At 37.3% G+C, this 133,486-nt stretch overlaps 2 protein-coding genes and 1 pseudogene across 2 annotated transcripts; 2 read left to right on the top strand and 1 right to left on the bottom strand.

Moving 5' to 3' along the window:
- Nucleotides 1-30,146: 30,146 nt before the first annotated feature.
- LOC116903296 (vomeronasal type-2 receptor 26-like) lies at nucleotides 30,147-69,088 on the top strand. Its single transcript, XM_032905720.1, has 6 exons — nucleotides 30,147-30,364; nucleotides 31,677-31,974; nucleotides 54,588-55,400; nucleotides 63,425-63,649; nucleotides 64,934-65,057; nucleotides 68,196-69,088. Exons 1-6 carry the CDS (start codon nucleotides 30,147-30,149, stop codon nucleotides 69,086-69,088), a joined length of 2,571 nt encoding a protein of 856 aa, XP_032761611.1.
- A 14,424-nt stretch (nucleotides 69,089-83,512) lies between these two features.
- On the top strand, nucleotides 83,513-125,977 carry LOC116903299 (vomeronasal type-2 receptor 26-like). The gene is made up of 6 exons (XM_032905722.1): nucleotides 83,513-83,727; nucleotides 84,830-85,127; nucleotides 92,207-93,016; nucleotides 101,823-102,047; nucleotides 113,002-113,125; nucleotides 125,085-125,977. The coding sequence occupies exons 1-6, from the start codon at nucleotides 83,513-83,515 to the stop codon at nucleotides 125,975-125,977; spliced, it is 2,565 nt and encodes an 854-aa protein (XP_032761613.1).
- Nucleotides 117,172-117,291, bottom strand: LOC116904775 (annotated as a pseudogene).
- Nucleotides 125,978-133,486: the final 7,509 nt, after the last annotated feature.

Genomic DNA, 133,486 nt, shown 5'->3' with positions numbered 1-133,486 from the left:
TGAGCTGTGGGTGATCAGCAAGGTTGGGGATCCAGCTACTGCAGCGTCTGGGTCCCAGAGGAATTTTGCCTCTTTGTGTCCTGAGACCGACAGGCAGGTCGCTTGGAGCAAAAAAGTTGGTCTTCCCAGTGGTCCCATGGCTCAAGTTTGGTAATGGGGTGTTGCTTTTGAGCTCTCCGTGAGGGCAGCAACCAGGAGGGCCTGCGCCGCATTTTCCAGGAGCCCCTGTGCTCTGGGGTCCCAAATGGCTTTAGATGTTTTCCTCTGGAGTCAGACATATGGGCAAAGTGTAGTCTCTTCTGGCTTCCCAGGGGTGTCTGACTCTCTGAAGATTTAGCTCTCCCTCCCATGGGATTTGGGTGCAGAGAACTGTTGATCTGGTCCCTTCAGGTCCTGGCAGTATCTGGAGCATAGTGGACCTGCAGCTCCAGTGCCCCTAACTTCCGGTTCCACTAAATTTTATTAATATATTAACTTTTAAATTTTATTAAAAATAGAAGTACACACCAACTTCATCAAATAGGCATGTTCAATGCAAATAGATACCTATTAATCACTCTATACACAATTCAACTCCAAATAGATCAAAGAATTCAACAAAAGGGCGTATACACAGAATCTGATAGATGAGAAAATGGGTGGTGTCCTTAAACTCTTTGACACAAGAAAAACACAGTCACTTTTTAACACCATCATTAATATCAATAATTAGTAAATAGGTCTTGATGAAACTGAGAAGCATCTGGATAGAATAGTATACCATAATTTAGATTAGCCATGGGGTCCAGAATGGGGAAATTGTTTAATAACTACATATCTGATATAGGGTTAATTTTTAAGGTCTATAAAGAATTCAAAAGAAACTGTACACAAAGAAAACAGATAAGTCCATACAGAAAAACAAAACAAAACAAAACCAAGGTGGATATCTAAACAGAGAATTCTCAAATCAAAGCAAAACAAAAAGCATACAAACATGACACACACAAATGGTTCAGAATCACTCAAAGTAATATTCAGCATCATTAGATGTTAGGGAAATGGAAACCAAAATTACTTTGAGATTTTGTCTTATACCAGTCAAAATGGACAAGTTCAATAAAACAAATGATATCTTATGTTGGGGAGGATGTGGAGCAACAGAGACACTTATCTAATGTTTTCCCCACTCAATCTACCTCAATATTCAGCTTTTCAATTCTTGGGCATATACACAAAGAATGCTTCTTTCTAATATAGAGGCACCTGCTCAACCATGTTCATCGCTGTTCTATTCTTTATAACAAAAACTGGAAACTGAATAAATACCCTTCAACAGATGAATGAAAATTGTGGTACCTTTACACAGTGAAATATTACTCAGTTGTTACAAGATTTTAAAAATTAACAGGCAGATCATTTATAGAAATCATCCTGAATGAGGTAATCTAGTCAGACAAATATGCCATGCATTTACTTGTATGTGAATGTCACCTACTAAGTAAAGGACGAGCAAACTACAACTGTATAAGAACAGAAGTCAGGTTAAGTCATAAGTTACTCGGGTGTAGGCATAAATATTCCTAGGAAGTAGAAATTGCATGGATAGTTACAGATGGAATAATTGAAAGGAACTGGGATGAGAAGACCAAACAGAAACAGGAAAAGAAGAGAGGAAAATGAGAGAACACAAAGAGGATCAGTTAAAACTAAGGGTCATTTGAGGGGCATTATCTAATATAGAAGTTCCCTATAATATAACATATGTAAGAATGAGCTAAAAAAAATCACGAAATAATGATGGAGACAGTGCTAAAACTGCACCTTTTATAACCAAGTGAAGCTTCATATAAAAGAAATGGTGTACATTTTATTTATTTATTTATTTATTTATTTATTTATTTATTTATTTATCTAAAAGTGTCTCAAACAACCAAGGCTATGGACAAGTTTATTCATGTTTCTCCACTAACTGACAGTACGGTCCTATTTTTCAATGTTTTATTGGTTCTTTGTGAAATTTCACATCCTGTCTCACAATCAAGCTCATTTCCCTTCTCTCATACCCACCAGTGATTCTTGCATCCTTCTCTCAGCCAACAGGATTTTTTATTTTTTTGTGGAAGCTATAATGTATCATAGTGAGTCCCACTGTATACCCTTTTCCTCTACTTTCTTGACTTGCAAATATTCATTGCAATGACTTGTTCTGGTACAAGCAAGAAAGCAAAAACCAAATCAGTCATACACAATTTATGGTTCTAATTGATGACGCTCTGATCATATAAGAAAATTTTATAACAGCATGTTAAAAATTCCCATGGATTCAGCTGTTGTTATATTATCATTTCATAACTTATCCCTGTGAAAAGTTAATAACGATGAGTTGAGATAGTAATAGTAATTTGAGCCCATATTTATACATTATTCTGTGTTTTATACAGTCATCATCTATTAATAAACTTTATTTTTTCACTCTTGTTACTGAAGAAAAAATATCAAAATAAAAGCAGTTAAGTTAATACATGGTAAAATGAAACATTTTAAAGAAATTAATGTAAGTGGACATAAACATACTCTAAAATATTATTTTTAAAATAGCCACCAGGAAATTACCTATTAAAATAACACTGTGATTCTATCTCAACCCAGTAAGTATGAGGACCATAATGAAAACAAGTGACAACAAATGAAAATATTAAAATGTATTGGGAATTAATCTAGAACATTTATTTTTAAAGTCATCATAAAGTTTCTACAAAGGGAAAAATTCTAAGAAAAAGAAATATCACATTAATCAGCTGTATAATTCTCTGGTGTACATAAAAAGGATACCATATCAGTGTACAATGTAAGTACTTGTATATTGAGTTCATTGCTATGCTGTTTATAATACCTAATACATTGAGACAATATATATACATATTCAGTAGTAGATTGAAAAAGTATGTTGCACACACACAATGCCATGATATTTATCTATAAATAAGAATGTATTCATGAATTGAATATAACTGAAAACTGTGCATTTCAAAGTAAGACATATGCATAAATTCTAATACATAAATTCTATTAATGTATAGTATATCTAAAAATAACCAAAGTACCAACATCAGACATGAGAGGTTCTCCTTTGATTTGTTGGACAGGACTGTTTAGGAAACTTCTGAAGCATAAATCATGTTGCTATTGACCTTGGTTAATCCCCAGAGATGGAACAAATGTCCATGTTTCTGGGAAAAACAACCACTTCAGAAACAGTGCCCTGATCTTGAATTATCACATACTCCTGCCTCAGGAGTAGCATTTATGGGAACAGACGGTCTTGTGCAAGATTCCAAAAGAGGAAAGTAACTGACAGTTCTACACAGCTCTAATGTTCATGAACCACAGTACCAACCAGCTTGGCACAATATTACTACAGGTAAAACACTGATAGATAATTTGGCAGTAATCAACCGCTCTCCAGTTGAAATTAGAACCTGTTTAAGAGGTTGTACTAAAAGAAGCTTGTACTAAAAATCTATCAAAAGAAAAATTTCCAATTTTTTACGTACTTAACCACTGTACTTTCTAGTGATCAATAAATGCCTGTCCTTATTACCTACAAATAAGTTTAGTGTTCGTTCATCATCAAAAATATGTTTCTGTAAATGGATCATTATAAAGATCAAGAATCATGTAAAATGCAGAATTATGGATCATAGTATTAACAGATACTTCTCCAAAATAATCTCGCATCTAATGCTTATTGCAGAAGAAGAAGCAGAAAAATTGTAAGGGTCAAAGGTTTGCTGACTGCTGTGAGATTGTGTCTTCTTTATTTTTATTTTTATTGATTATTTTATTTATTTACATTTCAAATGTTATCCCTCTTCTTGGTTTCCCCTTTGCAAGGTCCTTGTCCCAACCTCTCCCTCCTGTTCCAATAAAGGTTATTCCTCCCACACCAACTAACTCTGGCTTACAGCCCTAGCATAAGCTGGGGCATCAACCCTTCACAGGACCAAGGACCTCCCCTCCCATTGATGCCAGACAGTGCTACCTTTGCTACTTTGCAGCTGGAGGCGTGGGTCTTTCCATGTGGATTCTTTGGTTGGTTGTTTAGTCCCTGGGAACTCTGGGGTTCTGGTTGGTTGATATTGTTGTTCTTCCTATGGTTTGCAAATCCCTTCAGCTCCTTTAATTCTTGCCCTAATTCCTTTTATAGGGTCCCCATTCTCATTTGGATAGTTAGCTGCAAGCATCATCCTCATCTCTATCAGTAAAGTACTGGCAAAGCCTCTCAGGAGATATCCATATCAGGCTCCTGTCAGTACATCTAATATATACAAAGAACTCAAGAAGTTAGACTTCCAGAGAATCAAATAACCCTTCTCTACATGCTTCTCAATTTGAGATTCCTCTGTTGAAAATTCTCTATTCAGCTCTATATCCCATTTTTCATTGTGTTATTTGGGTTGCTAGTGTCTAAATTCTTGAGGATTTTTGTAAATTTTGAATATTAGCCCTCATTCAGATGTAGGGTTAGTAGAACACAATTTGCAGTCCTGGCTGTCTATTGAAAATGTCCTTTGTCTTCTCAGCGTTCGCAGAGTCCTGTTTTGCCAATTGATCTTGGAGACCTGAGCTACTGGTGTTCTGTTCAAGTGTCTCTTTTTGATACACCAAAATTTTCCATTTTCTCTAATAGGTTTGGTATGTCTATAATTTTTATATTTGGAGTCCTTCCTGATCATTTTGGACTTAGCAGGCTTTTTTGACCTACTGATTAATAGATCTATTTGAATTTTCTCATGAAATCAGGTAAAGAAGTACTATTTGTTGAAAGTGTTCCATTTCCATTTTATGTTTGGATCATATCAAAAATCAACTGTCCATAAATGTGGGATTTATTTCAGGTCTTCATTTCTGGATTCCATTAATCAATGTTTCTGTCTCTGTATCAATACCATATGATTTTTATTACTAGTTCCTGATACAGCTTGACATCAGTGATCGTGTTTCCCCAAGAAGCTCTTGTTTTTATTGCCCAGTATTATTTTGGCTATTCTAGTTTTTTGTTTGTTTGTTTGTTTTTGTTTGCTTGCTTGGTTTTATGTTTTTTATTTTTGGTGTTCTTTGTAAATGATTTTTTACTTATTAATTCATTTTTGCTTATTTTCAAATGTTCAAATGTTATCTCTCTTCTCCCAGTCAATCCTCTAGGAACCCCCCACCTCATGTCCTTTGCCTAAAAAGGGTACTCCCTATCCATCCATTCTGGCTTCACCCTTCTAGTTCCTTCTCTGGGGCGTAAGATCTACAAGACCAAGTGCCTCTCCCTCCCATTGATGCCAATCAGTACTATACTACATATAAACTGGGGCCATGGATGGGTGTATACCCTTTGCTGGTGGTTTAGTTTCAGGAGTTGTAAAGTGCCCAAAGAAGTTAGATATCATTGTTTTTCTTTCTGTTGGACTGCAATCTCATTTTGCTCCTTCCAGCCCTTCCTCATTCCTTGTATTGTTGTCCCAGACTCAGTCAAATGGTATATCTACATGTCTGTAGGTCTTGAAGGTGCTTTGTACAACCTCTCAAATGGACACAGCCATGTCAGTCTCCTGTCTGCAAGCACATCTTGCATGTAGCAATAGTATTTGGGGAATTGCATCTGTGGAAGGAATGGATGTCATGGTGGGAGGTTTTAGATGAACCTTTCTTTATTCTGATCCATTTTGTCCCTGCATTTCCTTTGGATAGGTTAAAAATGTTGAGATAAATGGGTCATCCAATCTCTACACTGGGGACCATATATCTAGCTAGTGGTGGTGAGATCTTCCGTTCTATCTCTCCTCTGTTTGGGTATTTTCACTAATGTCATACTGATTGTCCAGGGAGCTTCTCCTTATCTCTGCCATGTGACTTTCTAGTGTTTTCTACCCCATTGATTCTTGCCCATTCATCCTCTGTCTCCTGGAATTCTCTCCAGTCTCTTCCTATACTGATCCTGTTGCAGATTTTCTTCCCCTCCCCTCTCCCAATTTTTTTTTCCTCTGCATCCAGTTAATTTTGTTCCCTTTATGGGTTTGAAGCATCCAAGACTTAGGCCTGCCTTCCTGCAGCCCAAGTTTCACATGGTATGTGAGTTTTATCATGGGTATTATGTATCCAGCCATGTTGGACACAATTAATAACTAGCAGGTAATCCCTCTGGGATGCCATGCTTGGTTTATAGTGTAGACTGTGACAGGTTCACCTATTAAGCAAGACTATAAATGAATTTGTTTTAGGAAAAGATTCCTCTATTAATATGCTTTAATATTTATTGTTAAACATATGTAACAATTGTTAAATAATACCCATCTCTTTGGAACAGATCTCTCCAGATCTCGAAGATGTACTGTCCTGTAGTGTTTGTTATATAGACAAATAGATGATTTCTCAAAGTTCTCGATGATTCTATAAGAAGTCCTAAAATTATAAGTGTATTTTAAACTTTTATAGTGGGACTGTTATGTCCTTTCTCTGATAGTCAAAACTACAATGAGAAGTTATTATTAAAGTCTCCCGTGTCGCAGTTAATTTTTCTAGATAGCAACAGACTTTCCCCACTCAGAGCACATTCAAAAAGATGTTTTAAAACAATTAAAAAGGTCAAAAGAAAGAACTAATGATTTATTATAGTTGCTAGGACAGAAGATAAAATATTGACTGTGTTTATCTCTACAAAACTTTACTAAATAACTAAGTTATGGTTTTTAAACCTTCTGTGAACCTGTGGAACATAACGTTGATATGGATGTTGTAGCCAGATAATTAGTTCTAATAGATATGTCATGTAAAATATTTTCTATTTTTAAACTTCCTATCCAAATTTATGATTTTTTTTTTTTGTATACTTTAGATGAACTTTTGAACATATAACAATGTATTTCAGAAACATGTTTTAAGTGCTGGGAAACAAAGAGAATAATCAAAACTGAGCTGAGGAAGAACTGAGCTGAGAGAGGAACTAAGCTGAGGAGAAGTTTTTAGACATAACACCTTAAGATAGAACTGAAACCTTATAGAAGAACTTAGAATTATAGGCACAGCCTTTTCAGAAAAGGCATTGAGAGGCAAGAGCATTGTGCAACATCAGAGCAGGAGGGGGAGAGTAAGATTAGAAGGAGAATATAGGAGTGGAATAACTTAGAGACTATAGGCACATAAAATGCTAAATGATCAATGTACAGAATGCAAAGGGAAAGAGAAAAAAAAAGAAGAAGCTGCAGAGAGCAGAAGGAGCAGACAAACTACTTTATACCAGGGCACAGATCAGGTCCTTTTTTATGTGAGCAGGCTTTGTCTTATTAAAAGACAAGCCTTTTTCTTACAACTGTAGGTTTAATTTCATTTAGAATTAATAGGTTAGAAACTTTATATTTCTCACACAATAAAGACTAGACTCATTTTCATCCAGAATGGTGAGTATTTTCTACTACTGATTGTTTAGATCTTCTGCTCCATATGCATATAGAAAGTATGGATGTGTAGTATGTAATTCCCAGATAACATATGCATGAAGAAGGTGTGCAAGGATGTGGTGAGAATGTTGGGATACAAGCTTGGCCTTTAGGTATGCACATTCATGAATAACTTTTATTTATTTATTTATTGTTATTATTACTATTCGTGTTATTCCCTTTCCCAGTTTCCTGTACATAAGCCCGCTATCCCTTCCATTCCTTGTCCCCGCCAGCGGGGACCCAGTTATTCAGGGTCCCGAAGAGGCTTTCTACCTGTGGGCCAAAATGGGGGTGAAGAGAAGAAGGAGACCAAGCAAAAGTTCTGTTGTCAAGGTCTCGTTTATTGGGGTGAACGTTACAGCTTTTAAGGCTTTCAGGTAGGGGGAGTGTCCTTTGTGAAACACAGAGGAGGGGGAGGTGCGGATATAGGTAGTGATAGCTGGAGGCAAAGAGGTCAGGCGGTAGACGATGAGGTCAGGCGGTGGAGACACCGGGTGTTGATTCAGGAGGTAACAGGTATCTGCTAAGGGAGCTGAGGCATCCCTTGAATGTTATCTTCCTGTGCCGTAAATTCATGGGAGAGGCTTTCATTCAACAATCTTAAGATTTAAGGCAGTCATCTTAGGGGTGAGTCTCTGTGGCCAAACAGCCCAGAGTCACCTAGTCACTTCGAACCATGCAGTTCAAAAAGCGGCCAGGCCCAAATCCAATATGGCTCCGTGCAATTCCTCTTCTTTTATATGGGTGTTCCCCTCCCCATGCTTCCCCCTTGCTGCTCCCCCAACATTCCCTTGCAGTGGGGTTCCATCATTGGCAGAACAAGGTCTTCTCCTCCTTTCACTGGTAGCCTTTCTAAAATCATCTCACTACATGTGCAATTTAAAGGCCATGGGTCAATCATGTAGTCTTTGGGTAGTGGTTTAGTCCCCTGGAAGATCTGGTTGGTTAGCATTGTTGAGCCTGTCGTTCAAGCCCCTTCAACTCTTTCAGTCTTTCTCTACTTTTTTCCAACATGGAATTCCCATTCTCCAGTTCAGTGCTACTGCTAGCATTCACCTCTATATTTGGCTTTTGATCTGGCTGCTCTCTCAGGAGAGTTCTTCTTTTAGTTTCATCCACTCGTTTTGGTATGCATATCACACATGTGGGAAGGCTCTGGGAATGCTCTGAATGGCACTTTCTATTGATCTTTGCTCTAAACTTTGCCACCATATCCTGTCCTATGGTTATTTTTCTCCCCTTTTAAAAAGGAGTAAACATCCGAATTTTGGTCATCCTTCTTCTTGAGCTTCCAGTGGTCTGGATTTACTCTTGGGTAATTTGAGCTTTTTAGGCTAATGTCCACTTATCAGTGAAGTGTGTACCATGTGTGGTTTCTATGATTTAGTTACCTCACTCAGGATGTCTTTCTAGTTCAATCCATTTGCCTATGAATTTCCGCTTGAAGTCATTGTTTTTTAAATAGCATAGGTAGTTCACTGTGTAGATGTACTACATTTGTGAATATGAACTTATGTGAATTTATTCATATTTTGCCTATGTAAAAAGTTTTTTTCCTTCTGCAAGCACTATTGGACAATAGGAAGTTTATTGTAGAAACTTTTCCCTAGCCTACAAGCAAAGGCATCTGAACAAAATGGAAAAAGACTCTATGCAAATAATCGTTTACTTTATCTCCCTGCTTTGTTTTTTTAATTTGTTTTTAATTGGATTTTTTAAATTTTACATTTTTAAATGTTATCTCCTTTCATGCTTTCCTGTCCGCAACTTCCACCCTATCCCCATACCCCATTCCCCCTACTTTTATGGGGGTTCCTTCTTGTCTCAATCCTTCCTGCTTCCCTACCCCTGTTCCCTTCACTGTTGGGTTTAGCCTTGCAGGACCAAAGGCTACTCTTCCATTGGTGCCCTAACATGGCCCCATCCTTTGCTACATATGCAGCTGTAGCCATGGGTCTGTCCATGTGTGCTCTTGGATGGTGGTTTATTCCTGGGAGCTCTGGTTGTTTGGTATTGTTGTTCTTATGAGTTTGCAAGCCCCTTTAAACTCCTTCAATCCTTTCTCTACCTCCTCCAATGGGGACCCTAGTCTCAGTTCAATGTTTGTCTGTGAACATATGCCTCTGTATTTGTCATGCTCTGGCAGAGACTCTCAGAAAATAACTATCAGGCTCTTGTCAGCATGCACTTCTTGGCTTCATCAATATTGTGTAGGTTTGGTAGCTGTATGTGTAGGAGCTGGATCTCCAGGTGGGGCAGGTTCTGAATAGCCATTCCTTCAGTCTCTGTTTCAAGCATTGTCTTCATATCTCCTCCTATGAATATTTTTTCTCCCCCTTCTAAGAAGGACTGAAACACCTGTACTTTAATCATCTTCTTGAGCTTCATTTTTGGTCTATGGATTGTGTTTGGGTATCTCCTGTTGTTTTAGAATGAGGTGCCTAAAGTGTCAGAGACTGCAGTTTCTGGCCTTGGAGGAACCTGAAGGCAGATCAGCTACAGGATAATAATGCTATAGACTTAGAGTAAAAGTAAACTTTTTATTACTATACAGCAACACTAAATATCTTGTAAAACAAGCGCTTGTGCTTCATCGTCCTCCCCTCTGCTGGCTCAAAAAGAACTGAAAAGAATGAGACCCACCCCACCTGGGGAGGCTCCAGCCCATACACACACAGCCACCAAACCCAGACAATGTGCTGAGTGCTTAGAAGTACATGCTGACAGGAACTTAATATAGCTATCTCCTGACAGGTTCTGTCAGACATGACAAATATAGGGGGATGCTTGCACCCCACCATTGAAGAAAATAGGGTCCACAATGGAGGTTAGAAAAAGATTTGAAGGGCTGACAGGATTTACCAACCCCACAAGAACAACATTACCAACAAACCAACTCCCAGGGGACAAAACTACCATCTAAACAGTGCATATGGACTATGGCATATATATAGCAGAAATTGCCTTGTTGGGCATCAGTGGGAGGAAAACAACTGGTCCTGCCAGTCAGTAAGGGAATGTCAGTGTGGGGAAAGCAGGAAGGACTATGTATGGTTGGTTGAATGCTTTACCCTCATAGTAGTAGAGGCTGAGGCGGATGGGATAGAAGGACTTTTGGACGAAAAGAAACTGGGAAAGGGTGTAACATTTGAAATGTGAATTTAAAATCAATAAAAATTTAAAAAATTAAAAAAAAAAAAAATAAAAAAGATTTTCAATGAAGTTATTAGCATCTCTTCATTGAACATTCAGAAGTACAGTCTTGGCAATATAATTCTTAATAAAATCAATAATATTAAAAAAGAGTTTTTTAGTTTAAAATGTTATTTAACCAATTTATACACAGTAAAAATATGGGTAAAAATAATGCATTTCTAAGTACATATCTTAATAATTTCTTAATGGACCTATCTTATTACCTTAGATGAAAGATCATTCTCATATTAGCCCCTATGGTATCTGAACAGTGTTTATGCATAAGCATTGCATACTATTTGAGTAACATATTTACAGTGATGAATAATGACAGTTAAGAGATTCATTTGTCTTTTGGTCCTTTTCTATAATGGCATATTTATCATATTAAATATTTTTTAAGCTGAGTTTTTAGTTACATATGTCATACTATTTTCTGGTTAAATATTTTAATATAATATTTTATGTCATATTTATATATTTTACTTTTATAATATAAATTCTAACTTTTAAATTGGACCCTGGGTAGCGTAAGAGGGCAGAAAATCATTAGGAGGTTTCAAAGGTCGCCATAAATAATTGCATTGTTTTTATTACACATAGTTTAAGTTTCCCTTTGGTACTAAACTCATATTAAACCAATTGAATTAGTTTTTTGTTCTTTGGGTGTGTGGTAAATTTGCAAAACCATTGGACTCAGGCATCTCATTGTTCTATGCCAAGGCAAAAAGATCTACATGGGTTATAGGCTTCCCTAACAAAAAATGCAATTTCTGCCTCTCCAAAATCAAATATTTTGCTGAAATACAGGGATGTCTATATTTTTCCCAATGGACCCAGGGCATTGTTGCATTTTCACTTGAATCTCTTATTCTATCTGCCCTAGTTACCTATTTTGTATTATTAAAATAGTCTCAGAATGTGCAATGCTATGCCCTCAGATGTTTCTAGTTTTAAAATATTAGTTATGCAAATCACAATGCTTGGAACTTATCTCTCTCTGAGTTGATAGTAGAGACAGCTTTATGTATGCAGTTTCCCTTGATACATTGTCACCCTTCATGCTGTGTATTATCTGGGGCACATCTGGCATTTGAGTTTGTATGTGACATAATTTCTGTGAGATATCATTCTTTGACATCTCCACTTCAAGTACTTCCCTCCAGGGAGCATTGTCAAAGCACGTTATGTGCCCCTCCCCTACAGATATATCACTCTTTTATCTAAATTCATTACTCTTCTTGAAATAATTTTGGAATTAACACTGTGGATAAAAAAGTTATATTTCTAGAAATATTTCTAATATATTCAAGCAGTAGGCACAGAATGGAATAACTTGGAAGGACTCTCAAATGATTGTGTGTATGTTCTAGTATCACTTTTATAGTTCTGATTCATATTTGACTGTGTATAAATTTTTCTTAGGCATATTAAATATTAATTTACCCAAGGCCAGTAAGAATTGAATGTCCAGGTCATTTCTTTCTCACATGCAAGGCATTTTACTGAGATATCATAATTCTTTTAAGAAACAATTTCAGTAGCTGAGGATATTTTTAATTGCATGACAGTAATTGAATTTGAATATCATACTTGTATTAAGGTACAAGGTGATTTTAAGAAAAAACAATGTGATGTAGTAACAAATCATTAACATGTTATTTTGGTATTCATTGATTTGATGGATAAAGAGAGACATAGAACAATATTGTACCAATCTCTGCCTAGAATATAACAGGGACTTTTATATTGGTAATGATATTTTTTCAAGTATTCCTGTAGTGATCTTTCTGTTACATCTCTAAGAAGTAATATATAAGGTGATTATGCGCTGTAAATTTTACTCTTTTGCTACTGTTACTGAAAATAAGATTTATATGTTACATAATATATACATAATAGATAGCTTATCACTAGGACTGACAATAATCCATATCTTTTCACTGGTTTATAAAGACACATTTAACTAATTTATTTAAATATCATGAAGAAAATGTATAGGACATGACACTAAAGCTCTATGTACTATATACTTTTTCAATTCAAACAAACAAAAGATCATCTGAGAAAAATGTATGAGAGCCATATTGGATTTTGGGCCTGGTTGTTTTGTGACTGTATGGCCACAGTTAAGATTCTTGAGATTGTTGGACAAAAACCTCTCCCATGAATTTACAGCACAAGAAGATAACAATCAGCTGGAACAAGACCCTTCTGGGTCTCTTAGAGGGTTTGACCCCTGCTGAGCCCTGCTGATGCCTGTGGAAGCCTTTTGTTCCTAACTAGGAGCAGTCTGGCCTGGTACTTCACACCTGAGTCAGAATTAGGCTGGCCTTCCTGGTTATTTCCCTAATTTATTCAAGTCATGTAGTCAGGGTTTATTCAAGTCTTGAGCCAGGGTTTCCCACTGTGCTTTGCAGATACCTGCTAACTGGTGTACTTGGGGTATATAGTTTGGTGAATCAAGTTACAGGAGAGCACTTCTTCTGGCTTGACACGAATAACCTGTGTGTGTGTGTGCTTCTTTAATCCTGCAGGCTTTTGCCCGATTCTCGGTACCGTGTAGGTGCTAGCGCCGATAAAAATGGAAAATGAATTAAGAAAATGCCTCCATTAGGCAAACCTATATGTTATGTTCTTAATTATTTTCTTAACTCTCTTGATTGATGGAGGTCCCAGCCCATTTTGGGCAGAAGTCAACTCTGGGATAAGTATTCCTCATTCTATGAAAATGCAAGGGTAGCAAAATACTGTAAATACATAGGCGAATGCCAGCAGCCAATCCACTGAACTGAGAACAGGACCCCGTTAAGGAATCAGAGAAAGGTCTGGAAAAGAGCTTGAAGGGACTGACCCTGGGCTCCAACCTCATAGGTAGCAATGAATATCCTAGTAAGAGCACCAGTGGAAGGGGAAGCCCTTATTACTGCCAAAACTGAACCCCCAGTGAACGTGATTATTGAGGTGAGGGTGGTAATGGGTAGTAATATAGAAGGGGAGGGGGAGGTGTTACCGGGATGTTGGTCCGGAAACCGGGAAAGGGAATAACAATCAAAATGTAAATAAGAAATATTCAAGTTAATAAAGATAAAAAAATAAGAATGCAGGGTGAGTAAACTATGAGGATTAAGGCAGTAAGCAGCAACACTCCATTACCTTTTCATCAGCTACTGCTTTCAGTTTCCTATCCTGACTTCTCAATGAGGAACATTGATGAGGAAGCCTATTCCTAATAAACCCTTTCCTCTCCTTGTTGCTCTGTTTATTGGATATTTTATCATTGAATAGTAACCCTAACTAGTATTATAACCTTTTGAACATAATGATTATTAACATAACAAATATCTTCTTAAAAGCAATTTCCATTTCACACACACATGTGTGTGTGTATGTCAATGTGTGTGTGTGTGTATAAATGTATATTATAAGTCATTAAGCCACATATACATGTTTAAAGGAGCATATATATTTGACACAACTTATGCCTTTAAGATATGTAATGTCTAGTTGTATATGTCTAGCATATAAAAATAAACTGGTTATATAAATTTATAAGATTCCATTATTTTATGATTCACTGAAGACATGTCAATAGTTCCATGATGGAACAGTAAAAGAATAGATTCTAACAGATGAGACCATTTTTCAAATATCAATAAGGTTAATACTAGCTACTTTACGAGGTTGTTTTGATCATCAAATATACTTTTAAAAGTTTCTAAAACCAAACAGTGGTATATCAATGCTGAAATGTATTACATGGCATACTCAGGAAAAATTATGTTGAGTATTATCAAAATAAATGACTAAATATTAGTCATAGATACCCTCCACAACACTTAATATCAAAATGTCAAAGACTATATAATTCTTATTAATGACTTAGACATCAAAAAATTGCTACCATGCTTTAAGTGTATTCAAAAATATATAAGTACACATATAGATGTAGGTATAAATATATAAATAACTAAATTTTCCTGAGTGTAACATGTTGAAATATCTAAATTCTACATGCCATGTTATGATTTATAAGGACTAGAGAGGCTATAATTTCAATCAATTCAGTCAGGCTTTCTAAAGCGATTCCAACATTGGTTTGTATGTGCCTATTATGCTGACAGAGTGAGGCTTGATTTATTTTAAGTATATCTACTGTGATCCGTGGTGCATGATACAGCACAAAATGATATGCTTAACAAAACTGACAATGGCATACAATGCATGCTGTTCAATCTAATCTAAGATAAATGCTGTATGTTTCTTTAAAGTAGTAACTTATACTTGTAAATGTAGAACTAATGGTTACTTGCTAATAATATTTCAAAACTATTTTATCCAGAGATTCTCAACAACTTGAATACTGACAATATCTGTGCTATTTACCCTATCAAGAAATGAAGATAAATAAGGATATTTTGCTATTTCTGTTGCTAGATTCAAACTAATATTGACATTGTATTTATGCTAGCTAACTTTCTTTCATGTTTGCAAAAATATCTGACAAAATTAACATAGTGAAGGAAATATTTATGATACTGTTTTGTAGTTTTAGAAATTTATGTCCAGTAACACTTGGCTCTGTTGTTTTCTTTACCTTGCTAAGGGCAAAGTTGCTCACTTCATATTTGTCAGGAAGAAAATTTAAAAAGGTCAACATGTAAGCAAAGCTTCATGTTTCACAGATTCAATTCCTCCAAGTATATCCACATGTTCCTCAGGTTTTATGCACATTCTCTGTGACCTAGTTAGTTATAAACTCAAGAATGAGTCAATTTATTGATGATGGTAGAACCTTACCCAAGGCTCTCTTTTTAGACTGTTATGCTAGAGACCAATTGAAAGAGTGCATGATTCAAATTTTCATTATAAAGCTAGGGGCTGTGGAGAGAGAGTGCACAGTGGTTAAGAAAACTTGTTCTTGAAGAGGGTTTAATTGAATTGCAAGAATATCCATGATGACTAACTGTAAGTATCCCTTTTATTTCTTCAGAAGAAGGGATGAAATAAGAGTTGTACCCATGATGTATAAATGCATGGCTTGGTCTGAGCCCAGAGCATTTCCTTCTTGGTTCTATCTCTAAGCCTAAGGCTGGAAAGAAACTCACTGGCTTCTCTTGGCTTTGAACTGAATTTCTCTTGTTGGCCTCATACTAACTATGGCTTCTTGTTCTCTGACTTGTTCTTCCTAACTGGTTCTCTGCAACCTGTCTTTGTAAGTGTCCTACCACACAAAACACCTCTCTCTCTCTCTCTCTCTCTCTCTCTCTCTCTCTCTCTCTCTCTCTCTACGCTCTCTCATTGTTCTTACATATGTGCTCTTACATATGAGTTGGGTGTATCCTATCTCCAAATCATTCTGTCAAATTTTTCTCTGGTTTGTCAATTTGTCTGTTCCTCAAATAGATGTTATTTTCAAATATGGAGCTTCCTTATATAATCTAATTTTACAATCACTTTTAGGTGTTAAAGGTGGGTACTAAGGGCATGTCTGTGTTCCAGCCTGATCAAGATGTGTCTGTCTGCATTTCTGCTGAGTCCAGCAGTTTTGGATGTAATCCCTTGCCAATGCAACCATGTTGCTGGATTCAAATTCCTCTTCACTTCACAACTATTAACTTCAGTTCCAAAAGATCTGAAACACCATTCTGATGTATGCATGCAATAAGCATACGTTTCATAAAAACACACATATATTGAAAACATCCATATACATAAACTAAAATTAAATCTTTAAAAACCTATTTGATCAGATTTAAAAAAATGTCTTTTTTTTAGATTTTAATACAATGACATCACTTATTCCTTCCCTTATCTACCATATACTTGTCATTGAACACCTTTTAGTTCATGCCCTCTTTTTAAATTAATTTATTGCATGCATATATGCATATATTCATAAATATTATAAGTGTAAAGTGTTCATTTTATATAACATTGATAATACGTATTGTTTTATAGCTGACTATTGGTATTTGATAATAAAAGTTGAGAGTTCTTCCCCACAAAACAAATGTTCAACAAAATATTTAATCATATTTTGGTATTTATTATTGGGAACTTTATACATAACTAGAAATTTCCTTTAATATATTTAATAAAACCATATAATATACTAGTTAAATTATATTTTTTGATTTTAATATAATACCTGTGTACCTTATAAACAAATGTGGTTTACATAGGCTGTATTTCAAGTCCTGAACATTTCATTGAACCCTCTGTACTGTCCATTGAGAGGGTGTCATGGTAAATGGTGTAACAATGGAAAACATATTTTAGAGACAAAACAATTAAAGAAAAGAAGCAAGAGAAATTCTAATTTCTGATGAAATATGATATGTATATAACTCACACTGTGCACAATAATCAATGAAAACTGCATTCCAAACGTTTTGTTTATGACCAAATTATAATATACTACCCAACTTAAAGTATACACTATTTTAACATGCTGACATACACTTGTACATGCACATCCTCATATATATCTGTAGTGAGTTTGGCCTAATGATGCTTGTAATCTAAAGCTAATATGTATCCTACAATTCATTTATTCTAAAGAGCCTGCACATAAGACATTGAGATACCCTTCCCCAACAAATAGATGGGAAGAAGAAACATAGACAGGGTTGAGGATTCCCAAGTTGGAAACAGGTGGAAAAGGAAAAAGGAGATCCACCGTGCTGGGAAAGTGTGGAGGAGAAGAAAGACACAATGTTCAATGAGAATGTGGACATAGAAATATGACATCATGTGACCCGAGCAGGAGAGCACAGCCCAAAGTACCAAGCCCAGTTGGGTAGCCTCTGGGTCTGGAAGTAGCCAAGACAGAATATAAAGATTAGTATGTAATAACTCGAGAGAATTGGTGGGAGGTGGATTAACTATATGGAGGTTAGACAGTGGCCCAGATATTGAGCTAACTATTGCATATTAATGTATAAATGACCCGTGTGTGTTTCATTAGAGAACATAAACCATTCAGGCAGGAACTGAATGTGCCACTGGGATTTATTTATTAAATATTTAACTCTACATACAAAAAACCACACATACTTCCACCACCTCACACACACACAAACACAGAGTATATATATATATATATATATATATATATATATATATATATATCTTGTCATCCTTGAAACCCACACAAACAGCTTATGGAAAAAAGAGAACACTTCTAGTTCTATGTTTCATTCTTCCAGTTTATATTATATGGAGAAAGAATGGTAGAACAAAGGTCTATCATTCATCCACATCTTAGTCCTACCCCTCTGATTTGGTGACTATTTACATTTATGCGAAATATGACAACTTTTTCTGTATTTCTAATTATTTCTTTATTCTTATACCTTTCTCTAGTTGATGCTCAGAAACATCATCATTTTCATTTTTATTATTTGTCTATTCCTCATTTATTATTAATACACAATGTTATTACAAATACAAATGCATGTCTCTATACTTAAACAAAAGTGTGTGCGAATATATTAACACACACGCAACGCACAAGCACACACACACACAGACACACACACCTCCTTCTTACAATGATCTTCTTCTTCATGAGTCAAATGACGTTTTATTTTTCCCTGTATTTTAGGGTCAATTATAGGGCATAGTTTAAAGATATGTTTAAGAAAATGTAGAAAATTTAAGTAGCCATACCACTAACAAAATTGTTTCATCCTCATCCAGCAACTAGCAACAGCCTATAAATATTCAGGGAGTGATGGGCTCTCATTAGCCATTTCTCTATACATGATGTAAAGATATATTTTTTTATTCTTGCTTTTTGGGAACTGGTCTAGTTTCTATAAAATAATATTATTAAAAATATCTTTAATATTCATGCTTTTATTTCTTTTTTGCTGTACAAAAGTAAGAAAGTTTTTTGACTTTGAGATGATTGGATTAGCCTTTGTCTGGACATTAAAATTGTTGGTGATGCTATTATTCCTAGAAAAAAGTTTGATAATATGCTATGTGAGAAAAAACTTCCAAAGAGATACAACATGAAAATTTTGCATAATACAAATATTTTTTTTCTAAAGAAGAGATTAAAAGTTTCAGTTTTACATTGTCATAATGATAATTTAATTATGAACTGTTAATATTTGGGTCAAATATTTTTTCACTCTTACTAATATCTAGGTATATCTTCTGAATGTTAGAAATATTATTTTCTGTAAAGTAGGACACATGAAATTTCAAGACAGACAATCTGATACAAATAATAAAGAATATATTGAAAGGCATATATGACACAAAACCTACTACTAATAAAATTAGATAGAGCAGATTTTAAGATGATTGCAACAATCAAAAAAATGGACCTCACAAAATTGCAAGCTTCTGTAAGACAGAGGAAACTGTCAATGAGACAAAACAATAAGCAACAGATTGCGAAAGATCTTTTCCAATCCTACATCTTATAAGGGCTCATATCCAATATGTAAGATGAGCCCCAATTTAGTTAAGAATGCAAATAACCCAATTCAAAATGGGAGGATAAACATAAAAGTAACTCTCAACTGAGATACTGAATGGTTGAGAAGCACTAAAAATGTTCAACATCCTTAGTCATCAGGAAATGCAAATCTAAAACAACCCTGAGAAGCCTCATATAGATGACACCAGATGTGGGCAAGGATGTGGAAGAAAACACTCCTCCATTTTTGGTGGGTACTTAAAGCTGAGGCAAAGCTACAGACATCAGTCTAAGGTTCTCGGAAAACTGGACAGAGTACTACCTACGGACCAGCTATACCACTCCTTGACATATACCCAAAAGATGCTACAACATATAACGAGGACACATTTTCCACTATATTCCCTTAGCATGGTTGATTTATAATAGGAAGAAAACTGAAAAGCACCTAGATGCTATTCAACAGGGAATGGATTACAGAAAATGTACATCTACACAATGGATTACTAAACAGCTATCCAAAACAATGACTTCATGAAATTCATTGACAAATGGGAATTGAATTCAAAATATCCTGAAATGAGGCAACCCTAGTCTAAAAGAACACACAGGGTATGAACTCGCTGATAATGGTTATTAGACGAAAAGATCAGAATACTAAGATACAGTTCTGAACAACATGTGAAGGTCAGGAAGAAGGAAGACTAAAGTGCTGATGCTTCAGTAACTTCTTGAAGGGGTAACAAAATTCTCTCTATGGAGGATACATTGATAAAAGTGTGAATAGAGACTGAAGGAAAGGGGCGTCCAAGAGGTAGTCCACTAAATCCATCCCATATACAGCCACCAAATCCAAATATTTCTGATGCCAGAAGTGATTGATGACAGGAGCTAATATAAAGGACTTGTGAGAGGTTTGTCAGACTCTGAAAAGCCTGATAAGGCTGGACTCCAGGAAACTCTGAGGGTTTGTCTGACTCTGGAAAAACAGAAGAGAATGCTCAGCAGCTAACCACTGGACTAAGAATGGTGTTCCCAATGGAAGGGACAGAAAAGTTCGAAGGAGATGAAGCAATTTAGGTAGCCCCTAGGAAGAAAAACAATATCAGCCAACTGGATGCTAGAGCTCCCAGACTAAACTACAAACTACAAAGTATACAAGGATTGACCCATGGCACCAGGCTGAATGTAGCTGACGATGGCCTTGTTGGGCATCAGTGGGAGGAGAGGCACTTCCTGGGCCATATCAAGGTTCAATGCCTCAGTGTATGGGATTGTCCAAGGACAGGGGGTGGGAAGTAAAGGGGGATGTAAGCAGGGTACCCTCCTTAGAAGCAGGGGAAGGAGATAGGAAAGTGGTTTCTGGAGGGATACTGAAGGGATAACATCTGATGTAAATATATAAAATATCCACAAAAATCTCATTGGGGAGAGAGCTGAACACCCAGAAGTTCAGAAAATCCTGAGACCTTAGGAGAGTCTGTCACTTTTGCCCACCTCTCTCAAAACCCTGGCCAAAGAGGAAACTGAATAATACCACTGGATACAGGAAAAGAGGAGCAGTCAGCAACAAGACCCTGATGGATCCAGCCAATGCCTGGAACTGAACTGAGCTGGTCACATAGTTCCCTGAACCCAAATCTCATGAGTGAGAGAGATGGACCCTCAGAAGTGCAGACACTCAAGAGAACTCAGAGGAGACTATTCTCTGCCCAGATTCCAGACACAAGAGGAAATCACCTAGTACCCTCTGTGACCCCTGGGCACAGAGACTTAAGAACAGTTAGGGGCAGGACTCTTAAGGTCTCTGCCTGCACCTGAAGTTAAAAGTCATTTTGCCAGGAGCACCTACACACATCTGAAAGCAGAGCTGTTTGTTCCCAGATTCGGCTGAAAGAAAACAGGTTTACAGGAGTGCTGACACACAGGCCTACAGAGGTAAAGACACTGTCAGATACAGCAAGACAAGCTAACACCAGAGACAGCCTGATGGCAAGAGGCAAGTACAGGCACCTAAGCGACAGAAACCAAGACTACTTGGCATCATCATCAGAGTCCAGCTCTCCCACCAAACACAGCTCTATATCCAAACACAGAGGAAGCAAGATATCATTATAAAATCACATTTTATGATGAAGATGAGGGACAGTAAGAAGGACATAAATAATTTCCCTTAGGAGAAATAGGGAGGACCACCCAAGTAAAAAAGCAATATCCCTTAAAGAGAAAAACACAAAAAAAGTCCCTTGAAGAATTACAGGAAGACACAACCAAACAGGTGAAGGAATTAACAGAAATATACAGGATTAAAAATGGAAATAGAAACAATAAAGCACAAAGTGAGATAACCCTGGAGATAGAAAACCTAGGAAGAGATCAGTAGTCATAGATGGGAGCATCACCAGCAGAATACAAGAGATAGAAGAAAGAATTTCAAGAGCAGATGTTACCATAGAAAACAGACACAAACCATCAAAGACAATGTAAAATGCAAAATGCTCCTAGCCCAAAACATCAAAGAAATCCAGGACAAAAATGAGGAGTTCAAACCTAAGGATAGGTATAGAAGAGGAGAAGACCTCAACTTAAGAGCCAGTAAACATCTTCAACAGAATGGTAGAAGAAAACTTCCCAACCTAAAGAAGAAAGAGATACACCAGCAAAAATACAAGTAGCTACAGAACGCCAAACAGATTGACCAGAAAAGCAATCCCCTCCTGTCACGTAATAGTCAAAAACCAAAATGCAAAACAAGGAAAGATTATTAGTAGCAGTAAGGAAAAGGCCGGCAACATATAAAAGGCAGACCTATAAGAATTACACCCAGATTCAAGAGATTATGAAAGCCAAGATCCTGGGGTAGATGTCATAAAGAATCTATAGAGAACACAAATGTTAGCCCGAGGCTACTATATGCAGCAAAAACTGAATTAACATATATATGGAGCAAACCAAGATATTCCACAAAGTCCAAATTTACACATTATCTTTGGGTAAATCTAACCCTATAAAGGATAACAGATGGAAAACTCCAACACAAGAAGAGAATCTACACCCTATAAAAAGCAAGAAAGCAATTTCTTTGAAATGAAACCAAAAGAAGAGAGCCACACAAACATAATTCTGCCTTTAACAATAAATATAACAGGGAGCAACGATCACTATTCCTTAATCTCTCTTCATATCAATGGAATCAATTACCCCAATAAAAAGACCTGTACTAACACACTAGATAAGTAAAGAGGACCCAGCACTTTGGTGAATACAGTTAACACACCTCAGTCACAAAGACAGCCACTACCTCAGAATAAATGCTAGTAAACAACTTTCCAAGGAAATGGTCTGAAGAAACAAGCTCAAGTAGACATTCTAATATTGAATAAAATCGACTTTCAACCAAAAGTCATCAAAAAAGCTAAGGAAGGACATCATATTCATCAAAGGAAAATTCTACCAAGATGAAATCTCAATTCTATATATCTATGCTCCAAATGCAAGGTCACCTATATTCATAAAAGAAACCTTATTTAAGCTCAAATCACACATTGCACCTAATAATAGTAAGAGATTTCAACACCCCACTCTCATCAATGGACAGAGCATGGAAAAAGAAGTTAAACAGACAAAGAGAAACTATTAGTTATGAACCAAATGGACTTAAGAGATATTATAGAACATTTCATTCTAAAACAACAGGATATAATTTCTTCTCAGCACGTCATGGTACCTTTTAGAAAATTGACCATATAATCGGTCACAAAACAGGCCTTAACAGATACATGATGGTAGAAATAATACCTTGCATTCTATCAGACCACTGACTAAGACTGGCCTTCAATAACAACAAAAATAAGAAAAGCATAGATATACATGGAAATTGAGCAATGCTCTACTCAATGATGGCTTGATCAAGGAAGAGATAAAGAACGAAATTAATGACTTCTTAGAATTTAAGGAAAATGAAGGAACAACATACCCAAACTTATGGGACACAATGAAAGCAGTGCTAAGAGGAAAACTCATAGCTCTGAGTGCCTAGCAAAAAGAAACAGGAGAGAGTATATGTTAGCACCTTGACAGCACACATAAAGTCTCTAGAACAAAAAGAAGCAAATACACCCAGGAGGAGTAGAAGGCAGGAAATAAACAAACTCAGGGCTGAAATAGACCAAGTAGGAAAAAAAAAGTACTATACAAAGAATCAACGAAACCCGAAGTAGGTTCTTTGAGAAAATCAACAAGATAGATAAGCCCTTGTACAGACTAAACAGAGGGCACAGAGAATGTATACAAATAAACAAAATCAGATATGAAAAAGGGGGACATGACAGAATCCAAGGAAATTAAAAAACAATCAAATATTCCTACAAAAGACTATATTCAAAAATAATTGGAAAATCTGGAGGAAATGGACAATTTCTCGACAAATACAAGGTACCAAAGTTAAAACAAGAACAGAAAAATCAACTAAACAACCCCATAACTCCCAAAGAAATTGAAGCCATTATTAAAAGATTCCCAAAACAAAAAGCCCAGGACTAGATGGGTTTAGTGCAATATTCTATCAGACCTTCATAGAAGAAGGCATACTAATACTTTCCATATTATTCCACAAAATAGAGACAGAGCACTACCAAATTCCTTCTATTAAGGCACAATTATGCTTTAACCTAAATCACACAAAGACCCAACAAAGAAAGAGTATTTCAGACCAATTTCCATTATGAATATTGACACAAAATGCTCAATATGATTCTTGCAAACTCAGTCCAAGAAAACATCCAAATTATCATCCATCATGATCAAGGAGACTTTATCCCAGGAATACAGGGATTGCTTAATATATGAATACCCATCAATGTAATCACTACAGAAACAAACTAAAAGAAAAACCCACTTGATCATTTCATTAGGTGAGAGAAAACATTGAACAAAATTCAACACCCCTTCAGGATAAAAGTCCTGGAAAGACCAGAAATTCAAGGCACACACCTAATCATAGTAAAAGCAGTGAACAACAAACCAATAGCTAACATTTAACTAAATTGAGAGAAACTTGAAACACTCCCACTAAAATCAGGGACTATGTAATACTGCCCACTCTCTACCTAATTATTCAATATAGTACTCTAAGTCCTAGCCAGAACAATCAGACCACAAAGGGAGGTCAAAGGGATAAAAATTAGAAAGGAAGAAGTAAAATTATTACTATTTGCAGATGATATGATTGTATAGTTAAGTGACCCCAAAAGTGCCACCAGAAAATTACTAAACCTGATCAACAACTTCAGCAAATTGGCTGGGTATAAAATTAACATAAACAAATCAGTCTACTTCCTCTCCTAAAAGGATAAACAGGCTGAAAAAGAAATTAAAGAAATGGCTCCCTTCTCAATAGTCCCAAAAATATAAAATACCTTAGTGTGACTTTAACCAAGCAAGTGAAAGGTCTGTATGACAAGAACTTCAAGTCTCTGAAGAAAGAAAACAAAGAAGATCTCAGAAGATGGAAAGAACTTCCATGCTCATGGATTGGCATAATTAATAAAGTGAAAATGGCCATTGTGCAAAAAGCAACATTCAGATTCAATGCAATCCCCACCACAATTCCAACAAAATTCCAGATAGAGTTAGAAAGAGCAATTTGCAAATTCATTTGCAATAGAAAAAAAAACAGGATAGCTAAAACTATCATCACCAATAAAAGAACTTCTGGGGGAATCACCATCTCTGTCCTCAAGCAATATTACAGAATCTTTAGTCATCGAAAAATGCAAATCAAAACAACTATGTGATTCAACCTCACACAAGTCAGAAGGGCTAATATAAAAAACTCAGGTGACAGCACATGCTGGCAAAGATGTGGAGAAAGGGGAACATTCCTCCATTGTTGGTGTGATTGCAAACTGGTACAACCACTCTGGAAATCAGTCTGGAGGTTCTTCAGAAAATTGGACATTCCACTACCTGAGGACCCAGCTATACCTCTCTTGAGCGTATACCCAAAAGATGCTGCAATATTCAGCAAAGACACATGCTCCACTGTGTTCATACCAACCTTATTTACAATAGCTGGAAGTTGCAAAGAACCTAGATGCCCTTCAACAGAGGAATGTATTAAAAAAATGTGGTACATCTACACAATGGCGTACTACTCAGCTATCAAAAACAATGACTTCATGAAATTCATAAGCAATTGGAATGAACTACAAAATATCATTCTGAGTGAGGTTACCTGAAACACAGAAAAACCCACTTGGTATGCACTCATTGATAAGTGGCTAATAGCCCAAAAGGTCAAACTACCCAAGATGCAATTCACAGACCACAGGAAACTCAAGAAGAAGGATGACCAAAATGTGGATGCTCCCACTCATTCTTAAGGGGAAAACTATCCATAGGAGGGGATATGGAAACCATGTTTAGAGCAGCAACTCAAGGAATGGCCATTCAGGGTCTGACCCACATGTGGCCCATATACATGCAGTCACCAAAACTAAATAAGATTGATGAAACTAAAAAAGGCATGCTGAGGGGAATGGGATATAGATCTCTTCTGGGAGACACATCCAGAGCATGTCCAACACAGAGGTCAATGCTAGTAGCAAATCATTGAACTGAGAACAGGACCCCATTTAGGGGAATTAGAGGAAGGATTGAAAGAGCTGAAGGGGCTTGCTACCCCATAAGAACAACAATGCCAACCAACCAGAGCTTCCAGCAACTAAACTACTACCAAAAGTCTATACTTGGACTGTCCCAGGGCTTCAACTGCATATGTAGCAGAGAATAGCCCTGTTGTGGCACGAGTGCAAAGGGAAGCCCTTTATCTTACCAAGGTTGGACCCCCAGTGCAGGGGAACATGGGGAGTGGGCAATAAGGGGTATCTATATGGGAAATACCTGTATGGAGAAGAGGGAGGGGAGGGAATAGGGGCTTATGGGCAGAAAACCAGGGAGATGAATAACGTTTGAAATGTAAGTAAAGAAATATTTCTAATCAAAATATTAAAAAAGCAATGTAACTAATATTGGCCCACTTGATGTCAAGCACATTGATCACATAGTACCAATAGTTAATGCAGAGTAAATGAGTTACATATACGATTTCTGTACACTAGTCTCCATGAAAGTACACAGCATAGTACTTAAGATGCAAGGTACTGTAAGAACAGCATACTTTGGACACTCTGTGCAGATATCTCAGGAGAGATAACAGTATGTTGACTGTGGACAGAATGCAACTTATCAGTTGGCCCAATCTGAGTAATGTCTTTCAGCCAAAACAGTAAACACTAAAGGAGATGTGGTTGTAGCCAATAACACACCCGAGACGTTGTCAGAACTGTCAGTGAGGAGGTACTACCTCAAAGGACATCTTTAATTGAGCACGTCTAAAGTTTACACTGGGATATTGACAGTCCAGTTATTAGAATTTTATCCTTCTCTAATTCCTGGACTCTTTATTTTCTGTGTTGGCAATTTGCTCCTACCAAGAGCTTTTCCTCCATCCTAAGTTAACTGATTGGCTTTCTTCTTACCTTTGTTCCCAAGGTGAAAAATCGAGACTTCCTTAAAATACAATAAATAATTATACAGAAGCTATAGTTTTAATATATACATCTACTGATAATGTAGTTTAGTCCTGGAAATAATTTGAAAAATAACTTCTGAAGACCTTTATATGAAATTACTGAAAGCCTATTATTCATAGAGAACTTTTAAAAACTGACCTGTTTTATAAATTCCCATTCTTACATGGTAGTTGCTCAACTATATGATAACTTAGTATTAGCTAAATGTTTTTAGCCTTTAATTTCTTGAAATTCTACTGACTTGCATGTTTTGTCTTATTTCTAGCTAATGGTTGCATAATATTCACCAACCATAACAGTCTGCCAAACTCTGTCCTACATTTTGTAAGAGCTTCTCAGTATGTATTTCATGCATAGCTTTGTGAACTTTCTGTGTGATCTTCAAACATATTCCTTTAATGTACAATATTGTAAATAAACTGCATGGCTTTTATATAAAAATAAATATAAATGGAAAGTAAAAAAATCATGTAACTTAAAGAAAGAGATGCCTAAAAGGGTAGAAGAAGCCTATAAAATACCAAACAAATTGGACCAGAAAGCAAAATCCCTTTGCCACATAATCATCTAAACACCAAACGTACAGAACTTAGAAATTAAAAGCAGGAAAAAATGGCCAAGTAACATATAAAGGCAGACCTATTAGAATTACAAATGACTTGTCAACAGAGATTCTCAAAGACAGAAAGGGGCTGGACAGATGTCTTTCAGACTGTAGGAGAAAACAGAGATCAGCCCAGACTACTAATACCCAGCAAAACTTTCAATTATCACAGATGGAGAAAACAAAATATTCTGTGACAAATTATATTTATACAATATCTATCCACAAATTCAGTCCTAAACAAACATCAGATTGATCTCTAAGATTACCATATCCACTACTGGCTGTGACTACTCACTTTTTAAGGATGGTATTTAGCCTGTGTGGAAGATGAGGAAAACAGTAGATGATAAGGATGATGGTTAATTACATTGATTAAGCAGCAGGGAGGAAGTGACCTCAATCATGTTTGGCTAGGGATACTGTTGTTCCTTTTTGGAGAATCTTCTGATGATCTATGTGGAGCTGTTGTTGATGTTAAAGCTAAAGATGAAAAGATAGCGATATGAACTACTGAATGTGAAAACAGGGATGCAATCACACACATAGGGAGAGTATGCAAGGAAAAGTTAGAATCCTTTGAAGATAGGGATTAATGATCAGACCCATGCAGACACAGCTATTCTTGCATCACACAATTGAGATTGGGAGCTGAGCCAACACCTCATCGAAGCAGAGTGGACTGCACAGCAATTGATTCCATCCACATGATGCTAAGATACAAGAGAAGTCTCATTCACCTTTGTCTTGTACTCCTGTCTTCATTCTCTTCTCCCACCCCCAAGTTGTGTCCACTATCCTAATCAAAGTTACAGTATACATCACCCCAGAACACACAGATATGTTCTGGGCCCACTCTGTAACAGCTGGTTTGAATTACCATGATGCATACATTTGCCCTTCTACAGTATTCATAAAAGAAGTTGCATTTCTATCACCTTAATAGGAAAAGATCTGGTTTTGTTCCATTCAGTGCAGGAGAGGATTTTGCTGGTATGAGAGTCTGAGTACAGCTTTCTAGCAACCTTCTGTTTCTTGTCACAGCATTGTCTTTGCTGTCTATTTGCTGATGGTTGTTAAATGTTAATTTATTTGCTTTACTCCTTAATAACATTAGTGATTCTGATTTCAGTTTTTCTTTGCTTTTGTTTTTTTTCTCCATGGAACATTGGTAAAGAATCCAGGAATATGACAGAAAGTTGAAATAAATATTAAATTTGTGCATTTTTGGTAGCATTTTTGAAACTATAAAGCTTTGCTACAAATTTATGAATTTCATCCAAATCAGGGACTGTGTGGACTGTAAAAATGTGACACTATAATTACATTCCTTCCTAGAATTAGTATGTGTGCTTTTGTGTCATTATGCTATAGTTTACACTTTGTATTATAGGCTATTTTTCTTTGGTTACAATGACTCAAGTAGAAAAGCAGTCCTATCTATATTAAATCAGTGTACAAAACTATAAATAAAATATGTACACTGATATCTTAAAAATTAATGACATCATGAAATTTGCAGTCAAATCAATGGAACTAGAAAGCATCATCCTGAGAGTGGCTTCTCATACCCAGAAAGACAAACATGACAAAAGCCTAGCATAGCTGTCACCAGAGAGGCATCACCAAGTAACTGCTGGACTCAGATGCAGAGACTCACAACCAAAGCTTAAGACGAACTTGAGGAATGCTGTGGAAGATGGAGAGGAAGAACTGAAGGAGCCAGAGAGGTCACAGATACCATGAGAAAACCTACAGGATCAACTAACCTGTACCCGTAGGGTCTCACTGAAAGAAACTAAACTACCAGCTCGAGAGCATGCATGGATGGACCTAGATGTTTTGCACATGTGTAAGCTTTGTGCAGCTCTGTCTTCATGTGGAACTCCTAAAACAGGAGCAATGGCTGTCTTTGACTATTGATCAACTTTGGATTCCTTTCCCCTAACTGGACTATCTTGTCTACCCTCAATAGAAGGTGTGCCTACTCTTACTACAACTTGATATGGCGGTTGGATGATATCAATGGGAGGCCTCCCCTCTTCTGGGAAGGGAAAAGGAGGGGAGAGGAAAGGGAGAAACTGGGATGAGAGGAAGAAGAGGGATCAGTAAGTAAATTTGAAATCATGCCATTTCTCTAAAAAAATCTGTGTGAGTTAAGAATTTATATTTAATTTTACATAGTATATGTATTTCAAAACATTATCTCATAATCATATACAATGTAAGATATTAAAAATACACAAATTGATAATTGTTAGAAGACCTTATATAGTTTTCTAATGTAAGGCATTGACTTGGTCTTACAGAAATATACTAAAATGACACTGATGTTAAATGAGTAAGAGTCCAGCATTTCCCCCACAAACACTGAGCCTTTGATGCCTCCTTCAAATGACCCTTCATGACTTAATTATGCTTCCACTGGTTAGTCTCTCTTTACCTTGAGGCCTTGTAAAGTCTCAGTTCACAGAGTACATACCCCACAGATGTATAAGCATACTTCATACTTGTTCTTAATTGTATGTTTTCCTGCTGAAAATCAGGATTCCCAGGTGCCAAGTGAGAGGTTCCTGAGCCCTTGGGGACTCACAGTGACTCTGTGAAGGGGACAAAATCTAGGGCCAAGTAGAGGCAAAGCAGATTATACTCACAGAAAATAAAGGAGTGTTTGGATACTGGCAGGTCTGGATCAGGACAAAACAATGCTTAGTAACCTTGATCTACACTGACCAGACAGATTCATATTTTATCAGTTTGTTGATGTGTTATTGGGATTGATTAGCTCAAGATTCTCAACTGAATAGATTCCTAAGTTTTGTTAGTTATTTATCAATGTTAGTATGAAATTACTCATCGCTTTCTCTCTCCTGATTGTTCTCATTGCATTCCAGGAACAAATTTCTTATGTCTCCTTAAATAATCCTGCTTCTCCTGGCTACTATCAAGATGGGGATTTTGTTATCGGAGGACTCTTTTCCCTTAGAATGACTACTGGAGACACTAGAAGTAAATTATTTGACCTTGACGATGGAATCTATTTACCAGAATATGTTTATGGGTAAGCATTTTTTGCTTCTCTCTTTAAAAATATTGTTTCTGGATTTCATACCTATTAAACAATATATGTTGATCAAATCGTCCTCTACCCATTCCACTGTAATGTTTAATTCACTTATCTCTCAATTTCATAGAATTGCCTCTCTGTCTCTCTGTCTCTCTGTCTCTCTGTCTCTCTCTCTCTGTCTCTCTCTCTCTCTGGATTCTCTCTTGCTCACACTTTTTTTTATTAACTTGAGTATTTCTTATTTACATTTCGAGTGTTATTCCCTTTCCCGGTTTCAGGGCAAACATCCCCCTAATCCCTCCCCCTCCCCTTCTTTATGGGTGTTCCCCTCCCCATCCTCCCCCCATTGCCGCCCTCCCCCCAACAATCTAGTTCACTGGGGGTTCAGTCTTTTGCTCACACTTTTTAATACTGAATTAATTTAAGTATGCCAGTACTCCATGAGTTAAGACATCATCTAGTGTATTGGTAAGCTACTAGGGCAAACCTTTTAAGGAAACTCACTCCCTTCCCCAGTAGTCCAAACGCCAATAGCTCCATAGTCATGTTCTCCATGTGTCTCTCTCCTACTCGTGCTGAATTTTCTTAAATATGTAAGAAAACTTTGAAAATACTTTTCAGTTGAAGCAATTTTTCTTTGTTTTTATTAAGTGTATTGTACTGAGAATACAGCATATATTTTTCCTGCTTTCATTCATTTAACACAATTTTTCAATTACCATAGTTGCTCAAGCACTATTTATTTTCCCAAGATTTTTCCTCATTTTGAAGAGCACATGATATACTAAGTTTTAATGCTTGCCATTTTCCACATGCCTTACATCTCCATTTTAATTTCTCAGACAAATGTTGCACAGTAAAAACTGAAAATTGTACATTATAGAAGTTTGTGGTGGTACAAACCTTTAATTTCAGAACTTGAGAAGCAGAGCCAGGAGGATCTTGGTGAGCCTATGATCAACCTAGTCTACATAGTGAGTTTAAGTACAGCCTGGGCTGAATAGGCAAGACTCTGTCTCAAATAAAAATTCAAAAAAATTGTGAATTTTATAATAGGTTGGGCTATAAATCTTTTTTAAGACTACTTCCTCTACATTTTTAATATAGATTATCCTGCTTGGTTCTCAGATTATTGTGTATATTCTTTACATGACTTAGATTGTTAGAAATAAAATTCCAGAATTTAAGAGGGAGCATGGGAGCAGCTGCATGGAGAAATAAAAGGTTGGTAAGTGGCATGATTATATTTTATTAAAAATTAACAATAAAAAAGAACAAAAATTGTCTTTCCGATTTTTCCTACTAGATATCTCACTAAACATTATCAGCACATGTTGGCAATGGTTTTTGCTATAGAAAAAATCAACAAGGACCCAAATATTCTATTCAATATGTCCCTGGGATTCTATCTCTTCAATGTTGACTTTATTGAGAATAAGGCCATAGAGAGTTCTATGGCTTTGCTCTCAGGAGAGAGCCCCCCAGTTCCTAACTACAGCTGCAGGCCTGAGAAGACTGATAAGCTGGTTGCAGTGATAGGAGGCATTTCAACAGGAATATCAACCCAGATCTCCCGAGTTCTAAGTCTCTACAACATCCCACAGGTACGCAGAGAATTCTGGCTCCTAGGTTAAACATAATGCCATGTTAATAAACACTAAATTATTCAGTTCTTTATTGATGAGGTATGGAAATACTTTAAAAATTACTATCTAGTTTTTAAATTATACAGCACAATTTATTCAAAATGCACCCCTGTTTGTATTACAAATTCACTTTTAAAACCTTTAAATTGAAAAATTATAAAGACAACTGTAGGATGATGTCGCCACGCAGGTGAAGGCAGGTAGAAGATAGAACAAGGCCTGTCATTGGACAAGTAGGAAGGGTGGGAAGGAGAAAAGTTTTAGAGAGAAGAGACTGGAGTGAGGCTAGAGAGGCAGCGGAGAGAACACAGAGACAATGTTAAGATTCTTCTCTGCACCTTTACAGGTTTGTATGACTGTTCTTAAGGGAGGGATGTGTAAAGGACTTTGTGCCTATGTAGGCAATGGTATATTATCAATTGGTTGTGAGTGAATTGTGTGGATGTGTTGTACATTGAGCATTTAACACATAAATTTGGTTGTTGGGTACCAGTTTGCTGAGTAACGATTTCACTGGGTGTTGGGAGTGTGAAAGAGTTAATGACAGGAAGCCATGCTAGTCTGTAGAATGCTTGGGGCTAACATGGTATGGGGCCATGCTAGCATGGCCCACAGAATGCTATGAGAATCCCAGGCATGGTGGTAACACCCGGCAAGGGGATGGTGTGTGAAAGTGGTAATAGAGAAACGGTTAGTGCATGCAGATCTTTAAAAGTGAGAACTCAAAAGGACCAGGAAGAGAGTCATTATTTATAGCTTTACAGCAACAGAAAACCTGTATTTTATCACTCCAAGAAAATTTCCTTTGCCACGTACCATTGTAAATACCATAGTTTATTTGGATGAAGTTTTAGAGGACGACAAAATAAGAGAACTGTAAAAGTTCTACTCATGTGTTTTCACGTAATCAGGAATATTTCTGATTACTCTGGTACCAACCCAGATTTCCAAATCACATTTATTTATTTATTTATTTATTTATTTATTTATTTATTTATTTATTTATTTACTTGTTTACTTGTTTGTTTGTTTATTGAGGTTTCTGCAGCCATTTATATTTTAAATAAATTTCTTTCTTTCTTACTTTGTTTGTTTGTTTGTTTCTTTTTTATTAGATATATTTCTTTACTTACAATTCAACTGTTATTCTCTTTCCCAGTTTCCTGTCCATAAGCCTCCACTTCCCTACCCTCTACCATGAGGGTATTCCCCATCCATCCCCTTTTACTGCTCCCCCTAACACATTCCCATGCACTGGAGGTCCAACCTTCGCAGGACAAAGGGCTTCCCCTTCCACTGGTGCCTCAACAAGGCTATTCTCTGCTACATATGCAGTTGGAGCCCTGGGTCAGTCGATGTATAGTCTTTCGGTAGTGGTTTAGTCCCTGGAAGTTCTGGTTGGTTGGCATTGTTCTTCTTACAGTGTTGCAAGCCCCTTCAGCTCTTTCAATCCTTTCTCTAATTCCTCTGAAGGGTGTCCTGTTCTCAGTTCAGTGGTTTGCTGCTAGCATTGACCTCAGTATTGGACAGGCTCTGGATGTGTCTATCAGGAGAGATCTCTATTCGGTCCCTTTCAGCATGCAATTTTTAACTCATCAATCTTATCTAGTTTTGGTTTCTGTGTATCTATGTGGGCCACATGTGGGGCAGGCTCTGAATGGCCATTTCTTGAGTCGCTGCTCTAAATTTTGCTTGCATATTCCATCCTAAAGATAATTTTTCACCTTTTTAAAAGAAGTGGGAGCATCTGCATTTCGGTCATCCTTCTTCTTGACCTTCCTGAGGTCTGTGGATCGCATCTTGGGTAATTCCAGTTTTTGGGCTAATATCCACTTATCAATGAGTACATACCAAGAGTGTTTTTCTGTAGATTGGGTTATGCCACTCAGGATGATATTTTGTAGTTCATTCCACTTGCCTATGAATTTCATGTAGTCATTGTTTTTGACTGCTTAGTAGTACACCATTGTGTAGATGTACCACATTTTTTGAATCCATTCCTCTGTTGAAGGGCATCTGGGTTCTTTCCAGCTTCTGGCTATTATAAATAAGGCTGCTATAAACATAGTGGAGAATGTGTCTTTGTTGCATGTTGGAGCATCTTTGGGTATATGCCCAGGAAAAGTATAGCTGGGTCCTCAGTTAGTGGAATGTCCGATTTTCTGAGGAACCTCCAGACTGATTTCCAGAGTGTTTCTACCAGTTTCCAATCCCACTAAAAATGAAGGAGTGTTCCTCTTTCTCTACATCCTTGCCAGTATCTGCTGTCACCTGAGATTATCTTAGTCATTCTGATTGGTGTGAGGTTGAATCTCATGGTTGTTTTGATTTGCATTTCCCTGATGACTAAGGATGTTGAACATTTCTTTAGGTGCTTTTTGGGCATTTGATAATCCTCAGCTGAGAAAGTTTTGTTTAGTTCTGTTCCCCATTTTTTTTTTTGGTTCTTTTTTTCGGAGCTGGGGACCGAACCCAGGGTCTTGCGCTTCCTAGGCAAGCGCTCTACCACTGAGCTAAATCCCCAACCCCTCTGTTCCCCATTTTTAATAGGGTTATTTTGCGCTCTGGAGTCTAACTTCTTGAGTTCTTTGTATATTTTGTATATTAGCCCTCTATCAGATGTAGGGTTGGTACAGATCTGTTCCCAATATGTTGGTTACTGTTTTGTGTTAATGACAGTGTCTTTTGCCTTACAGAAGCTTTGAAGTTTTATGAGGTCCCATTTGTCGATCTTAGAGTATAAGCCATTGGTGTTTTCTTCAGGAAATTTTCTCCAGTGCTCATGTGTTCAAGACTCTTTTCCACTTTTTCTTCTACTAGTTTGAATGTATCTGGTTTGATGTGGAGGTCCTTGATTCACTTGGACTTAAGCTTTCTACAGGGTGAAAAGAATGGTTCAATTTGCATTCTTCTGCATGCTGGCTTCCAGTTGAACCAGAATTATTTGTTGAAAATGCTATCTTTCTTCATTGGATGGTTTTAGCTCCTTTGTCAAAGATCAAGCGACCATAGGTGTGTGAGTTCATTTCTGGGTCTTCAATTCTGTTCCACTGGTATATCTGCCTGTCTTTGCACCAATACCTTACAGTTTTGTTTGTTTTCTTTTTTTTATCTTCAGAGCTGGGGACCGAACCCAGGCCTTGAGCTTGCTAGGCAAGAGCTCTACCACTGAGCTAAATCCCCAACCCCTATACCTTACAGTTTTTATGACTATTGCTCTGTAATACTGCATGAAGTCAGGGATGGTGATTTCCCCCAGATTTTCTTTTATTGTTGAGTATCATTTTCGATATCCTGGGTTTTTTTTTTATTCCAAATGAATTTGCAAATTGCTCTTTCCATCTCAATAAAGAATTGAGTAGGAATTTTGATGGGGATTGCATTGAATCTGTTGATTGCTTTTGGTAAAGTGGCCATCTTTACTATATTAATCCTGCCAATCCATGAGCATGGAAGATCTGTCCATCTTCTGAGATCTTCCTCAATTTCTTTCTTCAGAGACTTGAAGTTTTTGTCATACAGATCTTTCTCTTGCTTGGTTAAAGTCACACAAAGATATTTTGTATTATTTGGGACTATCATGAAGGGTGTCATCTCTCTAATTTCTTTCTCAACCTGTTTATCCTTTTAGTAGAGGAAGGCTACCGATTTGTTTGAGTTAATAGGATATCCAGCCACCTTGCTGAAATTGTTTATCAGGCTTAGTAGTTCTCTGGTGGAATTTTTGGGGTCACTTAAATATACTATTATAGCATCTGCAAATAGTGATATTTTGATTTCTTCCCTTCCAAATTGTATCTTTTTGACCTACTTATATTGTCTGATTCCTCTGGCTAATATATCAAATACTATGTTGAACAAGAAGGTAGAGAGTGTGCAGCCTTGTCTAGTCCCCGATTTTAGTGGGATTGCTTCAAGTTTCTCTCCATTTAGTTTGATGTTGGCTATTGGTTTTCTGTATATTGCTTTTCCTATGTTTAGATATGGACCTTGAATTCCTGGTCTTTCAAGGACTTTTATCATGAAGGGCTGCTGAATTTTGTAAAATGCTTTCTCAGCATCTAATGAAATGATCATTTGGTTTTTATCTTTCAGTTTGTTTATATAGTGGATTACATTGATAGATTTCTGTATGTTAAACCATCCCTGCATCCATGGCATGAAGCCTACTCGATCATGATGGATGATCATTTTGTTGTTTTCTTGGATTCAGTTTGCAAGAATTTTAATGAGTACTTTTGCATTAATATTCATAAGGGAAATTGGTCTGAAGTTCTCTTTCTATGTTGGGTCTTTGTGTGGTTTTGGTATAAGAGTAATTGTGGCTTCATAAACGGAATTTGGTAGTGCTCCGTCTGTTCCTATTTTGTGGAATAGTTTAGAAAATATTGCTATGAGGTCTTCTATAAAGACCTAATAGAATTCTGCACTGAACCCATTTGGTCCTCGGCTCTTTTTGGTTGGGAGACTTTTAATAAGTGCTTCTCTTTCTTTAGAAGTTATGGGGTTGTTTAGATAGTTTATTTGTTCCTGTCTTAACTTTGGTACCTGGTATCTGTCTAGAAAACTGTCCATTTCCAGATTTTCCCATTTTGTTGAATGTAGGCATTTGTAGTAGGATTTGATGATTTGTTTTAATTTCTTTATATGCTGGTTTTTTTTTTCCGGGGCTGGGGATCGAACCCAGGACCTTGCGCTTCCTAGGCAAGTGCTCTACCACTGAGCCAAATCCCCAACCCCTTTATATGCTGTTTTTATGTCTCCCTTTTTATTTCTGATTTTGTTAATTGGAATACACTCTCTGTGACCTCTGGTTAGTTTGGCTAAGGGTTTATCTATTTCAAAGAACCAGTTCCTGGTTTTGATGATTCTTTGTATAGTCCTTTTTGTTTCTACTTGGTTGATTTCAGCTCTGAGTTTGATTATTTCCTGCCTTCTACTCTTCTTGGGTTTATACATTTCTTTTCATTCTAGAGCTTGTAGGTGTGTTGTCAAGCTGCTGACATATGCTCTCTACAATTTCTTTTTCCAGCACACAGAGCTGTGAGTTTTCCTCTTAGCAGTGCTTTCATTGTGTTCCATACATTTGGGTATGTTGTATCTTCATTTTTATTAAATTCTAGGAAGTCTTTAATTTCTTTCTTCATTTCTTCCTTGACTAAGGTGTCATTGACTAGAGCATTGTTCAACTTCCATATGTATGTGGGCTTTCTGTCATTATTTTTGTTATTGAAGACCAGTCTTAGTCCGTGGTGATCTGATATTATGCATAGGATTATTTCTCTCTTTGTGTATCTCTTGAGGCCTGTTTTGTGACTGATTATATGGTCAATTTTAGAGAAGGTTCCATGAGGTGCTGTAAAGAAAGTGTAGCCTTTTGTTTTATGATGAAATATTCTATAAATATCTGTTAAATCCATTTTGTTCATAACTTCTGCTAGTTTCTCTATGCCTCTGTTTAATTTCTGTTTCCATGATCTGTCCATTGATGAGAGCGGGATGTTGATATCTCCTACTACAGTTGTGTGAGGTACAATGTATGCTTTGTGCTTTAGTAAGGTTTCCTTTTGAATGTAGGTACCCTTGCATTTGGAGCATAGATATTTAGGATTGAGAGTTCATCTTGCTGGACTTTTCCTTTGATGAATATGAAGTGTACTTCCTTATCTTTTTAAATGACTTTTAGTTGAAAATCAATTTTATTCGATATTTGAATGACAACTCCAGCTTTTTTCTTCAGGCCATTTGCTTGGAAAGTTGTTTTCCAGTTATTTACTTTGAGGTAGTGTCTGTCTTTGTCTCTGAAGTATGTTTCCTGTATGCAGCAATATGCTGGGTCCTCTTTACATATCCAGTCTGTTAGTCTATGTCTTTTTATTAGGGAATTGAATCTGTTGATGTTGAGAGATGTTAAATAATAGTGATTGTTGCTTTCTGTTATTTTCGTTGTTAGAGGTGGAATTATGTTTGTGTGTCTCTCTTTTACTTTCATTGCAAGGAAATTATATTCTTGCTTTATGTACAATGTAGTTTCTCTCTTTCTGTTGGAGTTTTCCATCTACTATCTTTTGTAGGGCTGTATTTGTAGAAAGATATTGTTTAAATTTGCTTTTGTCATGGAATATCTTGCTTTCTCCATGTTAATTGAGAGTATTGCTGGATACAGTAACTTGGGCTGGCATTTGTGTTCTCTTAGGGTCTGAATTACATCTTTCCAGGATCTTCTGGCTTTCACAATCTCTGAGAAGTCTGGTGTAATTCTTATAGGTCTACCTTTATATGTCACTTCACCTTTTTTCCTTACTGCTTTTAATATTCTTTTTTTGTTTCATGCATTTGGAGTTTTAACTCTTATATGATGGGAGGAATTTCTCTTCTGGTCCAATCTATTTGGAGTTCTGTAGGCTTCTTGTATGTTTATAGGCATCTCTTTCTTTAGGTTAGAGAAATTTTCTTCTATAATTTTGTTGAATATATTTACTGGCTCTTTGAGTTGGAAGTCCTCACTTTCTTCTATACCTATTATTCTTAGGTTTGATCTTCTATTTGTGTCCTGGATTTCCCAGATGTTTTGGACTAGGAGCTTTTTGTGGTTTACATTATCTTTGAGGGTTGTGTCACTGTTTTCTATGGTATCTTCTGCCCCTGAGATTTTCTCTTCTATGTCTTGTATTCTGTTGGTGATGCTTGTATCTATGACTCCTTGTCTCTTCCTTAAGTTTTCTATATCCAGGGTTGTCTCCCATTGTGCTTTCCTTATTGTTTCTATTTTCATTTTAAATCCTGAATTGTTTTGTTCAATTCCTTCCCCTGTTTTTGTGTGTGTGTGTGTGTGTGTGTGTGTGTGTGTGTGTTTTCCTGTAATTCTTTCACATTTTTGTTCTCTAAGGGCTTCTACTTTTTTACTTGTGTTTTTCTGCCTTTTTTAAAGGGAGTGCTTTATGTCTCTCTTAAAGTCCTCTATCATTATCACAAAATGTGATTTTAAATCTAAATCTTGCTTTTCTAGTGTGGTTGGATAGCCAGTATTTTCTTTGATGGGAGAACTGGGCTCTGATAGTGCCAAGTAGTCTTGGTTTCTGTTGCTTATGTTCCTGTGCTTGCCTCTAGTCATTGGGTTGTCTCTTGTGTGTTTGCTTGTTTTACTGTCTCTGAGAGTGACCTAACCCTCCTGTATGACACTGTGTCAACACTCCTGTAGAATTGTTTTCCTGTTTTCTTTCAGCCTTTTCTGAGAACAGGTGCTCTGATTTCAGGTGTGTAGCTGCTCTTGGTGATTGTCTTCCAGCTCTAGGCGTGGGCAGGAATCAATGGGTCCTGTGCCTTATTGTTCCTAGTTCCTTGCACCCCGGGGCCACAGATGGCAGTAGGCAGTTCTCTCTTGGGTCTGGACTGTGAGCAGAGGGTAGTCTCCTTTGACTTCTCAGGAATATCCAAACTTCTGAGGGTCCAGCTCTCTCCCCCATGGGATTTGGGTGCAGGGAGCTGTTTGGCCCTTTCAATTCAGTCCTGGGCACAAACCAGATCTGTGGGTACCAGTGGCTGACTGTTCCTATATTTCTGTGTCCAGAGACACTGTGCAGTTTCCCCTGGGACCAGGGATGTGGGCAGAGGTGTGCATAAGTGGCAGTCTGTCCTGTGGGCTCAGGATGTCTGAACTCCTGGGTGCTCAAATCTCTTCCCCACAGGATTTGACTCACATTTATTTATTTATTTATTTATTCATTTATTTATTTGTTTATTTATTTATTACAAAGAACCATGTTTCAGACTTAGTCTATCAGGACATTTGGGCTTTTTCAATTTTCCTCTGTTGGAATGAAAGTTCTAATTTTTGTCTTTATTTAAAAATCTTTTTGTTGATCAGTAATGAGTTTTATAAACAATGATAGAATAGTAGTATTTATAAGCCAAGTATATCTTATTTAGTAATTAACTTAAAAAGGGCTATTGAAATTATTAGTTTGAAAAAAATAGTTTTCCACCATTAACTGTTCCCATGATATTATCAGTGAAGTGACTTAAAATAGTAGTCCCATGCATGAGGATGCCAAGTTGATTTATTTTTATTTTTAATTTTCTTTTTTTGTTTCTTTTTGAGACTGTTTCTCATTATGCAATCTTGGCTGGTCTTAAACTTCTTATGTATTCCAGAATAGCTTCACAGAGATCCTCCTGCCTCTGCTTTCCCAGGGCTGGGATTAAAGCCTACACTATTATGCCTGTCCGTGTTTTTATGAGTTTCTATGAGTGAATTCAATTTTTCTTTTAATTATTTGACTCTGGACTCATGTTTATTATGACAATTATAATGAATACTTTTTTCATAAAAATGTGTATATAAGTGTATTTGTCTTATTTTGTCATGGATCCTCCTTCCTAACTCTCATAGTTTCCTGAATTCTCACCTAATAGTTTCTCATTTTGTTTTCTTGATATAGGATCCCTTTGTTCTGCAGCTTTTTCACTGCATGTAGCCCCTTGATCTGCTGAGTTGCCAGAGACCTTTCAGAAGATCCTTGTCCAAGGCAATTTTTCAAAGTCTTACATTTTCCAGTAATGTCTCTCAGATGATCAGAACGGGTTTTTTACACAGGGTAGAAAGACAGACAACTCCACTAAGTTTTCCACATGTAGCTAGATATTCAGTTTCCCTAGAATTTATGGAAGCAACTGTCTTTTCTCCAGTATATGTTTTTGATTATAGCTACATGAGTTTATTTATTGTTCTTCTGTTTGGTTTATGTAAAGGTTTATCTTATACCAACAACAGGCTGATGTGTTACTATGGTTCAGTAGCATAAGACGAGTTCTGGTATATGAATTGACCTGTATCAACCAATACCTCCACTATTAAGGATGGCTTTGTCCAATGGGGGTCTTTGTGTTTCCAAATAAATGTTAGAATTGCCTTTGGTAGTTTTTTGATGAGTGTCATAAGAAGGTTGATGACAATTATGCTTAATAATATATCATTTTGAAATGTTGAGCCAATCTCTGTGTGTCCAAGTTCCTTCTGTCTTCTAGAGTCCTCTTCAATGTATTTAAAATCCTTCCACCTCTTTGCTTAGGGCATATTCCTAGCTGCTTTATTTTTATTACATTTTTTAATTACTCCCATGAGTTCTCCCAGTAATAAGCTATTAATGATATATAGGAAGCTACAAGTTTGGATGTTTATTTTGTGTTCTGTTACTTTGATGAAAGTATATATCAGGCCTGAGACTTTTCATATTAAGCTCCTAGGAATACCTTGCAAGAAAACATTTAGACAAACATATCATATGCGAACAGGGATAATTTATCTTCTTCTTATCCTATCTGTAGGTGTTTTCTTACTATTTTGATTTTGCTAGGATTTCAAGCACTAAAAGTGAATGGCAAAACTGAATACTCTCTAGACCTTTGCTGGTAGTTTTACTAGTAAACATTCTTTTTTCATTTGGCATTTTATCTAGGTCAGTATTGCTGTATTCAGTAGTTAAGGAGTTATGATCTTTGGAGTGTTGCATTGCTTTTAGGGTTCATGTTTCCTTCGTCTCTGTGTTTGAGTTCGGTGTCTGTAGGCTTTGATATTCCTTTAGCCTTATTTGTATACCACCTTATTGATCCATGTACTCCTTTTATTTACATGTATTTCATTACTGTTAATATTGTGTGTGTGTGTGTGAGAGAAAGAGAGAGAGAGAGAGAGAGAGAGAGAGAGAGAGAGAGAGAGAGAGAGAGATATGGAGACAGATAGACAGACAGAGAGACAAAGACAGAGACAGAGGAAGAAGAATGCATAGGTGTAATGAGTTCAGGACCGACAGAGGCTGGATGAGTTAGAATTCCCTGAGTTGGAGTCAGAGGTGGTAATGAACCACCTGATGCAGTTTCTGGGAATTGAACATGGGTCCTTAGAATTATTATTTTGTCATCATATGATTGAAGGTTTTCATTATGGCCCAATTCACATGCACTTTTTTCTTACTTTCTGCTTCCTCATGCCTCTCAGATCCTCAAATCTTGCTGTTCTGCTCTCTGAACAAAACTTTTTCAGATTTAATTCAGTGTTTTATTACTGTCTCTTCTTATGATTTCTTTTACCATTCTACTGGATCCCTTTGTCCCTTTCTCTCTCTCTCTCTCTCTCTCTCTCTCTCTCTCTCTCTCTCTCTCTCTCTCTCTCTCTCTCTCTCTCTCTCTCTCTCTCTCTCACACACACACACACACACACACACACACACACACAGCATTAAGTCCAGGTACCACAGTGAAGGGGAAACACAAAGTATATGTCTGGTTTATTTTGCTTAATATATTTGCAGTTCCAGCCATCTTCCTCCAAATAAATTTATTCTTCAAGGCTACATATAATTCTGTTGTGCATAGGTATCATGTTTCTGTTCTAATCGATTGCTATTTATGGACATTTGGTTTGCTTTAGTATCTTTGTTAAAGTGAATTGTGTAAAGAGCAAAAACAATAATAAAAGGTGAATGTGCAGTTTCTCTTCCTTTGGCTTAGAGCATGGAATATCTATACCCAGGAATAGTAGATGTGAGTTGTTTGGTTGGTCTGCCCTTAGGGCTTGTGAAACTCTATACTGGTTTTCATATTGTGTCAGTTTGCATTCCCTTTTTAAATTTTATTTTCTTGGATATTTAATGAATTTACATTTCAAACATTATCCCCCTTCTCCCCTTTCCCATACCCACTTCTCCTCCATCTGCTTCTATGAGGATGCTCTGACTCCCACCCAACCAGTCCCAACTCAACACCCTAGCATTCCCCTACATTGGGGAAATGAGCCTTCAAAGGACCAAGGACTTTTCCTCCTATTGATGCTAGACAATGCCATCCTCTGCTACATATGTGGCTGCAGTCATGTTTCCCTCCATGTGTACTCATTGGTTATGGGGTTAGTCCCTGGGAGTTCTGTAGGGTATGGGTATTGATACTGTATTTCTTCTTATGGTGTTTCAAACCCTTCAGCTTCTTCAGTCTTTTCTCTAATTCTTCCACTGGGGTCCTCTAGTTCAGTCCAATGGTTAGCTGCAATCATCTTCATCTGTATCAGAAGAGCTCTGGCACAGCCTCTCTGAGGACACATATCTGGCTCTTGTCAGCAAGCACTTCTTGGCATCAGCAATAGTGACTGGGTTTAGTGGATACATACATCCAGGTGGGGAAGTCTCTGGATGATATTTTCTTCAGACCCTGCTCTACTCTTTGTCCCTGTATTTCCTTCTGCGACTATTTTGTTCTCCCTTCTAAGAAGGACTGATACATCCACATTTTGCTCTTCCTTTTTCTTGAGTTTCATATGATCTATGGAATTTTTCTTAGGTAGTCAAAGCTTTTGGGCTAATATCCACTTACCAGTGAGTGTATATCATGTGTGTTCCTCTGTGACTGGGCTACCTCACTCAGGATGATATTTTCTAGTTCCATCCATTTACCTAAACATTTCATGTAGTCATTGTTTTTAATAGCTGATTAGTACTCCATTGTGCAAATATACCACATTTTCTGTACCCATTCCTCTGTTGAAGGACATCTGGGCACTACCAGTTTCTAGCTGTTATAAATAAGGCTGCTATGAACATAGTGGAGCATGAGTCCCTGTTAAACGTTGGAGCATCTTTTGGGTGTATGTCCAGGAGTGGATTATTTTCTGAGAAACTGCCAGACTGATTTCCAGAGTGGTTGTAGCAGCTTTCAATCCCACCAACAATGGAGGAATGTGCCTATTTCTCCACATCCTCACCAGCATCTACTGTCATCTGAGTTTTTATCTTAACCATTCTGACTGGTGTGAGGTGGTATGTCAGGGTTGTTATGATTTGCATTTCCCTGATGATTAAGGGTGTTGACTATTTCTTTAGTTGCTTCTCAGTCCTCTATCAGATGTAGGATTGGTATAGATCCTTTCGCAATCTGTTGGTGTTTTGTCCTAATGAGAGTGTTTTTTGTCTTACAGAATCTTTGCAGTTTTATGAGATCCCATTTATCGATTCTTAATCTTAGAGCATGAGCCACTATTGTTTTGTTTGGGAGATTTTCCCCAGTACCCATGTGTTCGGGACTCTTTCCCACTTTTTCTTCTATTGGTTTGAGTGTACCTGGTTTGATGTTGAGGCCCTTGATTGGGTTTGTCCTTCTCATTTTGTCCTGGATTTCCTAGGTGTTTTTGGTTAGGAGCTTTTAGCTTTTTCATATTTCCTTTCATTATTGGGTCAATGATTTCTATGGTATATTTGCCCCAGAGATTCTGTCTTCTATCTCTTGTATTCTTATGGTGATGCTTGTACCTATGACTCCTGATCACTTTCCTAGGTTTTCCATCTTCAGGGTCAACAACCTTTTGAATTTCTTTATTGTTTCTAGTTCCATTTTTAGATCCTGGATGGTATTGTTCAATTCTTTTACCTGTTAGGATGTGTTTTCCTGTAATTGTTTAAGTGAGTTTTGTGTTTCCTCTATAAAGGCTTTTACTTCTTTACCTGTCTTCTCCTCTATTTCATTTTTTCTCCATCTTTATTAAATTGGGAATTTCTTATTTACATTTCATTCCCTTATTTACATTTTTATTTCATTTCTTATTTACATTATTATTCCCTTGCCCAGTTTCCAGGCCAACATCACCCTAACCTCTACCCCTCTCCTTCTATGTGGGTGATCCCCTCCCCATCCTCCCCCAATTACTGTCCTCCCCCAAACAATCCTGTTGACTGGGAGTCCAGCCTTGGAAGGGCCAAGGGCTTCCCCTTTCACTGGTGCCCCTACTATGCTATTCATTGCTACCTATGAATTTGGAGCCCAGGGTCAGTCCATGTATAGTCTTTCGGTAGTGGCTAAGTCCCTGGAAGCTGTGGTTGGTTGGCATTGCTGTTAATATGGGGTCTCAAGGCCCCCATGTATGTTTTACTGTGATTGGGTTATCTCACTCAGGATGATATTTTCCAGTTCTTTCAGTCTTTTCTCTGTTTCCTTCAATGAGGGTCCCATTCTCAGTTCAGAAGTTTGTTGCTGGCATACGCATATGTATTTGCCATATTCTGGCTGTGTCTCTCAGGAGAGAAAACCTCCAGATACTGTCAGCCTGCAGTTCTTTGCTTCATCCATCTAACCTACTTTGGTAGCTGTATATGTATGGGCCACATGTGGGTCAGGCTCTGAAAAGGCATTCGTTCAATCTCTGTTCTAAACCTTGCCTTCCTATCTATTCCTAAGGGTATTCTTGTTTCATTTTTAAAGAAGGAGTGCAGCATCCACATTTTCATCATCCTTCTTGAGTTTCATGTGTTCTGTGCATGTAGGGTGATTCGAGCATTTGTACTAATATTCACTTATCAATGAGTGCATACCATGTATGTCTTACTGAGATTGGGTTACTCACTCAGGATGATGTTTTCCAGTCCCATCCATTTGCCTATGAATTTCATAAAGTCATTGTTTTTGATAGCTGAGTAGTATTCCATTGTGTAGATGTACCACATTTTCTGTATACATTCCCCTGTTAAAGGGCATCTGGGTTCTTTCCAGCTTCTGGCTATTATGAATAAGGTTGCTATGACTATAGTGGAGCATGTGTCTTTGTTGTATGTTGGAGCATCTTTTGGGTATATGCCCAGGAGAGGTATAGCTAGGTCCTCAGGTAGTGCAATGTCCAATTTTCTGAGGAACCTCCAGACTAATTTCCAGAATGGTCATATCAGTCTGCAATCCCACTAACAATGGAGGAGTGTTCCTCTTTTTCCACATCCTTGCCACATCTGCTGTCGCTCGAGTTTTTGATCTTAGCCATTCTAACTGGTGTCAGGTGGAATCTCAGGGTTGTTTTGACTTGCATTTCCCTTATGACTAAAGATGTTGAACATTTCTTTAGGTGCTTCTCAGACATTCATTATTCCTCAGCTGTGAATTCTTTGTTTAGTTCTGAACCACATTTTTTAATAGGGTTATTTGTCTCCCTGCAGTCTAACTTCGTGAGTTATTTGCATGTTTTGGATATAAGCCCTCTATCAGTTGTAGAATTGGTAAAGATCTTTTCCCAATCTGTTTGTTGCTCTTTTGTCCTAACAACAGTGTCCTTTGCCATACAGAAGCTTTCTAGCTTTATGAGATCCCATTTGTCAATTCTTGATCTTAGAGCATAAGCGATTGGTGTTTTGCTCATGAAATTTTCTCCCCTGCCCATGTGTTAGTAAAACTTCTGCACTTTTTCATCTATTAATTTGAGTGTATCTGGTTGGATGTGGAGGTCTTTAATGCACTTGGACATAAGCTTTGGACAGGGTGATAAGAATGGATCGTTCTGCAATCTTCTACTTGCTGACCTCCAGTTGAACCAGCACCATTTGTTGAAAATGCTGTCTTTTTCCATTTGATGGTTTTGACTCCTTTATCAAAAATCAAGAGACCATAAGCATGTGGTTTCATTTCTAGCTCTTCAATTCTTTTCCACTTGTCTGCTTGCCCAATACCATGCAGTTTTTATCACTATTGCTCTGTAATACTGCTTGAGTTCAAGGATAGAGATTCCCCCGGAAGTCTTTTTATTGTTGAGGATAGTTTTAGCTACCCAGATGAATTTGTAAATTGTTCTGTCTAGCTCTATGAAGAATTGGGTTGGAATTTTGATAAGGATTGGATTGAATCTGTAGATCGCCTTTGGTAAAATGGCCATTTTTACTATATTAATCCTGCCAATCCATGAGCATGGGAGATCTTTCCATCTTCTGAGATTTTCTTCAATTTCTTTCTTCAGAGACTTGAAGTTCTTATCATACAGATCTTTCATTTGCTTGGTTAAAGTCACACCGAGGTATTTTATATTATTTGGGACTAATATGAAGGGTGTCATTTCCCTAATTTCTTTCTCAGCTTGTTTCTCTTTTGTGTAGAGGAAGGCTACTGATTCATTTGAGTTAATTTTTTACCCAACACTTTGTTGAAGGTGTTTATGAGGTTTACTAGTTCTCTTGTGGAACTCTTGGGGTCACTTATATATACCATCATATCATCTGCAAATAGAGCATTTTGATGAAGGAATTTGGTAGCGCTCCATCTGTTTCAATTTTGTGGAATAGTTTGGAAAGTATTGGTATGAGGACTTCTATGAAGATCTGATAGAATTCTCCACTGAACCCATCTGGACCTGTGCTCCTATTCGTTGAGAGACTTTTAGTGACTGCTTCTATTTCTTTAGGAGTTATGGGGTTGTTTATCTGGTTTATCTGTTCCTGATTTAACTTCGGTACCTGGTATCTGTCTAGGAAATTGTCCATTTCCTGCAGATTTTCAAGTTTTGTTGAGTATAGGCTTTTATAGTAAGATCTGATGATATTTTGAATTTCCTCTGAATCTGTAGTTATGTCTCCCTTTTCATTTCTGATTTTGTTAATTTGGACACACTCTCTGTGTCCTCTCGTTAGTCTGGCTAAGGGTTTATCTATCTTGTTTATTTTCTCAAAGAACTAGCTTTTGGTTCTGTTGTTTCTTTGTATAGTCCTTTTTGATTCTACTTGTTTGATTTCAGCTCTGAGTTTGATTATTTCCTGCCTTCTACTCCTCCTGGGTGTATTTGCTTCTTTTTGTTCTATAGCTTTTTGGTGTGCTATCAGGCTGCTGACATAAGTTCTCTCCTGTTTCTTTCTGCATGCACTCAGAGCTATGAGTTTTCTTCTTAGCACAGCCTTCATTGTGTCCCATAAGTTTGGGTATGTTGTACCTTCATTTTCATTAAATTCTAAAAAGTCTTTAATTTCTTTCTTTATTTCTTCCTTGACCAGGTTATCATTGAGTAGAGCGTTGTTCAACTTCCATGTATATGTGGACATTCTTCCCTTATTGTTATTGAAGACCAGCTTTAGCCTGTGGTGGTCTGATAGGACGCATGGGATTATTTCTATCTTTCTGTATCTGTTGAGGCCTGTTTTGTGGCCAATTACATGGTCAATTTTGAAGAAAGTACCATGAGGTGGTGTGAAGAAGGTATAACCTTTTGTTTTAGGATAGAATGTTCTATAAATATCTGTTAAGTCCATTTGGTTCATGAATTCTCTTAGTCTGTTTATGTCTCTGTTTAATTTCTCTTTCCATGATCTGTCCATTGATGAGAGTATGGTGTTGAAATCTCCTACTAGTATTGTGTGCGGTGTACTGTGTGCTTTGAGCTTTAGTAAGGTTTTTTTTTTTTTAATGTATGTAGGTGCCCTTGTATTTGGAGCATAGATATTTAGGATTGAGAGTTCATCTTGGTGGCTTTTTCTTTGATGAATATGTCGTGTCCTTTTTTATATTTTTTTTATGACTTTTGGTTGAAAAATCGATTTTTTTAGGTATTAGAATGACTATTCCAGCTTGCTTCTTCAGACCATTTTCTTGGAAAGTTGTTTTACTGCCTTTTACTCTGAGGTAGTGTCTGTCTTTGTCTCTGAGGTGTGTTTCCTGTAGGCAGCAAAATGCTGGGTCCTCATTACATATCAAGTTTGTTATTCTGTGTCTTTTTATTCGGGAATTGAGTCCATTGATGTTGAGAGATATTAAGAAATAGTGATTGTTCCTTCCTGTTATCTTTGCATTTTGTGCTGAGATTATGTTTGTGTGCTTCTCTTCTCTTTGTTTTGTTCCAAAAAGATTAGTTTCTTGCTTTTTCCTGTGTGTAGCTTGCTTCCTTGTGTTGGGCTTTACCATTTATTATCCTTTGTAGGGCTCGATTTATAGAAAGATATTGTGTAAATTTGCTTTTGTAATGGAATATCTTGGTTTCTCCATCTAAGATAATTAACCATTTTGCTGGATCCAGTAACCTGGGCTGGCATTTGTGTTCTCTTAGGGTCTGTATGACATCTGTCCAGGATCTTCTGGCTTTCATAGTGTCTGGTGAGAAGTCGCACGTAATTCTGATAGATCTGCCTTTGTATGTTACTTGACCTTTTTCCCTTACTGTTCTTAATATTCTTTCTTTGTTTTGTGGATTTGGTGTTTTGACTAGTATCTGACTGGAGGAGTATCTTTTCTAGTCCAATCTATTTGGAGTTCTGTAGGCTTGTATGTTTATGGGCATCCCTTTCTTTAGGTTAGGCAAGTTTTCTTCTATGATTTTGTTGAAGATATTTACTGGCCCTTTGAATTAGGAGTCTTCACTCTCTTCTCTACATATTATCCTTAGGTTTGATCTTCTCATTGTGTCCTGGATTTCCTGTATGTTTTAGGCCAATAGCTTTTTTTCATTTTACATTACCTTTGACAGTTGTGTCGATGATTTCTATGGAATCTTCTGCTCCTGAGATTCTCTCTTCTTTCTCTTGTATTCTGTTGGTGATGCTCGTATCTATGGTTCCTTGTCTCTCCCTTTGGTTTTCTATCTCGAGGGTTGTCTCCCTTTGTGCTTTCTTTATTGTTTCTATTTCCATTTTCAATTCCTTCATCTGTTTGATTGTGTTTTCCTGTAATTCTTTCAGGAATTTTTGTGTTTCCTCTCTAAGGGCTTCTACTTGTTTACTTGTGTTTTCCTGCATTTCTCTACAGGAGTTATTTATGTCTTTCTTAAAGTCCTCCATCATCATGATCAAATGTGATTTTAAATCTAGATCTTGTTTTTCTGGTGTGTTTGGCTATTCAGTGTTTGCTTTTGTGGGAAAATTGGGCTCTGATGATGCCATGTAGTCTTGGCTTGTGTTGCTTTGGTTCCTGTGCTTGCCTCTCGCCATCAGGTTGTCTATGGTGTTACCTTGTTTTCCTATTTCTGACAGTGGCTTGACCTTCCTATAAGCCTGTGTGTCAGGAGTGCTGGAGACCTGTTTTCCCATTTTCTTTATGCCAGTTATGGGAACAGAGTGTTCTGCCCTCAGTCATGTAGGAATTCCTGTCCACTGGCTTTCAGCCATCCCTGTGGGCAGGAACCAGAAGGGTCGTCCCCTACTTCTCCTAGGTCCGTGTGAGCAGGGGACCCAGATGGCACTAGGTGTCTTCCTCTAGATTCAGAAATGTGGGCAGAGAGTAATCTCCTCTGGTTTCCCAGGTGTGTCAGCCCCTCTGAAAGTCTAACTCTCCCTCCCATGGGATTTGGGTGCAGGGAGTTTTCTGACCGGGTCTGCTCAGATCTGGGTGCAGTCTGGACCACAGGGTTCCTGAAGCTTGACTCTTCTTAACTTCCCATGCCCAGAGGCACTATTCAATGTCCTCTTGGGCCAAGGATGTGGGCAAAGGTGGGCAAAAGCGGCAGTCTCTCCTGCCCTGCAGTCTCAGGATTGCCCACACTTCTGGGTGATCAGGTCTCTCCCCCACGGGGTTTGGGAGCAGGGAACCATGGGCCGGGTCCTCTGTTTCTTTAATGGAGTTGTAAAGTCCTCTATCATCATCCTGAGATGTGATTTTAAATCCAAATCTTGCTTTTCTTGTGTACTGGGGTATTGAGTATTTGCTGTGGTGCGAGTCTTGGTTTCTGTTGCTTAGGGTTTTGTACTTGCCTCTTGCCATCTGTCTATCTCTGATATTAGTTAGTCTCTCTGTCTCTGACTAGAGCTTCTTCCTACTGTGGGCCTGTAAGCCTGTGGTTTTATGAGTGAGAGGGCTCCTGCGAGACCAACTCTCTCAGGGCAAGTTTTGTGTCTGAGAGCTGTGGGAAAACCCCAGCTCTGGGCACAGATGGAGACCAGAATGATCCTATCCTAGTCACAGTGTTCTCACACCCCTGGCATGTTTCTCCTTGAACAGTCAATGTGTAGAAGTGGCATCCCACCTGTGGGCTGTGGGCTTAGGAAGGAGAGCAGTCCTTGAATACCAGCTCTCTGCAGACAGGTTTTGTGTCCAAGGGCTGTGGAATAGGTACAGCTTTGTGCACAGATGGAGACTGGAAGCCACTTTACATTCCTAATAGCAGGAATAACACTTCCTGTTTTCTTAATCCCACCATTTTATTTGGTTTAGTATGGTTTGTTTTTTATGACTAATTTTGTGTACAAGTGTTTCTCCTGAATTCATGTTATGTGCAACACGTGTGTACCTAGTGTCCAAGGAGAATGCCAGCATAAAGTGTTATATCTGGATGTGGAGTTATGTGTGATTGGGGGCTACTATAGGGGTGCTGTGAATAAAATCTAGGTCTTCTGTAGGGTCTTCTGTTCCCTACAGAAGTTCTTAACTGCTGAGCTATCTTTCCAGCCTCTGTACTTATTCCCATGATAAAAGCAGCTATGATTTAGGTAGCAGAGTCTTAATGTATTTGTAGTTTGAATTTCGCTGGTGGTTAAGGATATTCAACATTGTTAAAATAATTATTAAACCTTTGTGTTTCTTTCTTTCTGAGAGCTATCTGTTTAATTCATTAACTGGTTTATTAATTTAATGATTCATGTGTTTTTGAAATTCAAGTTTCGCTCATACTGTAGCCAGCTGGCTGTCTTTGGCCAATGTTAGCCAAGCACATAGACCCACACATCAATTTCAACCTACACACAAATCAGGAGTCATTTTTTTGTCATTTCTTTTAGTAATTCACTTGTTCATTTCTTAAGTGTGAACTGTGTAGCTTGAAGTGCTGTGTTGCAGATCATGTTTTATACATTTTTCTTTTTCTTTATAATGCTGGCATTTTTGTTTGAGTTTTTCCATGTAGAGCAAATAAACCATCTCTAATCTATTAACATGAAATTCTAATATATGCAAATCATTCCAACTTTACATAAGACAGATAATCCTTTCTTTCTAATTCTTCTTTTTGTTAGCCTGAGTGCTCTATGTATGGTCTTGAACAGTTCTGTGTGTTGCATCCTCTGCCATGTTAAGTCCTACATCTTTCTTTCTTGCTCCACTTTTACATTTTCCAGAACTCATAGTTGAGTTGAAGAAAATTTACAAAGTTTGTTCACTGGTTGTTTTCATTTGACTGATTTGCATTTTTTTATTTAATTATTATTTTCAGTTTTTTCATCCAAAGTTTGAATTTTTCTCACAAAATGCCTATTTGCTACAACTTAGATTCAGAATTGATTCTCTTACTGCATCTACCAGCTTATGTGAGCTCTGTTGTGATTATTTGAGATTATTCTACACAACAGAACGACTCTGACATCCAATATTATTCTCTCTCTCTCTCTCTCTCTCTCTCTCTCTCTCTCTCTCTGAGTTTTTCTCTCTCTGTGTGTCTGTTTTAGTGTTTATGCAAATATGTGTGCATGTGTGCACGTGAGCATGTAAGTGTATGAGTGTGTGCTTAAATGTGTGCTTAAATTGTGTGTACATTTTATGTGCATATGTGTATGTGTGTGTTTGTCTATGTGTAGGTGATATGTGGCATCTGTGGTTTATGTCAGGACTGTTCAGGTAGGCTTGTCATTATACCTAGAGGCCAGAAAGTCTTCCTCCATCACTTTGTACACTGCTGCTTTGAAACAGGGTCTTTTACTGAAATGTAACTCAGAGATTTTTGAGCTGACTAATCAACAAATTCTTCAGATTTACTTGTCTGTTCCCTGCTATGTTGGCCTACAAACACACAGCAATATCTAACTTTTTATGGGGATGCTGAGCGTTCTAATGCATTCCCTTATGCTTGCAGAGCAAGCACTTCCAACCCACTTAGCCCTCCTCAGCCTCATAATTACACACACACACACACACACACACACACACACACACACACACACAGAGTTTTTCAGTCCTCCCAGGCTTTGGCCTTTCAGACTCCACACTTATTTTCTGTTTCTGAGGTCAGGTCCTAATCAGCAAGACAGTGAAATAAATCCTCCAGCCATAAACTGCCTGAGCCCAAACCACCTCCTACCTAACTCTTCAGCTTGTTGCCATTGTGACCTTCCATTTCCACACCTGTCTCTTGAGGCAGCCTCATCCATGCCTATTCAGGTGCCTTTGAACTCTGTGATGTGCTGTTACTACCCATTCTCAGCCTCCCATAGTAGGTCAGCATTAGAGAATCAGTTCTCTCCTGAGATGGCAGCCTACTAAGGCCTTTTGAGTCATGGGGAGTGACAAACTATAGCTCTTCTGTTTGGTCAGCCCATCTTCCTGGAGGAACAGATATCTAAAGAGAGCAACACCTGGATTGGAGACCTGACAGAAGCCTGGGCTTGTCCTGTCAGCAGGACAACAGGTCTCTCCACCACAGAGACTTGCCTTATCTTTTGGATGCATTTTTGCCATATTTCAAAAATGTAATTTTTAAATTTAAGGATAAACATTAGGACATAATGTCTTAAGTGGACATAATTATAAACTAGTTTCATGGGCTTCATGACCCCATTATCAGTGTTTAATAAGGTAAAAAATTGTATCAAGTTGTATCATCTATTTAAATTGATTATTTTCGGCATTTACTAAATATTGAGCAATTCTTTATCTACTGTTTCCCTCCTCAATGTAATCATGCTTGCTTCATTTTGTGCTTTGTTCTTTCCTATTCCTCCTCCTTTGCCCCATCTACCCCTCTGTCTGAGACAATTAATATGTGTTGAATATGTTTATGCAATTATCATAACTATAGTTTCAATATTTGAATGTTCATTAAACATCCATATTTAGATGCCTGGGGAGAAGTCAGTGAATGGAGACAGAACATGAGTTGTGGATTAGAGCATAACTTAGTGGTTATAAGATTTTAGGCAATTATTTAGGAAATTTGTTTGGAAAGGAGGATCAAGTCCCAATATGAGCCATTGGATACTGGGATATTCTGATACCACCAGTGTAAACAGATATTGAATATTCAGCAAGGCAGATTGATAGTGTGGGCCAAACCTTTCAGTACATTCCTTGACCAAAGAAAAAAATCCTGGAACTCATTCAGGAGCACATTTTCAAGAAATAGATTGTTTCATGTCAATAAGTGAAGTGAATTTTAATAATTGGTATTTTCGTTTGGCACAATAATGATCTAGTCTGCTCCAAACCCGAGGAGAAGCCCTAAAGTGCATTGGAATGACAGTGTACTCATCTCAATTGAAGTTTTCTGGTAAGAAGGATAGTAGTGTGATGGGGTGGGAGGCAGTGCCCAGAGGGTACTCTTAAAGAGAAACTTTACAACATTCATTGTGGCAAATAGTGTTCTATCCTTAGCAAACCTATTTTAGGGTAGTTGACTACAGATTAAGCATTACATAAAGACGAAAATAGGAACTTCTAGGAAAATATAGGCTTCACTATTGGGTTTCAAAATGCTTCTTAGATTCTTTGTTACTGGTTAATCAATTATGGATTTATGACTTCAACTAAAAAGGCCTTTACTGTTAATGTTTCTCCACTTCCATATCAAGAGGAGGAAAGTTTTGGTATGGGAAGTAACAGATTTGCAAATGCTCTTGTTTGACTGGTATTACCTGAACTAAGAGGAGGTAGAAACTCTGTTACCCTGTTTAATACATTTTATACAAATGAAAAGAAAAAAAGATAAATTTCATGTAAGGACTAAAAAGTAATTGATGGATTATAGGTAACAGATTATTATTTCTTAGCAAAGTTATTTAACTGTCTAACTTGTCCTAGAGTGCATAAAGAGAATAAGTAAAACAAATCAATTGAGAATAGACGTAATCGTAATTTTTTAGTGGTAACTTTCTGTTTAGATCAGCTATGCTCCTTTTGACCACAGTCTTGGGACCAGAGTCCAGCTCCAGTCTCCTTACCAGTTTCCGATGCACACTACAGCTCTATATCATGGAATAATTCAACTGCTGCTATACTTCACTTGGGTCTGGGTTGGCATGGTGGTTACAGATGATATGAGGGGAGAACTCTTCCTGAGGGACATCACAGAGGAGATGAACAACCATGGACTTTGTGTTGCATTTGTAGGAAAGGTTCCAGAATTTTCTGCTCAGGACAGAGTAACCAAAAAAGTTTTTATGGAAAGATACACATCAACACGTGTTATTGTTGGATTTGGTGACACATATTCTCTTCTGAGGTTTGTTAGTAGTATCATTTTCCATACTAATTTTGGTAATGTCTGGATCACAACTTCTTATTGGGATTTCACCATACTTCCTTTTTATCAACTTATAAGTAGAGCATTATTCTCTGTTGGAAGATTATCATTTTCTGTTCGCATGGATCAAATTCTGGGATTCGAGGATTTTCTCAGAAGTGTTCAACCTAGAAAATACCCTCATGATATCTTTCTCCAGGATGTGTGGTCGATCTTATTTAAATGTTCATATTCCTATCAGCATGGAGTCAGGATACTAACTCAATGTGAGCAAAATGGCACCCTGAGCACACAACCTCTGCATGTTTGGGACATGAATACCTTACCCCCAAGCTACAAAATCCATGCTGCTGTATATGCCATTGCCCAGGCACTCCATGAAGAGCTGTCACTTAGAATGGAAGGAGACTCATTCACTAAAAGTGTACCCCAGACTCATCTCCCATGGAAGGTAGCAGCAATAGCTGGTCTTGTGTTTTCCTAGGGTGTTGGGCTTTGGCTGTATGTTCTGCATGTTGATTCATGACCTTTCATAGTTACTGTCAAATTATAGATAAAATTAAAGAAAAACACATTATAGTGTTTCAAGTTGAACTTACATTTCTATCAAAAAAATAAGTATGGTACTGAAATAATGTTTTTTCTATTTTAAGCACATTCAAACAATAATATTTATGCCCTTTCATAGTGACATCTTTTTTATTATTGCTTTTATTGTTTTGTGAAGAAACTATAGAATACAACTCAAATGCCTTGTACAAGTATAAATATGGACTATTTTAAGGTATTTTAGGCATATTTGATGCCAATAGTTCGTTTTATTATGATAAACAGATCCCAGAAAGAACACATCACTCTATATGACTAGACATTGTCATCTATGACTATTCTCCAGCATGTGTAGCTGCATCAGTTTGAAGCCAGCCTGGGCTGTATAGATAGAGCTCAACTTTAAAATAAGATCTCAAGCCAAACTGAAACAAAAACAGTTTCTCTAAAACGAAGCTGGATTTAATGGAGTGGCATTAATCATAATACATCATCTTTCCACATATTTTCCCCTCTTTACCTGCTTATCTTTTTAAACCTATTGAGTTCTAACAATGTACCAGAGTTCTTTCCTCTATATAGTTGTCTTGTCAGCACTTTATTTTTTGAGATTGTTTAAATTTCCTCAGTGTTTGGGACTTTCAAACACTTAAATAATGAATTTTGGCATTTTCTACCTCTGTCCCATTGCATTCCCTAACCCTCTGTCCCCTGTAAGAGCATTTCTCCTAACCAGTCCTCTCTTTCTCATGACTTATTTTTGTAGGTGGGATCCTCTGAATTTAATTAGAGTTTCTAACCCAAAAGTGGGAGGTTATTTCTGGATACATGGCTAATTATCCATTTAGATCCCATAACTCTTTTGTGTGTTTTGAATTTTGACATCAATTTTGACACATCGAAAGTAGTATAGTTCATGGTGAGCAGAATTCACCTTTCAGATCAATGCTGTTAAAAGTTCTTCCACACTATTACCACATGCATCCCTTTCTTGTAAAAACAATCTAACAAACACTTTTGTTTATTTTAACTTTTTGGCTAAATAATTTCATTAATTACCTTTAAGCGTGGAACAACATCCCTTTATTAATTGTCTTGTTTGCAAATATCTTTTTAAATTACATGAATTGTCCTCTTATACTGTTAGTTTTTTTCTTTGCTGTGCTGATACTTTCTTGGTAGGATAGTGTATCTTATCTTTCATTGACAGTTTTTGAAATTGTATTTGAAAATATCATTAAGACAAATGACATTGAAGGACTTCTCTCTGTGTTTGAGGTTTTTGTTCTGAGGTTTCGATGTGTTTTTACTTCATTTGGTGTATGAAACAGACAAAAATCCAACTGCAGTTTCTCACTTTGTTTTTACAATAGCGTTTGTAGGAGATACTGTATTTCACCCTTTGCATATTCTTGGTGTCTACTGTGTTTAGTTGATTTCAGTATTCTGTTCAGCTCCTCTGTGTTGTGTGCATATGATAGGCCATGCTTGTGCTGTTATAATTCTATAAAACTCTTTAGAATGGGAAATACAATTCTTTAATTTTTTTCTTCTTGATTAAGTTTGCAAAAGGCATGTGACTTCTTTGTGGTTCTTCTCTTCTTTGGGGATTTTAGGCCTTGTTAATCTCTGAGAAAAACCACTATTTAAATTTTCATAAAGAGTGTCCTAGTCTGTGAAACCCTTTACCTAATGAGCTATTTTAAATAATTTTAACTTTTCTAATCCTTGATGCTCTTTCTTTTCTATGTTTCTTCATTCTTTTTCATCAGCATCTTACAGGTTTTACCATAGGGATATTTTACCTACTTGCTTAATTTTTCCATAGGTAGTAAAATAATAAGGAATATTGTTTTATTGTTTAAATTGGCATATACTTAGTAAACATGGTATTGGGTTTCATATAGATACTTGCATTGAAGTGTATACAATACTCATTTAACTGTTTCCCCTTAATTCCTTCACCTACCTTCTACTTCCCACAGAGATGTGGTTATTTAAATGAGAAACATCCCCCAAAGACTTAGGATTTGAACAATAGATTCTCAAGGCATTTGTCTAGAGAAATTTGGATGATGCAGTTTTCCTGGAGTAAAGAAATCGACACAGAAGGATTTTGGCATTTATATATCTTCATCTTACTTCAGGGCCACCTTCTCATCTTATAGGTGGGAACATTCAGCTTCCTATGGCATCACATGTGCCTGCTGTCATGCTCCTCATCCTGATAGACTCTGGTACCCCTGGAGCCATAGGCCCAAATAAACTCTTCCTTTTGTCAGTTGCTTGTGTCATAGTGCTTTATCACAGCAACAGAGCAGTAACTAATACACAATTTTGTCAGTCACATTTAGTCCTCTACACAGTTAAGCCTTCAATTCTGAGTCTTCCATTTTTATGTGTGTGTGTGTGTGTGTGTGTATGTGTGTGTGTTTGTGTGTGTGTACTTTTCTGTGCCTTTGTGTGTGCAAGTGTGTGTACAGTTAAGTGTAAGTGTGTGTATGTGTATGCCTGTGCATGGATGTGCACATGCAGGTGTTTATTAATCTCTCTCTCTCTCTCTCTCTCTCTCTCTCTCTCTCTGTGTGTGTGTGTGTGTGTGTGCGCACACGTGCATGTGTGTGTGATAAATTAAACTCTAGAAACAAAAGAAAAAGATGCAAGATGTAACTTTATGAATCTGATTTTCCTTAAAATTATAATTTTCTCACACCAATTTTCCCATAAGTGGCATGATTTCGTTAGTCTTTATAGCTGAATAAAATTACACTATATGTATTCCAAATTTTCTTTAAGCATTCATTAATTGATTGATAAACACTATATTAATTACATTCCTGTGGCTGTGACAAAACACCATGACCAAGTGCACTCATAGGAGAGAGGGTTTGGCTTACAGTCCTAAGGGTAAAAGTGTTCATTGTGGTAAGGAGGCATGGCATGGCAGAAAGCATTGGTTATGATGATGGGGCAGGAGAACATTTCGACCATAAGACAAAGCAAAGAGAAGCAACTGTAAATTTCTATTCCATCAAAACCAATCCATAGTGAATTTCTCCTGCAAGGCTACACTTCTGAATCCTCTCGAAACATTGCTAACTAACCTGGTAACAAGTGTTCATTACCAGAACCTATGGAGCAGCTTTATTTAAACTACCACACACTCCTAAGTTGACTCATGAACTCATTATTGTTGCAATAAGTCCTAATGTCAAGCACTTCTGATGCATTTACTTAAAAGTCCTTCAAGTAAACACCAAGAACTGATAGAGCTGGATCACATAGTAGGTTCATTTCTGTTTTTCTGGATTCTACAGTGGCTTGATTAATCCACATTCCCACCAGTGGTATGCAACCATTCTCTTTTCTACACATTACATTCCATATTTTTTATTATAGGGTTTTTTTATTGCTATGATAAAGTAACCAAAAGTGACTTATGGAAGAAGTTTATTTTGGAATAGGTTCCAGAGAAAGAGTCCTTAATGATGGGGAGACATAGCAGCAGGTAGCTAGAATAAGAAGCAGAGAGATCACATCTTCAACCACATGTAGAGACCAGAGAGAGTAAGTAGGATGAGGCTAGACAGCCTCAAAGCCCAGCTCATCACAATACTTCCTCCAGCAATGCTCCATGGTCTCAAAATTTCATAACCTGCCAAAACAGCACTTCCAATATGGCCCAAGTATTCAAATACCTGAACCTACTGGGAACATTGATTATTCAAATCACTATATATAGTACCACTGCTTGTGTTTTGTGGTGTGTGTGTGTGTTTGTGTGTGTGTGTGTGTGTGTGTGTGTGTGTGTGTGTGTCTTTGAGAATTCTGAGAATTTGTTAGTGTGTTTTAATTGGATTAAAATTGACCCTCTTCTACAATAGCTTACAATTGCCAATGGCATCTAAGATATATGTAGGTATGACTTAATACTCAAAACTTTTAGCCTGGCTTCACTTTGGAAATTGTCATGCATGTCATGGAAACTGAGCTCATATGTGCAGCTGCCCTCCAGTCACCAGAATATACTGTTTTCTTGTAATCATTCACTGCCTTATTGCATGTGGGTTCATCCACATGCTCATATTTGGTAAAGCTAATATTATATCATTCAAAACAATTTCAAATTTAACATATTTAGTTTATATTCTCTTCTACCCCAAGTTCATCCAGATCCCTGCCTCCTCCCAACCATAAGTTCTTTCTCAAAAAACCAAAACTCAATACAACAAATTGCCCAAAACCAGGAAAACAAAATAAAACTACACCCCTCAAAACCAAGACAAAATAAAATGTCACACTATGTACACACAAATATAAAACAACGGAGTTCATTATGTTGGCCATTTGCTCCTGAACACAAGAACTGACCTAGAGTGGTTGATATACCCAGTGTTATTCCATTGGAGAAAAAAGATTTTCCCTCTACCAGCAGGTATACATAACAGTTCACTTGTTAATTTTTAAACTAGTGACTTGTGTTTTTATTCAGTTCATTCATTCATTTACTCATTCATTTGCTTTTCTTAAATAAAATGAAAATAATTTAATAAAATCAAACAAAACTATCTCATGGAAATCAGACAAAACAAAGAAAAATGTCCAAAAGAGGAGGCAAGAGTTGGAGACTCAATAATTTGCACACTCAGGAGTTCCATAAAAACACTAAAATTGAAGCCACACTATATGCACAGTAGACCTGGTACAGATCCTTGCAGCCCATGTTCTTGCTGCTTCAGTCTCTGTCTGTTCACATGATTTTGCTTACATTAATTTAGAGGGAGTGCATTGTTCTCTTGTTTTCATCTTCCCCCTGGTCCTTACATTCTTTCTGCCTTCTCTTCTGTAGTGTTCTCTGAGCTATAAGGAAAGGGTTGCTATTTTATTATTTTAAAAAATTATTCTTCTCTCACACAATATGTTCTAACTGTAGATTCCCCATCTCCATTTCCTCCATTCCCCTGCCCACCCCTGCTCTCCCTCAGATCCCCTGTTGTCCTCTGTTTTCCGTCTCTAAAAGTAGGCATCCCAGGGATATCAACATGACTGAACAGGATACAGTGACATTAGGCACATACCATAATATCAAGGCTGGATCAAGCCAACCAGTAGGAAGAAAAGGATCCCATGAAGAGGCAAAAGAAGAGTGAGATAAACACCCTCTTCTATTGTTAGGAGCCCCACACAACATCAAACTAAACAACCATAGGATGTATGCAGATGGCCTAATGCAGACATGTATAGACTCTGCACTTTTCAATTCTGTCTTTCTGAGCCCCTATAAACCCTGCTCTTTTGATTTTGTAGGATGTGTTCTCCTGGTGTCTTGGACTGCTCTGGCTCCTACAATTTTTCCTCCCCATTTTCCATGTGACAATCAAGCAATGCCTAACACTGGCTGTGGATCTCTGCATCTACTCCCATATGTTGCTAGATGAAGTCTCTCTGATAAAAACTGGTCTAGGCACTACTCTATGTCTATAGTAGAATATACTTAGGAATCTGTTTTTGAGTTGCCATTGTTGTGGTCTATCATGTTTGGTTCTCCCTTAATCCTCTGAATCTCCCAGTTTCAGGTTCTTGGCCATCCAGGAAGTGTCTGGCATGGGATGAATCTCATGGCTTGAGTCTTAAGTTAGACCAGTCATTGCTTATTCACTCCCACAGATTTAGAGCCACCAATGTCCCAGAACATCTTGCAGTCAGGGCAGGTTTTGGATCCAAGCTCTTGTGGCTGGGTTGATGTCTGGGTTACACCACTGGGACCCTTGCCTAGTTACAGAAGATGCCCAGTTCAGGTCCCACATCCTCCATTACTAAGTCCTTACTAAGGTCACCTTCATAGGTTCCAGGAAATTCCACTACACTAGGTTTTGACATTGCTTCTAAATATCCCACTATTCCATCTTTCTCTGTGTCTCTCTGCCCTCTGTACCTCCCTCTCCAAATGTTTTCCTTCTTGTTCCCATCTCTACTTACCATCTAGTGTACCCCAAAAAATCTATTTCCCAGGGAGATCCATATCACCTTTCCTACCCACCCTCCCAACACCAGAATCCCCCTTGTTACTTAGACTCTCTGGGTCTATGGAATATAAAATGATTAACCTTTACTTTATAGCTAATAACAATATATAAAGAAGTGCATGCCATGTTTGACTTTCTGGGTCTAGGTTGCCTCACTTTAGATCTTTTCTAGTTCCATCCATTTGTCTGCAAATATCACAGTCTCATATTTCTTATAGCTAAGTAGTAATTCATTGTGTAAATGTACCACACTTTGCTGATTCATTCTTCAGTTGAAAAACATCTAGGTATCACCCAGTTTCTGGCAATTTTTAAATAAATACTCTATGAACATAGTTGAGGAAGTGTCCTTGTGGTAAAATGGAGTTTCATTTGGGAATATCCTGAAGAGTTGTATAGCTGGATCCTGAGGTACATCAAATCTCAATTTTCTGAGAAACCAGCATATTGATTTCTATAGTGGCTGTACAAGTTTGCACTACTTCCATCAATGCAGAAGTGTGTGCCTTGCTCCACATCCTCACCATCAGGAGCTTGTGTTTTTGACCTTAGTCATTCTAAAAGGTAGAAGAAAGAATCTCAAAGTAGCTTTGTTTTGCATTTCTCTAATGGCTAAAGACATTGAATATTATTTTTAAGTGTTTCTCAGCCACCTGAGATTCCGCTATTGAGGAATTTTCTGTTTAGCTATGTAGCTCATTTTTATTTAAATTGTTTGGTTTGTTGTTGTCTAATGTCTTCATTTCTTTATATATTTTGGATATTAGCTCTCTGTCAAATGTAGAGTTGGTATAAATAATTTCCCATTATATAAACCTTTGAAGTTATATTTTTGCCTTGCAGAAGCTTTTTGGTTTCCTGAGGTCCCACTTATTAATTCTTGATCCATGTGTCTACACTATCAGTGTTCTGTTTAGGAAATTGCCTTATTCCCTACTTTTTCTTCCTTCAAGTCCAATGTGTCTGGTTTAATGGGGCTGTTAATTGGCCTTGAGTTTTGTGCTGGGAGAGAATATAGTTCTATTTGCATTCTTCAATTTGAAGCTATTCAGTTAGAATAGCACTGTATATTGAGGAATCTTTCTCTTTCCATTGTGTATTTCTGTTTTTTTTTCCTTATCAAAAATCATGTGTCCATATGTGTGTGGATTCATTTCAGTGTCTTCAATTTGATTCTATTATTCAATGTGTGTATTTTATGAAAACACTTTGCACCCCCTTCTTTTTTTTAACTATAGCACTGTGGAAAAATTTAAAATTAGGGATAGTGATACCTCTTGAAATTATTTTGCAGTTTATTATGTTAATTATACTGATCTATGAGTATAAGAGATCTTTCTATCTTCAGATATCTTCTTCTGTTTTATATTCCAAGACTTAAAGTTTTACCATACAAGTTTTTTGCCTGTTTCATTTGGCTGCCACAAATTAAGTGATATTGCTTTGTCTATTATGAAGAATTTTGTTTCCCTGATTTTTCTCAGTTTGTCATTTGAATACAGGAATGCTACTAGATTTTTTGAGTCAATCTTGTGTCCAGCCACATCTATGAAATTGTTCATCAGTCATAGAAATTCCCTGGTAGGAGCTACTTATATATACTATCATAGCATCTTCAAATAATAATATCTTGGATTTTTATTTACTAATTAGTATCCCTTGATCTCCTTCACCTATATTATTGTGGTAGTTTCCATTTTGTTTTTAAACATCTGTTACCTCAAATATTTGTTGACTTTTTATCTGAATTTGTGTGTGGTGTGTGTGTGTGTGTGTGTGTGTGTGTGTGTGTGTGTGTGTGTGTGTGTGTGTGTAGTTAACCGGGCAGTTAATTTAACCCGGTTTACTTGATTCTCAGTGATTTATAGTGCAAGTTCTGAACATTAATTTTCATATTTAGCTCCATCCATTTTTACAAAAGGGCAAACTATGGAGAAGGACCAATCAGGAGAATATTGTTAACAAGGATGTTTTGGCAACTGTGTTTGACATCTTCAATTCCCAGTCTCTGCAAAAGGGTAATGAAGTTCAAGTTCAAGTTGGCGAGTTTGTCTTTGAATCTCACAGTGTTCAGCATTTTTCCCTAAATGAAAAACTCATAACTTGGCCTAGAAACCAAAAGGAGGTGAGTATCTTTGAAGTCAGTACCATGTGCTATCCTCAGAATAGAATTACTCAGAGAACAGGGTTGTAGAAGTCATCAGCTTTTGGCCAAAGAAGAGCATAGAGAGTTAATTGCCAAAACCCCAAAAGCTTCTGGTTGCAAGTGAGAGTTAAATCACCAGAAGCCATCAGCTTCTGGGTCACAGAAAAGAGAGAGTTAATAGGTCATTAGGCTTTTGTTTTCATCGGTCACTGAGTTTTACCTCAGCACCTGATTTATGGTATTGGACACCAGCAAGTTACCTCTTTCCTATCTACTCTAATGAGACTTGGGTGTATCTCATCTCTGACTCTGTCAAATTTTTCTCTTACTCACCACTTTGTCTGCCCCATCAGTTAGATGTTTTTTTTCAAACATGGGTGTTTCCTTCTACAAAAAAATATTACCTTCTTGGTTTGGGTTCAAAGATGTGCTAAGGGCTGAGCTATGCCACAACTAGAAAAGGTATTTTCAGTAAAAACACAATCTCTGGGTGCACAATGTAATTAAATATCCTGGACAGGTATTTCTGGATTTGAATTTTAAAGTTATATTCACATCCATCCCCATATTATTGAAACTGTTCCCCCTGAATATCTACATGATGTGATAAAGAGGTGATACATAGTATGGGAAACATTATGGTCTTCAAAATACCCAATAAACTTTCATCAAAGGAAGACACTATGTATATCAACCACTCCAAGACAAGGTAGGTCTCCTGTTCAGGAATAGTTTGGCAGCACAATAAGTGAACCCACAATAATATCAATATATATCAATATATCTATATCTATCATCTATATCTCTATCTCTATCTATCTATCTATCTATCTATCTATCTTTTTCTTTTTGTACCACTGTATTTTATTTTCTAGGCTTTTATTGGTTGTTATTTGGATTTTGGTTTGCTCTTTGAAAAAGAACATATATTTGGGTGGGTAGGGGGGAGAAGGGGATCTGGACAGACTGGAGGGAAGGAAAGGTTATGATCAAACTATATTCAAAGTTTACAATTGTTTTAAATATAATAAAATATATTATATAAAATATAATAAAAATAAAAGCTAATTGAAAATTTAAAATAAGCAAGAATTCAAAAAAGAAAGGAAGAGAGAAACAGACCCTTTGGTTTCACACTCTCTAAAAGCACGGTAGTTCTTGGTTGTTACAGTACACAGAAGTCCTGCTGAAATTTACCATCTGGATGCTAATACTGAATATCATTAATTGACAGCCTTTCTTCCTCTCATGCCTCCTCTACAGACTCCTTTGTCTGTTTGCAGTCAAAGTTGTCCACTTGGATTTAGGAAATCACCTGTTGAAGGGAAACCCTCCTGTTGTTTTGACTGTCTCCCATGTCCAGATGGAGAGATTGCAAATGAAACAGGTATTTACAAAATGATTCTGAATGTGGAAGTTTCTGGAAATGCTTCTAAATGTGGAAATTTCTAGAAATGGTTCTGAACCTGGAAATTTCTAGAAATGGTTCTGAACCTGGAAATTTCTAGGAATGGTTCTGAATGTGGAAATGATTCAAATGGGACAGGGGTGAGTAACACCAAGTCTGATGACACTGTTACATTTATATACCTAACTCGTAGTACTTTAAAACAAGTTCTTGCTGGGAGGAGGTTGCACAGGATTTTAGTCTCAGCACTCAATATGTCGAATTCTACTTTCAAGGCTAACCTGGTCTATGGAGTGAATTCCATGACAGCCAAGGATGCACAGATAAACCCTATCTTCAAATCCAAGCAGACAAAGACAAATCTTGAGTTTGACCCAGTCTTTTTGTTACTGTTGGTTGTTTCTTTATTGGTTGGTGGGTTGGTTTACCCAGATTTGTCCCAAACCTCTGGGCTCCAGCAATCTTCCAGGCTCAGCTTTCTTGGTGACTAAGACCACAGGAATGTGCTCCTGCAGTTGGCCCTGCTTTGTCTTCTAAATATCTGTATTGAGTTCAATTTCTTTGCTTTGTACCCCTGCTTTTCACCAATGGTTATGTTACTGCTGTACCAATAGGAAAGATTAAAGTTGTTACTCCCTGTATACCCTAAATTATGAGCAATGGTCAAATGTAGAGCTCTATGTATTCCCCAAACTGTTAGTGGTTCATGCAAACCTTAAACAATAGGTAAAGTTAATACTTTTCCTTTGGAATTATTTTGATTTGTGTGGGAGTTCACATTATGCATTCCTAGTATTGTATCCTAGCAAGAGATGATTGTACGACTAAGCACCAAGGGATCCCAGAGGGTGAGTGAGATGTGGAAAGTTGTGAGTGATATGCAAAAGTGTGAGTGATGTGCAGGGATGCTCCTCCCATTGCACTCTGACTGTCCAGATGTCACATTTTCTTCAAATTGATTCCAGTTGGATAGCATCCCCCAGAGCACATAAAAATCAATTATTAAAAAAATTGACATCCATTATGCTACCTTGCAGGCTAATATGCTAATTCAAAAAGGACCATATTTTGGACATATGTAGGTCACAATTGACCACTTAGCTTGTGACTAAGACTTTGGGATAAAAATGTGATGGAGAAATGATTCTATTCAAATACAAATCAGAGGTGGGAATAAGAGGATGGAGTTATCCAGATCAAGGATGACTCTATAACAAGCTGGCAGTTTTGAAATCTAGACCCAAGTTTCTATTATCCAGAATTGCAAAAGTCCAAAACAAGTCAATTCCAGAAAAAAAATCGCCCTTCATGAGCAGTCATTGGTAGCTGCCCTACCACGTAACCTGAGCCCATCTCATAGGCTCAGGTTATACTCAATCAGGAGTATAGAAGCTATCATACCACTGAGGTTTAGCCAAATTAGCAAAAGTCTCCAAAATCCCCCAGTATCTTACTCAATCACAAAGGCATCCACACAGCTTGAGATAGAGCCATGCAATCAAGTGAAAGAAAGTGAAAAGTCACCAACTCCTACCCTAACAAACTTTCATTGTCCCTGCAGAGTCCATACATCTATCTTCCATCCTGAAGTATGGTAGACCCATACATTTAGGTTCTCTGCAAAACAAATGCTCTTCGCTGTTATACACTATTTGAGTCTGGGTTATCATTCTTCACAAATCACATACCCTTACAGTACTAATTCAACCAGTTTTATTTTCTGTGTACCATTTTTCTTCAAACCACCAGTTTCTATCTGCTCATGTCAAAGAATATATTCTTCAAAATCAAAGGGGAAAGTGAACAGAACTGACAGGCACAGTGAATTTGGTTAATGATCATGAAGAAACCTCTATCCCTCAAAACAACTTATGTATACCACTGGAAAAACAAGTTTGAACCACTGTTTAGAAGAGAAATTAGCAGTATAGACTGTACAATAGTTGACTGGTATTTTTTTGTGACAATACAAACTCACAGTTGAACATGTAATGTTTTTCTTCCTTCTTCCTTCTTTTCTCTTCTTTTCTCCTCTCCTCCCTCCTCTCCTCTCCTCTCCTCTCCTCCTCTCCCTCTCCTCTCTTCTCTTCTCTTCTCTTCTCTTCTCTACTCTTCTCTTCTTTTGAGATAAGGCCTCACTGTGAAATTTTGTCTGGCTTGGGATGTGTTATATAGACCAGGCTGGCTGGTAATCTTCCTGTTTCTGTCTTCTGAGTACTAGAATTGCAGGTTCATAGTACTGTGACTTGCAGTATTTATTTTTGTAATTAAAGAAGGGTCCCATGCAAGTGCCCTTCAGAGTGAATGACATCTAAGCTTAACGAATAAGACTTTGAAATCCACTGCATTTGTCTTAAACATATAAAGATTTGCTTCTACCCATATATTTTTTTAAAAAGGACACCATGTAAAGAAATTTACTACATTTTTCTGTAAAAGTATAGCAAATTAAAATAACATAAATGCATGTAATAAATGTACATTGGAAATTAAAAGAAAGAGTCAGTTTTTTTCAGATATATGATCCTGATAGGCTAACCATGTTATGGAAGATGGTCCTATATCCATATAGACATGATGAAGTGAGTAATTGCAGCGGGTTAAAAAAATCCAGAAAAGATAAAGTTGGGAGGAACAATTGTTGGAAGTGGAGAGAGAAAGAAATGAAGGGCAAAGAAATTGGTTGTGGGTTTGGTCAAAACATATTATATGCATGTATGATATTCTCAACCAATAAAAAGTTTTAATGAAGAAAATGTACAAAATGGAAGGAAAAACTAAAAGCATTAAAGTGTATTTTTCTCTTCCTTTCATATGTAATCAATTATAAATTTCGCATTGTTGATTTTTTTCTCATTTAATTTCTAGATTTCTGACTCCTTCATATTATTCAAGTCCACTCACTTTCTGAATATCTTATGGAATCAATGTATATTTTTCTCTCATGAAAGAAAAATTAACTAATTCATCTATTGTTTTTCAGTACTATGGTTCAGTAAATATAGCCAGGGACATTTCCTTCAGAATTCAACAATGTTTCAACTCAAGATATACATCTCAAATGTTCATTCATGGACTCACCACAGAAATATTATAAATTATCCATCTCCCTTTCAGATACGGATCAATGCATCAAGTGTCCTGAAGATCAGTATCCAAATAAGCAGAGGAATCAATGTCTCCCTAAAATTACAGCATTTTTGTCCTGTGAAGATCCTCTAGGAGCAGTTTTGGTTTCTGTGGCCATTAGTTTATCTGTCGTTTCAGCCATGATTTTAGGATTATTTATCCACTATCGGGACACACCCATTGTCAGAGCAAATAACAGAAATCTCAGTTATCTCCTCCTGGTTTCTCTAATGCTCTGCTTCTTTTGCTCATTGATATTCATTTGTCAACCTACAGCAGTCACTTGTATCTTGAGACAAATGATTTTTGGGGTTGTATTTTCTGTTACCATTTCTGCTATCTTAGCAAAGACCTTCATTGTGGTTGTGGCCTTCAAAGTCATCAAACCAGGAAGCACCTTACAAACATGGATGGTGACCCGAGTCTCAAATGCTATAGTCTGCTGTGGTTCCATCATTCAAGTGTGCATCTGTGCAGTCTGGCTGGGAACGTATCCCCCTTTCCCTGATGTCGACATGCAGTCAGAGTTTGGGCAAATCATCCTCTGGTGTAACGAGGGCTCCACCCTTGCCTTCTATTGTGTTCTGGGGTATTTGGGATTTCTGTCCAGTCTCAGCTTACTTATTGCCTTCCTGGCAAGAAGGCTGCCAGACACATTCAACGAGGCAAAAACAATCACGTTCAGCATGCTGGTTTTCTGCAGTGTGTGGATTTCTTTTGTACCCACTTACCTGAGCTCCAAAGGCAAAACCATGGTGGCTGTGGAAATTCTTTCAATTCTGGCCTCTAGTTCTACACTATTGGGCTGCATATTTCTTCCCAAATGCTATGTGATCCTAGTGAGGTCAGGTGGCCATTCTAGAAAGAAGATCTTTCAATGACTTCCTCTTTAAGGCAAAGGAATTTATTGTGATCCATGTAAAATGAACTGTGTAGAAATAAAAATTCAAAAGAGTGGTTGAAGTCAATGTATTTCTCTCAACAAGGGCAATTGCTATTTAATACAATATCCCTGCTGTCATTTGAGATGACCAGACACAGGGAACAAAACCATCACAGGTTAGATATTTGCCAACTAGAGGAGGCTTCAGCTATTAGATGCTTCTTTAAATCACTGTTCTGACATTTTAAATGTAATGTATGAGGACTGCAAGGGATTAAGGGTAAGAATAAGAGAAAATCATTTGTGTGAAAATAAAAGTAATAGATGCTTTAAAATGTGCTTCTGCTCTGTTAGTCCTATGCAGTTATATTCAGTACAAATTAATTTTAAAGCATCCATGAGTTCTGCTACAGAAAGCTCATGGTCTCTGATTTAAAGGGCCTCACCAAGAAGACAACATGTAATTTAAATATCAGAGATTGGGAGCATTTTCTGCACTTTCCTATGCTCAGGTGGAACAGCATGGATGAGAGTTTAGCCAGAGTCCCAGGGGAAACACAGACAAGTTTACCCTGGGATATCCAACACATAAGTAAGTAGAGGGTCTCTGAGAAAACAGCCTGCCTTCATGGAGTTCTTGTTGTTCTTTAGCAGAGTTGGGAGCTTCACATTCTCTTCCACAGGTTCACCTAGTGAAAGCTGATATCATTTACATGTATTGGATTCTATTCTTAAGCAGGGATTTTTTCTGAAGTTAGATGTGAGCAAAGAGATGAGGTTTAAGACCAGTGATTCGTGGATAATTGTCAATCCATGCATCCTAGACTATGTGGCTTTTCATGTACTCGTTTTTATCTAGTCAAGAAATTGCTTTAAACGTAACTGCCAGATGATGCCAAGGGCAAACTTAAGTTGTAGCTTGCAACAGTGAGGGGAGTCACTATTCAGCCATAGTCAAACACATGCTCAGTGAGGACTACATAATCAAAATAGTTTATGTTCTAGAATATGTATGCCATTCATAGTTTTAAAGTCAAGTGAATGTTTGCAAACTGAAATATCGCACCACTGCAATGCCAAGAATATTTTAAGGTATTCTTAGGCTATTTTGAGTTTCAATTATTACTTAACTTTCATTTATTTAAACTTATACAATACTATACTGAATTACTTCTATTTGGCCATAAAAACATTAGAGAAAATTCCACTGGAATCAGCTATGATATGGGTAACATAAAATTTGCTTGATGGGCATAAAAACACTTGTGCTAAAAGTGTCTGAAACTATATACTCATGGGGTTTTACAATGTTAAAGAGGAAGACAGTAAACTCTGAAAAGTTGCTAGGAAGTTTGACACCATGAGTAGAAAGAAACCTCTGTTTTCTAGATCCAGTTTCTGTCTTGCAAACATGTACCACCATGGTGCAAGCCAAGCATAGTACTGACAGACAGATAGAATACTTCAGGAGTAGTTCCAGGTGGATGGGAGAAATCCCACATCTTGGTTGGAATTTATCCAAAAGATTAAGGAACTGTTCATCCAATATATGCTACTAATTAATGTTCAGACATTCAACTGTAATTTTCTAAATGGGCAGACTGTAGCAATCATTACATGTTTAATGGAGACTATCCATTATCCAATCTCTCCAAAAATACAAATCTATTACTTGATTATGATTTATAAATACATGGAAGAATAATGTCATACACTCTCATAAACTCATTAAAAACGTTTCATTATATAATCTTTTTTGCCACTTTGTTTAAAAAATATGACAATGGTTAAAGCTACCTCTTTCCCTACTTCAAGCATGTTCCCTCCATTGCAGTTCTCCACAGGGAAGCCTCATTGTTAGCCTTGTGTTAATTCCTTGCTCTGTTGTAAATATAAATTTACATTTTTAATTATACATTGTTAAATTTTCAGTTTTCTGTCTTATGTAAATATGACAAACTTTTATTTTTTCTGTTTTACTGCCTTTCCTAAGTTTCTTTTAGGAGTTTACACATGTATTTATATATTATTTAGCTATATTCAGTCTTTTGCATGGATGAATATTAAATATCTTTATGTAAAATTATGTTAATATTCATGATTGAAATTGGGAGTTTTATCATTTTCCTATAGCAAGTGAAGTTTCTTCTACTTATATATTATTCTACTTGTATATATGCATACTGATTATCTAGAATTTCAATTTATAGGCTTTATTGTAGCAAGAAATATCGATTTGTCTGGGCTTAATAAATTATTTTTAAATTATATTTGAATAATTGAGGTCTCAACTGTAGTATTTAAAAGATACAGTCTGTAGAAATTACTTAGTTTTTGTCACACTTAACTTTTATCACATTGAATTTATGAAATGGTATTTCCTTTTTTTAACTTACACTGACATGATGGATAGTCAGTGTAAGTTAAATACTTACACTTAAATAATAGTCAGTAGTTTATACTTTTTGGGAAGTTCTGTGGTTCAATAATGATAAAAATATTTTAGATATTTTTTTATCACATCTAGAATTTTCGGGGCTTCCTCAATATCCAGATTAGTGTTTCCTGTTTCTTGCCTATTCTCTCGCTTCATTCTTGAATATTTTGTTTTCCTTGGTCTCTATCTGCTACATCACATAATGTAACAATAAATACTATGCAATGCCTAATATCTCTTAAATTTTATTTTATGTTTTATTTGAGAGAGAGAGAGAGAGAGAGATGTGATTGTCTCTATGAATAACTTTAGCATCCAAATCTTCTTACTATAATTCTATATTCATTCTGCATAAAAGTGTTTAGAAAACTATGACAGTGTTTCCAGAAGGACAGTTTCTAACTTCAAGTGAAGCCTTATGAATTTCAATTTGAGGTCAAGTGCAGGACAATTATTTTCTGTATTGCCATCACTCCTTAGCCCTGAAATAGAGACAGGGGACACTGTATCTTTTCTCTTTTCAAAATATCTTCATATAAGTACCTAACCATGTTGAGCAAATCTCATGTTCCCCTCCCATCATTCCTGTAGTTCTCCATGGCAGATTTGTTTCTATTTTCACCATGTATGTCTTACAATTACAATTTATCATTATCAAAAGTTAATTTTCATAAATACTAATAAATATCTTTTAATATTAATTTTAATGTTGCTTATTTTAATAGTGTGAAAGATGTCACTGGAAATTGTATTTGGGTTACTATGAACCTGTAGAATACTTTTAGTACAATAATTGATTTTAAAATAGTATTTCCTCCAATAAATGAGGATAAGATTCAATATTCTGGGGCCTACTTTAATTTCAGTTTTCTTCAGTGCTTTAAAGTATTTTTTGAAGTCTTTCACTTTCTTGGTTAGTTTCAGTGGTTTTGTTTGAATTTGTTTTTTAGGAATGTTTCCTTATTTATTTCTCAATATAATTGTTATTCAGTTTAGTGGATAAGCAATATTTTAATATAAATTTGTATCTTGATACTTTGCTGGACTTTTTAGAAAATCTAAATGGGGTGAAGTTTTAGGATGTGGGACTCAGAGAATCATGGCATCTGCAAATAAAGATATGCTGGCCTATTCTTTACCTATTTGTATTCTTTTTATTTTTTTCTCTTGTTTTATTACTAAAGCTCTGTATTCAATGTGAATAAAAAAGACAGACACCCTTTTTATTCTTGATTTTATGAGAAATGCTTAGAATTTCTCCCATTCTGTATGATCTGTAGCTGATTAGTACTGTGTTTGTTAACCATAGCCTTTATTTTTGTAAAGAAGATTTCCTTCTATTTTGAATGCCTTCAGAGCTTTACCTGGAAGGAGTATTGTTTTACTACAGTTCCTGGGGATACTCTCCTTTTTCCTCTATAGGAACTAGACATTGGCATAGGCAAAACACATACCACACACACACACACACACACACACACACACACACACACACATGCAGAGAGAGAGAGAGAGAGATATTAAAATCATTTATGATTAGTAAGAAAAAAATCAAGACATAGTTGTTTAGATCACCCACACTTGGGAAGAAGAGGTACATGGATCTTTATGAATTCAAGGCCAGAGTGGTCTACATAGTGAGTTCTAGAAGAGCCAAAGTTGCACAATGAGACATTGCAATATTTGGGTATCACCCACATTTTCCTTTACCCAGTTTCTTCTTTGCTGTATAGAAGACGATACCAGTGTGGAAATATTGCCTGCATCAAAACTAACCAATGCATTTTTTTCAAAAAGAAAAAACATTTTAAGACAATGTGTTGACATAGTGAGTATCTTTGGCTAGCCTGGAAATCACTATGTAAACCAGGTTGGCCTTAAACTCAAAGATACCATCTGTTTGTGCCTCCTAAGTGCTGAGATTGAAGGGATTTATAATGAAAAAAGAAAATTCCTTGAATCATAGCAATTGTAAAAGAAGATGCAAAACTACCTCTCCTGATAAATAATATAAAAACATATGGGGAAAAATTCAACAAAAACCATGATAAGACAATCAACAAGCATATACAAATTGTAAAAGAAGTCAAATTATTTCTAATCATGGATGACATGATAGTATACAATAGCAATTCCAAATATTCTACGAGAGAACAGATACAAATGATAAACAGCTCTACCAAAGTGGCTGGAAACAAAGTTAACTATAAGAAATTGGTAGCCCATCTTTATACAAATGATAAACTAGTTGAGAAAGAAATTAGGAAAACAACAATTTTTACAATAGCAGCAAAATATAAAATATCTTCTGTAACTCTAACCTAGCAAGTGAAAAATTTGTATGACAAGAACTTCAAGTCACTGAGAATAGAAATCAAAGAAGATATCAAGAGATAGAAAGATCTTCCATGCGCACGGAAAGATAGGATTAGCATAGTGAAAATGGCCTTTTTACCTGAGGCTATCTACTGATTCAATGCAACCCCCATCAAAATTACAACACGATTCTTTTATAGATCTTCAAAGAGCAATTCTCAACTTCATATGGAAAAAAGGCAACAAACAAATAAACAAAAAACAAAGAAGAAAAAACCCTAGGATAGTCAAAACAACCCTGAAAAACGAAAGAATTTTAGGAGAAATCACAAATCATGACTTCAAGTTGTACCACAGAGTGATAAAAATAAAAACTGCAGCTCTACTCAATGATAACTTGGTCAAGGAAGAAATAAAGAAATAAATTAAAGACATTTTAGAATTTAATGAAAATAAAGGAACAACATACCCACACACAATAAGACATAATGAAAGCAGTACTAAAAGGAAAACTCATGGCTCAGAGTGCCTCTAAAAAGAAACTGGAGAGAGCATACATCAACAGCTTGATAGCACACCTAAATACTCTAGAACAAAAAGAAGCAAATATACCCAAGAGAAGAAAATAATCAAACTCAGAGCTAAAATCAACCAAGTAGAAACAAAAAGAACGATACAAAGAATCAGCAAAACCAGGAGCTGATTCTTTGAGAAAATCAACAAGATACATAAACACTTAGCTAGACTAACCAGAGGACACAGAGAGTATATCCAAAGTAACAAAATCAGAAATGAAAAGGGAGACATAACAACAGAATCTAAGGAAATTAAAAAAAATCATCAGATCCTACTACAAAAGCCTATATTCAACAAAACTGGAAAATCTGGATGAAATGGACAATTTTATAGAAGAATCAACAAATGGGACCTCATAAAGTTGCAAAGGTTCTGCAAGTCAAAGGACACTGTCATTAGGACAAAACAGCAACCAATTGATTGGGAAAAGATCTTTTTCAACCCTACATCCAATAGAGGACTGATATCCAAAATATACAAAGAACTCAAGAGAATAGACGCCAGAGAATTAAATAACCCTATTAAAAATCGAGGCCAGGGCTAAACAAAGAATTCTCAGCTAAGGAATAGGGAATGGATGAGAATACCTAAAGAAATGTTCAACATCCTTGTCATCTGCGAGATGGAAATCAAAACAACTATGAGATTCTACCTTACACTAGCCAGAATGGCTAAGATAAAAAACTTAGGTGACATCAGATGCTGGCAAGGATGTGGAGAAAGAGGAACACTTCTCCATTGTTGGTGGATTTATAAACTGGCACAACCACTCTGGAAATCAATCTGGAGGTTCCTGAGAAAATTGGACATTGCATTACCTGAAGACCAAGCTATAGCACTCCTGAGTATATACCCAAATGATGCCCCAACATAAAAGAAAGACACATGTTCCACTATGTTCATTGCAGCCTTATTCATAATAGTCAGATACTGGAAACAACCCAGATATCCTTCAACAGAGGAATGGTACAGACAATGTGGTATTTCTACACAATGTAATACTACTCAGCTATAAAAAACAATGACTTCATGAAATTCATAGGCAAATGGATAGAATTAGAAAACATCATCCTGAGTGAGGTAACCCAGTCACAACACTACACATGGTATGAACTCACTGATAAGTGGATATTACCCCAAAAGCTCGAATTATCCAAGAGCACATGTAGTTCAAGAAGGATGACCAAAGTATGCATGCTTCAGTCCTTCTTAAAAAGGGGAACAAAAATAGTCATAGGAGGGTATGTGGAGACAAACTTTGGAGCAGAGACTGAAGCAATGGGCCTTCAGAGTCTGCCCCACCAGGGTATCCAGCATACATACATATACATACAGCCACCAAACCCAGTTACTACTGTGTGTTCCAAGAGGTGCATGCTGACAGGAGCCTGATATAGCTGTCTCCTGAGAGGCTCTGCCAGAGCATGACAAATACAGAGGCCAGTGCTAGCAGCAAACCATTGAACTGCAAATGGGGTCCCCATTAGATAAGTTAGAGAAGGGATTGAAGGTGTTTAAGGGACATGCAACCCCACAAGAACAACAATACCAACCAACCAAACCTTACATGGACTAAACCACCATCCAAAGAATACACATGGACAAACCCATGGCTTCAGCTGCATCTGTAGTTGAGAGTACTCTTGTTGGATATCAATGGGATGAGAAGCTGTTGGTCTTGCCAAGGCTGGATGCCCCATTGTAGGAAAATGTATATATGGGGGCAGAGGCAGAAATGAGGGTTGTTTGGGGATCTTCCCTAGATGAGGAAGATGGCAGGGATGGGATATGGAGCTTATGACTGGAAAACCAGGAAATTGAATAATATTTGAAATGTAAATACAAATATTCAATAAAAAAAACTGCATAGTATTGGTCCAGAGAAATACGTGTTGATTAATGGAATTGAATAAAAGGTCCAGAAATAAACCCACACATATATGGTCACATGATTTTTGATAAAGAAGTCCAAAGCATACAATGGAAAAAAGAAAGCATCTTCAACAAATGATGCTGGTCTAACTGGATGTCTACAGGTTGCAGAATGAAAATAGATCCACATTTATCACCCTTTACAAAATACAAGTCCATGCAGATAAAGGACTACTATAAATCTCTTAGAAGAAAGTATGACATACCCTTAAAAGCACCGGTACAGGTAACAATTTGCTGCATAGGACAACAGTGGCTCAAGCTCTAAGATCATCCATTCATAAATGGGACCTCAAGAAACTGCAAAGTTTCTGTAAAGCAAAGGACATTGTCAATAGAACAAAACAGCAGTATTCATGTTGGGTAAGGATCTTCACCAAGCCTACATCTGACAGAAAGCTCATATCCAAAGTTTATTCAAGAAGTTAGATACCAACAACTGGAATAACCCAATTCAAAATATTGGGGTACAGAACTAAACAGAGAATTCTCAATAGAGGAATCTCAAATAACCAAAAAGCACTTATAGAAATGCTCAAATTCCTTAATCATCAGGGAAATGCAAATCAAAACAACTCTGAGGTTCAATATTATACCCACCAGAATGGCTAAGATCAAAAACTAAGGAGATACCACATGATGGTGAGGATGTTGAACAAGGGGACCACTTCTTCAATGCTTGTGGGAGTGCAAAGTTGTACAACCACTTTTGAAATTATCTTCTAGTTTCTCAGAAACCTAGGAATAGTTCTACTTCAATACTCTGATATACCACACTTGGGCATATACCTAACATTCATTTCATTATCATACTGGCTTAACTATGTTCGTATTAGCTTTATTCATAATAACCTGAAACTGGAAACAAATTAGATGTTCCTAAACTGAGGTACAAATAAAAAAAATGTGGTACAACTGTACAATGGGATATTATTCAGTTTTTATACACCAAGAATCATGAATTTTGCTGACAAATGAATGAAACTTGAGAATATCATCCTGAGTGAAGTATTCCAGTCCCAAAGAACATGAACAGTGTATATTCACTTATAAGTGGACATTAGCCATAAAATACTGTTACCATGCTATACTCCATAGACCCGATCAACCTAACAAGAAGAAAGCACAAGAGAGAATGCTTGAGTCTCATTTCAAAGGGGGAATAAAACAGTCAAAAGAGGCAGATCATGGAGGGATGTGAGAGAGAGCAGGAAGTGGTGGGGAATGAAAGAGTTCAGGAATAGGTGTGGGAAATGACAGGAGAGAAGGCTAGAAGGCCACACATAATAAATGAAAATCTGCAACTGAAAAGGATAAGGTGGTGAGATGCATCTCAAGGAGAAGACAGAGACCTTGGATAAGAGAGGTGCCCGAGAATCAATGGCAGTGATGTAAGCTGTGACTGACAAATTTGGGGATATAGAACCTGACAAGGCCACCTGCTGTAGCCAAGAAGGAACTCCAGTGGAGTGACAGAGACAACACACCCACAAAACTTTCAACCCAAAATGTATCTTGTATGTAAGAAATGCAGATATGAGGAATGGAGCAGAGACTTGAGGGAATGGTCAAACCATAACCAACTCAACTTGAGACCCATCCCATGTGTAAGAACCAACCCCTTATTACTATTAATGATGCTCTGTTATGTTTGCATGCAGAAGTCAAGCAAGGATGCCCTCTGAGAAGCTCCACCCCTAAGCTGACTCAGAAAGATGCAGATACCAATACCAGTGGATGGAATTTAGGGACTCTTATGGAAGGATAGGGGAAAGGACTAGGGATCCTAAGGAAAGAGGAATTCACAGGAAGACCAGAAGAATCATCTAACCTGGACCCTTGGGTTTCTCAGGGACTGACCGACCAACCAAAGAACACACAGAACAATCAGTCTACATAATTTTTAATCCAGTCAATTTACTGAGTCAGCATTTTGTGCATGCATACAGTGTCCTGGTAATGTTTTTATAACTGTGACCAGCATGTAACTTAACAAAATAAATGCAGTGAGGAAAAAGTCACTGTAAATACAAGGAAATAAGATTTCATTTTTCATGATGTCAAAATTTGTTCTTGAAGCAATTGTGTCCTCCTGTGGCAGACGACACTGCATTGTCAACACCAGTCACAAAAGTTATGCATGACTTACTATATTGTGTGTCATCAGGGCCTAAGAAAATTCTGTTTCCCTACCTCCCTCCCTTTTTATCATCCCCCTTCTGTGTGTAGTGCTGTCTAACTGGCAGTCTGCATGTAGAAAATGGAAATTGATGTATTATTTGTCTACTTTACAAAGCTCAAATCCAAGTGGATCAAGGAACTCCACACAAATCCAGATATACTGAATCTAATAGAAGAGAAAATGGGAAAGAGTGTAAACACCCTGGCACAGGGTGAATTTTCCAGAACAAAACAATAGTTCAGGCTCTAAGATCAACAACTGACAAAGGGGATCTCATGAAACTGAAAAGCATCTGTAAGGCAAAGGACAATGACAATATGACAAAATCTTACTAACCCTATATCCAATAGAGGCCTAATACCCAAAATATGCAAAGAATTTAAGAAGTCAGATTCTGGAAAACCCAATATAACTATTCAAATTGGGGTACAGATCTAAACAGAGAATTTTCAAGTGGAGAATCTCAAATGGCTGAGAAGCACCTAAAGGAACATTCGACACCTTTTAGTCATCAGTGAAATGAAAATCCAAACAACCTTGAAATTCCACTTTAAACCAATCAAAAAGGCTAAGATCAAAACCTTAAGTGACAGCAGATGCTAGCGAGGATGAGAAGAACGAGGAACACTCTTCCATTGCTGGTAGTTTTGAGAACTGGTATAACAACTTCAATAATCAATCTGACCACTCCTCAGAAAGTCCGAAATAGTTCTACCTGAAGACCCAACTATACCACACTTGGGCATATGCCCAAAAGATACTCCAACGTATAAGAAGGACACATGCGGGCTGGAGAGATGGCTCAGCGGTTAAGAGCACTGACCGCTCTTCCAGAGGTCCTGAGTTCAATTCCCAGTAACCACATGGTGGCTCACAACCATCTGTAATGAGATCTGATTCCCTCTTCTGGTGTGTCTGAAGACAGCTACACTGTACTCATATAAATAAAAATTAATAAAAAAATTAAAATAAAAATTTTTTAAAAAAGGACACATGCTTTACTATGTTCATAACAGCAATATTTACAATAATCAGAAGCTGTCTATAATCTAGATGTCCCTCATCAGATGAATGGATACAAAAAATGTGGTACATTTACGCAATGGAATATTAATTATCTATTAAAAATGAGGACATCAGGGTTGGGGATTTAGCTCAGTGGTAAAGTGCTTGCCTAGGAAGCGCAAGGCCCTGGGTTTGGTCCCCAGCTACGAAAAAAAAATGAGGACATCACAAACTTTGCAGGCAAATGGATGGAACTAGAAAATATCATTTTGAGTGAGGTAACACAGACCCTAAAGGATATACATTGTTTGTACTCACTGATAAGTGGTCATTAGCCCAAAAGTACAGAATACCCATGATACAGCTCAAAAACCATATGAAGCTTAACGAAAAGCAAAGTTCAAGTGTGGATATTTCAATCAGCTCTGAATGGGGAACAAAAGAATCACAGGAGGCAGAGAAAGGGGAGGACATGGATGAGAGAAGGGAGGAAGAGGAAAAAGGGTGGGGCAGGTCACATATGCGGATAAAACAGAAGAGAAGCCCAGAGGGCCATGAGATTGAATAGAAATATGCAGCAGAGTGGGGTGGGGAGTGGGGAGAACAACTACAACATTCCAGACACCAGGAATGAGGGAGGCTCCCAGGACCCAATAGAGATGACATTAGCCTAAATGTACATCAGCTGGGAGATAGAACCTGAACAGAGCACCTCTAGTAAATAAACATGGCTCTCAGTTGAAGGATGGGGCAGCCCACTCATCTTCAAATTTTTTTTTTAACTTGAGTATTTCTTATATACATTTCGAGTGTTATTCCCTTTCCCAGTTTCCAGGCAAACATCCCCCTACCCCTCCCCTTCCCCTTCTTTACGGGTGTTCCCCCCCATCCTCCCCCCATTGCCGCCCTCCCCCCAATAATCATGTTCACTGGGGGTTCAGTCTTAGCAGGACCCAGGGCTTCCCCTTCCACTGGTGATCTTACTAGGATATTCAATGCTACCTATGAGGTCAGAGTCCAGGGTCAGTCCATGTATAGTCTTTAGGTAGTGGCTTAGTCCCTGGAAGCTCTGGTTGCTTGGCATTGTTGTACATATGGGGTCTCGAGCCCCTTCAAGCTCTTCCAGTTCTTTCTCTGATTCCTTCAACGGGGTCCCGTTCTCAGTTCAGTGGTTTGCTGCTGGCATTCGCCTCTGTATTTTGCTGTATTCTGGCTGTGTCTCTCAGGATCGATCTACATCCGCCCTGTCGGTCTGCACTTCTTTGCTTCATCCATCTTGTCTAATTGGGTGGCTCTATATGTATGGGCCACATGTGGGGCAGGCTCTGAATGGGTGTTCCTCCAGTCTCTGTTTTAATCTTTGCCTCTCTCTTCCCTGCCAAGGGTATTCTTGTTCCCCTTTTAAAGAAGGAGTGAAGCCTTCACATTTTGATCATCCGTCTTGAGTTTCATTTGTTCTAGGCAACTAGGGTAATTCAAGCATTTGGGCTAATAGCCACTTATCAGTGAGTGCATACCATGTATGTCTTTCTGTGATTGGGTTAGCTCACTCAGGATGATAGTTTCCAGTTCCAACCATTTGCCTACGAATTTCATAAACTCGTTGTTTTTGATAGCTGAGTAATATTCCATTGTGTAGATGTACCACATTTTCTGTATCCATTCCTCTGTTGAAGGGCATCTGGGTTCTTTCCAGCTTCTGGCTATTATAAATAAGGCTGCTATGAACATAGTGGAGCACGTGTCTTTTTATATGTTGGGGCATCTTTTGGGTATATGCCCAAGAGAGGTATAGCTGGATCCTCAGGGGTTCAATGTCCAATTTTCTGAGGAACCTCCAGACTGATTTCCAGAATGGTTGTACCAGTCTGCAATCCCACCAACAATGGAGGAGTGTTCCTCTTTCTCCGCATCCTTGCCAGCATCTGCTGTCACCTGAGTTTTTGATCTTAGCCATTCTCACTGGTGTGAGGTGAAATCTCAGGGTTGTTTTGATTTGCATTTCCCTTATGACTAAAGATGTTGAACATTTCTTTAGGTGTTTCTCAGCCATTTGGCATTCCTCAGCTGTGAATTCTTTGTTTAGCTCTGAACCCCATTTTTAATAGGGTTATTTGTCTCCCTGCGGTCTAACTTCTTGAGTTCTTTGTATATTTTGGATATAAGGCCTCTATCTGTTGTAGGATTGGTAAAGATCTTTTCCCAATCTGTTGGTTGCCGTTTTGTCCTAACCACAGTATCCTTTGCCTTACAGAAGCTTTGCAGTTTTATGAGATCCCATTTGTCGATTCTTGATCTTAGAGCATAAGCCATTGGTGTTTTGTTCAGGAAATTTTTTCCAGTGCCCATGTGTTCCAGATGCTTCCCTAGTATTTCTTCTATTAGTTTGAGTGTATCTGGTTTGATGTGGAGGTCCTTGATCCACTTGGACTTAAGCTTTGTACAGGGTGATAAGCATGGACCGATCTGCATTCTTCTACATGTTGACCTCCAGTTGAACCAGCATCATTTGCTGAAAATGCTATCTTTTTTCCATTTGATGGTTTTGGCTCCTTTGTCAAAAATCAAGTGCCCATAGGTGTGTGGGTTCATTTCTGGGTCTTCAATTCTGTTCCATTGGTCTATCTGTCTGTCTCTGTACCAATACTATGCAGTTTTTATCACTATTGCTCTTTAATACTGCTTGAGTTCAGGGATAGTGATTCTCCCTGACGTCCTTTTATTGTTGAGGATAGTTTTAGCTATCCTGGGTTTTTTGTTATTCCAGATGAATTTGCAAATTGTCCTGTCTAACTCTTTGAAGAAATGGATTGGTATTTTGATGGGGATTGCATTGAATCTGTAGATAAGCTTTTTTGGTAGAATGGCCATTTTACTATATTAATCCTGCCAATCCATGAGCATGGGAGATCTTTCCATCTTCTGAGATCTTCTTCAATTTCTTTCTTCAGAGTCTTGAAGTTCTTGTTGTACAAATCTTTTACTTGCTTGGTTAAAAGTCACACCGAGGTACTTTATATTATTTGGGTCTATTATGAAGGTGTCGTTTCCCTAATTTCTTTTCTCGGCTTGTTTCTCTTTTGTGTAGAGGACGGCTACCGATTTATTTGAGTTAATTTTATACCCAGCCACTTTGCTGAAGTTGTTTATCAGCTTTAGTAGTTCTCTGGTGGAACTTTTGGGATCACTTAAATATACTATCATATCATCTGCAAATAGTGATATTTTGACTTCTTCTTTTCCGATCTGTATCCCCTTGACTTCCTTTTGTTGTCTGATTGCTCTGGCTAGAACTTCAAGAACTAAGCTAATAATATCTCTTCATTTACTTCCTTTGAAGTAAGTACATTTGAAATCATGCCAGTGGTTAAAAAATGTTTGAATTAAAATTTTATATTTAATTTTTACATTGTATATGCATTTCAAAATATTATAGTTATAAGTATATACAATGTAAGATATTAAAAATACATAATTTGATAATTGACCCTTTAATAATGTTGTCAAATGTGAGGCTTTGGGTTGGTCTAACAGAAATACTCTAAAATGAAACTGATGATAAGTGATTAAGAGTCCAGCTCCCTCCCCTACCACCCAAAAGAACACCGATCCTTTAATGCCTACTTCAGAAGACCCTTCATAACTTAATGTTCCCCTGGTTATTCTCCTTTTACCTTGGGAATTTGAAAAGCCTCCGCTCACTGAGTGCACACACCCCACATATGTTTTAGTGAACGTCACACTTGTTAGTAATTATGTGTTTTCTTGCTGAGAACCAGGATTCCCAGGTGCCAAGAGTGAGGTTCCTGAGCCCTGGGAGACTCACAGTGACTCTGTGATTATAAACTTGATCCACATGGACCAGATAGCCACATGATTTATCAGTTTGTTGATGTGCTATCAGGAACGATTAGCCCAAGATTCTCAACTGAACAGAGATTTTTGTGTTTTATCAATTATTTGTCAATGTTAGTATGAAATTACTCATTGCTTTCTCTCTCCTGATTTTGCTCACTGCATTCCAGGAACAAATTTCTTGTTTCTCTTTAAGTAAACCTGCTTCTCCTGGCTACTATCAAGACGGGGATTTTGTTATTGGAGGACTCTTTTCCCTTAGAGTGACTGCTGGAGACACTAGAAGCAAATTTGGCTTTACAGACACAACCCATATACCAGAATATGTTTATGTGTAAGTGTTTGCTTCTCTCTTTAAAAAATATAATTTCAGGATTTCATACATTTATAAAATAGATGTTGATCAACCCCATCTGTACTGATTCTCGGGGTCTCTGCCTTTCTGTCTGTTTCTCTGTCCCTGTCTCTCTTTCTCTCTTTCCCTCTTTTCCTCTTCCTTCCCTTCTCTCTCACTTTTTAATCTACTGAGTTAGATTTAGGCATGCCAGTACTGCAGAAGTAAAAGACATAATCTAGAGTGTAGGCAAGCTACCAGGACAACCCTCCTACTGAAACTGACCCTCCCTTCCCCAGTAGCCAGCAAATGCCAGTAGCTCCTCAGCCATGACTGGCTCTGTGTGTGACTCTCCCCTACTAATGCTGAATTCTCTTAAATATGTAAGAAGGTGTTGAAAACACTTTTCAGTTGAAGTGTTTTCAGTTTTTCCTTGTTTTAATTAAGCTTATTGTACTGAGAACATTATTTTTTCCTGCTTTAATTGACTTGACACTATTCTTTTTCTCAATTGCCATAGTTTACCAAGCACTGTGTATTTTCCCCAGGTTTATCCTATTTTTGAAGACCACATAAAATGTTGTTTCAATGTTTGATATTCCCACATGCTTTACTCCTCAGCTTTACTTTCTTAGACACAATTCCACAGTAAAAAGTTACAATTGTACATTAGATAGTACATGGTGATGCAAATCTTTAATTCCAGAACTTGAGAAGCAGGAGGATCTATGTCAACCTAAGGTTAACTGGGTACATGTAATGAGTTTAAATACATCCTGGGCTGAATAAGCAAGACTTGGTCTCAAATAAAAGATCAAAAAAACATAATTGTGAATTTGATAATAAGCTGTATTATGACTCCTCTTCTTAAAGGTGAATTCATCTATATTTTAATATAGAATATCCTGCTTGTTTTTTAGAATGTCATGTGAATTCTTTATATGACTTAGATTGTTATAAATAAAAATCCAGAATTTGAGAGGGAGCATGGAAGGAGATGCAGTGAGAAAAGGAAGGAAGGTAAATGATGTAATTATATTTTAATTAAAAATTAGTATTAACAAAACCCCACAAAAATGGTCTTTCTAATTTTTCCTCCTAGGGATTTCACCAAACATTATCAGCACATGTTGGCAATGGTTTTTGCTATAGAAAAAATCAACAAGGATCCAAATATTTTATTCAATATGTCCCTGGGATTCTATGTCTTCAATGTTGACTTTATTGAGATGAAGGCTGTGGAAAGTTCTATGGCTTTGCTCTCGGGAGAGAGCCCCCTAGTTCCTAACTACAGTTGCAGGCCTGAGAAGACTGATAAGCTGGTTGCAGTGATAGGAGGCATTTCAACAGGAATATCAACTCAGATCTCCCGAGTTCTAAGTCTCTACAATGTCCCTCAGGTACGCAGAGAATCCTGGCTCTTTAGGTTAAACATAGTAACAGAGTAATAAATGCTAATTAATCCATTTATTGTTTATTGATGAGTTATGGGACTATTTAAAACTTTACTATTTAGTTATCATTTCAACTCTAAAGTGTAATTTATTCATAAGATGAAATCCTGTTTGTAAAAGAAATTTATTTTTAAAAGCTTTAAATTAAAACAAATATAGATACAGTAATGAAATCTGTATTCTTAACACTCCAAGAAAATTTCCTTTGCCTCGTACCACTGCTTATATGGTCTTTCTTTCATATTGAGTTTTAGGGTATCACACGGCATGAGGACTGGCACAATTCTACTCATGTATCTTCACTGTAACTACTCAGGAAACATTCCTGACTATTATACCATGCTATCAGCTCAGATTGCCACATAACATTTATTTTTACAAAGAACCTTTGGTCAGACTTACTCTGACTGGACATTAGGGTTGTTTCAATTTTCCTATGTTGGAACAAAAGTTGTAATTTCTGTCTTTATTTAAAAATATTTTTGTTGATCAGTAATGTTTTATAAACACCACTAGAGTAGTAGCATTTATAAGTAAAATGCACCTTAATCAGTAATAAACTTAAACAGAGCTACTTAGAAATCTTAGTCTGGGGGCTGGGGATTTAGCTCAGCGGTAGAACGCTTGCCTAGCGAGCGCAAGGCCCTGGGTTCGGTCCCCAGCTCCGGAAAAAAAGAAAAAAAAAGAAAAAAAAAAAAGAAATCTTAGTCTGCAAATAACAGTGATCCAGCATTAACTGTATCCCTGATAGTATCAGTCAAATAACTTAAAAATTTTCATCAAATGAATTAGGTTGCCATGTTGATTTATTTTTGCTTTTTCTTTTTCCTTATTTGTTTATATTCGAGACTTGTTCAAGGCTGGTCTTGAAATTCCTATGTAGCCCAGTATTGCCTTACAGAGATCCTCCTGCCTTTGCTTCTCTGAGGCAGAAGGTGTGCACTATTATGTCTGACCATTTTTTTCTTTTATGAGTTTTTATGAGTTTTTTTTCTTTTAAAATTTTGACTTTGGACATATGCTTATGACATTTATATCGAACACAATTTTTCATTAGAAATTCATATATAATTGTACTTGTCTCATTTTTGTTACGGATCCTCCTACCACCTCTCAATAACCACTGATCTCTCACCTAACAGCTTCTTCTTCTGTTTTCCTGACATAGGATCCTTCCCTTTCCTCTGCAGCTCTTTTACTCCATGTAGCCCCCTGATCAGCCATGCAATGATCTGCTGAGCTACCAGAGGCCTTTCAGAAGGTCCTTGTCCGAGGTGATATTTTAAAGGTTTCCCCCTAGCTTTTCTTTAGGTGTTTCAAAGTTTTAAACTTTCCCCTAACATCTCTGAGCTGATTAGAATGGATTTTTTGCATAGGGCAGAGAGACAGACTGCTCCACCTTAAGTTCTCTGTGTGTAGCTAGATCTTTAGTTTCCTTAGTAATTTTTGGAAGCAACTGTCTTTCCTCCAGTATATGTTCGTGACTATAATTATGTGAGTTTATTTATTGGTCTTCTATTTGTTTTGTGTACAGGTTTATCTTATACCAACACTGCTGTTTCACCATGGCTCACTAGTATAATTTGAGATATTGTATATGAATTTACATGTACCAGTACCCTCACTATTTGTCCATTGGGGGTCTTTGTGTTTCCATATGAACGTGAGAATTGCCTTAGCTAGTTTTCGATGAGTGTCATAGGAAGATTGATGAGAATTATGCTTAATAATAAATCATTTTGGAATATTTTGCAGTGTTAATTCAGCCAATCTCTGTGTGTCCAAGTTCCTTCTGTTTTCTAGGGAATTTTTAGATGGCTTTAAAGTTTTCCACCTCTTTCCTTAGGCTTATACCTAGTTGTTTTATTTTTTTTTAATTGTACACGAAATTGCTTCCATGTTTACTTCCTCTACAAATTCATTATTGATACATAGGAAGCTACTAGTTTGGATGTTTATTTGTGGTTTTGTTTTTTACTTTGATAAACATGTATATCACATTTGAGAGTTTTCATACTTAAAGTTCTGGGAAGACTCCAGGAGAAAACATTCAGACATAAACATGTCATATGAGAACAGGGATAATTTTACCCTCTTCTTACCCCATTTGTAGGTGTTTTCTTACTATAATGATTTTGCTAGGATTTCAAGCTAAAAATGAATGGGAAAAGTGATTATTCTCTAACTTTGTTCGCAGTTTTACTAGTAAACATTTTCTTTTTCATCTGGCATTTTATCCACGTCAATATACCTGTTCATAGTATTAAAGTAGTTACAGTTTGGGGTGTATGGCATTGCTTTGGGGGTTCATGTTTCTTTTCTTTCTGTGTTTGAGTTGCATGTCTACTGGCTTGGATATTTATTTTGGTTTTACTTATATATCCTCTTATTGAGCCCTGTACTCCTTTTACACAAATGCATTTTTATTTGGAGAGAGAGAGAGAGGGAGAGAGAGAGAGAGAGAGAGAGAGAGAGAGAGAGAGAGAGAGAGAGAGAGAGAGATTATGAACCACCTGACACAGTTGCTGGGAATTGAACTTTGATCATTAGAAGTATTTTTTGTCATCATACGATACATGGGTTACATTATGGTCATTCTCATGTACTTTTTTCTTACTGTCTGCTTCCCAATGCCTCTCACACCCTCCTGTATTGCTGTTCTGCTCTCTGAAGAAGACTCAACTTTTTAGTTCTGTGTTTTATTTCTGTCCCTGCCTTAGGATTTCTTTTTATCATTCTAGTGGGTCCCTTTCTAGTTCTCTCTCTCTCTCTCTCTCTCTCTCTCTCTCACACACACACACACACACACACACACACACACACACACACACACACCCCCCTATGTCTCACAGTAAATGGGAAACTTAAATTAACACTAAAGGATGGTTGGGCAGTTTCTCTTGCTTTGGCTTGGAGTGTGGAATATCTATATCAAGCAGTAGTACATCTGAATTGTGAGGTTGGTCTATTCTTAGTGTTTGTGAAACTCTATGTTGTTTTGATATTGTGTCAGTTCACATTCCTAATAGCAACAACAAGGCTTCCTGTTTCCTCCCACCATTTGGTTTGGTTTGTTTGGTTTTTTTTGTTTGTTTTTTTTTTTTTTTTGGTTCTTTTTTTCGGAGCTGGGGGCCGAACCCCGGGCCTTGCGCTTCCTTGGGAAACGCTCTACCACTGAGCTAAATCCCCAGCCCCTGTTTGTTTTTTTAAGATTTATTTATTTTATGTGTCCACATGTTTCTCCTACATGCATGTTGTTTGCAACAGATGTTTACCTAGTGTTCATAGAGAAAGCCACAATAAGGTGTTAGATCATCTGGATATAGAGTTACAGGTAGTTGTGAACTGCCATAGGGGTGCTGGAAATAAAACCCAGGTCCAGTGCATGAACACTCCCTGTTCATAACGGCTGAGCCACCTTTTCAGCACCTGCTACCTATTCCCCTGAGGAAAATACCTATGACTTAGGTAACAAAGTCAAAAGGATTTTATAATTTGGATTCCACTGGTGGTTAAGTTTTTTCAACTCTGTTAAAATATTTATTACACTTTTGTGTTTCTTTCTTGCAGAGGAATGTCTGTTTAGTCCATAACGGGTTTATTAATTTAATAATTCAAGTGTTTTTGAAAGTCAAGTTTTGCTCTTTACAGTATGGCCAGCTGGCTGCCTGTGGCCAATGAAAGCTATGCACACGGCCCAATACAACAACTTAAATGTACTCATAGAGTCCTGAGACATTTTGTCATTTCGTCTGTAATTCACTTGCACACAGTCATAAGAGTGAGCTGTTGAGCTGCCAGTTCTGTGCTGTTGACCACGTTCTATAGAAATTTCATTTCCTTTGTCATGTTGGCATTTTTGTTTAAGTTTTTCTGTGTAGAATATGTAAACCATCCTTAGTGTATGTAAATAAATCCCTGATATATGAAAATTATTTCAACTTTATAAAATAGATAAGCCTTTCTTTCCATTTATTCTCTTTGTCAGCCTGAGTGCTGTGTCTCAAGTAGTTCCATGTGTTAGGTCCTCTATATGCTAAGTCCCACATCTTTCTTGATTCACTTTCACATTTTCCAGAGTGCATCCCTGAGTTGAAGAAAATTTAGAAAGTTAGTTCAGCAGAGGCTTTCATTCGACTGACTTGCATTTTGATTTTCAGCAACTTTATTTGGTTATCTTTTTTTCAGACCTTTTTCCCTCCACACTTAAAATTTTCTCCACCAAGTGCCTGTTTTCTAAGTTCTATTTAGATTCAAAATTGATTCTCTTACTTCATCTACCAGCTTATGTGAGCTCTGTTTGTGATTATTTGTGACTATTGGTCATTCTACATAACAGAATGTCTCTGGCATCCAATCTCATATAGTTTTTCTTATTCTCTTTGACTTCTAGTACTGAAGAATTATGACATCATGGAGGTGTCATTGTTATTTGTTCTCTCTCTCTCTCTTTCAATGTTTATGTATGTGTGTGTATGTATGTACATGTATTTATGTGTGTCCATGAGTGTGTGCTTGAGAGTGTGCCTGTGTGTGTAGGGGGTTATGTGGCAACTGTTGTGTATGTCAGTACTGTATAAGTAGGCATATCAGTACACCTGGAGGTCAGACAGTCGTCCTCCATCACTTCCTACACTACTGCCTTGAAAGAGGGTCTTTCACTGCAGAGCAACCTTGAGATTTTGAGCTGACTAGATAAATCTTGGGATTTATCTGTCTCTACCCAGCTATGTTGGAGTGTAAGCACATACTATGTCTGACTTGTTATGGGGATGCTGAGGATTTTAATCCATGCCCTTGAGCTACCTCCTCAGCCTCACTATGTATATATTTACATATATATGTATACATTTACTCTCTCTCTCTCTCTCTCTCTCTCTCTCTCTCTCTCTCACACACACACACACACACACACATAGCCTACACAGAAATGAAGTCATCATGACATATTCATGCATGTATAGCATTATACTTTGTTTTTCCATCCCCTAAGACTCTGGTCTATCAGACAGTTTTTGTCTGATGCTTAGGTCAACTCCTAGTCAGCAAGTGCAAACTAAATCCTCCCTCCATAAACTGCCTGAGCAAAGCCTTTCCCTACCTATTCAGTTTCTTGCCATTGTGACCTTCCATTTCCACACCTGCCTCCTGAGTCAGCCTCATACAGGCCTGTTCGAGTGCCTGCAGATTCTGTGAGGTGCTGAAACTCCCCAATCTTAGCATCACACAGTAGGTCAGTGTTAAACAATCGGTTCTTTCCTGAGACGGCAGCTTGCCACAGCCCTCAGAGTAATAGGGAGTGACGAACTATAGCTTTTCTACTTTGTCAGCCCATTTTCCTTGAGGAACAGCTGTCTTCCTGATAGCAACATCTGTATTAGAGACCTGAAAGAACCCTAGGCTTGTCCTGTCAGCAGAACAACAGGCCTCTATCACAGACTCTTGCCTTATATTTGGATGGAATTTGTTACATTTCAAACATGTTTTTTTTTTTTTTTCTTTTCTTTTTTTCGGAGCTGGGGACCGAACCCAGGGCCTTGCGCTTCCTAGGCAAGCGCTCTACCGCTGAGCTAAATCCCCAACCCCCAAACATGTTTTTTTATTTATATTTTAAAAGTAATTCCTTCAGATTTTTAGAAACATGTGTAATTAAGAAAGTTAAATTAATTCATATAACATAGGTCATGTTTTATTAATTAATTTAGTTTTATGGGACACACGAACCCATTATAAAAGTTTATTGATATAAGAAATTGTATTGTCATATGTCATCTATTTAAAGTGCTTACTTTTGTGCATTTATAAAATATTAAATATTTCTTTATGCTAGTGTTTCCTTCTTCAATGTTTTCATGTTCATTTCATCTTCTGATTTTTTCTTTCCTATTTCTCCTCCTTCTCCCCACCCAACCTTCTCTCCCAATCAATTAAAATGTATCTGTACCCAATTATCATGATTTTGGATACAATAAGTAAACTATTCACTAAACATCCAAACTCAGTGAATGGTGCCTTGCCATGAGCAGCAGATCAGGGCTTGACCCAGTGGGCATCTGGTTTTAAGAGATTATTTAGGGAATTCATGTCGAAATGTGTATCAAGTCCCAATCTGAGGCCAGATATTCTGATAACATTATTGTAGAGAGAGGTAGAAGATTCAGTAAGACAGACTGATAGTGTTGGCTAAACCTTGGAAATATGTTCCTTGGCTAAAGAAAGAATCCTGGAACTCATTAAAGAGCACATTTTAAGGAAAAGGATTGATTCATACCAATATTAGATTAAGTTGAATTGTAAAGTGAATTTGATAATTGGTGATTCAATATAGCAGATTGGGTAATGAATGATCTAGTCTACTCCCCACACCAGAGGAGATGCCCTAAAATGCATAGGAACGACATCGTAGTCATCTCAATTGAAGTTCTCTGGTAAGAAGGATATGGGGCTGAACAGAGTGTCCTGTTAAAGAGAGACTTTACGACATTCATTAAGGTTGATAGTCAGTCTTTTATCCTAAGCAAGCATATTTTAGGATAGTTTAAACGTTACAGAAAGACAAAAGACATAGGAAGTTCTAGGGAAATAATATACTTCACTAGTGGATTATAAAATGCTTCATAGATTTCTCATTATTGGATAATTAACTATGGATTTGCAACTTCAAGTAAAAAGGCATTTAGAATTGGTATTTATCTACTTCCATTTATTAGAAAGATGAAAATTTTGGTATGGACAGTTACAGATTTGCAGATGCTCTAATTTGATTGATATCACATGAACTGAAAGCAGGAAATAGACCATTTGCAGTCATGTTTGATATATTTTATAAAAGTGGAAAGAAAAAGATCAAATTGATGTGAGCAGTGAGAAGAAAGTGATGAGTCATAGGTAACAAAATGGTATTACTTAGCAAAGTTATTTAACTATTTAATTTCTCATAGAGTTCATTAGGAGAAAATGTAAATCAAATCATTTGAGAAAAACATAATTGTCTTGTGTTAAATAGTAACTTTCTTTCTATTTAGATCAGCTATGCTCCATTTGACCAGAGTTTTGAGACCAAAGTCCAGCTCCAGTCTCCTTACCAGTTTCCTGTGCACACCACAGCTCTGTATCAGGGAATTATTCAACTGCTGCTATACTTCTCTTGGGTCTGGGTTGGCCTGGTGGTTCCAGATGATGTGAGGGGAGAACTCTTCCTTAGGGACATCACAGAGGAGATGAACAACCATGGACTTTGTGTTGCATTTGCAGAAAAGTTTCCAGAATTTCCTGCTAAGGACACAGGAAACAGGGAACATTTTATGGAAAGATTCACATTGACCCGTGTTATTGTTGCATTTGGTGACACATATTCTCTTCTGAGATTTGTCTATATCATCTTTTGTAATACCCCTTTCGGTAATGTCTGGGTCACAACTTCTGATTGGGATATCACCACATTACCCTTTCAACAAAATCTAGGTTATACATATTTTGGTGGAGGATTATCATTTTCTGTTCACACGGATGAAATTCTGGGATTCAAGGATTTTCTCAGAAGTGTCCAACCTAGGAAATACCCTCAAGATATCTTTATCCAGGATGTGTGGTCAATCTTATTTGAATGTCCCTATTTTGATCAGCACTGGATCAGAGAACTGAGTCAATGTGAGCAAAATGGCAACCTCAGTACACGACCTCTGCATTTTTGGGATATGAATGCCTCACCCTCGAGCTACAAAGTTCATGCAGCTGTGTATGCTATTGCCCAGGCACTCCATGAGGAGCTCTTACTCACATTGGAAGGAGACTCACTCCATAAAGATTTACCCCAGGCTCCTCTCCCATGGAAGGTAGCAATCACTGGTCTTGTGTTTTCCTAGGGTGTTTGGGCTTGTATGCTCTTCATTTTGATTCATGATCTTTCCTAATTATTGTTAGAAAAATATTTCTACTTTTAGCATACTTCTTTAGGGTACTGTCTTCTTCTTCTTCCAAGTATTCATGTTTATTTCAGCAACATAAAGTGTTAGAGAAAAAATGATGAAAACCACATTTTAGTGTTTAAAGGTGAGCTAACATTGCTATAAGAAAACAATATAGGTATGATGCTGAAAATGGATTTTCTATCTTAAGCATATTCAAGCAATAATACTTATACCCTTTGTCACATATCTTTTCCTTATTGCTTTTAATGATTTGTGATAAGATTATAATATGAAAATCAAGAGGCTTATACAAATATAAATATGGCATATTTTTAAGAAATTTTAGGCACATTTGATGACAATAGATTGTTTTGTTTTGATAAACAGATCCTAGAAAGAACTTATAGCTTCTGTAAGTCTAGACGTTATCATCTATGTCTCTTCTCCAGTATGTGATAGGCTGATGCAGAAGGATCACGAGTTTGAAGCCAGCCTAGGCGGTGTAGACAGACCTTGTCTTAAAAACAAAGTCACCAACCAAACTGAAACAAAAACAGGTTCTTTAAAATGGAGCTGGATTGAATGGGGTAGCACTATCATGACACATCAACTTTCTACATGTTTCCCCTTCTGGATCTTATCTTTCCCACAGCTATTGCATTTCTATAACCTGCCAAAGTCCCTTCTTCTACATCATTGACCACACTTTATTTTTTGAGTTTGTTTTAAGTTTGCTTATTGTTTGGTACTTTCAAACACTTAAATAATGAATGTTGGGCATTTTCTACCCCTACCCCATTGCATTCCTTACCCCTTCTTTCCCGGTTAGAGCCCTTCTCCCAACTAGCCCTCTCTCACTCTCATGACCCCTTTTTGTAGGTGAGATCCTCTAAATGTTGTTAGAGTTTCTCACCCAAGAGTGGGAGGTTATTACTAGGCTAAGGACTAATTATCCCTTTCGATCACATAAATCTTTTGTGTGTTTTCAATTTTGACAACAGGGATGATAACACATGCAAAGTGGCAGCTCACGTTGAGCTGCATTTGCCTTTCCATGAGATCTGTGATGTTAAATATCTTCCTACACACTTTATTACCACATGCATCACTTTCTTGAAAAAATATCTAACAAATACTTCCTCTGATTTTAACTTTTTGGTTAAATAATTTCATTATTTACTTATAACTTGGGATAATAACCCTTCATTAAGTGTCTCGTTTGCAAATATCCTCTTCCATTCCACAAATTGTCCTCTTACACTGTTGGATATTTTCTTTGCTGTGCAGAATCTTTCTTTGTTAGGATAGTTTATCTTAGCTTTTATTGTCTACCCTTGATGTCATATCTGAAAATATCATCATCAAGAACAATGACATCAAAGGACTTCCCTCTCTCTCTTACTCCAGGAGTTTTTTTTTTTTAATTCTGAGTTTTTGATCTGCTTTTACTTTTGAAACAGACAAAAATGTAATTGAAGTTTCTCACCTTGTTTTATGGAAAGACTACATTTCACCATTTTTTTCTGTTCTTGGTGTCTAGTGTTTTCAGTTGGTTTCTTGATTTCTGTTCAGCTCCTCTGTGATGTGTGCCTGTTATAGGCCATGCTTGTATTGCTGTAATTTCATTAAACTATTTGGAATGGGACATGTGATGCTTTAATTTTGTTCTTCTTGATTAAATTTACAAAAGGCATGTGACTTCTTTGGGGCTGTCCTCTCTTGTGGGGATGTTAGGCCTTGCTAATCTCTGAGCAAAACATCATTTAAATTTTCATAGAGACTGTCCTAATCTATAAAATCTTTTGCATAATGAACTATTTTAAACAATATTAACTTTTCTTAACCTTGATGCTGTTTCCTTCCTATGTCTCTTTAATGTGTTTTGTCAGCATTTTCCAGTTTCACCATAGGGCTATTTTACCTACTTGGTTAAATTTGTTTCTAATTATTAAAATAATTAGGAGTAGTATATTTATTGGTATATATTTATTATACTTGATATTGGGTTTCATAAGGATAATTACATTCATGTGTAGAGTATACAACACTATTTTAACTATATTTCATCTTAATCCCTTACTCTACTTCCTCTCCCTGCTGAGATGTGGTGGTTTGAATGAGAAATGTCCCCCACAGGCTCAGGATTTGAACAATAGGTTCCCATGGCATTTGTCTAGGGAAATTTGGATGATCCAGTCTTCCTGTGTGTGTGTGTACATTTCTGTGTGTCCATGTGTGTTCAAGTGTGTGTACATTTATATTCAAGTGTGTGCACATGTATGCCTGAGTTGATTCATGTGCACATGCATGTGCTTATTAATATCCGTGTGTGTGTGTGTGTGTGTGTGTGTGTGTGTGTGTGTGTGTGTGAGATTTTAGGCATTTATAAATAACTGAACTCTACAAATGAGAGGAAAAACTACAATATAAGACTTTATGAATCTTTTTTGTTAATATGATAATTTCCTCATACCAATTTCCCCATAAATGCCATAACTTCACTAGTCTTTATAGATGAATAAAATTCTACTGTGTGTATGCTAAATATTTATGTATTAATTAATTGATAGATACTGTATTAATTACTTTCTTTTGCTGTGACAAACACCATGTCCAAATATACTCAAAGAGAAAAGATTTGGCTTACAGTTCCAGTGGTAAAAGTGTTCACTGTGTCAAGGAATCATGGCAGCAAGCACTAGGCATGTTGACAGGGGCAGGAGATCATATTTCAACCATTAGACAAAATAAATAGATTAAACAGAAAATTCTCTATACTCTCAAAGCCCATCCCCAGTGATAAGCTTTCTCCAGAAAGCCTGCACTTCTAAAACTGTGTGAAACAGTGCCAATCAACTGGTGACAAGTGTTCTTTACCTGAACCTATGGAGGACAGTTTTATTCAAACCACCACACACTCCTAAGTTCAGTCATGATCTCGTTATTGTTGCAGTAAGTTGTAATGTCAAGTACCTCTGATACACTAACTTAAAAGTCCTTCAAGTTAACATTAAGAACTGATGGAGCTGGATCATATGGTAGGTCTATTTTTGGTTCTGTGAGGAACATTTTTTCTGGTTTTCTTAATGGCTAAACTAATTTACATTCCCACCAGTAAAGTAGTGTGTAAGCATCCTCTTTTCTCCATGTTATTGCCAATATTTGTTATTATTATATGAGTTTTCTGTTGTTGTGATAAAACACTGTGACTAAAAGTAACTTATGGAAGAAGAAACTTATTTTGGCTTAGGCTCAAGATTGAGAGTCCTTAATGATGGGGAGACAGAGCAGCAGGTAGCTAGAATAAGTAGCTGAGAGATCTTATCTTCAACCACATTTAGAAACCAGAAAGAGCAAATGGAATAAGGCTACATACTTTCAGCCCATCGACATACTTCCTCCAGCAATGCTCCATAGTCTAAAAATTCCATAACCTGCCAAAACAACACTTCTAACATGGCCCAAGTACTCAAATACCTGAACCTACTGGGAACATTGATTATTCATTATATATATATATATATATATATATATATATATATATCCATGCTGCCCCAATAATTTTGGATAGTTTATATTCTACTGAAGCATGGACAACCTTCTAGAGGCTACATTCTTAAAGAGCACTGACTCTCCCCTCCAATAGCTAACAATTGCCAGTGTCATCTCAGCTATGGGTGGGACTTAATGCTCAACTCCTTTAGCCTGGCTTGAGCTTGCTATGTCTTGTGCATGCTATTAAAACTTCTAGGATCTCATATGTGCAGCTCCCTACAGAGGCCAGAAGATTCTATTTTCTTGTACTCATCCACTGGCCATTATTATGCATTGGTTATAGTTTACTAATTAAAGCATTTTAAAATTTTAACTATATTTATTTGATATTATTCTTCTGTCTCAAGTTCATCCAGATTCCTGCCTCCTACTTACCATGTTATTTCTCAAGAAACTAACCAAAATTCAATATGCAAAAAACCCTTCAAAACCAGGAAAACAAAATAAAATCACACCCCAAAGAATAAGGCAAAACAAAATGTCAAAGTGTAATAAAAATTAAAGCACACATAAAAAGGCCTCTGGGAGTCTGTTATTTGTTGGTCACTTACTCCTGAATATGAGAGCTGCCCTGGAGTGGTTGGTGTGCCCAGAGCCACTTTTTGGAGAAACTAGATTTTTCCCTCTCCCAGCAAGAGTAACAGTTCAGTTGTCAATTTTTACTCTACTGGCTGGATTTTCAATGATTTATCCATCCATCCATCCATCCATCCATCCATCCATCCATCCATCCTTTATTTTCTGTAAATACAACAAAAACATTTTAACAACATAAAACAAAAACTAGCACATGGAAGTCAGACAACAGAAAAAAAAAGAGCCCAAAATAGGATGCAAGATTCAGACACATACTTGTTTGCATGCTCAGAAGTTACATAAGAACACTAAAATTGAAGCCATAATATAAGAACAAAGGACCTGGTATGGACCCATGCAAGCCCTATTCTTGCTGTTTCAGTCTGTGACTTCATATGAGCTTTGCTTATGTTAATTTGAGGGAGCAAATTGTTTTCTTGGTATCCTCCATCCCCACTGGCTCTCGCCTTCTTTCTGCCTCCTTTTCCATAATGTTTCATGAGCTGTAAGAGGAAAGATTTTTTTTTAATTTTGGAGAAAATATTTTTCTCTCATGTAATACATTCCGAAGGCAGACTCCCCTTCCTCTACCACCTCCAGCTCCTCTGTCAGTCCCCTCCAGACTCCTAGTCCTCTGGAGCAGACCTCCCAGGAATATCACATGGCATAATCTTTGAAATGATAAACTAATTAACTGCGTTTGATTGTTCTTCCTGGATGTCATTATGGACAAATACTTTTCTTGTCAACTTACCTTGAGATTCTGATTCCTAGGAATTTTTGTAGGAATTCTAACTCACTTATTTTCCTTCTCAGAGAGATTAGACTCTCCAGAATAAAGATAATTTCTTGACCCCTTAAAGACAAATAAGTACTGACAGCCTTTTTCTTCTGATAAGTGTAAGACTATGAGATATTTGCCTTTTAGTTTTCTTTAAATAATGTAATATTGTGCTATCTACAGGGTCTTTGCATTTCCATATATATAGTTTATGCTAAGTTAGCTAACATCCACATAAGAACCTACTAGCATTTTAAGAATGGTTGTACTGACTCTACGGGTCAACTTTTATGGAATTGACATATTCACAGTGTTGAGTCTCCTTATTTATGACCACAGAAATTCTTTCCATTAAAAAAGATACTCTGTTAAACGTTTATTCTATAAACTATTCAATAAAGATATTTTGAAGTCATTAGCAATTTAAGTGGATTGACCTATTTCTCTATGAACATCTATAGTTATTTTTCTTCTTTGGCTATTTCTTGGACATTGTTAATGGACATATATTTTGGAAAGGTTATGGTTCTCTTAAATAAGTGGGTATTTTGTCAACTTTATTACGATTTACTAGCATTCTTTATTGGTTTTTTGTTTTACTATTTATATTAGTTATTGTTTTCATGTCCCTTTTAGCATCTGGAAAGTTTCTTGTTATGAAGGCCACTTTGCTCTCTTTAATATACCAAGTCCAACCTTCTTTTAATTAATGTTAGCACAGTATATTCCTGCATGCCTTGTTAATCTACTGTTGTCTTTTTCTTATTCTTTTCTATTGAGAACTTCATACTTTCACACAATGTGTTTAGGTGGAATCCATCCCTTGTTCCTTCTCTACACATCCACTCTTATTCATACCACCTATCATCTCAGCTACATGTGCTCTGTTTTTTTAGCCCAGTGAGTCTACTTAGATCTACATGTATATGTATGGGTTTAAGACCATGTACTCTAGTAGGGGTAAGCTCACTCTCCCTGCATTCTTAAGGAACACTGACTCACCCTATGGATTTCATGTTAAATAGCACAAAGTCTTGGCGGGTTTTTGTTTATTTGTTTGACAAACCCCAATTTGTCTCTGTTCTAAATTCATATATCTAGTGAACTCACCTTAAATTGATTATTGATATTTATAATAATTAATATCATATGAGAATTTTCTATTTGGGGCAGTTGACTCATTTTGTTATCTTCTCATTATCCGACATCTTTAGAATTAACTGTATTTTCTATTCTACTTTTCTCTTAGAATATCAGTTACACTTTAAAAATTCTGGTGGTTTTCTAAACATAAGAAATGCTGCATGTGAGCAATGCTGGCACATTCAGCAACCCTTCTGCTTTCTTTTCTCTATTTGTTGTAATAGAGCTGTCAAGAGTTTAATTTTTCTAAAGATGTAGCATATGCAATTTTTTCTCTGAGAGTTTCCTTTAACATTGGTACAAAGCTGGAACATGAACAATTTTACTCCTGTGTGTTTTTACCCCAGATCATATTCATTTGCCCTTCAGTTTAATAGGATGATTTTTTGCTGATTCAATCTTAAATTAAATCATCTTCCTCTCTAAGGAAGGGATATTTTTCACTTATTTCTTCAGAGAATTGTTTTTCTGATTTTTTTAGTTTAAATTATAAGATGTAGTTGTTTTATATTCATCCTATATGATCTATTAAAATAATTTATTTGTTGACAGCTATATACAAGCATACAACTACATAATACCTTCTGTTCATACCCATTTTCCTCCCTCCCTTAACTCTCTCCAACCTCACAGATTCTCCAGTCTCTCATCATGTCTCTATCCTGCATTCTTTTCTTTTGTTTTGTTTTTTCTTTCATGACACACTGGATTTATGACTGTGTGGGCATGAGAATGCAGCTATCCCATGGGGCAGTAGGAGCTCAAAAGTGTTGTTCTATCTGATGACAATGACTTCCTCTCCAGAGAGGTGCTAACAGTGCTCATGTGAGGGGCTGGACTTCATTAGCCCCTCCCTAATCTGTAGTTAAATATTTTATGGGCTCAATCTTGTATTGGTCCCACACAGGCAAACTTAGCTTCTATAAGCACATGAGTGCCATGACCATGTCACACCTAAAAGACATCATTTCATGGACCTCCTGTCCAGCATCTTGCTCTTGCATTCTCTCCATCCCCTTTTCACAATGTTTCCTGTGCTTATGGAACAGTCCCATGGCTGTCTCATTTAAATATGAGTATTCAATAGTCATTTTTTTCCTCAAGCACTGATATTCTTGGAAAAGAGAAGATTCTCTGATATAATCTGTCAATTTCACTATCCCATGTGTGTAAATATGCAGGAGGCAATTCAGTAATGCATCTTCTTAGCAAAACAGAAGAATTAGGCTCACCCATAGGACTCTCATATCCCTAGACATGGATCTTGAATAGGTTTGCAGTAATAGGCATGAGTCCCTCTTTTAAAGATGTCCTCAAATACAATCAGTTAGCAGTTGTTTATTCCCATAAAAGTTGTGCCAGTATTTCTCCAGTATGCACATTGTGTCTGGGAAGTTGGTATTATAGAATATAAGGTCCCTCGTTGGGAAAAGCCTCTGCTGACATTTTTCCTCTAGCAGCTTGTAGTTCAGCTTCTACCAGTATGAAATGTGCAAGACAGACAGACAAACAGAACAGAAAAGTAGGGAGAAAGTTTTCAGCTCATCTCCACCCTAGCAATTGTGCCCTGCATCCATGGTGTGGAGTGTCTTCAGGAATATTATCTGGTTCATATATGTAACTAAGGGAAATGATCATAATCAGTATAGTCTTGGTTCTGTTTTATATAATAAACTGTAAAACCTCTGTTCAAATTCTTTTTAAATTACATTTTTCTTTCTTTTTTGATTTTTTACAGATATTTTATTTATTTACATTTCAAATATTATTACCTTTCCTGTTTCCCCTCCACAACCCTCCTACCACATACCCCCACCCCTGCTTCTAGGAGGATGTTCTCTTACCCACTCACCCAATTCTTCTCCCTGCCTTGGCATTCCTCTACACTGAGGTATCTAGCCTTCACAGGACCAAGGGCCCCTCCTCCCATTGATGTCCATCAAGGCCATCCTCTGCTACATATGTTTTAACTTTATGTGTAACTTCTTCATATATCTTCAGGTTTGGTTAACTTATCCCCACTTCATTCCCTCTTACTCCCATCCACATTGCAGTTCTCTATGGCATGATTCTCTACATTTCTATATCATATGTGTTCTTCTTTCCCCTCCCTCTCTAACTACAACTTTTATATTTCAAAAGCTGAATATTTTGTTGAATTTTAGTAAGTAATTTATAATTGTGAAAGAAAAAGGTATTTTTCTTAAAAGCTATTATGCAAAAAGCACCTCATGCAAATTGTTCTTATTTTTCATAAAAATTAGAATCTTTTTTAGATTCTAATCTAGAAGTCACACTTCATCAGGGAGTGAATGAGAAAAATTCAGTTTTTGATTCTCAATAGTGGTGTTATTGTGGAAAGATCCTTGAACACATGGGCACTGTGGAAATTTTCCTGAACAGAACACCAATGGCTCAGGTGCTAACATCAGTAATAAACAAATGGGATCTCATAAAATTCAAAAGCTTCTATAAGGCAATATAGACTATGCTAATGTCTACATATAGCCCTATTGCTGGTATATATTAGCCCTATGATAAATGTTTGATAAATGAAATAATAATCAAAGCCACAGGAATATATAGTTGGGGAAAGAGAAGGCACTTAATGTAGCCATGTTTATTTGCATCTCAGTGACTTATACTTCAAATTCTGACAGTTATTTTCTCCTTTAGCTTCATCCATTCTTACAAAAGGGCCAACTTAGGAGAAGCTCCAATGAGGAGAACGTAGTAAACAAGGAGGTTTCAGCAACCAAGCTTGACATCTTTAATTACCAGGCCCTGCAGAACGGTAGCAAAGCTCAAGTGAAAGTTGGCGAGTTTGTCTTTGAGTCTCACAGTGTTCAGCATTTTTCCCTAAATGAGGAACTCATAACTTTTGGTGAACACCACAGTCAGGTGAGTATCTTTGAAGTCATCACCATGTGCTGATCTTAGAGTTGAATTCCTCAGAAAAATGGGGTTAGGGGACTGCTGAGTACCTGCAGGCTGAGAGTGCCTTCACTTTGTCCTTTCCAATGCCAAATACCAGAACTTTCTGTCTGCAGAATCACTGCAAGAATTACTGATTCATTTCAGATTAATTCTTCAGATAGTTTAATTTTTTCTTCTTAAATGTCCATATTTTCTTTTTTTTTAATTTTTTTTATTAACTTGAGTATTTCTTATTTACCTTTCGAGTGTTATTCCCTTTCCTGGTTTCCAGGCCAACATCCCCCTAACCCCTCCTCTGCTAAGACTGAACCCCCAGTGAACGTGATTGTTGGGGGCAGGGCGGCAATGGGGGGAGGATGGGGAGGGGAACACCCATAAAGATAGTTTAATTTTTGTAATGATAATATACACCCATGGCCTACATAGTTTAAAAAAAAGCCTTGGGATGTTTTCTAGATAGTCAAGACTTTAGTAGAAGTAACTGACTTTGGTAAGTAAAAATGTGTGGTCAAAAACAGTCTCTGTAAGTAGGTATTTGTAAATATAACTTTTATTTTCATGAAGTTAATTGTCATTTCTGGGGCTTACTGCCCCTATCTGCTAACCTGTGCCTGTCTCTGGAAGCTTCTAGACTCATTGCAATCTATGTCAGGCCTAGAATGTTTATAGACCTTGAGACTTGATGCTTAATAAGATTACCTTGTCTATCACTTTCCAAGTTCAGGCTGGCTGGTTCACATCAGCTATTCTGGCTCAGCTCCTCCTAGCTGACTCGTTCAATCTGACTTCTCTCAGTTTCTGGCTAAATTTACTCTACTTGGCTTCATATTACCTTTGTAATGTGTTCCAATCTTTTGACTCTTTTTGAAATTCTGGCTGATTCTGTCTCCACCTTCATGCACTGTTCCTTTAAATTATTGAGAAAAGCCATCTAGGAAAGGCTATGGTAAATGAGTAAGTCTTCTGGAGATAGCCCACAGATATTCATGGCTGCTAATTTTTCTCTGAGAGGCAAAGACCCCAGAGACTTGGACTCAGATACTGCTTCTTTTTCTTCCCACTACTACACTGCTTACTGATTTCCTGGGTATTTACCCACCCTATTGGGCAGACTTCCTGAGGAATCAATATGAAGATGTACTTTTATGTAGTGATGCTATTTAGATGAATTGATGATTTTCTAATTTCGGATCATTATTTTATATTGCTCCTAAATTGATACAAGTATTCTCAAGTGGCCTATAAAATAAAAGTTGCAAATAGAGCTCTGTATAACTTCAAGTCTCATGGACTAATTGTGCTAGGAAAAAAAGGATCGGAACAAATTAATGATCAAGGAAAAAACATTTATTCAATGATAGATCAAAGAAATAGGCCACAGGTATTCACTGTGAAAAAGCAAGGACATATGAAAAACTGTTGCTTTGAACTTATCATGAGCTTATGCAATGAAACACTGCTTTGAACTTACAATCTCCCTTCTTCTATAATTCCCATTTGCATAACATGTTATATATGAGGGGATTTTTTCTTACATAGAAGATTTTTGTAACTAAATACTGAAAGCAAAAAGAAAGGCCTCCTGCTTCTCCCAATGTATGTTTTTTTGTGTCCTTGACTTTCTTTGTTTCTCCATTCCTTTGTTCCTTGATTTGTTTATTTGTTTTTTTGATCATTTGTTTGTTCTTTCCTCTCTTTCTCTCTCTTTCTTTTTCTCTCTTTCTTTCTCTGTCTGTCTGTCTGTCTCAGGAAGAGTTAATAACCAACTTTGGCCTTCTTGCCTTCCTAGGCAGAGTCCTCAGAATCAATGAGTAAAGAGTCCATGTAATTCAAGTTTCTTTCCTATTTTTTTTTTTTCATCTTTATTAAATTGGATATTTCTTATTTACATTTCTTTTTATTTTTTATTTTTTTATTATTATTAACTTGAGTATTTCTTATATACATTTCGAGTGTTATTCCCTTTCCCGGTTTCCGGGCAAACATCCCCCTCCCCCATCCCCTTCCTTATGGGTGTTCCCCTCCCAACCCTCCCCCCATTGCTGCCCTCTCCCCAACAGTCTAGTTCACTGGGGGTTCAGTCTTAGCAGGACCGAGGGCTTCCCCTTCCACTGGTGCTCCCACTAGGATATTCATTGCTACCTATGAGGTCAGAGTCCAGGGTCAGTCCATGTATAGTCTTTGGGTAGTGGCTTAGTCCCTGGAAGCTCTGTTTGGTTGGCATTGCTGTACATGTGGGGTCTCGAGCTCCTTCAAGCTCCTGCAGTTCTTTCTCTGATTCCTTCAACGGGGGTCCTGTTCACAGTTCAGTGGTTTCCTGCTGGCATACGCCTCTGTATTTGCTGTATTCTGGCTGTGTCTCTCAGGAGCGATATGTATTCACATTTTGATCATCCGTCTTGAGTTTCATTTGTTCTAGGCATCTAGGGTAATTCAAGCATTTGGGCTAATAGCCACTTATCAATGAGTACATACCATGTATGTCTTTCTGTGATTGGGTTAGCTCACTCAGGATGATAGTTTCCAGTTCCAACCATTTGCCTACGAATTTCATAAAGTCATTGTTTTTGATAGCTGAGTAATATTCCATTGTGTAGATGTACCACATTTTCTGTATCCATTCCTCTATTGAAGGGCATCTGGGTTCTTTCCAGCTTCTGGCTATTATAAATAAGGCTGCGATGAACATAGTGGAGCACGTGTCTTTTTTATATGTTGGGGCATCTTTTGAGTATATGCCCAGGAGAGGTATAGCTGGATCCTCAGGCAGTTCAATGTCCAATTTTCTGAGGAACCTCCAGACTGATTTCCAGAATGGTTGTAGCAGTCTGCAACCCCACCAACAATGGAGGAGTGTTCCCCTTTCTCCACATCCTCGCCAGCATTTGCTGTCACCTGAGTTTTTGATATTAGCCATTCTCACTGGTGTGAGGTGAAATCTCAGGGTTGTTTTGATTTGCATTTCCCTTATGACTAACGATGTTGAACATTTCTTTAGGTGTTTCTCGGCCATTCGGTATTCCTCAGCTGTGAATTCTTTGTTTAGCTCTGAACCCCATTTTTTAATAGGGTTATTTGTCTCCCTGCGGTCTAACTTTTTGAGTTCTTTGTATATTTTGGATATAAGGCCTCTATCTGTTGTAGGATTGGTAAAGATCTTTTCCCAATCTGTTGGTTGCCGTTTTGTCCTAACCACAGTGTCCTTTGCCTTACAGAAGCTTTGCAGTTTTATGAGATCCCATTTGTCGATTCTTGATCTTAGAGCATAAGCCATTGGTGTTTTGTTCAGGAAATTTTTTCCAGTGCCCATGTGTTTCAGATGCTTCCCTAGTTTTTCTTCTATTAGTTTGAGTGTATCTGGTTTGATGTGGAGGTCCTTTATCCACTTGGACTTAAGCTTTGTGCAGGGTGATAAGCATGGATCGATCTGCATTCTTCTACATGTTGACCTCCAGTTGAACCAGCACCATTTGCTGAAAATGCTATCTTTTTTCCATTGGATGGTTTTGGCTCCTTTGTCAAAAATCAAGTGACCATAGGTGTGTGGGTTCATTTCTGGGTCTTCAATTCTGTTCCATTGGTCTATCTGTCTGTCTCTGTACCAATACCATGCAGTTTTTATCACTATTGCTCTGTAATACTGCTTGAGTTCTGGGATAGTGATTCCCCTTGAAGTCCTTTTATTGTTGAGGATAGTTTTAGCTATCCTGGGTTTTTTGTTATTCCAGATGAATTTGCAAATTGTTCTGTCAAACTCTTTGAAGAAATGGATTGGTATTTTGATGGGGATTGCATTGAATCTGTAGATCGCTTTTGGTAGAATGGCCATTTTTACTATATTAATCCTGCCAATCCATGAGCATGGGAGATCTTTCCATCTTCTGAGATCTTCTTCAATTTCTTTCTTCAGAGTCTTGAAGTTCTTATTGTACAGATCTTTCCCTTGCTTGGTTAAAGTCACACCGAGGTACTTTATATTATTTGGATCTATTATGAAGGGTGTCATTTTCCTAATTTCTTTCTCGGCCTGTTTCTCTTTGTGTAGAGGAAGGCTACTGATTTATTTGAGTTAATTTTATACCCAGCCACTTTGCTGAAGTTGTTTATCAGCTTTAGTAGTTCTCTGGTGGAACTTTTTGGGATCATTAAATATACTATCATATCATCTGCAAATAGTGATATTTTGACTTCTTCTTTCCCGATGTGTATCCCCTTGACCTCCTTTTGTTGTCTGATTGCTCTGGCTAGAACTTCAAGAACTATATTGAATAAGTAGGGAGAGAGTGGGCAGCCTTGTCTAGTCCCTGATTTTAGTGGAATTGCTTCAAGTTTCTCTCCATTTAGTTTAATGTTAGCAACTGGTTTGCTGTATGTGGCTTTTACTATGTTTAGGTATGGGCCTTGAATTCCTATTCTTTCCAGGACTTTTATCATGAAGGGGTGTTGAATTTTGTCAAATGCTTTCTCAGCATCTAATGAAATGATCATGTGGTTTTGCTCTTTCAGTTTGTTTATATAATGGATCACGTTGATGGTTTTCCGTATATTAAACCATCCCTGCATGCCTGGGATGAAGCCTACTTGATCATGGTGGATGATTGTTTTGATGTGCTCTTGGATTCGGTTTGCCAGAATTTTATTGAGTATTTTTGCATCGATATTCATAAGGAAATTGGTCTGAAGTTCTCTTTCTTTGTTGGGTCTTTGTGTGCTTTAGGTATAAGAGTAATTGTGGCTTCATAGAAGGAATTCGGTAGTGCTCCATCTGTTTCAATTTTGTGGAATAGTTTGGATAATATTGGTACGAGGTCTTCTATGAAGGTCTGATAGAATTCTGCACTAAACCCGTCTGGACCTGGGCTCTTTTTGGTTGGGAGACCTTTAATGACTTCTTCTATTTCCTTAGGAGTTATGGGGTTGTTTAACTGGTTTATCTGTTCCTGATTTAACTTCAGTACCTGGTATCTGTCTAAGAAATTGTCCATTTCCTGCAGATTTTCAAGTTTTGTTGAATATAGGCGTTTGTAGTAGGATCTGATGATTTTTGATGATTCTGTAGTTATGTCTCCCTTTTCATTTCTGATTTTGTTAATTTGGACACACTCTCTGTGTCCTCTTGTTAGTCTGGCTAAGGGTTTATCTATCTTGTTGATTTTCTCAAAGAACCAACTTTTGGTTCTGTTGATTATTTCTATGGTCCATTTTGTTTCTACATGGTTGATTTCAGCTCTGAGTTTGAATTCCTGCCTTCTACTCCTTCTGGGTGTATTTGCTTCTTTTTGTTCTAGAGCTTTTAGGTGTGCTGTCAAGCTGCTGACATATGCTCTTTCCTGTTTCTTTCTACAGGTACTCCAGCTGCTATGAGTTTTCCTCTTAGCACAGCTTTCATTGTGTCCCATAAGTTTGGGTATGTTGTACCTTCATTTTCATTAAATTCTAAAAGTTTTTAATTTCTTTCTTTATTTCTTCCTTGACCAGGTTATCATTGAGTAGAGCATTGTTCAATTTCCACGTATATGTGGGCATTCTTCCCTTATTGTTATTGAAGACCAGTTTTAGGCCGTGGTGGTCTGATAGCACGCATGGGATTATTTCTATCTTTCTGTACCTGTTGAGGCCCGTTTTTTGACCAATTATATGGTCAATTTTGGAGAAAGTACCATGAGGAGCTGAGAAGAAGGTATATCCTTCTGCTTTAGGATAGAATGTTCTATAAATATCTGTTAAGTCCATTTGGCTCATGACTTCTCTTAGTCTGTCTACATCTCTGTTTAATTTCTGTTTCCATGATCTGTCCATTGATGAGAGTGGGGTGTTGAAATCTCCCACTATTATTGTGTGAGGTGAAATGTGTGTTTTGAGCTTTAGTAAGGTTTCTTTTATGTATGTAGGTGCCCTTGTATTTGGGGCATAGGTATTTAGGATGGAGAGTTCATCTTGGTGGATTTTGAATATGAAGTGTCCTTCCTTATCTTTTTTGATGACTTTTAGTTGAAAATTGATTTTATCTGATATTAGAATGGCTACTCCAGCTTGCTTCTTCTGACCATTTGCTTGGAAAGTTGTTTTCCAGCCTTTCACTCTGAGGTAGTGTCTGTCTTTGTCTCTGAGGTATGTTTCCTGTAGGCAGCAGAATGCAGGGTCCTCGTTGCGTATCCAGTTTGTTAATCTATGTCTTTTTATTGGAGAGTTGAGGCCATTGATGTTGAGAGATATTAAGGAATAGTGATTATTGCTTCCGGTTGTATTCATATTTGGATGTGAGGTTATGTTTGTGTGCTTTTCTTCTCTTTGTTTTGTTGCCAAGACGATTAGTTTCTTGCTTCTTCTAGGGTATAGCTTGCCTCCTTATGTTGGGCTTTACCATTTATTATCCTTTGTAGTGCTGGATTTGTAGAAAGATATTGTGTAAATTTGGTTTTGTCATGGAATATCTTGGTTTCTCCATCTATGTTGATTGAGAGTTTTGCAGGATACAGTAACCTGGGCTGGCATTTGTGTTCTCTTAGGGTCTGTATGACATCAGTCCAGGATCTTCTGGCCTTCATAGTTTCTGGCGAAAAGTCTGGTGTGATTCTGATAGGTCTGCCTTTATATGTTACTCGGCCTTTTTCCCTTACTGCTTTTAATATTCTTTCTTTATTTTGTGCGTTTGGTGTTTTGACTATTATGTGTCTTATTTACATTTCAAGTGTTATTCCCTTTCCCGGTTTCCAGGCCAACATCCCCCTATCCCTCACCATCCACTTCTATATGGGTGTTCCCCTCCCCATCCTCCCCCCATTACCGCCCTCCCCACAACAATCACATTCACTGGGGGTTCAGCCTTGGCAGGACCAAGGGCTTCCTCTTCCACTGGTGCCCTTACTAGGCTATTCATTGCTACCTATGCAGTTGGAACCCAGGGTCACTCCATGTATAGTCTTTGGGTAGTGGCTTAGTTCCTGGAAGCTCTGGTTGGTTGGGATTGCTGTTCATATGGGGTTGAAAGCCCCTTGAGCTCTTTTAGTCCTTTCTCTGATTCCTTCAACGGGGGTTCCATTCTCAGTTAGGTGGTTTAATGATGACATTCTCCTATGTATTTGCTGTATTCTGGATGTGTCTCTCAGGAGAGAGCTACATCCAGTTCCTCTCGGCCTGCACTTCTTTGCTTCATCCATCTTGTCTAATTGGGTGGCTGTATATGTATGGGCCACATGTGGGGCAGGCTCTGAATGGGCGTTCCTTCAGCCTCTGTTCTAAACTTTGCCTCCCTATTCCCTCCCAATGGTATTCTTGTTCCTCTTTTAAAGAAGGAGTGAAGCATTCACATTTTGGTCATCCTTCTTGAGTTTCATGTGTTCTGTGCATCTAGGGTAATTTGAGCATTTGGGCTAATAGCCACTTATAAATGAGTGCATACCATGTGTGTTTTTCTGTGATTGGGTTACCTCACTCAGCAGGATATTTTCCAGTTCCATCCATTTGCCTATGAATTTCATAAAGTCATTGTATTTGATAGCTGAGTAGTATTCCACTGTATAGATGTTCCACATTTTCTGTATCCATTCCTCTGTTGAAGGACATCTGGGTTCTTTCCAGCTTCTGGCTATTATAAATAAATCTGTATGAACATAGTGGAACATGTGTCTTTGTTATATGTTGGGGCATCTTTTGGGTATATGCCCAAGAGTGGTATAACTGGGTCCTTAGGTAGTTCAATGTCCAATTTTCTGAGGAACCTCCAGACTGATTACCAGAATGGTTGTACCAGTCTACAATCCCATCAAAAATGGAGGAGTGTTCCTCTTTCTCCACATCCTTGCCCAGCATCTCCTGTCGCCCAAGTTTTTGATCTTAGCCATTCTGACTGGTGTGAGGTGGAACCTCAAGGTTGTTTTGATTGCATTTCCCTTATGACTAAAGATGTTGAGCATTTCTTTAGGTGCTTCTCAATCATTTGTCATTCCTCAGCTGTGAATTCTTTGTTCAGCTCTGAACCCCATTTTTAATAGGGTTATTTGTCTCCCTGCAGTCTATCTTTGTGAGTTCATTGTATATTTTGGATATAAGCTCTCTATCAGTTGTATGATTGGTAAAGATCTTTTCCCAATCTGTTGGTTGTTATTTTGTCCTAACAACAGTGTCCTTTTCCCTACAGAAGCTTTGCAGTTTTATGAGATACCATTTGTTGATTCATGATCTTAGAACATAAGACATTGGTGTTTTGTTCAGGAAGTTTTTTCCAGTGCCCATGTGTTTGAGATTTTTCCCCACTTTTTCTTCTGTTAGTTTGAGTGTATCTGGTGAAGTGAAGTGGTCCTTGATCCACTTTGACTTAAGCTTTGTACAGGGTGATAAGAATGGATCGATCTGCATTCTTCTACATGCTGACCTCCAGTTTGAACCAACACCATTTGCTGACAATGCTATCTTTCTTCCATTGGATGATTTTGGCTCCTTTGCCAAAAATCAAGTGATATAAAATACCATGGTGTGACTTTAACCAAGCAAGTGAAAAATCTGTATGATAACAACTTCAAGCCTCTGAAGAAAGGAATTGAAAAAGATCTCAGAGGATGGAAAGATCTCCCATGCTCATCAACTGGCAGGGTTAATATAGTAAAAATGGCCATTTTACCAAAAGCGATCTACAGATTCAATGCAATCCCCTTCAAAATTCCAATCCAATTCTTCATAGAGTTAGACAGAACAATTTGCAAATTCATCTAGAATAACAAAATACCCAGATAGCTAAAACTATCCTCAACAATAAAAGGACTTCCAGGGCGATCATTATCCCTGAATTCAAGCAGTTCTACAGAGCAATAGTGATAAAAACTGTATAGTATTGGTATAGAGGCAGGCAGATATTTTAGTGGAATAGAATTGAAGACCCAGAAATGAACCCACACACCTATGGTCACTTGATTTTTGACAAAGGAGCCAAAACCATCCAATGGAAAAAAATTTATTTTCTTAATCCTCTTCTGCTATCAGCAGGAATCAATTGCAGGAAGTCATCAGCTCTTGGCCTAGGAAGAGCAAAACCAAGTTAATTGACAAAAGTCATCAACTTCTACTCCCAAAATAGAAAACGAGAATTAAATCCCCAGAAGCCATCAGTTTCTGGGCCCCAGGACAGTAAGAGAGTGTTAATGGACAGAGATTTTCATCCTTTGTCCTTCATCTGTCACTGTGTCCCACCTCAGTACCTAATTGTAGGAGGTAGGACACCAGCAAATTGCCTCTCCTTCCTGTCTGCTCTTATGGGAGTTGGGTATACCCTCTCATTGACTCATTCTGTCAAATCTTTCCCTGATTTGTCACTTTCTGCCCCTCAATTAGAAGTTATTTTCATTTCTTAAAATAACATAAAACTTTATTTTGAAGGACTTTTAACTCAGTTCTTGTTATGTGAAATATGATGTTTGATTTTCAACAACAGAACCATAAGATATGTAAATCTTCAAAAACAAACATAGCCAACAGAAGAAATACATTTGGACAGAGAAGCAAGTATAAAATGTGACCTTGATTCTAACAGAGATAGTTATAATTCAAAGTCTGGTAAATATGCCAAGCAATTCAATTTTACAAGTTGATAATATGCCAGAATAGTCAGAGTATGAGTAGAAAGGAAGAATCACTTCTAAAGCTTAAATCCAAACAATTCTGGTTGATTTCTTAATATGGCATGAGATATTAATATAGTTTAATTCTCGTGTCTCCAAGAATCTGTTTTCCAAGCACCATTTCCCAATTGTATGTTCTTGGCATTCATTTCAAGTATTTCTTGACTATCAATGTGTACAATTACTTATAGATAAATTCTGTCCTGGTAATCTATGTTTGTGGTTTTTATGTTTTGTCAGTGTCATTATGCTTATATGTCTATAGCTGTGAAGTATTTTTGAAATAAGATGAAGCACAGCCTTTCGCTTTATTGTTCTGGCTATTTGGGGTCTTGTGTGACTCCAGGTAAGTTTTAGGATATTTCATCCTTAGATATGTTTTCATTTGCTTGCTTTAAAAAAATGACATTGAAATTTCACAGGTGATTACAATGGATATGTGGAATGCTTTGAAGGGTATTTGAGAGAAATTATGAAATTGTTTCCATCCTTTCTTCTTTTTTCCTCCATCTTTTTTAAATTGGGTATTTCTTATTTACATTTCAAATGTTACTCCCTTTCCCAGTATCCAGGCCAATATCCCTCTAACCTTCTATGTGGGTGTGTCCCTCCTCATTCCCCCCACCCCTAGAAGTTACTTTCAAACATGGGTGCTTTCTTCTACAAAGTAACTCTAGGACTGAGCCATGCCACAACTATAAAAAGGGTTTTGTTTGTTAGTTTGTTTGTTTAGTAAATAAGCACAATATCGGGGTGAACAGTGTGATTAAATATCCTATGACAGGTATTTCTGGATTTGAAATTTAAAACTATATGCACATTCATCCCCTTATTGTTGGAAATGTTCACCCTGAACATCTCTGTGATGTGATAAAAAGAGTTAACACATAGTAATGGGGAAATTTATGGTCGTCACAAAACCTAATAATTTTTCTCCAGTGGAAAACACTGGGTATATCAACCACCCCAAAGCAGGTCTCGTGTTCAGGAGCAGAGTGGTTGGGCAGCACAAGAAGGGAATGCAATATATACATTATTTATTAAAAATTATATTAAATTTAATGAAATATATAAAAATAAAAATAGCAGGTCAATGAAATAAAATAAAGCAGGAGCTCAAAAGAGAGATGGAGGAAGAGAGAGAGAAAGAAAGATAGAAACAGACTCTTGACTTCACACTCTCTAAAAGCATGGTAATTCTGTGGTTATTACAGTACACAGATGTCCTGCTGAAATTTACCATTGAATGCTAATACTGAGTGTCATGAATTGACCTCCTTCCCTTTTCTATGTCTCCTATACAGACGCCTTTTTCTGTTTGCAGTCCAAGTTGTCCTCTTGGATTTAGGAAATCACCTGTTGAAGGGAAACCATTCTGTTGTTTTGATTGTCTCCCATGTCCAGATGGAGAGATTGCAAATGAAACAGGTATTTATAAAATGAATATGACTGTGGAAATTTTTGAAAATGGTTCTGAATGTGAAAATTTCTAGAAATGATTCTAACTGTTGAAATTTATAGAAATGATTCTAAATGTGGAAATATCTAGAAATGGTTCAGAAGGAGGACATTTCTAGAAATGTTTCTGAATGTGGAAATGTTGCACCACGGGATCGAGGTATGTAATTCAACACCTGAAGACACAGTTATATTTATGTTGCTAACTCCCCAAGTTTAAAACAAGTTCTTGCTGGGTAGATACAGCAAAGGTTTTAATCCCAATTCTCAGTATATGGATCTCTGAGTTCAAGGCCATCCTGATGTACAGAGTGAGTTTCAGGACAGCCAGGACTGCACAGAGAAACCATGTCTTAAAAAACACAACAAAAAACAAACAAAAATCTTGGTTTCAACCCAATGATTTTTGTTACTATTGTTTGTTTATCTGCTTGTTTTATTTATCTATGCTGCCTGGATTGGTCTCAAACTCCTGGGCTCCAGCAATTCTCTAGGCTTAGTCTCCTGGGTGACTAAGACCACAGTAGTGTGCTCCTACATATGGTCCTGTTTTGTCTTCTGCACATCTGCATTGAGTTTAATGTGTTTTCTTCCCTTCCCCCTGTTTTTCACTACTAGTTCTATTACTGTTGTAGCAGTGTTAATGAGATAACTTAGCACTCACTTTATACTATAAACAGTTAGTACTCCCTAAATACCCTAAACTGTAAGATGCATTATAAAGTGTGACCTTATTCCAAGCTTACAATAAATACTAATAATAACCAATATTCTATTCACAAGGAAATTAAATTTCAGGACTGGAGAGATGGCTCAACAGTTAAAAGCACTAACTGTTTTTCCAGAGGTTGTGAGTTCAATTCCCAACAACCACAGAGGGGCTTACAATCATGTGTAAAGGGATATGATGCCCTCTTCTGGTGTGTCTGAAAAACACACCAGCTACAGTCTATTCCTATACATAAAAAATAAATAAACCTTTAGAAAAATCCTCTTGCTCTTGCTCTCTTGCTCTTACCCCTTTCTCTCCCCATTCCTTTCCCTAATTCTCTCCACATGCTCATATCTGGCCTCTACTCTTCTCTTTCTCTTCTTCCTCTTCTTCTTCTTCTTCTTCTTCTTCTTCTTCTTCTTCTTCTTCTTCTTCTTCTTCTTCTTCTTCTTCCTTCTTCTTCTTCTTCTTCTTCCTCTTCTTCTTCCTCTTCTTCCTCCTCCTCCTCTCTCTCTCTCTCTCTCTCTCTCTCTCTCTCTCTCTCTCTCTCTCTCTCTCTCTCCTTTCCCCTCTCTTACCTCCCACCTTGTCTCCACCATTCCAATAAACCTCATCCACATAAAAAAAAGAAAATTAAATTTAGGATAAACTGTATAAATTGCTATGATCATACACCCTAGAGACAGCTGAGACAAAGTACAGACATGTCAAATGAGAGGAAATGCTAAACATTGTATTTGAGTTACATTGATGAAAGCTACAGCACTCCTTTGGGACCCTGGGAACCTGGAGCCCTGGGAACCTGGGACCACTTCTTATGGTTAATAAAAGAAACTATATAAATATTTGTTTAGGACTAAGTAAGTATTTGCCATATGATTTAATACTTTTCCCTTGTAATTACTTTGATTCTTGTGGGAGCTCGTATTATGCATTCCCTGGTATGGTAAACTTGCATGAGACCACCGTACAATCAAGCACTGAGAGATTCCAGAGGATGAGTGATGTGCAGGGCTGAGGGATGTGCAGGGCTGAGTGATGTGCAGGGCTGAGTGATGTGCAGGGCTGAGTGATGTGCAGGGATGTTCTGCCCACTCTCCTCTGACTTCCCTGCTGTCACTTCTTCCTCAGAATGATTGTAATTGCAAAGCCTTCCCAGAGCTTGGCAACAATGCTTCCTAGCAGATTTTTTGTTTGTTTTGTTTTGTATACTTATTTCACATCCAACATTTATTTCTAAGGAGGTATTTTGTCATACCAATTCTATTCTCCTGAATGGAATCTTTACTTAAAAAGGAACATTTAGAATAAGGTGCTTTGCTCTTTTTGCTAGCAAAGTAGTGGTAGTCCAGACTAATGACTTCCTGGGTGCTGGGTTTGCAGATAAACACTACCAAGTCCTTGTTCTGTACACTTTAAAAATTAACTTTGTATTGGTTCTTTTTGAATTTTACATCATACACCTCAATCCCACTCATCTTCCCATCTCCCCTTGTGTCCCTTGAAACCTACCCCTACCCCAAACAAAAAAAAATGTCTTGTTGTAGAAGCTGTAGTGTGGCACAATGACTCTCAGCATACCCTTATATCCACATTTCTTTGCTTGCCAATGTTCATTCCAATGACTTGTTAGTCTGCTCTAAACCTCTGGCTTCTACAACTCTATCAATACTGGAACCTCAGTAGGACTCCTCTCAGATTTCCTGTTGTTGTTCAGTGTCATGAATTCCTATAATTTTGATATGTAGGATGAGCCCCTTCATGTACTCCAACAGTTAGTTCATAGTAGGGTAGAGGTAGGAGAGGGCAAATTCAAAGCACTGAATCTGGGCCTGAAAAGTATCTGAGATAGTCAGCCCATCAGTTTTCCTGCTTCCATGCCCTTGAAACCAGGTCACCAGGAACTCCTGCTGGGAGGGCCAGCTCTACCCTGCTACCCAGGTGATGTTAAGGGTCTATTCTCCCAAGTGCTGCTGCTGGTTGTGGGACATGACCAGTTCTCTCATTTTCATGATCTCTAGGCCAGATCTTCTGCCTGCCATGGATGGAAAGGGACAAGCAGGGCGAGGAAGGAGCTTCTCCTTGGTCAGCACCACTGGCCAGCAGAGAAGAGGCAGGCCTGGCTCTCCCATATGCCTGTCCTGGGGGCTACCCCCACATCTAGGGCAAGCTCTACTGTGCTAATCAAGTATTGTTCAGGGCCTGCTATCCTGAGTGCTGCAACAGGCAAGGGGTATGGGCAGCTCTCCTGCACTGATGCCCTTGGAGCTAGTTCTCCTATCTGCTGTAGGTGGAAAGGGGCAATGAGGAGGGTATCTCTCACTCACCCATTCAATTGAGGCCAGCTCTTCCATGCTCATGCCCTCCTTACTGCTGACTCAGTCGGGCTCCACACTCCAACACCAGCATCAGCTCTATTGTGTTGCCAAGTGGTGGTACAGGGTTCTTTGTCCTGAGTGCTGTTGCTGGTGAAGGACAAAAGGGGAAAAGAGTATCTCTCCCTCATCCACTCCATCACACAGGGACAAGAGCTATGGCTAGGTCTCCCATGGTGGGGTGCACAACTCACCTGCACCTCCAGAGGCATGCAGGGCCAATACTACTGAGTACTGCATCTGGTCAATAGTGGAGTCAGCACTCAGGCTTTCATGTCCCCAGAGCCAGTTCTCCCACAAAGTCCAGGCAAGGGGTGTAGCCATTTCTGCACAGTCCTCTGATATCAGTATGTCCCTAGTTGGCATCCCAGACCATGGATATCCACTTGGCCTTAGTAACAGACTTCTGCTGTTGCAGGGTCACACAACCGGATGTGGTCTCCAGTAGCAGCACAGGCCAGGAACCAATCAATACCTCGTTCATGATAGCTGTTTCTTACTATCCTGGAATCTCCAGTTCTGCCTAAATTTATTGTGTCCACAGCTATATTTTTCTTTTTCTTTTCCATTTCTCTACCACCCAATTGCTCCTCTTTGTGGTACCTGGGGTCTGTGAGTGTCTGAATTTGTCTAAGGAGTAGTCTTAAGATCTATTTCCTGCTCATGCTTTATGGTGTCAGGCAAGCATTATCTCTGGCATGGTCTGTCCTTCTCCCTAGCCCTAAACAGTAACCAATTCATGGTCGTTTCACTGCCTCAGGCTAGCCACCTGTCCAGGCATGAGGGCACCAATCTGGTGGACATCTTGGGCTTCCTCCTCATCTGGACTGTGGCCTCCAGTCCCAGAAAGAATTCTTCTAGTCTCCTGGGAGCCACTGGAGCCTCTGAAGCATTGGACTGTTGGTCTCTTAAGTTCTCTTTTTTTCAGGGTTGTTAGGCTACCAATCATAGGTCAGAACTCTGAAAGTAGACTTTGTTTCTCTTCTCTTCGCATCCTACTGATACAGATGTGACACAGTAGCCTACCCACAACCCTTCTAAGGTGAGGCCTTGTTCTGTACTTTGATGAACGTCAAATACTACCATATTCTTAGAGAAGCAATACATTGATAGATAACAAGACAAGACAATACATCTACCTCATACTCTCTAGGAATAACAACTCTTTAAAGTACCTTTAGTTTTATCTAATATGCTTATGGGAATCATTCCCTCTTTACCCCATTGCAGTATTTTCTGTGCCATCAGCAGAAGGCTTGATATTTCCAAGTATATATGACTGAATCTCTTTTTCCTCATATTCTAACATCTACCAACTGTTGAAGTACATTATCCTTAAACTTCTATACTTATTCTTTTATATAATGTGGATAAATAGTTTTATGTGCTATGCCTTAAAATATTAATTTTGAAAAAGCACTTTGCAATTTTCTATTTACTGAAAAGAAGTAATTTATTTGGATGATATAATCCCATTTTACTAAATAATTCTAGAAAAATATCTCTATCATTATCATTCATTTCAAACATTTTTGTGCTGAGAACAGAACCTAAAGCTTTCTATATTCTATGCATGTGCTCCAGACTGAGCTGTATCCACAGGTCATGCATTTATCATCATAAATTTTTTCATTACATCTACTAAATTCAATCTGGCTCACCATATATATACCTTTAAAATAGATTCAGATGTGGGTTCCATGGCTCACTGGCTTTTCAGAAGCTGCTAATAGTTCATTATATTCTTAGAATATCACATCTATTCTCTTATAGTTGTTAGGTCAATTTTAGTTCCTGTGTATCATTTTTCTTCAAACCACCAATGTCTAGCTACTTATGTCAAAGGAAATATTCTTCAGAATCAAAAGGGAGAATGAGCAGAACTGATAGCCAAGCATATTGACTTTGGATAATGACCATGAAGATATCCCTGAAAATAACCAGTGTATAGCACTGGAAAAACCTAATTTGAACTTCTCTTGGAAGAGAAATTAACAATACAGAATGATTACTTCTTTACTGGTAATTTTAGAATGGTCTTGTGACCTATAAACTCACAGTTGAATATGCAATTGTTTTCCTTCCTTTTCTTCTTTTCTTTTCTTTTCTTTTCTTTTCTTTTGAGATAAGGCCTCACTGTAAAATGTCTGACCTGGACAGGAATGTGGTATGTAGTCCAGGCTGGCTGGTAACCCAGATGAGTGCTAGAATTACAGGTGTGCAGTATAGTGCTTGCTATAACTATTTTTCTAACTAAAGATGGGTCCCATGGAAGTATCTTTCAGAGAGAATGAGATCTAAGCTTAGTGAATAAGACTTCCCATTATACTGGATTTGTCTTAAATATTCAGACATATACCTTTACCTGTTTCTTTTTTTAAAGACACTATCTGAAGAAAATTATTAATATTCTGTAAAAGTATAAGAAATTCAGGTAACTTTAATTATATATGGTAAATATTTATTGAAAATGAAGTGCAAAATTATTTTTCCTTTACAAAACCTCTAATCAGAGTTCAATTAAGGATATTAAGGAACTCAAGGAAACAAGTATATTTTATCTGAAGAAAAACAATTCACCTAAAATGTATTGCCTTCAGCATTATTTCTAAAACAATGATTCATCCTTTGGTAAAATCGATATCAAAGAAACAAACAAACAAAAAAATCACAGTTACTAAACATAGATTACAGTAAATGTTAGGAAGTTTTTCTTTCTAGCCCTTCTTGTCAGAGGCCTGCTTGAGCGTCTGGTTCTCTCTTGGAGGTGGCTGAGGGGTGGGGAAAAGAGGGTTGAAGGAGGGGTCAAAACTTGGTCTATGAGATATTTAGGGTTGCTTTTCAATAATAAAATATTAACCTGCCTTAAGTCTAAGTTATTTTGCAGTGTTAGCTGACCTGCGTCCCTCAGTTCCTATTGAGGCCAGAAAGTAGAACCTCTGGCTTTATTTTATTTTTTGGATATATTTTTATTTACCTTTCAAATGTTATCCCCTTTCCTGGTTTCCCATCCACAAACCCTTTATCCAATCCCCTAATCCCTTCTTCTATGAGGGTGTTCCCCCACTCATCCACTCACCCCTTCCCACCTCTCTTCCCTGACATTCTCCTACACTGGAGCTTCAAGCCTTGACAAGACCAAGGGTCTCCCATTGGTGCCCAACAAGGCAATCCTCTACTACATATGTATCTGGAGCCATGGCTTTATCCATGTGTACTCTTTGGAAGGAGGGTAAGTCCATTGGAGCTCTGGTTGGTTGGTATTTTTCTTATGGAGTTGCAAACCCCTTCAGCTCCTTGAATCCTTTCTCTTAATTCCTCCAAAGGTGACCCCATTCTCAGTTCAATGAGTCTGAATCTGTACTTGTAATGCTCTGTCAGAGCCTCTCAGAAGAGAGCTACATCAAGTTTCTGTCAGCATGTACTTCTTGGCATCAACAATGTTGTCTGGGTTTGGTGGCTATATGTATATGGGCTGGATCCCCAGGTGGGGCAGTTTCTGAATGGCCTTTCCTTCAGTATCTGCTCCAAACTTTGTATCTGTATTTCCTCCTATGGATATTTTGTTCCCCTTTCAAAGAAAGACAGAAGTACCAACACTTTGCTCATCCTCATTCTTGAGCTTCATGTGGTCTCTGAATTGTATCTTGGGTAATCCAAGCTTTTGGTAATCCACTTGTGAGTGAGTGCATACCATGTGAGATTTTTGTGTAATTGGGTTGCCTCACACAGGATATTTTCTAGTTCCACTAATTTTCCTATGAATTTCATGAAATTGTTGTTTTTAACAGCTAAGTAGGTCTACATTGTATAAATGTACCACATTTTCTGAATCCATTCATCCATTCTGTGTCCATTGAGCGATATCTGGGTTCTTTCCATCTTCTGACTATTATAAACAAGGCTTCTATGAACACAGTATAGAATGAGTCCTTGTATTGGAGCAAGTTTGAGGTATATGCCCAGGTGTGGTGTAACTGAGTCATCAGATAGTACTATGCCCAATTTTCTGTGGAGCCACCAGACTGATTTTAGAGTGGTTGTACCAGCTTGCAATCCCACCAACAATAGAGGAGTGTTCCTCTTTCTGCATGTCCCTGCCAGCTTCTGCTGTCACCTGAGATTTTTATCTTTGCCATTCTGACTGGTGTGAGGTAGAACCTTAGGTTTGTTTTGATTTGCAAATCCCCAATGACTAAGGATGTTAAACATTTCTTTAGGTACTTCTCAGCCATTCGCTATTCCTCAGTTGAGAATTCGTTGTTTAGCTCTGTACCCCATTTTATAATAAGGGTATTTGGTTCTCTTGAGTTCTTTGTATATAATGGATATTAGCTTTCTATCAGATGTTGGGTTGGTAAAGATCTTTTCTCAATTTGTTGGTTGCCATTTTGTCCTGATGACTGTTCTTTGCCTTAGAGAACCTTTGCCGTTTACAAAAAAAAGTTCACATACACATGGATGCTGAACAATGCTCTACTCAATGATAACTTGATCACAGAAGAAATAAAGAAATTAAAGACTTTTTAGAATTTAATAAAAATGAAAACACAACATGTTCAAACTTATAGGACACAATGAAAGCAGTGCTAAGAGGAAAACTAATAGCTCTGAGTGCCTCCAAAAAGAAACTGGAGGAAGCATACACAAGCAGCTTGACAGCACTCCTAAAATCTCTAGAACAAAAAGAAGATGAGTAGAAGATGGAAAATAATCAAACTCAGACCTGAAAATCAACCAAGTAGAAACAAAAAGAACTATACAAAGAATCATCAAAACCAGGAGCTGGTTCTTTGAGAAAATCAACAAAACAGATAAACCCTAATCCAAACTAACCAGAGGGCACAGAGAGAGTATCCAAATTAAAAAAGAGAAAGGAAAATGGAAACATAATAACAGAATCTGAGGAAATTCAAGAAATCATCAGATACTACTATAAAATCCTATACTCAACAAAATTGGGAAATCTGAAAGAAATGAACAATTTTCTAGACAGATACCAGATTTAAACCAAAGTTAAATCAGGATCAGATAAACCATCTAAACAGTCTCATAATTCCTAAAGAAGTAGAAGCACTCAATAAAAATCTCCCAACCAAAAAAGATCAGGAACAGATAGGTTTGGTAAAGAATTCAGTCAGATCTTCATATAAAACCTAACACCAATACTGTCCAAACTATTCCACAAAATAGAAACCAAAGGGATCCTACCCATTTTCTCCTAAGAAATCACAATTATGCTTATACCTAAACCACACAAAGACCCAACAAAGAAAGAGAACTTCAGATCAAATTCCCTTATGAATATTGATGCAAAAATACTCAATAAAATTCTTACAAAGAGAATTCAAGAACACATCAAAATGATCATCCATTATGATCAAGTAGGCTTCATCTCAGGGATGCAGGGATAGTTCAATATATGGAAATCCATCAGTGTAATACAATATTTAACAAACTCAAAGAAAAAGCACATAATTATCTCATTAGATTCTGAGAAAGCATTTGATAAAATTTAACACCTTTTCATGTTAAAAGTCTTAGAAAGATCAGGAATTCAAGTACCATACCTAAACATAGTAAAAGAAATAAACAGCAAACCAATAGCCAAAAACAAACTAAATGGAGAGAAATTTGAAGCAATCCCACTAAAATCAGGGACTAGACAAGGCTGCCCACTCTCTCCCTACCTATTAAATATAATACTTGATGTTCTAGCCAGAGCAATCAGACAACAAAGGGAGGTCAAAGGGATACAATTTGGAAAGGAAGAAGTCAAAATATCACTATTTACAGATGATGTGATAGCATAATTAAGTGACCCCAAAAATTCTACCAGAGAACTTCTACATCTCATAAACAGCTTTGGCAATGTGGCTGGATATAAAATTAACTCAAACAAATTAGTAGCCTTCCTCGTCTCAAAGGATAAATGGCTGAGAAAGAAAATAGGGATGTGACACCCTTCACAATAGTCACAAATACATTAAAATGCCTCCATGTGACTCTAACCAAGCAAGTGAAAGATATATATGATAAGAATTACCAGTCTCTGAAGAAAAAAATTGAAGATCTCAGAAGATGAAAAGATCTTCCATGCTCATGGATTGGCTGGGTTAATTTTGTAAAACTGGCCATCTTGACAAAAGCAATCTACAGATTCAATGCAATCTCCATCAAAATTCCAACTCAATTCTCCATAGAGTTAGAGAGAACTATGTGAAACTTCATTTGGAAGAACAAAAATCCCAGGATAGTGGAAACTATCCTCAACAATAAAAGGGCTCTGGGGGAATCACCATCTCTGTCCCTCAAGCTGTATTACAGAGCAATAGTGATTAAAAACTGTATGGTATTGGTACAGAGACAGGCAGATAGATCAATGGAATAGAATTGAAAATCCAGAAATAAACCCACACACCTATGGTCACTTGATCTTTGACAAAGGAGCTAAAACCATCCATGGAAAAAAGATAGCATTTTCAACAAATTGTGCTGTTTCCACTGGTGGTCAGCATGTAGAATGTAAATCGATCTATTCTTATGGTCCTGTACAAATAGAACTCCATGTAAAACCAGATACACTCAAATAGAAGAAAAAGTGGGGAAGAGCCTCAAAACATGGGCACTGGGGAAATTTTCCTGAACAGAACACCAATGGCTTATTCTCTAAGATCAACAATGGAAAAGTTGGAATTCATAAAACAGCCTCTGGCTTTTAGCACCTCATATTAAAACAACTTGGGATTAAGTAAAGTAGCCTTTGTTTTTATCTTTGCAAGAACCTGGAGGCTAGGAATCCCAGTCTGCTAATGAAAGTCTCGGGAAGAAAACTGAATACTTTGAAAAGTGAATTTAGTATTTATTTCTAAATTCTCCGAAAATTCTCTTCCTTAAAAGTTCTTAATTTTTTAAGTTACCTTTTAATTTCTACGTTTCCTTTTCATTTTTAAGTTATTATACTCTGCCATTCTCCTTCTCATATTGCTTTTGCCTCTTGCTTTGAAGTAATAATAGCCTACAAGGTATTAATTCCTTGTTTTTATACCATTTCTAGGGGAATAGGTCACATGGTTTTTTCAATCTTGTCTTTTTTTAATAAAAGTGTACTAAAATTTCCAATATAAATTCTAATTATAAATTGAATAGGGAGTTTATAACAGAGATTGTTTACTTATGTATCCATTAGAACTTATCATTTATTACCTGTCATTAGCTCTACAGGTTCATTGAAATTTAAACTCCATAATTTTTGTGACTAAGTTATTATTGAAGTTTTGTATAGATAAACCCTGTCAATATTTTAGCTTCTGGCATTATACCTACATTAAATCATTAGTTCCCTTTGCATGATCTTTGGTTAATAGTTTTACAGCCTCTTAGAATATGTTCTCAGTTGTAGATGTCTTCTCTCTATCTCAGAATCAATTAACTGGTGACATTTGAAGACTGGCAGAGTTCTCATTGCAGTTTTAAGATCAGAGAGGACTTAATAGTAGTCCTATTATATGGGGCTTAATAATTACTAGTATAATTTTAGGGACTTATTACAGAATCATCATTAAGAATTAAGAAATCTCCTATTCATTTATATAAAATCACTACAAGAGAGTATACTTTTATTCATCTGCAGAAATCTGCCCACAAAGAGAGCTAACACCTGGCAACATATATGTATATGTATGTGTATGTATATGTATATGTGTATATGTATGTATTTCTCTAACTCTCTCTCTGTGGGTGTTGGGGGTGTGTGGATGTGGCTGTCTGTTTATAATAAGAGGAAATGCATATTAATAGCAGGAATCTTTCCTCATATGTAATTCATTTGGTCTTGCTCAGAAGGGCAATTCCATGTTGACTTAACAGTCTGTGGTGAAGCCATTTCAGAAAGTTGGCTGCAAATTCTTGGCTTCTTCTAGATGTCTCCTGGCACCTTCCATAAGAACAAGTAAGAGCCCACAGGGATAAGAGCACCAAGAATCACTGTGGTAGAGAAGGCAGAAAGCTCATAAGAGCCAGAGAGGGAACATCTGTAAGTGAAGCAGAATTTGTCAGACACAACAGGGTCCTAGAGCACAAAAACTCACACAGGCATGCCCCAGATCAGGCCAGATCAAGCATACAAAAATCCCAGCATGGATGGGGTACAGGATCACAAACTCTCACCCCTAGCTAGAAGCTATTGGTTATTGATGACTGCTGAAGAGAAACAGTCAGTTTTTTATGTGTTTATGCATTTATTTGTTTGTTTGTTGTTCAGATATGTGGTCCTGATAGGCTGCCCATGTTTTAGTAGATGGCTCAATGTTGACATGCATATAGGCAGGACTAAGTGAACTCAGAGAAAAAAAATGAGCAAGAACAAAATTTTGGAGGGAGAGGGAAAAGGAATTTCAAGGGGGGAGAGATTGATGGTGGATTTGTTTAAAACACATGAAATGCATATCTAAAATTCTCCAGTAATGAAGAATTATTTTAAAAAATAAAGGGAACAAAAAGAAAGAAACTAAAAGTTTCAAAATAAACTATTCATATGTAATGAAACATAATTTGTATATGGTCTGATTTCCCTTTAACATCATTTCTAGATTTCTGACTCATATTGTTTAAGTCCACCCATGTTCTTAATGTTTTGTAAATACAAATATATATGTATTTTTCTCTCGTGAAAGAAAAAATGACTTATTCATCTATTGATTTTCAATATTATGGCTTAGTGAATATAACCAGGGACATTTCCTTCAAATTTCAATAATCATTTGGCCCAAGATATACACCCCATACGTATATCTGGGAAATACCCAATGGAATGTAATAAACCAACCTGTCTCTGTTTTAGATATGGGTCAATGCATCAAGTGTCCTGAAGATCAATATCCAAATAGACAGAGGAATCAGTGTCTCCCTAAAATTACAGAATTTTTGTCCCATGAAGATACTCTGGGAGCTGTTTTGGTCTTCGTGGCCCTTAGTTTTTCTGCCTTTTCAGCTATGATTTTAGGATTATTTATCTGCTATCGAGACACACCCATTGTCAGAGCAAATAACAGAAATCTCAGTTATCTCCTCCTGGTTTCTCTAATGCTCTGTTTCTTTTGCTCATTAATATTCATTGGCCAACCTAAAACAGTCACTTGTGTCTTGAGACAAATGATTTTTGGGGTTGTATTTTCTGTTGCTGTTTCTGCTATCTTGGCAAAGACCTTCATTGTGGTTGTGGCCTTCAGAGCCATCAAACCAGGAAGTGCTTTAAAAATGTCGATGGTGATCCGACTCTCAAACGCTATAGTCTTCTGTGGTTCCATCATTCAAGTGTGCATCTGTGCAGTCTGGCTGGGAACGTATCCCCCTTTCCCTGATGTCGACATGCAGTCAGAGTTTGGGCAAATCATCCTCTGGTGTAACGAGGGCTCCACCCTTGCCTTCTATTGTGTTCTGGGGTACTTGGGCTTTCTAGCCAGTCTCAGCTTGCTTATTGCTTTTCTGGCGAGAAGGCTACCTGACAGCTTTAATGAGACAAAAACAATAACATTCAGCATGCTGGTTTTCTGTAGTGTGTGGATTTCTTTTGTACCCACTTACTTGAGCTCCAAAGGCAAAACCATGGTGGCTGTGGAAATTCTTGCAATTCTGGCTTCCAGTGCTGGCTTACTGGGCTGTATATTTCTTCCCAAATGCTATATGATCTTAATGAGTTCAGGTGGCCATTCGCGAATAAAGTTCTTTAAATGACTTCTTCCTTAATACAATGGAATTTATTGTGATTTGTGTGAACTGAACCATGTACAAATATTCAAAAGAGTGGTGTGAAGTCAATGCATTTCACTAAACAATGGCAATGGATATTTAGTCAAGTGTCCCTGCTGTCCTTGATACCAACTAGTTACAGTAAACCAATCCACCTCAGGTTAGATAGTTGTCAACTAGAGGTGACTTCTGATGTGTCTACTAAGTGATTTTTTAAATTACAGTCTTCTCATTTTTTAACATAATGTAACAGGTCTGGAAAAGATTAAGGGTAAGAATGAGAGTAAATCTTTTGTGGGAACAAAAGTAACAGATGTTTAAATGTTAATGTGCTTCCTCTCTGTTAGTCACATGCAGGGCAAGTCTTGTCATTATTCAATAAAAATTAATTTCAAATTAATCATGTGTCCTGAAACAGAAAGTTCATAGTTTCTGCTTCTCTTTATGAAGAGCCTCACAGACAAGACAATATAGTATGCAATTTTCAGAATCTTGGGAGGCTTTCTGCTCTTTTCTATGCTCAGGTAAAACAACATGAATGAGGGCTTAGGCAGAGTCCCAGAGGAAACACAAGACATGTTTACCCTGAGGATATCTAATATATCAGTGAATAGTCTCCCAAGAGAGCAAACAATCTCCATGGGAAATGCTTTTCTCTAATAGAGTTAGGAATTTCAAATTGTCTTCTCATAATGAAAGGTGGTACCCATTGTGTTCTATTTTCAAGGAGGGAATGTATCTGATGGTAGATGTAGGCATAAAGAACAGGTATAAGGCCAGAGATTCAACAGGGCATGGAGTATCATGAAATCATGCATCCTAGACCATGTGGATTTTCAGGTACTTGCTTTTCCTAGCCAAGATAGAAGATGATTAAACATGATTGCCAGATCATGACAAGTACAAACTCAAGTTGGAGCTTACAACATTGTGAGGAATCACTGTTCAACCCTGGTCAAAAACAGGCAAAGAAATGGCTACATGGCTAAAGTCATTTTGTTTAAGATTCAGAACAAGACTTACTAATGTTTTCCATAGGTTTTAACTTGAGAGACTGTTTTCACACTGTAATATTAAACACAGTATGATTGTAAGATCAAGAAACATTTAAGATATTCTGTGTCTATTTTGAGTCTCAATTACTGCTTATCTTTCATATGTAAACGTATATCCTAATGGACTGCATTGCTTCTACTCGGCCATAAAAACAGCACAGAAGATTTCACTGGAATCTGCTTTGATGTGGGTAAAATAAAAATTGTTCATATTATTTGAAAGGCATAGAAAAAAGTGTCTGAAACTATGCACTCATGGGGTCTTATCACTTTGAAGAGGAAGACATTCCACTATGAAATATTGCCAGGCAGATTATCAGCATGAGTAGAAAGACATCAATCTTGGGAAAAGATCTTTACCAATCCTATATCAAATAGAGGTCTAATATCCAAAATATACAAAGAACTCATGAAGTTAGACTCGAGAGAGCCAAATAACCCTATTAAAATGGGGTACAGAGCTAAATAAGGAATTCTCAGCTGAGGAATATCGAATGGCTAGAAGTACCTAAAGAAATGCTTAACATCCTTAGTCATCTGGGAAATGCAGATCAAAACAACCCTGAGATGCCACCTCACACCAGTCAGAATGGCTAAGATAAAAATCTCAGGTGACAGCAGATGCTGTTGAAGTTGTGGAGAAAGAGGAACACTCTTCCATTGTTGGTGGGATTGTTGGAAATCAGTCTGCAGGTTCCTCAGAAAATATAAAATTGCACTATCTGAGGACCCAGCTATAACACTCCTGGGCATATACCCCAAACTTGCTCTAGTATATAACAAGGACACATACACTACTATGTTCATAGCAGCCTTGTTTATAATAGCCAGAAGCTGGAGGGAACTCAAATGCCCTTCAACAGAGGAATAGATACAGAAAATGTGGTGCATCTACAAAATGGAGTACTGCACAGCTATTAAAAACAATGACTTCATGAAATTTATAGGCAAATAAATTGGACTGAACTAGAAAATACCATCCTTAGTCAGGTAACCCAATCACAGAAAAACACACATGGTATCCACTCACTGATAAGTGGATATTAGCCCAAAAGGTTGAATTACCCAAGATACAATCCACAGACCACATGAAGCTTAAGTGGAAGAATCCCGAAAATGTGGATGCTTTACACCTTCTTAAAAGGGGGAACAAAAATATTCACAGCAGGGGATATGGAGGCAAAGTTTGGAGCAGAGACTGAAGGAATGGCCATTCAGAGTCTGTCCAATATGGGTATACAGCCCATGTATATGCAGCCACCAAAACTAGATAAGGTCGATGAAGCAAAGAAGTACATGCTGTCAGGAGCCAGATATAGCTGTCTCCTAAGAGGCACAGCCATAGCATGTCAAATACAGTGGTGAATACTAGCAGCAAACCATTGAACTGAGAACAGAATCCCTGTTGGAGGAATTAGAGAAAGGATTGAAAGAGCTGAAGGGGCTGGCAACCCCGCAAAACATTGAACTGAGAACTGGACCCCTGTTGGAGGAATTAGAGAAAGGATTAAAAGAGCTGAAGGGGCTTGAAACCCAATAAGAAGAATGCCAACCAACCAGAGCTCCCAGGGACTAAACCACTACCCAGAGACTATACATGGACTGACCCGTGGCTCCATCTGCATATGTAGCAAAGGATGGCCTTGTGGGGCACCAATGGAAGGAGAAGCACTTGGTCCTACCAAAGTTGGATCCACAGTTTAGGGGAATGTTGGGGGAAGGACGGGAAGGAGGGATGGACAGGGAAGGGAACACCCTTATAGAAGGGGAGGGGGGTGGGATAGGGGGTTTATGTCCAGGAAACCAGGAAAGGGAATAACATTTAAAATGCAAATAAAAAGATAAAAGAAAGAAAGAAATCAATCAATCAGTGAGTCAATCAGCCAACCAATCAATCAATCTCTGATTTCTAGAACCAGTTTCTTTCTTGGATCCATGTACATCATGTTGCAAGACAAGCAAAGCACCAAGAGATAGAATGCTTCAGGTTGCAGATCCAGGTGGATTTCAAGAATCTCACATTCTGATTGGAGCTTATCTGAAAGATTAAATAAATGTTCATCAAATATATGTTGCTAACTAAATGTTCAAACATTTAAATGTGTTGTAAATGGTCTCACTGTGGCAATCACTGTATAGTTAATGGAGACTACTCATTATCCAGTAGTCTCTCAAAAACAATTAAAATTTATTACTTGATTTTTACTTAAAAGTACATGAAGGAATAATGTCTTAAAATCTCATAAATTCTTTAGAAACTATTCATTATATAAACATTCATTTTGTGACACTTTCCTTAAGAAATATTAGAATTGTCGAAGACACCTATATCCCTTTCTCAAGCATGTTCTCTTCATTGCACTTCTCCAGAGGGAAAACTCATTATAAGATTTATGTTTTTTTTTTTGCTGTGTCTTAAATATCAATTTCCATTCTTAAAATGTGGAATGGAAAATTCTACAAAATTGTTAAAACTTTAAATTAAATTGTCTATCTTATGTAAATATGGCAAATTTTATGTATTCTCTGATTTACTGCCATTCTTAAGCCAGCTCTAAGAGTTTATACAAGTAGTGGTCTGTAATGGAGTTATATTTAGTCTTTTCCATTGATGAGTATTAAATCTCTGTACATAAAATTATTTCAATAAGCACCAGATTCTCTTCATCATAGAACTCAGGACTTCTTTCATTTTCTGAATGAAAGTGAAGTTTCTTCTATTTCTAGATTAGTCTACTGGTATACACACATACAGATTATCTAGAACTTCAATTTAGAAAGATTATTGCGGTAAGAAATATTAATTTGTCAGTACCTATAAAATTATTTTCTAAAATATATTTGAATAATTGGGGCCACAACAAAATATCTGAAAGTTGTCATCTGTATAAACTACTTAGTCATTGTCACACTTAACTTGTATTTAACTATTATTAAATGATATTACTTTGATACATTTTTTAACTTACACTGACATAATAATCAGATTATAATCTATAATTTTAGGGAAATTCTACAATTTCACAGTGATATAAATATAGTTTTCTTTTTTTATCCCACCTAGCATTTTCTGGTCTGCCCTAATATCTAGAATAGTGTGCCCCCTCCCTTTTCATGACTTTTCTCTGGCATCATCCTTGAACATTTTGTTTTCTTGGTCTCTATCTGCTACATCATAGGATGTAACAAATAGTATTATTAAGTGGTTAATATCTCTTAATTTCTACTTCATAATTTATTTGATGGAAAAACATATGATTATCTCTATGAACAACTTTAGTATCAAAGTCTCTTTACACAATTCTATATTCATTCATAATACAAGCATTTGGTGAAATGTGATCTGTTTTTTTTTTTTCAGAAGTAAGCTTCTACCTTAGTGGGAAGCTTTATGAATTTAAGTTTGAGGTCAAGAATAGGGGACATATGCTCTGTATTTTCACTGCTCCTTAGCATTGAGTTAGAGACAGGGGGTATTGTATCTTTTGTCTGTGAAAAAAATTTGATCAACAGTTCTCTGCACCCAAATCCCATGGGAGGGAGAACTAAACCTTAAGAGGGGCAGACATGCCTGGGAAGCCAGAAGAGACTACACTCTGCCCACATTTCAGACTCCAGAGGAAAACACCTAACACCATCTGGGACCCATAAGCATACAAGAAGCCTACAGAACTCCAAATAGATTGGACCAGAAAAGAAACTCCTCCTGTCACATAATAGTCAAAACACCAAATGCACAAAATAAAGAAAGAATATTAAAAGCACTAAGGGAAAAAGGTCAAGTAACATATAAAGGCAGACCTATCAGAATCACACCAGACTTCTCTACAAATCCAGCACTACAAAGGGTAATAAATGGTAAAACCCAACATAAGGAGGCAAGCTACACCCTAGAAAAAGCAAGAAACTAATCATCTTGGCAACAAAACAAAGAGAAGAAAAACACACAAACATAACCTCACATCCAAATATGAATATAACAGGAAGCAATAATCACTATTCCTTAATATCTCTCAACATCAATGGACTCAACTCCCCAATAAAAAGACATAGATTAACAAACTAGATACGCAACGAGGACCCTGCATTCTGCTGCCTGCAGGAAACACACCTCATAGACAAAGACAGACACTACCTCAGAGTGAAAGGCTGGAAAACAACTTTCCAAGCAAATGGTCAGAAGAAGCAAGCTGGAGTACCCATTCTAATATCAAAATAAAATCAATTTTCAACTAAAAGTCATCAAAAAAGATAAGGAAGGACACTTCATATTCATCAAAGGAAAAATCGACTAAGATGAGCTCTCAATCCTAAATATCTATGCCCCAAATACAAGGGCACCTACATACGTAAAAGAAACCTTACTAAAGCTCAAAACACACATTGCACCTCACACAATAATAGTAAGAGATTTCAATACCCCACTCTCATCAATGGACAGATCATGGAAACAGAAATTAAACAGAGACGTAGAAAGACTAAGAGAAGTCATGAGCCAAATGGACTTAACAAATATTTATATCACATTCTATCCTAAAGCAAAAGGATATACATTCTTCTCAGCTCCTCATGGTACTTTCTCCAAAATTGACCATATAATTGGTCAAAAAAGGGCCTCAACAGGTACAGAAAGATAGAAATAATCCCATGCATCCTATCAGACCACCACCACGGCCTAAAGCTGGTCTTCAATAACAATAAGGGAAGAATGCCCACATATACGTGGAAATTGAACAATGCTCTACTCAATGATAACCTGGTCAAGGAAGAAATAAAGAAAGAAATTAAAGACTTTTTAGAATTTGATGAAAATGAAGGTACAGCATACCCAAACTTACGGGACACAATGAAAGCTGTGCTAAGAGGAAAACTCATAGCGCTGAGTGCCTGCAGAAAGAAACAGGAGAGAGCATATGTCACCAGCTTGACAACACACCTAAAAGCTCTAGAACAAAAAGAAGCAAATACACCCAGGAGGAGCAGAAGGCAGGGGAAATAATCAAACTCAGAGCTGAAATCAACCAAGTAGAAACAAAAAGGACCATAGAAAGAATCAACAGAACCAAAAGTTGGTTCTTTGAGAAAATCAACAAGATAGATAAACCCTTAGCCAGACTAACGAGAGGACACAGAGAGTGTGTCCAAATTAACAAAATCAGAAATGAAAAGGAGACATAACTACAGATTCAGAGGAAATTCAAAAAATCATCAGATCTTACTATAAAAGCCTATATTCAACAAAACTTGAAAATCTGCAGGAAATGGACAATTTCCTAGACAGATACCAGGTACCGAAGTTAAATCAGGAACAGATAAACCAGTTAAACAACCCCATAACTCCTAAGGAAATAGAAGCAGTCATTAAAGGTCTTCCGACCACAAAGAGCCCAGGTCCAGACAGGTTTAGTGCAGAATTCTATCAGACCTTCATAGAATACCTCATACCAATATTATCCAAACTATTCCACAAAATTGAAACAGATGGAGCACTACCGAATTCCTTCTATGAAGCCACAATTACTCTTATACCTAAACCACACAAAGACCCAACAAAGAAAGAGAACTTCAGACCAATTTCCCTTATGAATATCGATGCAAAAATACTCAATAAAATTCTGGCAAACCGAATCCAAGAGCACATCAAAACAATCATTCACCATGATCAAGTAGGCTTCATCCCAGGCATGCAGGGATGGTTTAATATATGGAAAACCATCAACGTGATCCATTATATAAACAAACTGAAAGAACAAAACCACATGATCATTTCATTAGATGCTGAGAAAGCATTTGACAAAATTCAACACCCCTTCATGATAAAAGTCCTGGAAAGAATAGGAATTCAGGGCCCATACATAAACACAGTAAAAGCCATATACAGCAAACCAGTGGCTAACATTAAACTAAATGGAGAGAAACTTGAAGCAATCCCACTAAAATCAGGGACTAGACAAGGCTGCCCACTCTCTCCCTACTTATTCAATATAGTTCTTGAAGTTCTAGCCAGAGCAATCAGACAACAAAAGGAGATCAAGGGGATACAGATCGGAAAAGAGGAAGTCAAAATATCACTATTTGCAGATGATATGACAGTATATTTAAGTGATCCCAAAAGGTCCACCAGAGAACTACTAAAGCTGATAAACAACTTTAGCAAAGTGGCTGGGTATAAAATTAACTCAAATAAATCAGTAGCCTTCCTCTACACAAAAGAGAAACAAGCCAAGAAAGAAATTAGTGAAACGACACCCTTCATAATAGACCCAAATAATATAAAGTACCTCGGTGTGACTTTAACCCGGCAAGTAAAAGATCTGTACAATAAGAACTTCAAAACTCTGAAGAAGGAAATTGAAGAAGACCTCAGAAGATGGAAAGATCTCCCATGCTCATGGATTGGCAGGATTAATATAGTAAAAATGGCCATTTTACCAAAAGC

Source organism: Rattus rattus, chromosome 6 (assembly GCF_011064425.1).
Source record: "Rattus rattus isolate New Zealand chromosome 6, Rrattus_CSIRO_v1, whole genome shotgun sequence".
Classification (NCBI taxonomy): Eukaryota; Metazoa; Chordata; class Mammalia; order Rodentia; family Muridae; genus Rattus; species Rattus rattus.
Note: the sequence above shows the minus strand (reverse complement) of the source record. Positions and strands in the feature narration are given on the sequence as shown.

Coding starts and splice junctions, on each gene's coding strand:
- LOC116903296 (XM_032905720.1), top strand. CDS start 30,147: ATGAAATTACTCATCGCTTTCTCTCTCCTGATTGTTCTCATTGCATTC. Junction 31,975..54,587: donor GTCTCTACAACATCCCACAG/GTACGCAGAGAA, acceptor CTTTCTGTTTAG/ATCAGCTATGCTCCTTTTGA. Junction 65,058..68,195: donor AGAGATTGCAAATGAAACAG/GTATTTACAAAA, acceptor TCTCCCTTTCAG/ATACGGATCAATGCATCAAG.
- LOC116903299 (XM_032905722.1), top strand. CDS start 83,513: ATGAAATTACTCATTGCTTTCTCTCTCCTGATTTTGCTCACTGCATTC. Junction 85,128..92,206: donor GTCTCTACAATGTCCCTCAG/GTACGCAGAGAA, acceptor CTTTCTATTTAG/ATCAGCTATGCTCCATTTGA. Junction 93,017..101,822: donor AGGCTCCTCTCCCATGGAAG/GTAGCAATCACT, acceptor TTTCTCCTTTAG/CTTCATCCATTCTTACAAAA.